Genomic DNA, 144,179 nt, shown 5'->3' with positions numbered 1-144,179 from the left:
GACCTGACAAAGAGCTCTATATGACCTCGAAAGCTTGTCTTTCACCAACAGAAGGTGGCCCAATAAAAGATATTACCCTCACCCATCTTGTCTCTTGAATATCCAGAGTCTGACATAGCTACAGCACTGCATATTACATTCAGAAAGTACGCGCTGTTTGAATCCAGGTTGGGTTTCTATTTCTGTTGATTCCAACGCGCGTTTGGTCAACTTTTGTTACAAAATGCTTCTGAGTGGCTAATATATTTTACCTTCATTTATGAAGAGGACTCTCCGTACAAAATCATCGACACGTCTCAGAAAAGCCCTCTTTCTCTGTATTCTTAACTTTCCAGGAGCATATAGGAATGTATTCCTGTTAGTTACGGTTTGGCATTTTAATGATCAGTATTACTTGGCCTCTTAAGATTGGCTGTAGTTATCTGAGGTTTAGGTGGAAGAGTGGTCTATCCTCAACTATTTTTGTCTAATTTTTCCCTAATCTTTCCAGTTGCAATCTTCAGTTCAGTTATACCTCTGGTGTAGTCAAGTGTCCCAGACAACAGTATGATGGGAGACAAACCTAAAGTGATAGAATTCTAACCCTTGAACTTGAATAATGCCTTTCGGTGAGTCTCTAAGTGTACTGAAGAAGGCCAACTGAATATAACAGGATGATCTAAGCAGATAGCCATTATGCTGTGACCCAGAGGCAGTGGGTATCAGCATAATGGGGTCAGGATCTAGCCCAGATTTCTTTTAAAGTTTAGTCTGCTTATGCCTAGCACCAGCTCTGACTATACCCAAGGGAATGGAGTCTCTTGTGTAACTAGCTTACTTCTGGGAGTTAATTATATAGAGAGGTTTTTAGGTGGATAATTGATAACATGTTTAAGCTCTGTGCCAGTCTCCAAAATATGTCAATGGGAGGATTACCTAGCTACTCTAATAGATCTGTGTCCTTTGGCTAGAAGAACAGTTTTGAGTGAAGGCCTGTTAATCAGGGCTATCCCTACTTGTTGAAAAGTGCCATGGAATATTCAGATTCTACCTAGACTTCCATTAGACCCCTGCCAGAAGGGATCTACTGTAGATTTAGTATCTCACTTAAAGGACAGTATATATGACTACACAGGGAGCTCTGCTGCAGTGTGAGCTTGTATAAGAGTCCCCTTTAAGTTGACCCTAACCTATGGGGTTCTTTCTCTGGAGAAGGAGGATGGATGAGTTGATCCATAACTAACTTCATGCACACATCAAGAGTTTCTCCAAATACCAAAAGACCTTACCATTCTTATAACAAGCTGCTAGGCATACCAAATGGCCACGTCTGATGCATTTTAACATTCAAAACAAATCTGTCTGCATCTTGCAGCCCAAACCTTGTCACTTCTTTAAAATGAATCTTGCATGAAATGATTGAGATACCTACTTCCTTTAAAGAATAAAGATAGTTTCTAGGCTTACAACATAAGCCAGGTTTTATTTTGCACTTTTGTGTTAAAATGTTGTATTTTAAAACAACCCATAATAATTGAAGCTATTTAGCTCATTGCAGGATCAGAATTTATACCCTCACCTGATGGTCCATTGACAATGTTTCAACCATTTTTTCCTCTTAAATTACAGGAATGACTCTGCCTACAGGTGTCTCTACCTTTCTACTGCACTGTTTGGACATGGATTCCAGTACAGAGTCTACTGATAGCATGAATAGTTGCCCATCACCTGAAATATTCAGGGATGAAGACAGTTTAGGTAAAACTTAATTTTCAAATTGGATTTTCAGCCTGATGTAGAAAGATATGATGGATGTAGAAAGATACATAGATATAGTTAATTATACTATTATATCTGAATATTTGTATCTTTCACTCCTTGGGTCAGATCTCTGGATTGAGCCAGGCTGTGCTCATTGCAGGATCTACAGGGGCTTGATCCTCCAATCTAGGGGCTGACTGGCCACATGCATAATTTTGAAGTAGTTTTAAAGGCTGGCAGAAGTGGTTCCTTGGGGACTTTAGTACTAGCTGGAGATAGCTGAGCACAGCATGCTCTGGCCACATCCCCATCCACCCCCAAAATGTGTTTGGGATAGGGTGGCCTGAGCAATGCACAGCAATTAAAATAGGGTCAGAATCTAGCCCAGATTTCTTTTAAAGTTCATGCTTCAGAGGGGTAGCCGTTTTGGTCTGGATCTGTAAAAGCAGCAAAGAATCCTGTGGCGCCTTATAGACTAACAGACGTATTGGAGCATGAGCTTTCGTGGGTGAATACCCACTTGGTCGGATGCATATAGTGGAAATTTCCAGAGGCAGGTATAAATATGCAAGCAAGAATTGGGCTAGGGATAACTAGGTTAGTTCAATCAGGGAGGATGAGGCCCTCTTCTTGCAGTTGAGGTGTGAACACCAAGGGAGGAGAAACTGCTTTTGTAGTTGGCGAGCCAAATCACAGTCTTTGTTTAATCCTGAGCTGATGGTGTCAAATTTGCAAATGAACTGAAGCTCAGCAGTTTCTCTTTGAAATCTCTGATACCTGCCTTTGGAAATTTCCACTACATGCATCCAACCAAGTAGGTATTCACCCACGAAAGCTCATGCTCCAATATGTCTGTTAGTTCTATAAGGTGCCACAGGACTCTTTGATTTTAAAGTTCATAACATTTAATTAGGGACTAAAGCAGGTAAAGTTAGAATTTTAAAAAAATCAAAGGGAAAGATATTTTGAACTTGTGTACAATAGAAAAGCATTTAACATATGCAACAAAACTTTACTTTTCTATGTGTATGTACTCCTTTAAGGATGTCCACTCTGACAGGTGTCAGCATTGGATAACAAAATAAAGACACTGAACATTTAAACATGGAGCACAATGTAAATGCTGAAAGATCCCCCTAGTTCTGGTGCATCCTGTTCCCTATATCATAGACACTGCATGTTGCCTTGATGTGCAAAGAAAATCTGTTGGACTGTTAATCATACTTGGTATTCACTATCCAGTTAGACTCATTCTGCCTTTCCACAGACCTTAGCTTTAAATGTTCAAAAGTCTGACCTTTTTTTGTGGGCATGAATTCATGTTCTTCAAGTGCTATTGGCCAGAATAGGCCTACAGATTGTGCCTTTTGACAGTCTAGGCCTAATGTTTTAAATGCTTCGAGATCCTTGGATAAAAATTGCATTTGTAGTGTACGCTGATCTACCATATTGCATCAGAGATTTCAGCTGTGATTTATATTAAAAAACAAGAAAGGAAATTATGGGTTTTTGCTTCTGCAAGGTATGTAGGGAAGAGATTGGCTGCAACAGCTGGCAGAGGATCTCTCACAATTCATTTCACCCTAAATGAGGGACTTATCTTTCAAACATCACAGGTCTATATTATACATTTGGTAAAGGAATTAACTACAGAGTGAAAGGCAACTTCCAACTGTGTCTTCTGTGTTCAGACAGAAATAATTCCAATCCTGAAGAATTCCTCAAATATAAGAATTCTACTCTCCTGGACACCAGCAAAGCAGTGACCATAGATAAGATGCTGCCGCTTTCAAATCTTTCAGAGATATTAGGTAACTCCTTTTTATATTAAATTATTTCAAATGCTTATTTAACTTAATTTAAAACTAAATAGAGTTCACTCTAGAAAGACCTTGTAAGTCTCTATGCTTTAGTTAATTCATTGGAAAGGCCCTTCTGCACTATAGTGAATAGCACCTCAAGATAATGTTCATAATACACTTTATATAAATATTAATATCTACCTTTCATAGCTATCTTTAAATTTAAACTTTCTTGTCTTTTAGAGGCCATATCAGAGGGTCATCAAGACCAGTATGTTGGGAGGTAATCTTTAAAGCGGAGAATTTGACTTAATTTTTAATAAACCTACAAAGCACACATGTATCCTTATTTTGTCCGGTATATGCAAATTAATGTCCTGATCTACAAATACTTGTGCCCCTACTTGATTTCACTCTGAGCAGCCCCACTGGTTTAAGTGGGACCGATCAATTAAGATAAGTGGGTGAGTAAGTGTTTGAAGAGTTGAGACAAATGTCTACTAAAACAAGCAAACTTCTTGGATTTTAAGTGGCTCCACTACACACTACCTAAATTTTTTGGTATTCTTCTGGATATATTTCACTATATAGTACTTGATTTTAGTTACTACTTTTTGCTTTCTGCAATCTTTAAATTATAAAATCCCTTCATATTCTTAATCTACTTGATTTGATAAACTGTAGGTATTTGAATCATTTGATCAGCTATTTTGTGTGGAAAAATTACATTAGAAAAAAATGTAACTGAACTCCTAAGCTGCTTTGATGAAAATGAAGAGGAAAGTTTAGAGCTATCTTATAATTAGTTTTCTGTAATTTTGCTGTCTAAATTTTAAGATACTTATAACAGAATTTTCATTTGTTATTATCAGAGAGTCACCATCAAAATGCAATAAAGATTCTTCTGAATTGATGAATGTTTCAACAATTGTAGCAGGTAAAACATGGCCTAAAATAGTTGTACTACTTGCAAATTAGTAGTCTATTAAATTTTTTTTATTCCACTTTAAACTTATTTGGAGTCTGCTACCAGTTACATTGATTCCCAAAGAATTCTGTCTTACTAGATCCTATCAACCTAGTGAAAGCCTAGCCCTCTACCTTGCAGAAAACCAATAAGGAACATTGCTATTCAAGACAGCAAGTCTTGGTAACACAGTTAATTGGATAACTGCTTACATTAATTTGCCACCTAATCTCCTCTGCCGGTGACTTCAGTGTGGTTTGAGAGATCTCAGCATGCAGGAGGGATTATTTTAGGGAATATAAAGACTGAGTGTACTGGAAGGAAAGGACTCATAATAGCTAATATTGGTAGGGAAAAGGGTTTGACTTGTTGGTCTTATTGGCAGGGGGTAGGTGAGAAGCAGTTCCTTGCTTCTATTTTTCACTGTATTTAACATCTGGCAGAGACAAGTACCATTGAGGTTAAGTGCTTTTAAAAAAAAATCTAAACTGTATAGTTCTTAAATCTCAGAAAAGAAGCTAAGAAGGTCTATTAAAAGTAAAATGTTCTGTTTTTAATAGACCTAATAGACTTTAAGATTAGAAGGGACCATCATGATCACCTAGTCTGACAGTCTGCACATTGTAGACCACAGAACCTCACCCACCTACTCCTGTAATAGATCCATAACCTCTGAGTTACTGAAGTCCTCTAATCATGATTTAAAGACTTCAAATTTTAGAGAATCCACCTATTAAACTACTTTAAATTTGCAAGTGATCAGTGCCCCATGCTTCAGAGGAAGGTGACCCCAACGCCAGGGTCTCTGCCAATCTGATTCAGAAGAAAATTCTTCCTGACCCCAAATATGGCAGTCAGTTAGACCCTGAGCATGAGGACAAGACCCACCAGCCAGACACCTGGGAAAGAATTCTCTGTAGTAACTCAGAGCCCTCCCCATCTGGTGTCCCACCACTGGCCATTGACTATATTTGCTGTTAGCAAATCTCTTGCTATCTCTAACCAAAACCATAGAAACTTCTATTATCTTTTATATGAAACTTACAGCCCAGGTCTCCCTATTAGAACCAGGCTTGTGCCTGACCCATTAGCTCTCTCAAAGCCTGAGCTTTGCTATGAGCAGGAGAAGGGAGGGGGAAGGAACCTCTTTGTTAAAACCCCTTCCGTAAGAACTAGGTTTCATCCAGAACACCGTCAACTTTTACGGGAAACCAAACCCCCTCTGTATACCAGTTAATCACATACAGTGTCCAATGAAAAAGGCAATTTCTTACCTTCCCCTATAATTAAAAAATAAAAAAAGTTTAATTTAGCCAGGTACTAGACTGCTAATTCTTATATTTTGAGTCTTGTTTTTTTTTGTTTGTGGTATTTGAAGGTGAAGGCTCTATTAATATCACGAGTGGCTCCTGATAACTCAAATTCTGAATGAATTCCAACTAATTTTGCAGTTTTGGCCACGGTCCAAAAAATAGCTTAATTTTTTTTCTGGTTAATTTGGGCTGAAAATATCAGCACAGGCAGACCCCATCAGAGGCTGCTTCCTGACTTATCTAGTGTTTGCTCTCTGCTCTGTGGTTTGTGTGCAAAGCTGGGCAGCAGCAGAGGGAGCAGTAGGGAGACAGGTGAGCAGGAAAAGCACTCTAAACTTCTCCCACCAAGGACTGAACCAGGAACAGAGCAAAATCAGGGAGCAAGAGAAGCAAACTCTGCATAGGGATTTTGTGGCATGATCTGTGATTCTCTCTTTCAAGGGATAATTTACAATGTAGGGATGGAGAGCATCTATGCTCCTTTTCTCCAATAAACCAATTATTTTCATCACAGGAAAACAAGTGTGTAAAATTGTGTCTACTATGGAAAAAACTCCGGATATAAAAAGGAGTACATTCTCTTCATTACCTGCAAGACCAAAGAGACAGGTGAGGGTTTTAATGATTAATATACCTTGTTGTAATTTGAGCACCCATATATCACTAGGAGAACTAAAAAAAGTGTAATATCTTGATGGGCCATGTTTCCTAAATGTTTTTGAAGGCAATTATTTTTGCAGGTCTTTGGTAATGGTAAGTGTAAAGAACCTGGGAGATAGCTGTATCTTTTAGGTGTTCTAGCTTGCTGACTGTTACATGGGTGCAAAGAATTAATTCAGTCCTGGGTGATTTTTGCACATCTGCAAGAATCCAAAGACACTGGCTTTAGACCACCCTGATTACTGGTGCTTAACTGACAATACAGATGTAAAAACCTTTTGTTGTTCTTTGTCTATCCAAAGGAGGCACTACCATCTCTATCTTGGGACAGAGTAAGGGCTTTTAGAAAGTGGACACTGTTAAAAGCCTCAGACCTGAAGCTGACAGGCAGAGACAGTCTGCAGAGACTGTAAGCTGGCTTCCAGAGAAAGGGGGGAGCAGGCAGGATAAGTAGGCCTACCCAAATTTGAGGGAAATCTTATGCTTAGGTAAGGCAATAAGGCATGTAGATACCTTGTTTTAACCCCTTTCACTGTGGTTGCGATGTTCCTATGGATAAATAATGCTTGGTTTTGAAGAAACTGTTCCATGTCACTGCATCTACCTACTGTTCACAACTCCAAAAGGGAAGCCTATAGCAGGGTCCAAGCCCAGTTGGACCTTCTGAGGAAACATGATTGGTAAACAGGAGTTGTAAGCAGATGACTCAATCTAAAGGTCATGGGATTCCACTCTGAGAGTAGTATAGGCAGTTGGCCTATCATTTAAAAGGGGTGCCTCTGGAGAGACTGAGTGAGGGTCACTCTGGAACCATGGCCGGAAGTAATACTAGATTTGTGTGTATTTTGAGGCAGGGAGAGTGTGTGTGTGTGTGCAGTGTCTAGCACAACAGAACCCAGAGCCCTGATTGGGTGGCCAGGTGCTACTGCCTACATTGATTAATTTAACTGTGCTTAATAACTAGATCTAGGAGTGTGGTGTAAGGCAATAATCTGACTCTTAAGAATCGATGTATTGTGCTATGCTTTTGTCTGGCAGTTCAGATGGTGACAATGGGGGTCCATTTTATAATACGAAGTATAATTGTTCATCTCATTATAGCTTGATAACCAAACTGCTAATCCTAAAAACATGAAGTGCCGAAAAAAAGTAAAATTCAGCAGTCTGTTAACGAGTGAGACATCTTCATGCCATCAGCTTGCATCTCCTGCAGAACGCATTTCAACTAAATCACATGAGTTGACAGCGGAAGTGCTGCCATCCAAACAACCAGACATTGAGATGGTAAGCATTTCTACTGTGCTGTTTACCCATGGAGGCTTAAAATGAGGAGTTCCCACAGATAAAAGAATTCCACTGGGCAATGATGGAAGCTGTGAAGGTTGATACAAAGCTGCAGTCTCGAAATGACAAGTATCAGGCAAACTGAGTATATATTCACTTTGAAGCAGTGAAAGTTAGGCTTACATTTACATAGACAGTAGATAAGCCATTTTCAGCCTTCCTTGTACACCCAGAACGCCCATTGACGCATAAGTGTCCTGAGTGCACAAGGCATGCAGGATCAGGCCCTATATTGCTGAAAATGAATCTGGTTAGAGTATGTTTTACTCATTTTAGTCTTGTGTATACTAAGCTTCTGGTTGGTTAACATCTCCATTCTTTCATTAACAGTGGACGGAGTGCTAGTGTAGAATGCCACAGTGGCATCTTCAGCCACCTGCTCTGAGTAGTGTTAGAGTATGTAGTAAAGATTCCAGCAGCTGGTCTATACTAGTGCTTTGATCATTGGTAGTGCAACAGTTAGGAATTCTAACAAAAAGCTTGGTCTAGCCCAGTGGTGGGCAACCTATGGCCCTCGGGCCGCACGCAGCCTGTCAGGGTAATCGACTTGTGGGCCGCAAGACAGTTTGTTTACATTGACCGACCACAGGCACGGCCGCCCACAGCTCCCAGTTGCCGCAGTTTGCTGTTCCTGGCCAATGGGAGCTGCAGGAAGGCCTGTTGTATGGCCTTGAGGATTGTGTGTCTTATGCAGCAGTAGAAATTAGAGTGGAATTCAATGGGAGAAGAGTTAGGCCAGTGCTGTGATGCTTTGGAACAAATCAAATCTGCTGCATGCAACTGTCTCAGACACTAAAGTAAGGCTAAGATTATGTCACGGAATTCCGTGACTTCCAGCGACCTCAGTGACTCTGGGGGCCCTGCAACTGATCAGCCTCCACGAGCAGCAGGGGACCCTCGCGCAGTGGTGGGACGTCCAGCAACTGGCCAGCTGCCACAGCCGCCAGCGACCCCTGAGCTGCCCAGCTGCCCCAAGTAGGTGGGGCCCCACCGCAGCTCCCAGTTGCCAGCAGCGGCAGCAGAGGAACCCCAGAGCTGCTCAGTGGCCACGGGCTCCCTGCAGCTCCCAGACACTGGAGCTGCTTGGGGGCAGTGGGCCCGCTGCAGTTCCTCAGCCTTCATTGCTAGCAGGCCCCCCTGCAGGGAAGTGGGGGGGACCCTCCAGCTCCAGTCCCGCAGGGCAGCAGGGGGACCCCTCCTAGCCACTAGACAATGGGGTCCCTGCAGCTCCCAGCTGCTGTGGGATGGAGGCAGGATGCTGGACCCTCCTCCCTCCCCATTTTGTTAGGGATGGTTTTAGTAAAAGTCAGGGACAGGTCATGGCTTCCATGATTTTGTTTTTTGCCCGTGACCTGTCAATGACTTTTTTACTAAAAATATCCCTGACAAAATCGTAGCCTTAGCTATAAAACAATCTAAATGAAATGGGAACTTCCCTGGGAATGAACACTACCCTGCATGCTTCATGAAGACATCTGTAGCATAAAAAGCACAGCAAAGAGTTTGGGGAACTTGGAAAAATTTAGCCTGAGGAGAGGCAGCAAAAATAGTTGGTCGATTTCTCAGATCTCTACCTTTTTCATGGCTTTTGAAAAGAAATAGGCAATTTAAGCCCATTGCTTCTTGTCCTGTCCTGTCAGATTATGGAGAACAATTTTTCACCCTTCTCCTTGTTACAATCTTTTATGTACTTAAAAACTGTTATGTCCCCCTCCCTCACTCTTCTCCATATTAAAACCAATTTTTTCAATCTTTCCTCACAAGTCATGTTTTCTAGACCTTTAATCATTTTTGTGGCTCTCATCTGGACTCTCTAATTTGTCCGCATCATTCCTGAAATGTGGCACCTAGAACTGGACACAATACTTCAGCTGAGGCCTTTGAGCGTAGAGTAGAGGAATTATTTCTTGTATCTTGCTTACAACACTCTTGCTGATGATACTTCCTAGAATGTTTGCTTTTTTTTTTGACAGTGTTACACTGACTCATATTTAGCTTGTGATGCACTACAACCCCCAGATCCCTCTCTGCAGTACTCCTTCCTAGGAAGACACTTCCTATTTTGTCATGTATGTAATTGTTCCTTCCTAAATGGAATACTTTGCATTTGTCCTTATTGAATTTCATCCTATTTACTTCAGACCATATCTCCAGTTCGTGCAGATCATTTTGAATCCTAACCTCCAAAGCACTTGCAACTGCTCACAGTTTGGTATCATCCAAAAGTGTACTCTATTCCATTACCCAAATCATTTATGAAGATATTGAACAGAACTGGACCCAGGACCTATCCCTCCAGGACCCCACTTAATATGCCCTTCCAGCTTGACTGTGAGCCACTGATAACTACTCTCTGGAAATGGTTTTCCAACCAGTTATGCACCCACCTTATAATAGCTTCATCTAGGCTATATTTATGAGGAGGTCATGTGAGACCGTATCAAAAGCCTTACGAAAGTCAAGACCTATTACATCTACCGCTGACCCCCTATGCACAAGGCTTGTTACCCTAATAGCTTTCTTTGACAGGGTAGTTTGAAATGATTTGTTCTTGACAAATCCATGTTGACTGTTACTTATCACGTTATCTTCTAGGTGTCTAGAAATTGATTGCTTGATTATTTGCTCCATTCTCTTTCTGGATACTGAAGTTGAGCTGACTGGTCTGTAGTTCCCCAGGTTGTCCTTAATTCCCTTTTTATAGATTGGTACTATAGTTGCCCTCTTCCAGTCCTCTGGAATCTCTCCCATCTTCCATGAAGAAAAGGAGTACTTGTGGCACCTTAGAGACTAACCAGGTGCCACAAGTACTCCTTTTCTTTTTGCGAATACAGACTAACACGGCTGTTACTCTGAAACCTGTCATCTTCCATGTGTTTTCAAAGATAATCACTAATAGTTTGGATAGCTCCTTGAGTATTCTAGGATGTATGTCTTCAAGCCCTGCAGACTAAAAGACATCTAACTTGTCTAAGTCATTTTTAACTTTTCCCCCTATTTTAGCCTCAGTTCCTACCTCATTTTTGCTGGCTTTCACTGTTAGATGTCTGATCACTACTAACCTTTTTGGTGAAAACTGAAACAAAAAAAGTTGTTAGCACTTCCACCATTTCCACATTTTCTGTTATCTTCCCCCCTTTCCTCCATACTGAGTTTGATTCACAAAAACAAAGTATGTGTGTGTGGGAGACCCTAAAAATGACTTAACATCAGCCTCGGGCCTCCAAATGCTGGTTTTTGGATCACTTTGTGTATTGTATGTTTCTTCTTTCTTCAGTATGTTTAGGCTCTTCCAACTATTAAATTCCAAAACAAATCAGACTTTCTGAATTATGCCTTACTCAAAACTGAAAGCCTGAGTAATACATGTTCAGAGGACTTTTCACCCTCCACAGTAAGTGACTGCAGAATTAATATGGCAGAATTCATATGAAGTGGAATTCATATGGCTGCAGAAAATCAAAATAAATCACAAGTCTGGATTTTTAAAAATGATCAGATTCCCTCAAGGGCAAATACATTAAACTAAATTAATTCTGAAAGTTGTGGATGGATATGAAGTGGATTGCTTTGGAGACAAAACTAGCTAGTGTCACTGACAACTAGTATCTTCTATCTTGTTTCCTAATCAGAATGATTTGGAGAATACAGGGAAGAGATATAATTGCTATCAGACCACTAGACAGGGAAGAAGTGTCTAATCTATCCATCTGAGGGTGGGGTTGAGGAGTAAACTCTCGTCCCTTTATGCTGCAGTAAACTGATTCCATGCCTTCATTTAAAGAATACAAGAACAAAAGTAACATGAATGTAGGATAAACTGTAACTTTACCTTTTAGATCAGTTTCTTAAAATTTTAATAGAATCCCAGAATATACCATTTTGTACAAAGGGAATAGAATAGGACCCCAAATTACTAATGAAGGAAATTGCCAAGAGTATTTTTGATGTTTACATGCTCTCTTGTATTTCTAAATAGGAAATGAATTCTAAAGTATTGATCACAGAAAAAAATAGACAATTGCTAACAAGCACAGCATACTTTCAGCCAGAAGAATTAGAGGTGAGATGAATATACAAAACACTACTGGGTACTGTCTTTTTTTAATATGGTAAAACAGTTAAGTTAAAGTTGATCTTTTTTATAAATTGAGACGGTTTAGGAATAAATTAGATGTACAATTTGTACACCTCACTTATGCATGCAATTACCTGATTTGTGACACATTTTTAAGTTACAAACAATTGTGCAGCAAATCCAGTCAACTGGATGTTTCTTAGAATACCTACTTGTTAAAATTGAATGTTTGATTTTTAAAATGATTTTATATAGTTAAATGAACACCTTACAGCTTTATTTGCACCAACATATTTCAAAAATGTTTGTTAAAAACAAATGCCACCTATATTTAAATTGTATTTTAAAAACCTTTAATTCCTTAGATTAATGCATTAGTTTTTACCTTTGTGCAGGACACATGAGATGAATTCAGACATAACAAACTGCACAGTTTTAGAGAGAGATGCTCCTTCAATAGGAAGACTCCATAATATGGAACCAAATTATTCAGAAGGAAGATGTACTGGCTCTCTCCAGTATTGTGTGTTGATATAATACATTAAGCTTTTTCTGTTGAACCTGCTTTGGATACTCAAATTTATTAACCCTAACAAGCCATGTGAGAGACATATTAACATTATTCCCATTTTATACATGCAGATACTAAATCAGAGCATAAAGATTTCTACACTGCAGCTGGGAGGGAGATTCCCAGCCCTGATACAGACTGTGCTTGCGCAAGCATGCTAAAAATAGCATCGAGGATGTTGTGGCACTGGCTGAGGCTTGGGCTAGACACCTGCACTCAGACCCAGGGGATTGGGTGGGTTTGAGCCCAGAAGGCTAGCCTGAGCTTCTTTCAGTGCCGCAACATCCACTCTGTTGTTTTCAGTGCACTACCATGAGCCCCTCTATTGCAAGTCTGTCTACCTGGGCTGGGAGACTCCCTTCCAGCTGCAGTGTAAGACATATCCTAAATGATTTACCCAAGGTGACTCTTCAGTGATTTGGGAGTTCTCTCAATACAGGCCATCTCTCACTTAGGAGCTAGCCAATTTGAATTTAGTTTTGTTTATTACCTTACCAGTAAATCAGCTGAATTTTAAGTACATATTACTAATATTGCTTATATTTTGGTTGAGGTGTAGTTTAACTTGTCACCAGTGCACAAGGCCTCTTTTGGTGAAGACTTATTCCTAAATTCAACGGGTCCATATGTAAACTCAGAAGAAATTGCTCCTTCATCTTTGAGTTCAGAAGAAAAAATTTATCAGGTTGTAATCTTGATATATATTTTTTTAGCCCTAGCCTAATAGTTTCATGATAGAATGCATTAAGAGTATGATGATAATATACACAGTTGACTAGAACTTAATGATAAAAATATTTAAATGCTTGACTTTAAAAGTGTCTTGAATATTTTGAGAACTGTTGCTATAGTATTTAATTAAATGTACAAGAGTAATCTTAGTTTAATATTCTGTAGTAATATCCTTGATATCTGTGATCTCTAATGGCTCTATTCCTCCCTCTTTTTGTACAAACTCTACTGATATCAAGACCTTCCCTTAAAGAAGGTGTGTGAGAAGATCACTTACATGCCAATAGCTGTTGTATAACTGGAGTTGCTTCACTCTTCTTTTCAGTCTCTGCATAACAAAGAAACACAAAACAAGAAATCAAATACAAAAAACAAAGAAATCTGCTCTATTATTAAAACGTCACCAGGGCTTAGGGTCTCCATGGTTCACCGAACTCCAGTAAACAGAAACACATTGCATCCCCCTGAAGGAATACCTGAAGGTAACAGAATATAGAAAATTGTTTCATATGCAAATGATAGAAATACTTGCTTGAGCATGGGAGTTGTAGTTTCTTTAAAACACACACCCCTGCATCTGAGAGATGGAAAAATTATAATAAGTGGTGCAACAGAGAAGCATAGATGTTCTCCGTAAGATTCGAAGAGGAAAGCTGTCATTTTATTGAGCTTCCCAAATGAAACACCTTTCACACCTGTGTAGTGAAATCACCGTGCATTATAGGGAGAGTGTTCAAGAAATTTCCCGAAACTCTAACTGGACCCTATCCTCCATGCGAGGGCCACAGATAGTTGCAGTTTTGCATTTGCTTGTCCACAGAGATTACAAGAGTCCTTTTGGTCACCCCCAAAAGGACAGGAAGGAGGTATTAAAATTGGACCTACACAACTTATCAAGGCATTGATCCTCTACCACACCTTTGCTTTTCCAGTGATAACAGCCTCACTTACCCACTTTTCTGATGCTTCAGGTACCTCTACCTCTGTACTTTAGGCCCATGCTGCCCTATGGTTGGGAATAAAACTCCATGTCAATATTTATGAAGCTGCCACCATATCTTTTCTAAATCCTTCCTTAAAACCCACCTTTGCCCTGATGCTGACAAATCATACTCTGGAATTGGTTAGGCTAGTGGCCAGCTGAGGCTTTTAGTTTTCTGCTAAACATTGCCCATTTTGTTGCATCTTCCTCTTCCATCCCAGTTGTTATCTTGTCAAGCCCTATAACTTGTTTGAATAAATCATATCTTCCAGAAAGGCATCCAGTCTTTATTTTGAAGACTTTTACAAGATGGCACCTCCACCACTTCCCTTGATAGTTTGTTCCAATGGTTAATTGCCCTCCCTGTTAAATATTTGTGCCTTATTTCTCATTTGAATTTGTCTGGCTTGAGCTTTCAGCCACTGGTTCTTGTTTTGCCTTTTCCCTGCTGGATTAGTGCTCTTAAGTAACTGGTATTTTCTCACCATGAAGGTACTTATACACTGTAATCAAGTCACCTCTCGGTATCCTTTCTGATAGGATGAATGGTTTCCCCCTCTATGGCATTTTCTCCAGCCCACAAACAATTTTTGTGGCTCCCTTCCCTATTTTTCCCAACATCCTGTTTAAAACATGAACACCAGAACTGGATGTAGTATTCCAGTATTGGTCTCACTAATACTGTAAACTTTTCATTTGCAGGTTTCTTAGCATGCCTCTGGATGGCATGTCTCTACTTAGTAGTTAAGTTTAAGACATTCTTCTAGTTTTAAGAATGTTATTTCTTTCAAGAACTTTTTCAGAAAAACTAATTACAGTTAGTTGGCCATTTAGACTATGGCATTATTTAGCTTCAACCCAGAGACAAGACACTAGCACAAAATGGCTCATGGATGTTTTTAATGCAAAAGATATTGTTTACATTTTACCATGTTAAAAGAATACATAGATCATCTAGAATATAGGCTAAGTGCTTTTCAAAATGTGTCAAAATTATCAATAGCTACTCCTCTGTATAGATATAGGAGTACAGTGACAAGGGAGTGTTCTCTTTTCATCTTGTGCACAATGGCATTAGAAAAATGCAGAACCTATTCCAAAATAACTGGTACTAAGTAACTAAAATAAACATTGGTTCAGGAATAATGGGACACTTGTAAAACATAATGAGATCCAATTCTAAATCAAGATGTACACATATTTATAAAGCATTACAAACTGCTTATTCATGAGCAGAAGGGGAATTCAGAGCTTCTTTGCTGTTCTAGTTTTTTGAGCTCTTTCTCATAGCAGAAGTGTTAGCAAGATGGTAGGCTGGGTTTGCATATAGCCTTTACCTTGAAATCTGAAATCAAATTCCGATCAGGTCACAAGTAGACTCATGAAATCTTTTTAAAATATCCACCGTCCATTATAAACTCATTTAACCTTCCTGGGGGGGAGGTGGTAGAAATTAGTTGTTCTTGGCTTCCTTACAGTGGGTTTGATCCTGCAATGGACTGAGAACTCTGGCCCTAGCCCAGCAAAGACATGCTTAACATCAAGCATAAGAATATTCCCATTGAAGTTAAGGCATTAAGAATATGCTTAAAATTAACCACGTGACTAATTGCACTGATTTCAATGGAAATATGCTTATGTTTAAAATTAAGCATGTGCCTAAGTTTTCCTGGATTGGGGTCAGTGTGTTCAGTATCTTGTAGAATTGAGCCTCATACGTACATTTCCCATAATACCCTACTTTCCGTGAACGGATTATCCAGTTTTTTCATATTGTAGCTCTGGCATGTTATAGAACTCCTCTATTGAAATGTTTCAGATTATAAACACTGCATTGGAAAACTCCTCTTTTTGAGAAAGTACTGTGCTGTACATAGACTTGGAGAACTGAATGTTTAAACTTAGGTTCTCAAAAGTACTGAGCACTTAAGAGCTCCTATTAACTTAAAAGTTTGAGACTGATATTTAACTTTACGTAATTGTTACATTTAATGCATTAAGTGAAACTAATTTACTAAAAACTTATGCTATTGGTATTTAATCTGTCAAATTTCTAATAGCGGTACAAAAATGTTTAAATCCCATTTGTTTTTGTTCCTCTTTCTGCATATATTTTCCCCTCTATATACGGTCTACTTCCACTTCATCTATTTCTGTGATCCTCCTTCACCCCCTTTAAATTTCACTTGTGGAGGATCTGATCATAGTTCTGTAGAGTAGATGTCAATTCATTTGGGGTATTCTGTGTGCAGAATGGTTCCAGGTTCAGTCCTCTGGTAAGTATGTAAAAGGCAAACTTAAGGTATTAAACTCAAAATACTGTTGGCTTGCTGTAAGCATGTCTTTTCAGGCATTTGTCTTGTTAAGCTATCAGAAACATGGGTACACCTAAAGAATTCCTAGAACCATATCCTGAAATTCATTTCCATGTAAGTGTCACGCACATACATTTCTGCATATACTGGCAATCACTGAGAAATACTTTATTGTATGTAGACAATAGGCACTTACTAATAAGAGCAGGATCAGGACAGTACTTCTTATCTGTAACTTTTAGGGGGAAAATGTCTGCAGAACAAATAGCTGCACAAATTTTAAATACTGTTATCCTGAGGGGCACCAGATGGCGCAGTTGCACATAGTCTTACAAGGTCTCATTATTAGTGAGAGTACTGTTCTTGCTCTGAAGAAATACTTTTTGACATTTCTTTTTAGAGGAGCCGTGGCAAGAAGTAAAAGCGAGTTTGCTCTGTTCCTTAATCTTTCTAACTAGTCAGCTCTTGAAACAGTTGCTTCCTGGGAATCTGTTTTGGCTGAGATTTTTAAAAGAGGGGATTGCCGGCATGCTGTGACCACCTCTGTCAAGGGCTGGGGTATATAATGTAAAATAAACAAGCTGTATTAAGAATATACCCAAACTTTGCATTGCTGATTTCTCCTCTAACAGGAAGCTGACCTGTAAGGCCCTGGTACCTGCTACCACTCAGCAGAGGGCTGACTATACATACCAGTTATGCCACAGACTAACTAAAGAATTTTAGACTGATATATTTTAGAGAGAGTTTTTACATGTATGATAAATTTTTACCCTTACATTATTTTTCAGATGTTATTACAAGTACCAAAAACTGGGTCTACAGTGACCATGGATGAGCTCTTTGGTTTTCTTCAGGAGTCAAATGAAAGAATTAAAGGTCCCACTGTAAGGGGCAGAAGTATATGATTACAATATAGAAGAGGAGGCTCTCAGAAGTGTAACCTGCATTGTATAGTGTAGTCCATTATCTACAGATGTCAGTTGTTGAGGCATTTGAAATAGCGTGTTCACGCATTCCTTGCAGGAAGTTCTTAATGATTTGTTTAAAAAAAATTGTACAAATAAGTAATATTTCAACTCGGGCAGCGTTCTGTAGGTGCACCATATATTCAATTAATCTATATTCAATTAATTGAAAGAATATGCATGGAAGGATGGGTGATTAAATTGTATTGAATAGAAACATTTGGATTGATATGCCAACTTGCTAATATTTATAAAGAAAATTATGAAAACTTTAAAAGTAGTGCTGAAGTCCTGATTATTTTTTTAGTTAAGAATAATCATGAAAGTGAGAAACTTAGTGTTGATGTGATCCAGGTAGACAGCTTGCACATGTACCTCAGTCCTGTTCTACAGCATCTGATATGGTCATTCTGAACAGAGACTAATTAGTTTATCGTGGTGTTCTTGCCATATGGAAAAATATCTACTGAAGGTCCAGATGAAATACCATATTAGAGCCTGACCTTGGAAATCCCTACTCATGCAAGTAATCCCACTGAAGTCTATCAATAGGACTAAGTAAAGGCTACTCACGTAAGAGTCTGCAAGTTGAAGCTTTAGAGCTCCAATCCTGTAAGCAGTATGCATGTACATAAAATTCAGCACACGAGTAATCATATTGACCAGGCAGGGTTATTAATACCATACTCTGACTTTTGTGAAACTACTCACATGCTTACATTTTCATAGAATCATAGAATATCAGGGTTGGAAGGGACCCCAGAAGGTCATCTAGTCCAACCCTCTGCTCGAAGCAGGACCAATTCCCAGTTAAATCATCCCAGCCAGGGCTTTGTCAAGCCTGACCTTAAAAACCTCTAAGGAAGGAGATTCTACCACCTCCCTAGGTAACGCATTCCAGTGTTTCACCACCCTCTTAGTGAAAAAGTTTTTCCTAATATCCAATCTAAACCTCCCCCATTGCAACTTGAGACCATTACCCCTCGTTCTGTCATCTGCTACCATTGAGAACAGTCTAGAGCCATCCTCTTTGGAACCCCCTTTCAGGTAGTTGAAAGCAGCTATCAAATCCCCCCTCATTCTTCTCTTCTGCAGACTAAACAATCCCAGCTCCCTCAGCCTCTCCTCATAAGTCATGTGCTCTTAGACCCCTAATCATTTTTGTTGCCCTTCGCTGGACTCTCTCCAATTTATCCACATCCTTCCTGTAGTGTGGGGCCCAAAACTGGACACAGTACTCCAGATGAGGCCTCACCAGTGTCGAATAGAGGGGAACGATCACGTCCCTCGATCTGCTCGCTATGCCCCTACTTATACATCCCAAAATGCCATTGGCCTTCTTGGCAACAAGGGCACACTGCTGACTCATATCCAGCTTCTCGTCCACTGTCACCCCTAGGTCCTTTTCCGCAGAACTGCTGCCTAGCCATTCGGTCCCTAGTCTGTAGCGGTGCATTGGATTCTTCCGTCCTAAGTGCAGGACCCTGCACGTATCCTTATTGAACCTCATCAGATTTCTTTTGGCCCAATCCTCCAATTTGTCTAGGTCCTTCTGTATGCTATCCCTCCCCTCCAGCGTATCTACCACTCCTCCCAGTTTAGTATCATCCGCAAATTTGCTGAGTGCAATCCACACCATCCTCCAGATCATTTATGAAGATATTGAACAAAACCGGCCCCAGGACCGACCCCTGGGGCACTCTACTTGACACCGGCTGCCAACTAGACATGGAGCCATTGATCACTACCCGTTGAGCCCGACAATCTAGCCAGCTTTCTACCCACCTTATAGTGCATTCATCCAGCCCAAACTTCCTTAACTTGCTGACAAGAATACTGTGGGAGACTGTGTCAAAAGCTTTGCTAAAGTCAAGAAACAATACATTCGCTGCTTTCCCTTCATCCACAGAACCAGTAATCTCATCATAAAAGGCGATTAGATTAGTCAGGCATGACCTTCCCTTGGTGAATCCATGCTGACTGTTCCTGATCACTTTCCTCTCATGTAAGTGCTTCAGGATTGATTCTTTGAGGACCTGCTCCATGATTTTTCCAGGGACTGAGGTGAGGCTGACTGGCCTGTAGTTCCCAGGATCCTCCTTCTTCCCTTTTTTAAAGATTGGCACTACATTAGCCTTTTTCCAGTCATCCGGGACTTCCCCCGTTCGCCACGAGTTTTCAAAGATAATGGCCAAGGGCTCTGCAATCACAGCCGCCAATTCCTTCAGCACTCTCGGATGCAACTCGTCCGGCCCCATGGACTTGTGCTCGTCCAGCTTTTCTAAATAGTCCCTAACCACCTCTATCTCCACAGAGGGCTGGCCATCTCTTCCCCATTTTGTGATGCCCAGCGCAGCAGTCTGGGAGCTGACCTTGTTAGTGAAAACAGAGGCAAAAAAAGCATTGAGTACATTAGCTTTTTCCACATCCTCTGTCACTAGGTTGCCTCCCTCATTCAGTAAGGGGCCCACACTTTCCTTGGCTTTCTTCTTGTTGCCAACATACCTGAAGAAACCCTTCTTGTTACTCTTGACATCTCTTGCTAGCTGCAGCTCCAGCTGCGATTTGGCCCTCCTGATATCTTTCCTATCTTTCCTACATAAAATGTACATGTTTGCAAGATGGGGGGCCTAGTTGTTTTACCTTTGATCTAAGACATTTTCTAATTCTGCAATAGGTTTCCAGATACAATTGCTCAGTTTTGACAGGGAGGGAGTGGTATTTGTCGAAAACAAAAGTAAGGTGATTAATTTGGAAGGAGTCAAAGGTAATTAGGTACCCACATTCCATTGACTTTCAATCTGATTTGAGTACTGGCTACCATAGACTCCTTTAGAAATTCCTAGCCTACAGGAGCACATCCTAGGTTTCCTAAAGAACCACAGCCAAAGTTGCAACCACTTACAAACCTGGAAAGAATAACCAGAAAGAAAAGGAATGGAAGTCTCAGTCTACATAAGTAGGTCATAAGTACACTAATTTGGTGGTCTTCCTATTGCCACTCTTCTATACCACAAAGCAGCTACACAACTTAGCAGAATTCATTTTAATTTCCTTAAACAAATATTACAGATACCTTTTTTGCTATGCTAGCCAGCTGTCCTATATGGCCTAATTCTTTAACATTAGACTGATTCTTAATATTACTAGCATCCCCTTATGAATCCATCAACCGAGGATTGCTTTTTAGCCTTATGCATTTAAACACAGGTATGGTGCATTTAACCAACTGTGCATTCACTTCAGTCCTATTTAATGAGATAATTAGCTAGATTGCATTCTTTAGTACACACAATGAGGAGTTTAAAAACCCCTAATGTAAAGCATTCACATATTCAGTAACTCATTGTTGCAGTGAGTGCTGCTCAGTTTCTTTATAATACTGTAAAAATTTGCTCTGGGATTAATTTTCTTGACCATATTCTGTCCGGAATCAATTTTTATGTTCCCAGCAGAACTTTCTAAAAGATAGGTTTTAGAAACAAAATAGAGGGTTTTTTCCCTACTAACACTCTAAAGGCTGCCCAGCCTCCCTGATACTTTCCAAAACACAAAACCCAACAAGGTCACTGTTTTATGAGATTTCCCCTCTGCTGCCTCCTGGAATGGTTCTCCACTGTTGACACAAACAGTGACATACTTTGAATGACATGCTTCTGATTTCATCCAGGAATCTACACCATGCAGCTCCTCCGTGTTAATTTAAACTTTATACTGCATAAGCTATAGTAAAGGCTTAGATTTGTTCTTGACAAAAGTCCTTATTGTAAGTTACAGAATTGATTCTTTTGTGCCTTGGACTTAACTGGGCTCAGGGAGTGGGGTATGTAGAGCAGTTCTAAGCCATTAGGCTATGTGGATGTTCCCCTTTTGGGGCATCCACCAACTTTTCAGCAGAGGCTGGCCCCATCAAGATTATTTGATGTGCCCTGTGTGTAGGAGAAAGAGAGGAGTCTAAAAGTGTTTCCTGATGGCTTCAGAAGAAGGTTCCTGGTTTCCCACCTCCTCCTGGGCTGTGCAAAGGTGAGCATGCACCTGATTTGCAGGTTAGATTATCAGTCCCATTGATTTAGTCCATAGATTACTAAAGATGCTGATTGCTTCAAATACCATGGTAAGAGGCTTTTAGAATAGTATTTTCCCCATGCACCTTTCTTTTATTATTAGAAAGGTAGACTTGGATACCCACAGATCTTTCTGATATTGATGACAACCACTGGCTGTCCCTTCAGATTAGAATCTGTCTGTACTCATACATATCCTGCTTTTAATAATTTAAACAACATTGTGTGATTTTTCTAAACCTCTTAGTTTATATCCCTTGTGAGTTTCTTGGAAATCAGAATTCCTTGATTCTCAAAACCAAGCATAACTTTTTTACCTACATCCAACTTTAATCAGTAAAGTTTAGGGCCTGAACCTACTCTCATTGACTTAAAAGTATGTATAACGAGGCCCCAAGCCTGCATTATAAAGGTTATGGCATCACACTGAAAATCTTTGTCCATTATTTGCAGTATTACAGAGTGCATTCATATTTGGTAACCCAATCTGTGTGTATTTGGTAAATCACTGTAACAAGAAATTGTTCCTAATATCATTATTGCCAGATGATATAAGCTCTTGCTTTGGTGATTGTTACACTTAAACTTTAGAGCACCTGGAAGGTTCGGTTAGAGGCTGACTAGGTCCCTGATTGTTGATTGTCAACTTTTTTTTTTCATGCTGTGTATCTGACCTGTTATAAGTTTCTTTCTTTTGTTAATACCTGCATCACCTTAAATTTAACTTTCGTGCCATACGATCACCTCTGTGTCAATCACATTAAAAGTGAAGGAAATAAGAGTCATCCCACCACTTTGTCTCACTAAGTCTAGAAATATCATAGCCTAAAACTTGAGAGAATTACAAAGTGCCTGAATTCCTATGCATATGAGTAAAATTACTCACATGTCTAGATGTTTGTAGGATTGCGCCTTAACATCTTCTTGTCCTCCACACAGCTGCACTTTTTAAATCATTTTCATCTCTGACCCTGACAAATGCTACTGTTTTATTTAGTATAATTACTTGTCTAGCTACTCTTTTTGCCCCAGGAAGGAAAGTCTATTCCTGTTGAGGCCACAACAGCACCCAGTCTTGTTCTGTTTTTAAATCAATTCGGTATTTTTCCATGTTTTGAGTCTAGGCAGAAAAATGACTGCATAAAATTTCACTGGAAATGAAAAATGGCTCCTTAGTATTAGTGGGAAAAGGTTACAGGTCACAGTCAGTCGCATGTATAATGCTTAAGGGCCCAATTGTGCAGGCAGCTTTTGTAGGAACAGTCCTTGTTCACTGAAGTCAAGGGGACTTCTCCCTGAGAACTTGAGGCCAAAATATCTTTTTGAAGGATTTTAACTGTCATTTCAGATGAATCATAATTCTAGTGTAGTTCTTATATAGGCTAATTATTTTAATCACTGAAATATGTCATATAGATACATGTTTAGTAGAGAGATTTGACTTAGTAATTATATTTTAAATACAATTTGCAAGCAAGACTATTTTATTAAGTTTAAAAGTAAATTACAGTTGGGTGCTTTTGATTTCAGGTGCTTCCAATTTAAGAGGAAAAAATACTTAATGCTTCCTGTGTATATGTATGTATATGTATAATTAATTACCAGTCATATATGTGTGTGGGTGTGTATTTGGTATAACAGGATTATGCAGCCTTTGTGACTCACTGATACATGCAATAAACTTTAGAGCATCTGCAACTGAATTTTTGTCATTTCACAGGTTTCAGAGGGGCAGCCGTCTTAGTCCGTATCAGCAAAAACAACGAGGAGTCCTTGTGGCACCTTAGAGACTAACAAATTTATTTGGGCATAAGTTTTCGTGGGCTAAAACCCACTTCATCGGATGTGAAAAAAACAGTAAGCAGAATATATATTATAGCACATGAAAAAATGAGAGCTGACTTATCAAGTGTGGGGGGTGGGGGGCGGGGGTCAGTGCTAATGAGCCAATTCAATTACGGTGGAAGTGGCCTGTTCTCAACAGTTAACAAGAAGGGGTGAATACCAAGGGAGGAAAAATCACTTTTGTAGTACTAACGAGGCCAGTGCAATCAAGGTGGCCCTTTTCCAACAGTTGACAAGAAGGTGTGAGTATCAGCAGAGTAAAATTACTAAGGCTCCTTATCTTAAGTTTTTGGGCAGAGAACCTCTCTTCTCACATATAGCCTTTTGAAGTTAATAGGGCTGTATGTGGGGCAAGGTGCGGTCTGCAAAGATCCAAGTCCAGCAGGAGGACCTATCTGACTATACACAAACTAGGAAAAAGAAACCACCATTTCTCTCATGGCTTTTCACTGCAGTAGAATCATAGAATAGCAGGGTTGGAAGGGACCATCATTTAGTCTAACCCCCTGCTCAAAACAGGACCAATCCCCAATTTTTGTCCCAGATCCCTAAATGGCCCCCTCAAGGATTGAGCTCACAAGCCTGGGTTTAGCAGGCCAATACGCAAACCACTGAGCTCTCTCTCCTTGCCTTAAACTTTAAGAGGTTATAAAAGCACATATTGAAGGGTAATGAAGGCCTCGTCACAATAATAAAATACAATTAAAAAACTCATCAGAATTAACTTAAGCAATTTCTTTTAGTAACACTCAAAGAAATCGCTTAGATTAATTCAGAAAAACACACTTCCTTAATAATCTTACATCATATTGTTTTACTTCACTGGCTTTGGAGAATGAAATGAGGTTAGTGAGTTTCACTTTAGTTAGTTTTTAGTTTCTAGTTCTGCATTTGTACAATGCTGCCATGTTTGTATTGTAGACAGTGATGAGGAATCCTAAGATCTACCCAAAAATTATTGTCCTTTATTTAAGTTGTTAAAAATTGTTGTCCTACATTATTTAAAGAAGTTTTCATGAGGTATTTACTAAGAGATTGTGCAGAAACCTCTGGCTCCTCTTGATTTTTGTAAAACCTAGTTTTTAGGCTAAACAGGGGTACTTGCTCTAACTGTATTTTCTTCCTGCTTGCAGTGTTGTTATAGCTGTGTTGGTTGCAGAATATTAGAGACAAGATAAATGAAATAATCTCGCTTCTTGGACCAACTTGTTTTCAATTTCATCAACAAAAGTTGGTCCAAAAAAAGTTGTTACCTCCTCCACCTTGTCTGTTTTCTTCCTGATACATTAATTTGTTGTTACCACTTTAATACTAGTTGGTAGTATTTTGTGATGTTTGTTTATAAGGTGAAGCTTCCTCTTCATGCAAATCTCCTTCACCTTCCTTCCTCTGGTATTGTATAGTCTGAACCGCCCACATCACTTTTGCTTTCATTCAGCTCCCTGCACTGTGGGAGGATTTCTTAAATCTCCAAATGGCAACTCTCTACGAACAAAGGAAGAAAAGGTAAAAAGCTGGATCAACCTGGAGCCTCCTGTTTTTTGTACCCCCCTCCACAATTCCCCTTGCCTAAATAAAGAACAAGTTTAGTTACTGTTCTAAACCTGGCCAATTTCTGGCCCCAATCATCCTAACTCTACCACATAAAGAGAGAACAGGTGTATATGCTCTTCTTACACCAAAAACAGCAACAACAAACTGGTCCCTGATGTAGCAGGGTCTAGCAATGCTGGAAATGTGTCAATTTGGCATCTGGATCCTGCCAGCTTCTGGCCCTCCACAAATTCCACTGCCTAAATAGAAATCCTGTTTAGCCACTCTTGTTGCATCTGAGTACCCAGGAATTGTACCATCAAAATAGAGGAACAAGTGGTACTTCTAGTAGTGGAGGAAGAAATTTTGTCCTCCAGGAAATCCCGGTAGAAGAAAGCTGCAAAGACTCTGTTGCACCTGCATCCTGCTGGATTTGGCGGATGTATGGCTGCAGCCCCTCCTCCCGAGTTTTACCAATGCACGCAGTACAGATGCAGTTTCTCCAGGTCCTACCGGAAAACGGGAAGGTTTCCTAAGATGCTGATACAATTGGGCGGGTAATTGAGAGGCTAGAGCCCAGTTGGGGCATATGGGGCTGGATTGCAGCTGGAGCCTATTCTCTGTTGAGGCAGAGGAGGAGGAGAAGCAAAAATTCGGACCCGGCTGCCTGCCCTGGACGTTTGAAGCACCCTTGGGGCCTAGGAGTCTTTGCTGGGAGCGGGATGTTTACACGCTCGTTCTGTATTTATGTGGGTGAATCAGGGCGATCCTGGCCGGCTCCAACAGGAGCTAGATGCGGGCTGGAGGTTTTTGCAACGCGGTGGCCGTGGGATGCGGGCGGCCGCGGCGTTATATCCGGGGCCCTGGGAGAGGTTAGATTTATTCCCCGTTTAGCCAGCGGGAGCTGGGGCCAAACGCTAAGAGATCGGTCCAGCTTTCCCCCTGCCCTCCCAAACCCCAGCTGGGCGGCCGGAGCACGTGGTGCTGGGGCCTCAGCCACTCAGCTGTGCACGGCCCCGGAGAAACCCCTCCCGGGCCCGCCTCCCTGCGATCCTCCTCCTCTGGCAGCTCCAAGTGACTAATTTTTGTCATATGACTGTGACACCAAATGGAGTCGGGTTCGCGGAACTAGCTGCCTGCCAGAGGAGTTTGGTGCTCCAGCCCCAGCGCCTCCGCTGGCTGGAAGGAGAGAGAAGGAGGCCGAGGGAGGGGAGCCGCGCACCCCCAAAATGCCGCCCACCTTGTTTCAGAAGCTCTTCAACAAGAAGCACGGGCTGATTTCCCCTGCCCGGGACTCCAGGGAGGAGTGTGTCTTCAGGTAAGGCGCGGGGGAGCCCTTTCCTCTGTCTCGCCCCCGCGCCCCGACTTGGGCCAGTTTGTTACTTTCTAGCCTGTTTGCACCCCCACCCTCTCGCCAGAGGCCAGAGAGGAGGAGGGGGCCGGGGGGGGGGTCTCATTCCCTTTCTGATTGTGCGCGCGCTCTAGGGACTCTGGTGTGCACGATTGGATACGCTGCTGAGTTGGCTCCCGGGTCCCCTGCAATCCCCCTCCCCCGTTTGACACACATGTAGTTTGCATGTCTTGTTTCTCTTCCTCCCCACCCCCTTTCTCAGGAGAGCCCCGGGGGTGGGGAGGTTTCTTGGCCTGGGTTCCTCCGGCCACACAATGAGCTCGACGGAAACCCCTGATGTGCTTTTAGCAATGCCCTGGGACGCATGCAACATTGTTTCTCCAGAGAGCTTTCCTCGTAAAGGTGCCCTCGGTCTGTTCCCCTCCTGCGGCGCCCCTTGGGGATACCAGCCCTCCGCGCCTGCCCTTCGCTCGGCAATGGATCTGCTTTTCACCGCCGCCCTGTTTGTAAAAAGTTGCAAAGCAGAAGTAGCCCCTTGGTTAGCGCCCCCCAAGACGAGCTGCTTTCTCTGATCAGGTTGTGACTCTTCCTTTCGGCGTGGGTTGGGATCTCTTCTCCCTTCCCTGTCCCTGTCCTCAGATCCCCATTTATTTATTTTTTTGCCTTTGATGCTTTAGACGCACTTTTGATGCTGCAGATTTAACAAGTCCCGTTTAAAAAAAAAAAAAAAGACGCCATTCTTTTGGCTTTCTTGAAGTTGGGAGGCGGTTGCTATCTGGCAAGAGCGACCTTAAAAAAATAAAGAGGGAAGAGCAAATGCGAAATGTGTGGCTGCCAACAGAAGTGTAGGGTTACTCCTGAAATCTGTCATGATCTAACCACAACAAAACCGAATCCATCAAAGGGTGCCAAACAACACTTCAAGAAAAAACGCTTGCCCCCCAAGAATGTTCCTCCCTCTTCACCTCTTACAATTAAATGTTTCCGTTGGACCTGGCTGTATGTGTAATTCCCTGTATTTCTGAAATCTTAACAGTCTATGGGGGGTTTTTTGTTGTTGGCTGGAGAAAGCAGGTCCCTAGAGGTCCATGGACTCTTGTCTGGTACAAGGACTTGAGTTTGCAGTTCTTTATGACAACTCCAGTGAAAACTTAAAAATCAGGACCGGAACTATACTTTCGGCAGTTTCCCCATATTATGACCTATAAAAATTGTAAAGTTAAGTTTAAAGTTTGACATAGAAAAAGGTATTTTCAGTGTCTATAAAATAATAATAGTAATAGATACACAGAATAGTACCTACCTAGTAAATTTCTGTAATACTAATCAGTTTCCAGTCACAGCTGGAGTAGCAAAAGTCTGGTCTAGTTGCAAACTATTAATTTTAAAACACAATCATGATTTTGTAACTAAAATGTAAATGATATTTTCTTTGCATTTATTGGCATGAATAGCATAATCTGAAAATACTGATATTTTAAATCGACTACTTGGAACCTCTCTTCATTTAATATTTTGAAAATCTTTTTGAGTTTCATCACATAATGTAACACCAAATGTTACTAGAGCTGTCCTCTGGAATGGTATATCTATTGATCACAGTACCAGGTTCCTTTTGTAGTTGAGACTGTATCACTGCAAGCATCTGGGGTGGTAATTAGTAAACACACCCACTATTCTTTCAGCATAACCATTTTCACAGCATACTGATTAATCTTCCATGTTCTTAGGAAGTCAGTGAGAACTTTTGGAAGTAACCTAGAATCCAGTGTTGTAAATGTTGGAATACACCTTTAACAAAGTTTGTTTATAGCTGCCAAAACACCTTCATTTCATTTTCCTGCTGAATGGTTCCTTTTTTTATGGACCTATTGGATGGTCCAAAATTCCTCTTTAACAAATGTGTGTGTGTGTGTTTTATAGATCACTTTAATATCTTGCACCTAGCTCTCATGACTGGGAAAGGGCTCAATTAATTAGTCTCATTATAGTTGGTATGGCAACATCCATTTTTTTCATGTTGTGTGGGTGTATATATATTTTCCACTGCATGCATCTGATGAAGTGGGTTTTAGCCCACGAAAGCTTATGCCCAAACAAATTTGTTAGTCTTTTAGGTGCCATAAGTACTCCTCTTTTTTTATATCTTACCTGGTTCTCACGCTGCTAAGACACTTCTTAATGATAAACTTCTACTGAGGATTTGGTATATAACTCAACAGCTGCATTCCATACACTTGGGGGTAATCTGCGGATTGTTTGTTGTAAGGAAGAAAAATGTAGTATATTTTCCTCTGACATCTTTTTTCCCCTCCTTTTAACACAGAATAATGTGTGCCAGAACTGGATGTGTATTTTTCAAATCACGTTTTGTTTGTTTTCCTGTAGTACAATTAAGATATTTTTATATGCTGAATCTGTTAGTGGTCATGTTCAGGTTTTTAAGTTTTATTTCCAAAATATAGTTAAATGGAGACATACGATATGGAATGTTAATAAAAAGGTGTCTTCCTAATCTTCCGTTAATATTGTATTTTGCTAAACTGAATTTTCCAATGATAAAACTCTGAATAATAGGTCTATGTGAAGTACCATGCTAAAGTCAATAAACAGCATAATAGTTGTATTCTTATAAAGGAAAGTGAAAGTACATTCAACCCTTGGACTGTGCAAAGAATTCCTTTAAAGCCATAAGGGTAGGAAACAGGTATTTTATTTTAAATAAGGCCCTGCCTGAGTTCCAAATATTGCATGAGTGCAGAATCAGACCCATATTTCATGAAAGGAAACCAAACTTCTCATATGATCTGGGCCAGCCTACTAGTAGCTGGTAAGCAGTTAAAACTCCAGTGCATCCTCCAAATGTTTGTTGTGCGTTGATATGAAATTGAAAGGAAGGGGTGGGGGGGGTGGTCTTTTGATTAAAATACTGGTTTCTCTTTATAAGACGTGAATATTATTATTATTTATTTATTATTTATTTTGCCACAGACTTCCTTTATGCAAATTGCTTAATTTCTCCCTGCCTCAGTTTCCCTATCTGTAAAATGGGGGTAATTCTTAGCTAAGAAGGGCATGTGATGATGAACTTGTCTGTGAAACTTTGGAAGAATGTGCTATAGAAGGACAAAGTATTTAGTAAAATATTAGGGATGAGTCTTTAAAGAATCGGTGCTTAAGTTAGGCACATAAGGCATTATCTTGCATCACTGAACTCAAGGATACCATTGCTGTTGATCTCAATGGGAACAGGATCAGAGCCCTAATTCCTTATTGAGGTTCCTAAGTAAGTGGGCCAGTTTTTCAAAGCACCCATCAGTTTCATTTTTAAAAAATTGGGTCATGTATTTAAAAAAGGCTTGGTCTGTATGTCTGCACTTATTGCCTTCTTTGAGGCAACAGTTATTTAAAAACAAATCTGCAACCAAATGTTAAATAGAGCATTTAAGAGCAATTGTCATACAGGGTATGGAACTGAATAACTGACATGTGAGGGAGATCAAGGTAACTTGGTGCAAGTTACTCATTCTTCCCTGACTATGAATACATTTTGCATTTGAGTCATGCTTGCAAAAGTGTTATGAAAATTTACCAGCAGAGACACAAATTCTACTGAACTTACAATATTTTAATGAAAGCAGTATTTTACTTGCTTGTTTTCCCCCCCAAAAAAAATTATTCACCATGAGTGTGTGGAGTCTTGCAAGGCAGAATCAAGTCAGACTATGGGACATGCTTCAGGAATGAGTGCTGATTAAATTAGCAGTTCCAGAGTTTTGTGATTGATAATGTGGCATTCCCTAAATTAGTAGCTCAGGGCCCAATCCTTCAAACATTCTGACACATGTGCAATGTTACTTACACAAGTAGTCTTATTGAAATCAATTGAGTAGTGATGTGGAATACAGTTAATGTTAGTACTCACACAAATAATCAACGTACCATTTGCTGTGTTTGTACAATATGGTTTCATTCTGAGGACCCAGTTCTGCACATAATGGAGGAGTAAAATCTTTAGCAGAAGCCATGAAGAAGATTCTGATGTCTTCCTCTTTAACTGCAATATAGCAAAGTTTCTCCTTAGAGAAGTAGCTGCTTTGCCTGCTAGTTCATAACTACACTTAAGTGCCCTTAACACAACTCAGTTAAGTTGTATAAAGTATGTACACTATCACAGTTTGATCTAATATGTATTTAAACACCCATATTTTAGCCAAGCTTTATACCAAAGATTTTTTTTTATAATTCATGAAGTAATTTCATCTAGTGATATACCTAAGTGCATTCTGTATTAACAGGAAAAAGAGCAGAACATTACTGTAGCCAGCTCAGGGAAGACCTCACCGTACAGCCATCGGGTTTAAAAAGCAAGCAAAATGTTAGGATACATGTGATTTGGAGACTAAACGGAGAGTAAAGTAATGCCAATGTATAAATCAATGGTATGCCCTCATCTGGAATACAGTGCACAGATCAGATTGCCTTATCCCTAAAAGGATAAAGCAGAAATGGAGTTCAGGCATGGGTGCTGAGATTGAGCCGAGGCGTGGATAAGCTCTCATATGTAAAGATATTGAAAAGACTGGCATGTTTACCAGAGAGATGTGCTAGGATTTTCAGAAGAGCCCTAGGAGTAGGTGCCCAACTCCTATTGAACTTCAATGGGATTTCAGTGTCTAACTTCTGCAGGCTCCTTTGAAAATCCTAGCTGAGCTGAATGAGGGGACCTGATAAATGTGTAAACAATGACTGGGACAGAGAAGGTAGACTTGGAACTTCTGTTCATGCTGTCTCATACTGTGGGAACTGGGGGATATTAAATGAAATCGAAAGGCAAATTCAAATCTTATAAAAAGAATTATATTTTCACACAATGCAAAACTAGTGTGTGGAACTCACTGTGATCTCACTGAGGCCAGAAGCTGAGAAGTCGTCCAAAAAGGATTAGACATTTATGGATAGCAAGAATATCCAAGTTATAATAGTAAGTATACATTAAAAGAAATTATTTTAATACATTCTTACATCCTAAGGATTTTGGAAAGGATATAAACCCTTAACATGCTGTAGGGCATGAGCTAACCTCTGCTCTTGGGGAATAGGAGTAAACTTTCCCTGGGGCACCTTACACCATAACTAACTACTGCAGGGTTTCTTGAACCTTGTTCTGAAGCATCTGGTACTGGTCACTGTTGATGACGGAATACTGGACTACGTTGACTGCTGGTCTGATCCAGTCTGGTAATTTGGCGATTCTTATGTTTCTGTGTTCCTGTTGTTAGAAACGAGTCTGACAGATTTCTGGATTTAAAATCAAGGGTGTTCAGTTATATATATATGTGTGTGTGTATATTTAAAATAGCCATTAGATTAACCCTATGCAATATGAATTCTCTAACCAACCTGTGTATTAAAAATAAAGCAAAACAAAAAACAAAATAAAAAAATAAAATCTTAGTAAACTAAGCAACATCTGTTGTTCATCTCGCTAAACTGTCATCTTCACAATAAATCCTGAGTTGCACTATTTATATTACTGAATGCTGGAGGCAGGGTCAGAAGGTGGGTAAATATGCATTTATTTTTTGGCTTTCTAATAGTGCATTACAGTGCTGCGTTTAATTGTATGTTACCAGATGCCTCATCATTCAGTTTATTTTTACTTTTTCTGCAGATGAAATATTCCTTTTATTACAAGTCAAAAACTCAGGAGTTAATGGCTTATTTTTGGTTAACAGCAGGCTACATCTTTCTATATAGTTCAAGTGTGCTGCTCACTTTGAGCCTTTTAAGGTATGGGTCCTCAACCTCATTATAGACTCACCCCACTAGTGTAAAGAAAATAAGCCTATACTGCTTAGCTGTGGTTTGATGCACTCTTGTGTTCTGTGTATGACGGAGCCATTGAGCTTCCTTCTGCTACACACAACAGTTCTGTGCACTTGAGTTCTCTTGTACATCTAGCTATCCCTTCCAATTAACAGGAAGACAGATTGAACTTGAGAGTTCCTTCAGACCTGAGCTCAGTAGGACCTCCCAGTGTCTTGTTTGATCTCAAGAGCTCTAAAGAATAATTTTCCAGTCCTGGGTGGTGGTCCATAAATGCTGTCAGCTTTGTTTTGCTCTTGTCAGAGCATCTGTTAGAGGGGTACAAATATGTGGGAATTGTTCCAACTTAAAAATAAACCATACAAATTCCTCCTCCTACTGGGGGAGTATCTCTGCAGGGAGTATCTCTGCAGACATTTTTCCACCAGATGCTCTTTTTAGGTGTTTCTATATCTGAGGGAGAGCACAATGTCCCAAATAGGGAGGGACAGGAATAAATTACTTTTGTGTCCCCTGCTTGTGTATGGACCAGACCACTTGCAGCGATTCTGGAAACATACTTTTTCCTGGGGTCTTTCTGGAGCACAGACTGCTTGATTGATAATGATTTGTCAAGTTTCCAGTATATATGAAAGATCTAAGGTTGGCTGTAGAGTAATATTTCCTGAAAGCAGATGAGGCAAGTATCCACTATCAACCCTGACTCTCTCCGTCTTCTGTTGCAGTAGCTTTAAAATGTATCCTGAGTATTTTTTTATTTTATTTTATTTATTTACTTTATGCATAATATTGGAAGTTGAATTTATGAAGGGAATTGGAATAAACCTAGAAATGAAAATGGGTAGCATGATACAAAGATGCTCTAGAAGCCAGAGGAAGCAATTCATCTGCATAGCCATCCCCCTCCCATCGTAACTAACGATACGCTTCTTCTACTTCTTTTTTGAACGTGGAAATTAATGGAAAGGAATTAGTCTGAAACAGATTTGTAGTCATGAGGGGTTACCTCTCAGGACTGGACGCAGGTGATTTTTTTTAAATGGAATGCTGGAGTAAGGTTAATGAAGATTGTGAAAGACCTTTTTAAAGCTCATCTTATAGCCAAACAGTTCCCCCAAAACCTTTCAATAGATTTTCACAGTATTTGTAAAGGCAGTAATCAATAACACAAACGACGGGGTGTTGTTGTGAAAAGCCACTTTGTTGCCCCCCCCCCCCCCTGCTTAGAATAGAGGTGGTGATAGGAAATATTCTTCATGCCCTTCCTTAAGGGAAAGATTTATGAGGTGCCTAGGAAAGCTTAGAGCCTGTGGGAGTCAGACAGTTTGGAGGTTTTGTGTTATCAGGCTTTGGACTTGAGCATCCATAGTGATTTAACCCAACTGATACAGTTATTGCCAAAACCCCTTTTATGGTTACCGTTGACTGCAAACAAAAAGCCCCACTCCACCCAGTCAAAGGCCTTTTCTGCATCCATCAACAATAGGTGGCTTTGTGTCTGCCTAGCCTGGGCCCAGAGAATCAAACCTATTATTCCATCATTTTAGAAAGCCACTCCAGTTCTAGTGGATAATATGGTTAACAAAAGTCTTTAATAAGAATTTAAAATAACTCCTCAGATGAGCTATCAGCCAGTCAAGCTGATGTGTTCTCTTTTGGAATTAAAGCTTGTGTGGCCAAGGATATTGTATCAGAAAACTTGTCCACTTACAAACTTTTCAAGTTCCTTCAACAAAGTCTTATTAAATCCAATTCGAAAACTCATCTTGATCAGGAACCTTATCTGGTTCTAATTTGGCGATACCTCCAACAATGCCAGAGGAACTTTAGTTATATACAGATTAGCCTTCCTGAGTTTAGAAGGCTTTAGCTCTGCGAAAAAGCAATTTATAACCTTGTCCCACCAGATTCTGATGAAGCTTTTTTTAAAAAAAAAATAAATTTCTTGTCTTTTATTAAGTTTATCTAGGATTTTTTATTAAACCTTGCTTTTTCTTCTATTTCTGTCTCTGGCTTTTCCCAATCCTTCTTTGTTATAATACGAGTGGGAAAGTCTCTGACCTCTTGGCTTACTAATTAGCTTGAGTTTTGCAAGATTTATTATGTATTCAGTTCTCTCACTAGAAATCGTGCTGAAGTTGCCCTCCAGCTACGATCACTTTGGCTAGCATTATGAAAGATATTTTTAATGTGCCCTAACTACATTTCTGTTTCTAGAATGCTTATTTCAGGCAAAAAGAAAAGGAGTACTTGTGGCACCTTAGAGACTAATTGTTAGTCTCTAAGGTGCCACAAGTACTCCTTTTCTTTTTGCGAATACAGACTAACACGGCTGTTACTCTGAAACCTGTCATTATTTCAGGCAGTCTTTCTTTACTTTGCTGAAGCATTTTCTATCATTTGATCTGTTATGTATCCTTTGGTTGTTTAAGTCAGGATTCACCCTTGAGTGCAGAAACAAACAGTATAATAGGTTCAGATTAGCATCCCTGCCGGGTTGCAAAAAGTACTTACACTTTTTATTAAGATGGCCACCATCCAAGTCCTGCTTTACCCCAGGCCTATGTCAGTCAGTCTGGAATTCCCTATGGGTCTAGGAGTCCTGCATTCCTCTCCAGGTGGGCAAAAATTAGGATCTCCACTAAAGGCACAATGTCAATTTGAAAATCTCATTTCTGTCTGCAAACTTTGAATCTACTATAGTGACAAGCTATCAAGTAAGATTACGAAAACAGAAAGAGATTGCGGGGGGGGGGGGGGGAAAGGAGGAATAGGGGAAAGAGTCTCCTCTAGTTTTTTTCAGTTTGTTTATACTATGTATTGATGGCACATTGTGTATAGTCAGTTTTACAGTGTCCCTGTAAGGTCTGTTAGGGCTAAATTTGGCCTGTGCTGCAAGCACCATGTATGGGGCAATGCGTGTGCTGCTCCAGAAAGCAGAGTGTGATACAGCAAGTCACAGGAAGATTTTCAAAGGCAAAGAGGGTAGTTAGAAGAAAAGGAGTACTTGTGGCACCTTAGAGACTAACCAATTTATTTGAGCATAAGCTTTCGTGAGCTACAGCTCACTTCATCGGATGCATTCAGTGGAAACTAGGGTAGTTAGGCACTTAACTTCTGTTGCAAGTCAGGAGGACTTAGGTGCCTAGCTGCCCGTTGTGCCTTTGAAAACTGCCCCATGCTCCAGGGGGAATATTCCCTGCACCAGCCTGATACTCTGTGTACGCTCTACTCCCACTTCAGCTGCATGTATGGGAGAGGTTGTAGTGGTTCTGGGGAGGCTGTCCTCCACCCTCCAGTGATACAAATAGCACCTTACACTCTTCTTTGTAAAAAGAAAAGGAGTACTTGTGGTACCTTAGAGACTAACCAATTTATTTGAGCATAAGCTTTCGTGAGCTACAGCTCACTTCATCGGATGCATCAAAGCTTATGCTCAAATAAATTGGTTAGTCTCTAAGGTGCCACAAGTACTCCTTTTCTTTTTGCGAATACAGACTAACACGGCTGTCACTCTGAAACTCTTCTTTGTGGGTGTGCAGGATGGCCACAATCTGGCCCTTTTCAAGAGAGAAACTAAGTAGGTGAAAAGACCCTTCTGTTCCCCTGCTGATGTTTAGAAAATCCCTTAAACTTTAAAAAAAAAAAAAAAAGGAATTAAAAGATGTGAAATCAGCCAACTTCAAAACACTGAAGCCACCCATTGTTCCCCTTAGTAATGTTACTCCCATCTTGGTCGGACTCTTTCAGTGGCCAAGCACTTCTTTTGTGTTCTGTGAGATCAGGTGCTGTAGGCTGTAGTAAAGATCACGAGTTTGCTGTGATACGTGCTTGTATCAGCCTCCTGTGTTCTCTGCATTATCACTTCCTCATGCTGAGGCAGCAGGAGTTTTATGAAGAAGGGCTGCTATCTTTGACCTGCTCCGGCTGCCTCTGGAGCAGTGTCTCTCTGTGTTCCACTCCCAGTGTCTTGTCTTCTTGTTAGGATAATGTTATTTGAAACGAAACTATAGCAAATGAATTCTATTGCTTCCCTTTCCATCTCTGGAATCTTAAGGGGTTTAGGGTTGCCAACCCTCCAGAATTGTCCTGGAGTCTCCAAGAATTAAACATTAATCTTTAATTAAAGATTGTCGTGTGATGAAACCTCCAGGAATTCGTCCAACCAGAATTGGTGACCCTAGGTTAGGCCTATGCGGTCTGATTTCTGATCCTACCAATCTACTGTGGAAGCCATTTCAGTACCTGCTTAGATGGCCTAGGTCTTCTAATCCTCTTGCCAGCTGATCAGAGATTCTTCCTATGGTTGACTGTCGTCTTTTCATGCATTACTCTGATTACGCTTGGCAGCCTTTTTGTTTTGTATAGCACAGTCTGTGAAGAAAGTGTTACATAGATTTCTTGCTGCCGTTTCCTCCATTGGGTTGTCATGGTGTGAAGTGAGCCAGATGTTGTGATGTGGGGGAGACTAGGGTTCAGTGGGCTTGGGAGAGGAGGCATGGGGTGTGTACTGTTTCCATGGTGATAGAGAGAGAGAGACCCTCAGAGCCTGCAGATATGCTGTCCGTGTTACCTCATGTGAAAATTACCTCCACGTAATGGAATGCAAACGCCCCTCCCCATAGTCAAGGGAGTGTGGGTTTGATGACTGAGGTAGGAAGGGCTCTTAGAGGAATTTGAGGTGCTCTGGGCAGCATCCTTCTGTTCCTCCTCCATGTCAGGTCTTAGGTGGAGGGGCTCCGGGGACTGGGAGCATGAAGTATGCAATAGCCCCTGAAAGCCTCTCTCCGATTTTGTTCTGTGATGTGTGCCGGGGGGAGGAGGATCCCTTCCCAACCCCAGCCTCTGTTGGAGTGATGGGACAGGAACTACTTGGGTTGGCACTTATGGGGTTTTCAATCCCCTCAATGCTTTTCTTCAGTTGGATTTGGCCCTTGGTGTTTGTATTCTGCTGAGCTAACACATACTCAGAGTGGCATCCTGGATTCAATTTTTTTTCTTTCACTGTTCATTGTTGGATAAACTGGCCCAAATGAGTTAGAGGCTGAAAATTGATTTTATTTTGCTGTAATTCTGTCTAAGTTCTAAAAAATGACTACTTTATAGCATATTTTTAAAGTGGAAAATAACATACATGGCAATTTTGCGCTTGCAGGGTGTGTTCTCTCCTGTTGCTACATCTGTAACAGAGTGTCTACAAAATCACATGTTTGTGTAACTCCCAGAAAAATACAGTGCTCGGTTACACCAGGGTAAATCCACCATCCAGATACGGTGGACTTATACTCATGTAACTGAGAGCAGAATTTGGCCCTTAGTAAAGCTCAAAATGGTTGTGGTACAGTGGGGAGGACAATTTTCTGGAACTGTTACTGGAAAAAAAAGAAATTACGTCAGCTAAATTCTGTCAATTAAAAACAGAAAATAATTTCAGTCATTTGTAAATCCCTTGCTAATGCATCAGTTACTCCACTTTACGCTGAGTAGTAACATCACTTGTATTTAAGAAATATTCCTTTGAAAAACTCATTTGCACAATACAAATATGAGACAGTTTAAGGGATTCAACCATAAAGATTCCATTCAGAAGGGGCAGTCCCTCAGAAGGATTAATCATTTATTTCTAAAAATAAATGTAGATGTGTGTTCTGTTCTGTAGTCATTATGTAGCCTTTACTGTATCAGCTTCAAAGAGGATTTTCTTTAAACGATGCATTTTGCTTTTACTTAATGTTCAACCGAGACTTCTATGTGGGATAATTTGCACCTATGTAGAAGAATGATTACCTGGAAACCTTCCCCCTCCCCCAGTCGCAAAACCAATAGCTTGTGTAGATAATATTATTCAGAATACAATGATGTACTTTTCAGAGGTTTAAGAATAATTCCCATTGTAATCAACATTCATTGTTGAAACGTGTGAATTACAGCTGGAAGTAGTATTCAAAGTACTGCATACGTGTGTAGTATGTTTATTTTATAACATACTAGCTCAAAATAGTTCCGACTTCAGGAAGTCGGTGCCTCCTTCCCTGCCTCTATTTCTCTATAAACACATGAGTTAGTAAATGTACAAGTGCCACCAAAATGACTTTCTTCTTTGTCTTCACTGTATTGTGAACATGTAATAGCCTTTAATTTTTAGATGCCTATGGGCACCCAGAGGTCACCAGGCAAACAAAACCTAAACCCTAAAATCATAATTTAGGCTGTCACTCCAAGTGGCTTTTGTATATAGGTTGAAGCCGTGCTGATAAACCAGACCACATATTTGCCTCAGCTTAGAGGGCTCTCTGGACTGAGATCCCCGTGCCACTTAGTAATGAACAGATCTGCTATAGAGAGAACCCATACAACCCAGATAGTTCCTGCACATGAATCAGCAACACCTTGTGATCAATGGCATAAGCAGCTGACAGTGTTAGATATATCAATATAGAATGCGGTCTCATATCCATTACCCCCAGGAGGAATCCTCATCAGAATTAACCATCTTGGAGCATGAACATCATCCATCATACATTAGTGCCATCTCCATATTGCCTCCAGTATACTTCTCCATGATGTTTCCAGTATGTCTCCAGCACTAATTGTGGCCTGAAACCAGACTAGAACATGTAAGAGAAATAATTGTGTTCTGTCCAGTTGACCCTAGTATTCTTCAGTCACCAGTCTCTCAAGCACCCTCGAAAGGGAGCATACAAGATTTGTTCAAAACCATGTATATTTAATTCAGCATGTCTCTGAATGTCTTTCTACTACTCCTGGCAAAGGGTCAATAAAATATAAACCTTTAATGGTGTTGCAAGCACCCTTACCTTTCAGGGTGTGTGTGTGTGTGAGAGATACACAGTGGGTGAGGAACAGGAACCAAATCTCAGGGTTCTGCTGCCTGTCTGAGCTAATTTGTAAAGAAACTGAGCAGGGTATAACAACTTCTGGATAAATACAGCACTAGCTTAAGAACCTGACATTCCGCCCACTTAAGCCAGGGCTAACTTGGCCTGTTTTCTCTGAATCTCCTATGTCACTTTTCCCTTAAGAAATGGATTGTGTGACGAAACACCTGGTATCAGGGAGTGATCCAGCACAAAGCGTTAGCGGTAGCTGCTGTTGGTTTCTTTGTTTGTTTTTAACCTCCGCATTGCAACTCTTTTCTTTCTGGTTTTGTTGGGAATTCTTTCCTATAGCAAGGAACATCAGAATCTTAGTCTGTTGCTTTACCACTCTGCTTTCTAGCTAGCGCTAGTGTGGCACTATCTATTGTATACCTCTGTTTGTCCCTTCTGACAGTCTGTGTATAGCTATTCCTGAAGTCTAAAATAGAGATGGGGGTCCGTGCATTGAAAGTTTGAGGGTGTGGGGTTCAGGCCTACTTTTAAGCACATCATTTACTATGAGGGTGAAAGTCAGGCCTGGAAGAAAGCAAGTTTGCATGGGTAGCAAGTGAATGAACGTCTGGCATCATTTATTTTTTTTGTCAATTATTTTATATCACTTCTCAGAAGACGTAATCCGTGAATGATGTGCATGCCATTCGGATGTGCTGCTGAAGGGTTTGTCTGCTTCTTTCCAAGGTGAATAGTGTGATGCATGATCTGGGTTAGATGTTAATGAAGTTCAGCGGCAGATGGGAAAATGCGTTTGCTCGTGTGTGTGTGTGTGTGGGGGGTAGCTGGTGTGCAAATACAGAGCGACGGTGCTTTGTCTTCTTTCTCAGAACATTATCTTGGTGAAATGACGTGTGAACATACAACTATATACCATCAAATATATGTGTCAGAGTTCTCCTGCTATTAGGTACCTACTGTTGTTTTGTTCTAAACCTATGTATCTATTAGGCAGAATTAAATTAAATGTCTCCAACATTAGGCCAGTGAATTGGCTTTCAGCACTGAATGTTTCTGTTTAAAGGTAGACTGAACACAGAAAGCTGTGCTCAAATAAATTGGTTAGTCTCTAAGATGCCACAAGTACTCCTTTTCTTTTTGCGAATACAGACTAACACGGCTGTTACTCTGAAACCTGATCTCTGATAAATGACTAAAATAGACAGAAAAACGTTTTTCATTACTTACATGTATTTCAGTTGACTCGAGTTACTGGAAATTACTCTACTTTCTTAGTAGAAAAGGAAGTCCTCCTACCGACAAATTGGATGGTTATGAAGAAGCTGAAAAGACTAGAATAAATTCGGTTTCTTAATTACCACATCTTTGAATCCAGATCACAGACAAAGCACTGATCTTTAATAAGCAAGATCCACGTTTTTGAAACACACATATGTAGAAAACAAAGTATTAAAAGAGGCAAAGATCAGAGTAGGCTGAAGCAGATTCTTACGGGGTGATGGACAACATAATTAAGTGTTGCATTTTTTTAAAAACTTTGGTTATAAAGTTAACTTGCTTTATATGTTAAGGTTTTCTCCTCCCACCTGAACAAATTAAGTGAACAAAAGCACCACAGCATTATAAAATGAAGATAAGTTAGATGTACTGGTTAATCTAAATGTGTTTATCTAAAATGTAAAGATCAGTGTATTGAACTATATCCTGATTGATGAAGTGCCATAATTCCATGAAAGTAATTTAAGTGGCGCAAGTGTGTGTGTGTGTGTGTTTTCTCAGATATATAAGACTGATTCTTTCAAACTCTGGGGACAGAAGCTGGGATTTCTGTTTCTGAGAATTAATGTAAAATGCCATTCCCTGTTAGCATAAGGAGATGTTTTTCCAGCTTCCTTTAGCACTTTTCATTTTAAGGCTGCCCTTAATTTTTGTTTTCCTTTAGTAGCCTGCAGAACAAGACAGATAAATTGTGCTCGTGACAGGACACTATTTGGCAACCAAAAGGGAGAGGGAGCCATATAAACAAAGTAAAACTCAAGAACGGTATTAGCTTTGAATGGATAGGTAACTAGCACAGAAAACAGGGAATGTAATTGCAGCACAGAAGAAAATTAGAAATAAAGGTAAACCTAAAGGGCTCAATCTAGCCAAGTGATGAGCATCCTCAACTCCAAATTAAGTCTATAGGAGTCAAAGCCACTCAGTGCCATGAAAGCTGGGGCCCAGTATGGAAAACATGCCAGGGCGAAAGGGTGAGAGAAAGGTCAGAACAGAATGAAACAGGAAGAAAAAGAGACTAGCCAAGCAAGTCAAACTTCATTGCACCGTGACCCCCATCTGACAACTAAAATTACTATATCACCCCAGAACAGGGGACTGAAGCTTGAGCCCCACTGCCCCAGGTCGGGGGGGCTAAAGCTAAAGCCCAAAGGCTTCAGCCCCAGGCAGGGGGCCTGTAACTTGAGCGCCGCTGCCCAGGTCTAAAGCTCTCGGGTTTCAGATTCAGCCCCAGGTGGTGGGGCTTGGGCTTCAGGCCCGGGCCCCAGCAAGTCCAAGCCAGCCCCGGCAACCCCAGACCCACTGTTTGAGAACCACTGAGCTAGAGCAAGAAACAAGACCCTATTTCCCCAGATCCCCTCCTCCCTGAGTTTTAATTGGGTATGTTTGCCCTCTTAGAGACCTTGATGTATGTAGGCACATGCTTAAGCCCATCCCTAATCAGCAAAACAGTAAACACATACTTATGCATGTCACTGAATCAAGGCCATAAATTGTTGTCTGTGTCAAGTTGTGTATTATGTTTTGTTTCACCCTAGAAGTGAGCAATGTGCATTCTGTATGTATATACATACACAGGCCCTGCTCCTGTAAATGGACCCCTGTGGGTGCAAAAGTCCACCTGCTTCCCTGATCAGGGACATAGTTTGTAATGTGCTTTGGGCTCCTTTGGAATAACAGGTGCTACATAAATATATGGTGATACTAGGATATTTAAAATATCAACAAGTAAGAGAGGAAAAGGTTAGGGGGAGAAAAGAGGCAAAGGTATTTTAAAGTTATCTCATTTTTCATTGCTTTTTTTCTTTTGTTCTGTTCCTGCATTTACTAACAATGCCCTGGCCAGAGACTGCTCCCTATGGGCATGTCGACACTGCAGCTGGGAGCGATCCCTCCAGCCGGGGTAGACAGGCTTGAGCTAGCCCACCCGACCCCGTAGGATTGAGAGCCTAAACTCCAGCTGGAACTCCAGCATCCACACAACTATTTTTATGATGCTGCCTCGAGCCCTGCTGTCAGGAATCTGTCTGCCGGAGGCTCGCTCCCAGCTGCAGTGTAGAGGTACCTCATGTGCCCTCCCTTGTGCCCCTTTGTTCTTTATCAGCAGATGCATGTGCTGGCTCCACCTTCAGCATGTCTGCAGGAAAATGGCATTAGATTGGATTTTGGAATCCACGTTTGTTTGAAAGAAGTAACATTAAGAATGGCACATAATTAAAAACTCAAGTTGCTGTGAATGTTGGATGTACGGTGGGCAGACGTCCTGATGGTAGGGGCTTTGTCTTATATATGCAAATGTAGCTCCCCCCCCCAATGTGTCCTGATTTTTCACACTTGCTGTCTGGTCAGCCTAGTTGGATGTGAAGTGTTAACATTCTGCAACTTCTCTCTCAACCCCGAACACTCTTTCTCTCTCTCCCAGCCTTCAAGAGACACATATGAAAGCATTAATTAACCTAAATGCTCCACGTGCCTCTTTCTCTGTATTTTCCTTGAATTCTATCTGTTGTTCTTCCTACTAGTGACATCCATTTTCCTCTGCTTTTGGAAAAGAAATTTGTGTTCTTTCTCTCTCTCTCCTCTTTTAAAGAAACAAGTGAAGCCAGGTCCCTCCCCCAACCCCACCCATTCTTTTGTCCTTTTCCAAATTACCCCCTTTCTTGGAGGCCTGCTGTCTCAGCCTCTCCCTCTTTCATGTTCCATCTGGCTGTCGCACCATCCTGTTTTTGCACCACAGTCTGCAGAGCAAAAGCGGCTAACATCTTTACTCGGATAATTTTAAGTGACATGCACAATGCCAAAGAGGGTAGCAGGGGACAGGAGCAGAGCAAGCAATTATATTGCCTACAGCGCCTTTAGAAAAACCAGCCTTAACACAGCCTGGTGGTATTGACAGCTCGAGCCATCCAACTTGTGAGCCATTCTTTCTAATTGATACAGCAGAATAAATGGCTTCTTGTCATGCTGTTAATGGTTCACAACAGGATATCCGTGGCACCAGCTTTCGTAGGGTCCCCCCATCCTCCAAATGCTCACGTGAACTGATTTAATAGAGGAAAAAAGCTAGACAAAAAATGCTAGTGTTCCTTTTTGTGCTCTAGTGAGAGTAAAGCCAAATCTGCCCCTCCCCAGGGAATAGGGGAACACTAGGTTTTTGTTCAAGCTTTTTTTAAAAAAAACGGTTTTACATGAACGAAACAAATGTGCTTTGCTGACACCCTGGGTATCCTGCAGTGGATCAGATCAGCGCTGCACCAGAAATGGTTTGTTCTGCTGCAGCATGATTGTCTCACCAAGAAGCAGACAGGAGTCACTCTAGCCATGCCAGACAAGCCGCAGTGTTGGCCCAGGTCGACTTGCACAGCACTCTGAACTAGTTCATTAGTGTTGGCAACAAAAGAGATGGATTTTATCACACTAAAATATATATATATATATACATATCTGTATAGAATACAACCTATCCAACTGCACAATGTAGCTTTTATCAGCTATTTCTGTTGACTGCATAAATCGTCAAGGCAAAACTTGATTTTGTCTTGTATGTGCCCCCTGAACCCAGTGATAAAGACAGTGCTTGTTCTAATGTGTACAATTTGGGTGTATTTTATTATCTACACGCTGTAAGGTGAGACAAGGTGACTGCTCCTTCCTTAATTTTAAATTTCTCTGTTTAGAACTTTTGTACTAAGTTTGATCAACCAACCAAAGTGACATAGGCACTTAGGGCCAGATTTTCAAAGGTATTTAGGCACCTAGAGATTCAGATAGGCACTTTTGAAAATCCTGCTAGGCCCCTGAGATTAGGTGCCTCGTTCCCATTGAAAATCCCACTAGGTGCCCATCTGCATCTTTAAGCACCTATATACCTTTGAATGTGTGGCATTTAGGAGCTTAAGTCCCATTTTCAAAAGTGACTTACACTCTTAGGAGCTTACGTCTCATTGAAAGTCAGTCGGATGTAGGCTCCTAAATCCCCAAGGCATTTCTGAAAATTTTACCCATAATCTCCATACAGTGTGTGTTCATGGCTACAGTTTTTAAAAATGACTAATGATTCTGGACAGCCTACTTGAGACACCTTTTAAAAAAAGGTTGATTTTCAGAAATTGGGTGCTCGGCTTTTTCTGAAAATTCCATCCCCGTTTAGATGGTTCAAGTTGGGCACCCAAAAGCACCTGTCACTTTTGAAAATCTTGGCTATATATATATCTTAATATTTTTTTTTTCAAGCACTGTGTATTATGATTTTCAACCTTGTAGCCTCATTATTGTACTGCTGGGTGTAGCATAACTTATAAACCCAAGGAGAAAACCACCAATCTAATAATATTTCATTTTCCAGCCTATAAACTCTCCTTTTGCAACAGCTTATAAACTCTCCTTTTCTCCATGTTGCTGTTCAGTAGTCTGAGTTCAATGAAAGCAGCATATGAGAGAGACAAAAGATGATAGGTTGAGTGCCACTCAAAAATAGATTGGAGAAATAATGTGATTCTTTAAAAACCTCATTCATAAAACCTTTCTGTGCATACCCCCGTCTTCCTCAGCATGTGTTTGACATTCAGGTCAACTCTATATAAAGCAAACCTGAATCTGGATTGGGTCTGGGTTCAGTAATGCTGAAAATATCTTGTAATTTTTTCTGTTGAGATGCTGATCCAAAGTGATTTATTGGAACAGAGATTTCAGCTGTATCTGAACTGTAAAACAGATCCCTTTCCAGTTTGGGATCTAACTTGACTGACCAAGATGGTAGAGATGGGTTTCAAATGTAATCCACTGTCCCTTCTAACTGCAATGTGAAAGGATCCAGGTTTCAGGGTCTAGATTTGGCCTGTCTTTACTTTGGTATATGTTTATTTTTTCAATTGTCTGAATTTAACGAGACCGTTCCATGCAGCTAAGCACTAATGATGTGACAACGCTCCTTCACCTCCTTCCTGGTAATGGTACAAGGCCTCATCCAGAAAGTGTCTGGGCAGTCACCTGTATCCTTATGCTAGGCTGCTGTTTTTATCCTTGTGCTTAGTTTTAAGCCTGTAAATAATTCTGATAATGTAAGTGGGTTGACCCAGAGGTCAATAGCTAAGCACATGCATAAGTGCTGTGCAGGATCGGGGGACCAGAGCACTCTGCATTTTGTAGGATCAAGTTTGTGGTTCACTTTTTTCTTAACTACCAGACTATCCCATTTTTCTCATAGGTTAAATACTTTTGCAAACCTCAGATGGAGCTGTTTTTCTGTGCAGTGTGTTCAGATGTCCATTCTTAATTTGTCCTGATCTCCTTGCAGTTATAGAATAGTAAAGTCAAGTTAAGTAGTTTCTTTCAGTGTCTGCTCTATATATAGGCCTACCTGAAATAGTTTCAGGTCACCTTAGAGTTCTTAAATTGGAAAAGCATTGAGCAGCGTTACTATTGCTGTGGAGAACTGAGCAGTCTAGACTTTTTCTTCACGGTACCCACATGACGCTTGTTGTATTTAAACAAGACAGAAATGGACTCACTTATCTCTTCTGTATGTTAATTATGAAGACCCAGTAGGGTAGAAACTGAATGGAATGTTCAGTACTTGAGTTTGAACTAAGTTGCAGAGAAATGCCCTCATAAGAACAGCCCTACTGGCTCAGACCAAAGGTCCATCTATCCCAGTATCCTGTCTTCCGACAGTGACCAATGCCAGGTGCCCCAGAGGGAATGAACAGAACAGGTAATCATCAAGTGATCCATCCCCTGTCCCCCATTCCCAGCTTCTGGCAAACAGGAGCTAGGGATACCATCCCTGCCCATCCTGGCAAATAGCCATTGATGAACCTATTCTCCATGAATTTACCTAGTTCGTTTTTGAACCCTGTTATAATCTTGGCCTTTGCAACATCCTCTGGCAAAGAGTTCCACAGGTTGACTGTGTATTGTGTGAAAAAATACTTCCTTTTGTTTGTTTTAAACCGGCTGCCTAGTTTAAGGGTGCTTTGAAACACCATCTTGGGTTGGTCATATCCCCGTTCGTCATAGTGAGTGCTGACTTTATCACTATAATGAAAATCCAATATATAATTTAAATTAATCTCAGGTTCAGAGCTATTCCTTTATGCTTTTGATTTTTAGTAGCATGTATCAGAACTACTTTTTAATCAATATGAACAATTTGGTGGCTTTCATAAGTATCATTATATACTTTTTAATCATACGACACAGGCTTCTGTTATATCAACTAAGGCGTAAGGAAGATGTATTCCCAGAGACTGGTGGTTTAGTGCCGCTTTGCTGAAGTTAATTACAATTAGATAATGATAACTGGGCTCAAAAATTGTAAGTAAATCGAAATTTATCTTCTGCAATGCCGACAAGAAAAAGTTGACTACAAAAGAAAGATAGTTTAGAACTTGTGAAACCTTGCTTGGCCACAGACTTCCTGGGTAACCTTGGTCAAGTTATTTAGTGTCTCTGTGCCTCAGTTTCCTATCTGTAATATGGGGGGAAAGCAACTCACAGCCTCATGGGAGTATGATGAGGAGAACTACCTTACATTCTGGGAGATGTTTTGGCACTATGGTTGTGGGGGCCATCTCAGTAGAAAAGATAGAGAGCAATGCCCACAAACATTAACCTCTTATGTCTTCTCCACCCCAGTGTTGTATATGAGGGGGAAAAAAACAAACCTCCTCAATTCACACCTTCCTGTCTGTTTCCCAGTGCGTCTTATGATAGCTGCTTCTGTCTTTTATGTCCTGGCCCTTCAAACAGCTGCTGCTGAATATCGGTCCTATTGCCGTGAATATGGTCCTTGACTACTTTTAGTTAAACACGGGTGTTTGACTGCTGTACTCAGGAATATGTTTGCAGGATTGGGCCCCTGAATTTTAAGTTGTTCAGGGACTTCAGCAATTAAACATCCACAGCTGGCCCAGGTCCTCTGACTCAGGCTTGCAGGGCTTGGGCTGTGGGGCTGTAAAATTGTGTTGTAGATGTTTGGGGTTGGGCTGGAGCGTGAGTTCTGGGACCCTAAGAGAGAGGAGGGTCCCAGAGCCCAGGCTCCAGTCTGAGCCTGAATGTCTGCCCTGTAGTGTTACAGCCCTGCAGTCCAATCCACCTGACATGGGCCAACTGCGGATGTTCAGCTGCTGTGTAGACGTACCCTATTTGTCTTGTGCAAAGCCAAGAGCTTGTTGGCTCTTAACAAATGGCAAAAAATCACTGGAAGTGACGAGATGAGAAGTGTTGGCAATAATTTATTTTCAATAGTGTTGCAAGTTCATCGGCTAATATGCAATATGAGTGTATAGGAACATCACCATAAATAGTTTATAACTGTACTGTATTTCATTCGTTATATCTTAATTTGTTATGCTTGTTTAGATAATCAGCACCTGTGGTTTAGCTTGCAGTTGTTCTGGTGTAACTGAGACTGAATTTTTGGTGCATTCCAAAGACCTTGATTCGGCAAAGTGTTTAAATGTGTGCCTTACTTTCAGCCCCTGAGTATTTCCATTGATTTCAGTGAGACTACTCACATGCTTAGAGTTAGGCACATGTTTAGTAGCTTGCTGAATTAGGGCCTAATATTTGTAAAGGAACCGTTATGATTAGAGGGCCCATGAGGAAGTATAAGGCCACACGGGTCTAAAAATGTTACTATTGAAATAAATTCTCTAGTAAGGATTCGAGGTTGTATATAAATATCCCATGCAGTATTTTTCCCATGGAAATAAGCTGTAGGTATCTAACACATCAAAATGAAATAAAATATAGTCTGTGGAAAAATCATTAGTTCACCATTGCTTAATGTTAGTTTTATATGAACATTTTTATAAATGATCTAATAACATAATGAGTTAATGTACACCGAGTAACACTGACTGTGAAACCAGATTTTACACTGAAAGTGTTAAAATATTTTAAGTGTCAATACGTCAGGCTTTAGTTCAAGTAAATACATGTAGATTAATTTCCTCCAACTTTTCCTGTTGTAAATATCCACACCATTTGTAAATTGGTTTACATTATAATGAAAATTGATTTGTTTTTGTTTTTTTAAAGAGTCCGTTGCTATAGCAGCCAGGCCCAGTACAAAAACGCTGTCTGGCAAAAGGAAACCTGAAAAATATTGCCGTGGCCAGGATCATACCCTAGGAAAGTTGCTCATACACTTAAAATAAAATAAGTGCATCATATCCTGAAACAGCTCAGACCTGGATCACCAGAGGAAAGGGCCTGCTCTCAGAGAGCTCTACCTACATTCCTTGCAAGGTTCACTCTAAAGAATTTAAGAATCAGAATATCCCCGCTTGTCTTAACTTCTGTGATGGGATAAAATGAATAGGGGTCTCTTGGGCACCTAACTCCCAGACCATTTCAGTGTTTGTTTCTTAGCAAAAGAAGTGATTTGGCAATTGGCTTATATGTAAAGAAATGTCCATTTTGTCTGTCAGAACTGGATGTCCCTTCTGTGGTTTGCTAATATAGAAACTGGCAGAACAAGCATGACTCTTTCTTTGGTGTTAGGGCTTGCATCCTTATTTGCTTGCGTCACATTTGTATCTCATGACTGAATGAATCAACACATAATTAAGTGGTCACATGAGGGATGGAGTAAAATGTTACTCATACCCTTATCATTGTGAATCTTTGGAGGATCACTGCTCTTCCTTGTGTGAAAAGAAAAGGAGGACTTGTGGCACCTTAGAGAGTAACCAATTAATTTGAGCATAAGCTTTCGTGAGCTACAGCTCACTTCATTGGATGCATGCAGTGGAAAACTGATGAAGTGAGCTGTAACTCACAAAAGCTCATGCTCAAATAAATTGGTTAGTCTCTAAGGTGCCACAAGTACTCCTTTTCTTTTTGCGAATACAGACTAACACGGCTGCTACTCTGGTTCCTTGTGTGAGAAATCCTGAATCATTTTTTCTCCAGGATAATGGATTGAATAAACTGCAGGAGAATCTACACTCTAAGAATTGTACATGGGGTGAGGCGACAGAGGGGAATGGATGGAGCTGTTGGAAAAAATCCCAGTGGTCAAGTTTACACCTGTGTTTTCAAGACACTGGGGGACTTTTTAAAAGATATCAGTCTTTGTTCCCCCCACCCCCCCCCCCACCCCCAAGCTTCCTTTGATTCCAGCTGGAGATGCAATTGGTGGCCAAGGAATGCAGGATGAGGCATTCAGGCTGGTTTGGCATTTGTGGGTGAAAAATAACTAATAGCCTGTTTTAATTTTGATTTATTTTTTTTAATTGCATCAAGTTACAGAGGCTCTGTTGCAATCGCTTTCCAAGTCTGGCTGGCACATACTTGTCTGGAGATTTATTGGGTTCTCAATTATCGCCTAGTCACAAGTGCAGCCACCTTAATCAATTATATGGACGTGGACTATGGCCAAAGAACGCTCAAATCCCCGCACTACATGTTCAAGCCATATCAATTTCACAAGCAAGGCAGTATTTTTTCCTTATAAGATTTGGGAAACAAACACTGCAGCATGTTTTTAAAATATATAAACAGGTTGCTTCATTGATGCTGGCAACCTCTGTCATGTACTGGGCTCCAGAGCGGCATGTGTGGATCTTCTGGGGTGGTCATTGGGAACTAGGGTTGCCAGGTGTCCGGTTTTCGGTTTTGTGCCATTAGATAGTTGGCAACCCTATTGGGAACCTCAGCCTGCATGAGACTGGCTTGCCTGCCCTCATCCCCTAGAGCTGGAGTCTTTTCTCACACAGTGGTTGCAGGATTTAGATGTCCACCAGGGGTCATCTGTGTATCTCCTGAGCTGGACAGCAGTCCTGTTGAACATGAGTTTGTTGGTTATGGTCTTTTTGGGTTACAAAGCAGTGTATGGCTGCTAGCTTTGGGGAAATCTGCTCTGCTGGTCAACAAGTTACATACCGGAGTGGCCTGGCATGCAGTTTGCTAGAATCAGCACAGCAAATCAGTGATGCTCCAAATACTATATAATAGCAGCTGCAGTATTGTCAACTCCATGCGTTCAGCAATCATGAGATTTTAAAAATACATTTTTTTTGCTTTCTGGTTTTTGAGTCTTTGTCAGGCTTTTCTCTGCAACCACAAGGGCTAGGTACTTTTTTCTTTTTAAATGAAAGCTGAGATTGTCCCGTGATCACCTGACTACCGGAGCTGGGGCTTTAAGAAAAACACCAAGTATTGTCAGATTCACAATAAAATTGTGAGAGTTGGTAGTACTGACTTGAGGTGGTAGTCGTCAGGTAGAGCAATGGCAGAGAACGTCCCCTTGGGAGGAGGGAGTTCCTATCCATCTCTCTGTCCATGTTGCTTAGATGAGTCCTTGAATTCCAGGGTGACTGGCTGAGCTGTAGCTGGAGACAGAGGGGAATGAAAAAAAAAATACACTCAACTTGGTTTGCTGCACATGGGGAATTCTTCAGGCAGACCTGACAGTTTCACAGTCATTCTGTCATTTTCCAGAGCCCTTGAGTTCTGGGAATGGACACGCACCCTTACAGGAGAAAACAGATGGTTTCATTTAATGTTCTTCTATCAATTGACCAGACAGGAAGGAGGAAAACATGGTGCAATCAGTGACCTTTGTTTGGATCTCAGTGATATCACCTTCATGTCTTGTGTAAAAAGCAGGGATCCCATATTGCGCCTGGTCTCCTGCTGCCACGATGCCAGCCCAGAGAGGTGTTTTGATATTAAGCGTGTGGATATATGCTGTATGGGTACATTGGTATTTATAGGGTATGGATACTTCTATCCATAATCTTTTATAATTGGTCTGTTTGTTAGGAAGTTACATGACTGTTTAATAAAATATTTACTTTTTCTTGATTTAGAAGCAGATGATAGGCCATCAGGATGCTAAGGTGGTGTAAATCAACATGGAAGCTCCACGGAAGTAATAGCAGTATTGCCAGCTATCACAAGTTTTATCAAGAGTCTTACAATACTTGTTTTTCTTAAAGCTCTGGCTCCTGGAGGCATATTATTAGGAGAGTGCCATATTTAATTGATTTAAAAAAAAAACCAAACCACAACCTTTTCTAGCCTTCTTGCAGAGAAAAGCTTGAGAACATGACTCCCAAAGGCTCAAAAAACCAGAAGAGAAATAAAAAGAACCCAAAATGTATTATTGTTTTTAAAATCTCATGATTCTTAAGGTAATTTTGTTATTTTGGGGGCCTGATTCATGATTTTTTGAATGCTGGATATTGATGATTCTGTGATGGAATTTTGCTGATTTATATCCGCTGAGAAGCTGGCCCACACACCTTCAGATTCAGTGGCAGCAGAGATCTTATATTCAGACTATCTCTATTGACAGTAAATGTTTTCATATCTTCACAGTGTGCCCTTTTTGAGTTCTTTGATGTATTCAACATATATATGACCTCCAAAATTTAAAATACGAAGTCACCGTTTATTCATGTAAGAAATCGGCTTAGCAACTCATAAACTTAAGCTAGTAACCTTGTTTTTTTCAAGTACCTTGAGTTGCATTGAAACTGCTTCGTGTCCTGCACTGTGAAACAGCCAAAATTAGTTTTTCATATTAATAATTCACAGTGTTGGGAACTTGCAGGAAGCGTTGATGCTAGTTTTATTGGGGGAAATGCAACATATTGTGTGCAAAGTAATTTTATGTAGAAGTTAAATGTAGATGCTTTACCATTGAATGTTAGGTTGTCTTTAAGACTATGCAGAAGGGATGGGAAGACAGAGGCAAAAGTTTTGTACATGGGTTTAAGGATCAAAGAAAACATTGCCAGAATTACACAGAAAAAAATCAACACATTAAAAAAGGCATCCTTTCCAGACAAGAGAATTTCATTTGCTTTTTAAATATATGACCTAAGTGAAGACAAGTTCATGTTCCCCATTCTATTACAATAACTATTTGTATCTATCGGGAGTGATTTGTGTTGGGATTTTTTCCCAAAACTTTCCATTAAATACACACAACACTAAACTATTTACTCTTTATTTTTAATAGCTACAGGGAGAGATTATTCAGCTCTCTGATTACTCTGGAGTGCACAATAAAATAACTGTTTGGCAGGGGAAAAAATGCCCTGTTGTTTTGCAGTACCAGTTGGTATTATGTAGGTTTGTTTGGTGTCTCATGTCTTATTTATAGGAGATGGCAGTTGGAAACTGGATACAAAACAAACACCAGTGTTCCAGTGTAGCTTAACTATGCATCAGATTCTTTCTCTGATGGTTTATTTTTACATTAGGCATCTTTACTTTCTTAATTTTTCATGTAGTTTTTAAAGGGGGACACCGTCCTGCTCAAGCTCAAACATTTACCATGTGAAAAGGAAGGTAAATCCCATGTGGCATTGCACAAGGTCTCTTTGTGTCTTATTTAGGGTCAAGTCCCTTTACACTGTCAATAAAAGTAAATACTCCAACTTGAAGTCTTCTTGACTTAGTGTCAGCACCACGCGTAAAGGGTTTGTAGGATTCGGTCCTACGTTAAAGCTTTGTTATTATTTATATATATAAAAGCATTTCTTATTGGAAACCATAGGGTCTAGTGTTCTTTAAGGAAGATAAATCTGGGGGCCTAAGCAGGTTGACAGGATCTATGATTCTATGATTGGTAGAAAATGCAGCTCTTTCAGTTATCTTGCTGAGGAAATATGGGTTGCCTTCCTTCTTCCTGATTATCTTGGTTGCTGCTAACTTTAAGCTGCTGGGAAAGCCTGGATTCATATACATATATTCCAATTCCACACCTTTACGGTTCTCTATTCAATACTGTCAGTTTCTTTTCCCAGCCAGCAAGGAATTCAGTAGTTCTTTTCTACAATGATCCAAAAATGCACATAAAGCAAAAAATTTTAAAAGTCTAGCTCAATAGTAATTCCAGGAAGGCAAGTATTTTATAGCGAAATGGGATCAAAATATTTCTAATCAGGTTTCAAATCAAATCATCATTGGTTTTCATTTTGTTTTTCTGCCCTAGCTTCAAGCTTCTATCATCTTGCATTACTAGCCAAAGATAGGACCATTTCTCGGCTTTGGTTTTTGGTGTAAATGCACCAAGCCTGTGAGGGAACTTTACTTACGTAAGACAAATTCTAAGCAAAATTAATTCATTGTGTTCTCTACTATTGGACAAAATGGCTGAAACTCCTTTATTTAGCCTGAACTTGGGGTTTGAACAAACTTTTATCTCAAGAATTTAGAATCAGGTGATTTGTTCCCCAAAATTGCATTTATGCTTTGGCTGCAGTTTTGACTCCGTATACAGTAAAGGCAATAAACCCCTTTCTGTGTGACTGGTTATTTTATTCTGGTTTAGCTGTACTTTGTTGCCTTAGTTTGTAACAATCTAGTATTGTGATCTGTGCAGGCAGCCCCACTGACTTAAGGATGAAACCTCTGGTTTCAATCCTGGATGCTGCTCCATGCAAAGAGACCCCTGCATCTAGGCAGGCCTTCAGTGTGCAGAGAGCCTAGGATCCTCTATCATGGAGTTCATTGTGGGATTGGGGCCTCAGGAAGGACATTTTTGCAAATTTTGCTTTTGAACTTTGAACTTTTAAAGTACTTACCAGCTGTGTTGCCTAAATTGATATTTAAGCCCCTAAATAAACAGCCTGATTTTTCAGAGGTGCTGAGCATCTGTATCCACTGTTGAAGTCAATGGGAAAATATTGGCCTAAATGGGAAACTAAGACAACTCTCTCTGAGCTACAAAATTTTTAGAAATCCTTTTTCATGGAGGCACCTATCAGTATTAGAAGCTGCATCTCTATCACAAAATTAATTCCATGCTAATAGCACAGGGAAGAGGCCACAACTGTGTATGGGAAATAACCAATAGTGTAATTAGATCTACTTTACTAACTCAGAGCCTGATCTTGTGCTCCTTATGGGACCAGAAACTCCCATGGCCCTCAGGTGAAGTGGGGTACGCATATATCTCTGTGGAACAGGATGTGTCTCGGGTAGCCATACAGGAAAAGGTTGACTGTTTCTGTATGTATGCATCATGGTGGTGGTGTTTCTAACTTATCCTATGGCCTTCCTGAAACATACAGAGTATTGTCAGTATAGGATGCGGTAGTTGTTGCTGTCTGTCTGTAGTTATGAGGCTTGACTTCACTTAGCACATCTTGAGTGATATCCATTCAGATTTTTTTCCTGCTCACTTGTTAGACTGTGGCTGCGTCCTCTTTCAAAGCTTGTCTCTTTAATGTGCATCAAGTTACTGTGAGATAATATGGAAACTTCAGGCGTTACTCCTGTAAATAAATGTTTACATAATACATTGGGTTCAACTCCTCACTGCTACATCCCTAGGAAAAAAGGTCACTTTTGACATCATTGACTTTTATAGAGAGCAGTGCATACAGAGCACATAACATAGATGGTTTTCAAGCAATTTCATTCTAGCAAGAGCATGTTACTGTATTATTGGTTATGCCCCTTGGTAAGCAAGAAGATAACTTAGGGTCAAATGTTATCATCTATAAGGGAGCTGAGAGTATGAAAAGCAGAATCTGAGTTTAAGGCACCAATCCCGCCAACAATTTCTCACATGATTAGCTTTACTCATTTGAGTAGTTCTGCTGATTCCACTGGGATTACTCACTAGTTATGCATATGTTTGACATAACACCTAACTGTTTGCAGGATCAGAGCTTTGGTCCTTAATTTTGGTCACTCTAATGAGCACAAGAGATTGTAGTTCGGGATGTTATACTGAGTTTCTACTTCTGGTATTTATTTCCTGTTACCATTACAACGGATCAAAAAGACACCACTCAAGTAGAGTTTTGAGGTGAAATCCTGACTCCACTGAAACCAGTGGGATTTTTGCAATTGACTTCAGTGGAGCGAGGGATTCGCCCTTGGAGTCCTAACATTCTGCGTGTTCCACAGGGGTATCTGTTTGTACAGTAACTCTGTGTTCTTCCATGGAATTCACCCTGGAAGGTAGGAAATCCTCTGCAGGACAGGCTCCAGGAATGAAGTTTGTGAAGCTATGTATTAGCTCATTCCGCTTCTATGAAATTAAGGGATTAGCAGTAGTAGTGCATTTTGCGATGGGGGGGATGCTGCAGAAAATCCTAATGTTGGAAAACGGATTCTGATAACTCCCTGTGTATCCTAGGTGCTAGCAAAACCCTTAAGTTTCCAGATACAGAGTAAAATTAAAGTGGGGCTCCTCCCAGATTTTTAAGGATGAGGGTCCCCACTGTGTGTTATTTTTCTACCTCTGCATATATCCTACTTTTTCACACTCTCACACACACACACACATACACGCTGAACCTTTCTGGATGTTTCACTGTCCACCCAATTCCAAAGATTTTGGGACAAATCCTGTAAACACTGAGCTTTTTGCTCTTGTGATGGTATTACCAAACAGCTTCCATCTATGGCCAGGGGTTACCCCAAGAGCAGTTATGAAACCTTGTTTACAGCTCTGAAGCTGGTCAGGATTTCTTAGCAGGTCTTATTACACATCTCCTGTTTCTAATCTGTATATTGCCATCCAATTGTCTTGACTGTTCCTGATTACTTTTAATCTTAATGAGCCTCTATAGAGCATACAGTGCCTTCTTTGTTCCTATTGGAGATTGATGGTGGGGAAAGATAGAGGTTGCTGGAAAACATGAAATGTTTCCTTTTTCACTTAGCATGAAACATACTTCAGTTCTGCACTGTAACTGTGTATCAACAATCCAAACCTGTGCAATAAATGTGAATAATTGTAGGCATCATTTTTGGATTTCCAGTATAAAGCAGGCACCCTATCCTGTTAAACCTTTAAAGGCCTTATTTTAATGGTGAAATCTGTGTGCATGAATCATAGCAGAGCTGGGATTGGCTGGCAGGCTCATTGCAGATCCAGGTGGCATATACTGACAGCTCTGGGTCACATGATGGCTATTAGTGCTTGCTTTTCCACTCGCCTGGCTCAGCCTGTCAGCCTGGGTTGGACTGGAGCATCCTGCAGCTTCCAAGAATGTCAAGGGGGAGGTGTCTGAGAGCAAGCTGCTTTGTTTTTCTCCCCTCTTCTTCGATCAGTCTGAATTCCTGACAAATGTGGATCCTGGGGGTTTAGAACTGCAGCCACAATTGCCAGGGAATTCTGGTCATGAGGCTCAACCCATATTGGATTCACTAAAGAAGAAGGATAGATTTAAACTGGCATGTACAGCCTACGTTGACTGCCAAAGCAGCACTTAGCTATCAAATGAATTAGACTGATCTTCTCTCCTCCGCAGTAATACACTTGAGGAGACAAAGGAACTGGAAAAACAGACAATGTTTACTTTAGTAAAGATCCTGGACTGGGCAGCGGAATGGAAGGACAGGATATTGGTTATGAAACTATAGGACAGTGTAGATGGATACTTGTGGAAAAGTCCATATTTTGCTTCAGGGATCTGCTTTCTTTAAGGCTGGTTTTATGATCCGGTTGCCAGGATTAAGCTTTTTGCATTGCCGCATGGAGAGTCTTTTGTTTGAGTTAAATTCAGACCTCTCAATATGTCACCTGACAGTCTTGTGGTTTTGGATGAATATGGCTCATTGCTATTATTAACCTGGGTTGGCAGCTGGGCATAACGGGAGTTTATAGGGATTTTGAAAAGTGGAACTGCTTGGGGGACAAAGATGCTTCCCAGGTATGACAAATACTCACGTTATTGAAATTATTTTAACAATTTGATTACTAAATATCTTAACAATAGATCTGATGCCATAACACTTTTTTTATAGAAATGTCATACTTTCTAAAATAGATATAGTTGATAATGCCTATAGCTGTATATAGAGTGGCACTATTCTGCATTTTAAAAATACCTTAAATTAATGCCATTTGCTATAATTTTGCAAAGGCTAATGCTGATGTGCTAAAATAATGTGAAGTGTTGTGTTCAGGGCTAATGAATTTAATCTGAAGGGACTAATCTTGCTTTTTGTGTGTTTTTATATATTACAGAGTGGTTTTCCAAAAGAACAAATTAGGGAAAGTGTGTGTGTGTGTGTGTGTGTGTTTGTAAATCCTCTTGAAACTAACCAGGTGTTTTCTGGAATGACATGCATTTAATATGCCCAAAAATCTATGTTGAGGAATTGCTAGTGTTGACGTTAAATTCTTGATTGCTGGAAGTCAAGTTGTAAAGATGGTCAACATATTTAATCCTTTTCACAAACCTTCTGGGGTATTTATTTTCACAGTCTCAAGATGATTTCAGGTTAACGTGTTAATTATAATATTGTTAACCAGTCTATACTGTGTCTTTATATTCTGAGTACTTTTTCTCGGGGGCCAGCAAAGAAGAACTAAGTCCATATTTAAAAAGGCATTTAGAGTGTATTGGAGTTTAAAGTGTGAATTAGGCATCCAAGTGAGAGCTGAACGGATAAACAGAGGCAAGTGACTAACAGGTGGGAGTTAAAAATGAAAACAAACGAAGTTAGTGTAGTTTGCAGCTAGGGACTCAGACAGCAAGTTAGAATTTAGGAGCCAGTAAAAGTGGAAACCAGCTGAAGTTTAGGTCCCGGTATACTGTACAGAGTACAGAATGTCTGACCGTTTTCTGTGTGACCAATGGTACAGTATGTGCACAGTGCAAGCAACACAAGGATCCCAGGGACTGGGTATTACAGTTACTCAAAGTGAGGATTGCTAAACTGGTAGATCAATGAGACAGATTTATAGATGTGACACAAAGCTGGCATTTGCAGCCTGCAGCTGTGCCCTTCCTCCTTCCAGGGTGGAGCACCAAGAAATGTAAAAGAGCAGACTCAGCTTTCATTTACAAGAAAAGTCAGCTTCTAGCCCTCTTCCTCGTGGCAAGCCTTGAAAACGTAACCTCTTCAAACCAATGGCTAGGGATAAAAGCTTGTCAGTGATCCTGCTTTAGAGATCATAGCTTATTCCCTGACAGCCATCCATAGCCACAGACCCTTGATTGTTGGAAGATCCCAGACTAAGTTCACAGCTGTAGGAGGCAGTGTCGAGGAGGGCAGTAGGGTAAGCTGCCTCCCAATCAGCTGACCCTGACTGTGGCCTTTGTCAAATCACATAGGTCAGAATTTTCTCTGCTGGATTGGGCCTTACATCCTAAAATTCACCAAAATGAACACACAGCCCTGCAGCAGCCTGAGACCTTTTAAGGACAACTGTACCTTGCAAAGCTTTTCTAAGTGTTGGTCCTGTAATTGCACTAGCAATGGAATCTCCTTATCTCCTTCCCCCGTCTGCAACCATAAGGCCATATTATGTCTCAGAAATTTAAGTAGAACTCCTTGCTGAAAACACCATGAATGCAAAGCAGTGGTATGAACTGGATTCCCTGTTCTTGGATAATTCCTTTCATTTGCATTTCTGGTGTCTCTTGCAAAAATGGCTACATTAAAACTGGAAATACTGTCAACACACCACCCATTATATACCTGATGGGTTCCAAATTAGTTGTACTCTTTCAGGAAGAAGATCTATGTGTCCTGCATAGTTCAACATACGTCTGTATAAGTATAGTAGCAGTCAAAACAGTGAGTGAGTTACTCACTTGTGGTGAGAAAATGTTCGAGAACATGGTATGTCCTCACTCCAAGTCCTGCATTCCATTTTTTTTTTGGTCACATCTTCTCAAAGGCATAGGCATGGAAAAGATCCAGGAGCACACAGCAAAAATGTCTGGAGCATTGGGAAGTGGTAAAGGGAAGGAAATCCTTAAGGTGACAAGGGATGGAACAAGATCAGCGGTAATAGCGATAATGTAATGAATGGTACACAGAAGGCCAATATGGTGCTCCTGTTTACTTTTCCACATAATAAAATAACTGAAGGGCTCTCAAAATCAATAGGCAGCACACGTACACCTAATAGAAGAATATATATTTTATGCAACTTGTAGCTAAATTGTGTAACTCTCTGCTGCAGGATATTTTAAATGCATACAGCTAAGAAAGATTTCAGAAATGGATTACACCTTTAGACTTAGAATCTAAGCTCTTCAGGACAGGGACAAACTTTGTTATATGTTTGTTCAAGACTTGACATAATGGGGTCCCAATCCTGGACTGGGGACTCTAATCACAACTGCCATACACATAATAATCCTCTAAGAATAGCATCTGCAGGTAGATTAGTTAAAACCACAAGGGCTGTGAATCCCCATGCTTCGGAATGTAACTGATCACCAGCTGGGCCAGGAAAAAATATCCCCCTCTCACTCCCCCACATAGCATTGTCCTGCTAGCTGTGTTATGAAGCATCCGGCATTGGTCATCATCAGAGCGAGGGCACCAGTCAAGATGGACCCGAGTTCTGTTCCAGTGTGGCTGTTCCTATCAACGTTCTAAAAAGGTGCTAACATGAAAAACATGCAGAACAGATAAGCTGCTGTAAACTATAAATATCATTTGCGTAGATGCTTTTAAAAATAGTTTGAAGTGATTCATCACTGGGCAGTTTTCATACCTATGGGTAACATGATGTTGAGAACAGTAATTTGACTGATAGTTTTAGCTTGCTGTTTGGAGACCTGGCCATATCTTTATTTAAAGAGGTTTTGCTTTTTGGTAATTTAATTTACAGGTTTCTATTTATTTGGTGTCTTGGTTAGTTTGCTCTGATTTCATTTGTACTTCCAAAAAAGTTGTGTTAGTTATTAAAAAGTAACCTGGTACTGCCCCAAGTCATTTAGACATGAAAGCTTATTTGAGGTAAAATCTTTGCCAAGAGAAAAAACATCATTAAGGTAATTTCTTAATGTGGTGAAAAAGGTTCTGTTGATATTCTAAAGAAGAACAAGGGGGGTTTGTGTGTTTCTAGTTACAGATAAAAAAATTGAACTTTTAATGGACTGAGGGAGGATTTGTGTGTGTGTTGTCTCATTTATTAAATCCATAGGGATGGAGTGTAACATCATCTTAAGATCACCCTAACCCCCTCAAGAGAAATATTTGTGGTAACAACAAATGCTGTGTGTTAGAGATGTGTGAGAAAATCCTTTTATGAGAGGGAATTCAGAACGGTGACTTGTATACTACTGAACAAATCTCAGCAGTGGTGTTTTAAATGGTTTTGCAAACAAATTACATTCAATGGGATTCAAAGAGGGGAAAGGAAGAGCAAAGAGATGTCTGACCATTGAATTTCCAGAAGTAGATGTTTTAGCAATATTACTTCTAACAAGATTTGCAAACATTTGTGACTTTTTGAAAATTACTTTGTTAGTTTGGTGATTCAGCCAGGTAGTATTCTGAGAATTGCTTATGCCCCCACTTCTTCCCCATTCAGTGCAGGAGCAGAAATGACAAGGAGATTTAAGGTGATAAAGTTAAAAATGATGCACCCACTTGGTTGTGTTGTGTAGTATTACCCTTTGGAGAGAAGTCCATCTTTACGATCTAATTGCAGCAGATTCGACTAACATACTATGTGATATCTGGAAGTGTACCTGTAGAACCAAGTCATTCTTCACCATTTAGGGGCCAGGTTCCAGCACTTCATTGCTAAGATCTAAAGAAAATGACTTAAATTTTTGAGTTGCGTTTTAAATAATTTGTTTGCTTATATAAGCTTTAAAGAGGCTATTTTTCTCATATTTCCCATCTTTGAACAGCCATATTCTTTACATGATTTGCTAATTATGGATGGGATTTTCAAAAACTCCTAAATTATTTAGGTGCATGTGAAAATCTCACCCTATACGAATTATTAGTATTTATTTGAGGCCTATGGGAACTATAATAATACGATCAGGACAGGTGATCTGTGGTGCTAAATGAAATGGTCCACCCCATCTTCCTCTGTTGGTCCTTCAGAATATGAAATTTGTGACATCACAATCCTCTATCATGACAACCGACTGAGATTTCTTAAAATCAGCTCCACAGGAAGATCAAGTCGCAGCTGGCTTATGCAGGAGAAACTTCTCATTAACAAAACCAGTCAAGATTTTCACAGCAGTGTTGGGAGGTTTAGACACGGCTTTCATTAACATGAGTACTACACATGAGTCTAAATCCCCTAGAGTGCTGTGAAAACCTCAACCAAATAGCAATTACACTTCATAGTAAGGTCCCATTTATTAAAAGAATATATAGCTATATGGGTATATCCATGAATCTTTCCTCTCACTCTCCTCCCCCAAAGAAAAAGTTTTCTCTGCCTGTTACCATAATTTCCCCAAAGATTGTTATGCCACACACTTGAAATTGCCAGCAATAGAGGGGCATTATACAAGGCAGTCCTTTTGCATCCTTTGAGTCTCGGGTTAAGAGCTAAATGGTTTTGACAGCCTTGCTTGGGCCCTCTATCATAGGTAGCCCCATTATGGTAGTATCTGAGTGCCTCACCGTCTTTAATATATTGATCCTTTCAACACCCCTATGAGATAGAGAAGTACCATTATACCCGTTTTACAGATGGGGAATGGAGGCACAGAGCAACTAAGTGACTTGCCCAAGGTTACACAGGTCTGTGGCACTGCAGAGACTTGAACCCCAAGTCTCAGACTAGTGCTGTAACCACTGGACGATCATCTTCCTCTGCAGTGAAGAGAATCCCCCACACTTTGGGAATACGGATGGGCAGATCCTTAGCTATGTAAGTTTTTCTTTTACAACAGCGACTATCTGTCCCAGAGTATTGCTCTGCAGTATTTGTTTTGGGAGCGCGCACTACATATAGCCGACAATAGTTTGTATATTTTCTCCAGATGCTCTTTTTAGATGTCAGCCTTACAATACTTTACATCTGCTAAACAGGAGAGCAAAACTACTCTGTGCATCCTGTTTCTTGCTAAAATATGTGTCTAAGCATATGTCTACAATGCTATTAGGCAACCACCTGTAGATTCGTACCAGCTGCTTCAGGTTTGCGGGGTTCAGGCTCTGATATCCTCCCACCTCACAGGGTCTTAGAGCCCAGGCTCCATCTGTGCCCAGACGTCCACACTGCAATTAAACAGCCCCGTGAGCCCGAGTGAGCTGGCACAGGTCAGCCATGGGTGTCTAATTGCTGTATAGACATACCCTAACTGCTGAATGGACAGGTGTGAGTTTGAGGGGCTAGCCTGCCTCTATTTACTGCCTGTCCCTATTGAACCGTACTCTTTAGTTTTTTCCGATTCAGGGAACTCTCTAGTACTGCCAGAGAATATTTTGCAAGGCTAAAGCTGTGTGTTAGAGCTATATTATGTAACACAGATAACACTAAACTGGGACTATCACGAATATGATTTACAGCACACGTTGAATACTTGTATCAAGAAAGTTAAAATGACATGTGCAGAAACGGAGAAGCAAATAGGCTCTTGTTATCTTGCTCAAATATGATGCAGAATGCAGCAAGGGTTTTATATTTAGCTTACTTTCCTCTTAGTGTGTAATCTGCTCTTGGAGCTTGTTATAAGCAGACTTTCCTGAATATCTGGAATGGTTCCTGCCCTTCTTTGCCAGGATAGTGAAGCGATTTCAAAGTTGAATGTCGGAAGTACTGACTAATAGAAGTCCTGCTCTTATTTAATAGAGAAGCAAATTCAAATGCATTGAAGGAGTGGGGCAAGTGAAAATAATGTTTTTGCAAGCAATGGATGATGATGATTATTATTATTACCTGTTTATAATAGTGTCAATGGCATAGTTCATGAGAATGGTTTCTAAACTTGCCACCCACTTTACCTAGGGGCAGGAGATGCCCCAGCCATATGTTCCTACTGGGGCTGTGAGCGTGAGATTAGCTACTGGCCCCGCCTCAGTAGCTAGAGATTGAGTGTAGGGGGTTGGCTTGGGGCCAAACATCCCCAAATGTAGTGGTTTGGTGTCTATCTCAGTTAAATAACCCTCTTCTGGTGCAGTCCCAACCAATAGTTGTGTGTTTGTGTTTCACAGTAAGTGACACATGAAGTAGACCATCACCAGATCTTGAATGGATTCTCATGCCAGCTATCAGTCAGAACTTGTTCAGTGCTGCAGAGTCTGCAGTGTTAATGGACCAGAATCTGCTGCTACTGAAGTCATGGCAAAATTCCTATTGATTTCAGTGGGCCGCAGGATTAGGCCTGCTGGTAGGAGATGTAGGAGAAGGGCAGAGGACCAGCATTGCTTGCAAGCGCTGTACTCTGACTCTGTTGTGCCATTTTAATAGCTGTCCTAGCAAAGCGTAGTACTTTTTTGGGGTAGAATTCAGTTATTTAGCAGTCTGGTCTGCTTTTGAGGTATGCAGCTTTCATTGGGGGTACAGCGCTTGCAAGCAATGCTGGTCTTTTGCCCTTCTCCTACATTTCATTGAGGGTAACTAGCTTGATGTGTGTGTACACCAAGACAAGACCAGGCTCTTAACATGAGTAGTACATGTGAGTCTAAATCCCCTAGTGCTGTGAAAATCTCAACCAAATAGCAATTACACTTCATAGTAAGGTACCATTTATGAAAAGAATATATAGCTAGAGCTATATGGGTAGATAAAGGAATGTATTTTTCCATGAATCTTTCCTCTCACTCTCCTCCCCAAAGAACCCTCTGGTCATCAACTTATTTCAGTTGTAAATTGCTCAAGTTTTTGCTTGTATTTTTTCCCCCCCTTACTGTTTGTTGCATAGTATCCTGTCTGCAGCTTCTCTTTTTCTCCTCTGTTGCTAAATTGTGGGGCTAAGCTGTTAGGAAATGGACTTCCTCTCCCAAGAGACCCAGAGAACTGTATTTATTGCTGCTGCGTAAATTCCCCCCAGGCTGAGACTAATCTACCAGTAACACTTACGAATTTCTTTTACAGATTCCTAATATTTTTAGTTACTCCATAATATAGGGTTGCCACCCGTCCAGTTTTCACCTGGACAGTCTGGATTTTGGCCTGTGTCTCTTGGGTGCCATTTGTATCCGGTTTTGTTGTTGTTGTTTTTAATCTGGGGGGAAGAGGCGGGGCTTTCGAGGGAAGAGGCGGAGCAGGTTTGGGGCCTGGGGGGAGAGGCAGAGAAGGGGGTGGGAGCTTAGGGGGAGAGGTGGAGCAGGGACGGGACCATAGGGGTCCAGTTACAAGGCATCAGAAAGGTGGCAACCCTACCATTGTAATTTCTTTTTTTATTTGGATTGTGGAGTCACAGTGCATGGCCTCCCACTCTCTTTAGGCTGCAAAGCATACTTTACTTTACATGCTAAAAATATAAATAACATAAGTTTATGATGTAGCCATAAAAGCAATACCATCTGTAGGAAGGTAAAAAGTACCCTGTGGACCTGAGCCCTTGCAAGCTATCAATTTGCACAGCTCCCATTCATATAAGTCACTGGATGTCCTGAATGCAGAAGGCTTGCAGGGGGTCACCAGGCTACAGGAGGAGTTGCTGGGGATAACTGTGTCTTCAGGGGACCAGAAAGCACAATCTCAATAAAGGCCCAGTCTAGTAACACAAGATCTTATAATGCCTGTGATGGTGGCCCAAACTCTTTCTCTCTGCGTCGGAATGCAGCAATTCTAATAATTGGTGAAAGGCCCAAGCCACATCCAGCTGTAGACTGTCTAGTGTTTGGGGTGATTCTAATCTAGGGTTTTGGTGTGGACCCATCTATAATAACAACACCAGCCTAAGCACGACATGTGTTTTAACACCAATATTGTAAGTGTCATTTCACAGTATTTTGGGCCCTTATAAAAGGGGAGGGTGGGTGATTTCTCTGTGTATTTCTTTTCAGTTGTGCAGGTAAATGCTGATGGATATTCAGCTTTGCCAACCCCAAGCATTAAAAATCCTGAGGTTCGGCTTAAAAATCACAAGACTGGGGGGAAATGCTGGGCTCTCTTTATTTGCCTTTGGATTCCTGAAGCTTTCGGGGGCTCTCACTTCACGGTTTCAAGTTTTTCTCTGCAACTATGAGGGATTAAAAAAATACTACTGCTGTGTTTTGGTTTGTTTGTGTGTGTGTGTTTATTTTGTTTTTTTAAATGAAAGGGAAGATTCCCTTGCAATCTCTGATTCCCGCAGCTGGGGCTTTAAGAAAAATACCCTAAAAATCACCAGACTCACAATAAAACCGAGAGAATTGGGAAACCCTACTATGATGAATACTGTTAGCTGAATTAAACCAGTTTACACCAGTATGCGATTTGGCCCTCTATCTACATAGGCATGATGCTTGCCATAGGTTCAAAGTGTTTTTAATAAATCGCCGTTGCATGTGTGGGATTTTATTTTTTAATAAAGTCAGGCCTACAAAAATTGTAAAAGGAATGAGGTAATAACTCATTGTGGTAATAGACACTTCTGTCCTTTTGTTTTCCATTCAAGCTGGCCTTTGCCGGAGTTTGACCCAAGTCAGATCCGACTGATTGTGTATCAGGACTGTGAAAGAAGAGGGCGAAATGTCTTATTTGACTCCAGCTCTAAAAGAAAAACCGAGGAAGTATCCGTGTCGGTGAGCATTTAACTGAAACTTGATTACAGTATATTGTATATCTCTTAAAAGTAGCACAAGATTTATACATAAAATGCTTGTATATGTGTTCACATTTCAAACATAAAGATTCAAGTTATGCTATTTTTAAATAAATATTGTGTTGCGAAGTATTTGAGCTTCAGTGATTCCCTCCAACAGTGATCTTTTTATTCCTTGACTTTTTAACGTTTTTCTTTCAGAGATGTCTTGCTTTCTTTGGCCTGAGCAGTGCCATGTATGGTGACGGAGAGGCAGTAGAAAATTTCTTCTTCTAACTATTGTACCAGCTCTTTGCTGGAAAGTCACTTGAAAACTTTCTTTTTTGGTTTTTCCTTTCATCAACGGAATGCACTGCTGTTTATTGATCTGTGAATTTGCAGTGTAATTGCTATAGCAGGATGAAGGAGGATGTTCTTGGGGGTAGGCACAGGATAGCTGAGTTCTGGGCCAGCATTGCCATAGACTATCTGTGTGAATTCTCTCTGAATCTCATTTTCTCCATTTGTAAAATGCCTGCGAAGCCATTAAGATCTTCAAATAGAAGTCATTATCTGAGTGCAAATGGATGGTCATGGTTAGTTTTGCATTAGGATTCACATACAGTTAAGTTCTATAAGTGGGGCAGTACAGTACATTGCCCCCGTCTTCACTTCAAGTTTGAAGATGGTCCCACCTATTGAAACCCTCCTGCTTCTCATCCCAGTTCTGGTTGCCTGCTTCCTCCAGATACCTCACTCTAACTCTGGGAAGTCATTTGTGTGGCTTTGGGCATGAACTTCCATGACTTTCATAGCTGAATGTATCAATGTTCTATCCACAGTTCAAGACCTGGATTTCCTTGTTCTTCCTGGGAATTTAGATGTTCCATGGTTAACACAAGCTTAATTGCAGTATCAGTAGCAAGTGCCACTGCGAAACAGACCAATTTAAATGTCCAAAAGTACATAATCAACAAAAATATATTGGATCTGCCTGAGCTATTGCTGTGCTAATTAAGCAAAGCTTTTTGGCAGTCTGTAGAGGGACCCCCTTGTCCTATTCTTGTTGTTTTACTGGAGTCCTCGAAGCAGATCTACAAAGTGTCTATACTTACACAGCCAATTTTCCATCATTATTGGCTTTATTACTGATACATAGTTCAGCATGACAGGTTGGTAGCTACAGAGTTCCATTAAAAATAGACCTGTTTCACTAGGGTGACAAGCATCTGAAATCACATGACCACAATCTCTTCTTTTTATGCCATTTCTTAACGGGGAAGAAATAGGAGGTAAGGATGTTCCCAGGCTGCAAATCTGGAATGCCCAGTGCTAGCAACTAGTGACTTCATTTATTTGATTGTCAGTCACATTCTTGGTATTTGAAAGGGAATTTATGATGATACATTTCTTGCCACGTTCCCCAACTTTCGTTCTCACTTTAACGACATGATTCCGATACTGTCATCTCATCTTCCTTCTTTCAGCAAACCTTTGCAAGAGTGATCAGGTAAAAATGTGCACAACAATCCTTAACTCAGCTTGTTGCTAGTTCAGTACAGACTTGTATAGTTACTAGTACATCTCTACCCCGATATAACGTGGTCCTCGGGAACCAAAAAATCTTAATGTGTTATAGGTGCAACTGCGTTATATTGAATTTGCTTTGGCCTCGAGCATTTCCGTTATTAATAGTCACTTCCGGCCCCCGACTGACCCCTCAGAGCCCCTGACCCATTCAATCCCCCCATTCCTTGTCCCCTGACTACCCCCTCCAGAGACCCCTCCGCCCCTAACCACTCCTCCCAAGACCCCACCCCCTATCTAAGCCCCCCAGCTCCATGTTCCCTGACCGCCCCCTCCAGAGGACTCCCCCCCATCCCTAATCACCCCCAGGACCCCTCCCCTACCCAACCCCCCTGCTCCCTGTGCCCTGACTGCCCCGAGTCCTATCCACACCCCCGCCCCCTGACAGGCCCCCTGGGACTCCCATGCCCTATCCAACGCCCACAATCCCCGTCCCCTGACCACCCCACCCCCAGAGTCTCCAAACCATCCACCCCCCACCCCCCCCCGGCTCCCTGTCCCCTGACTGCCCGCCCCGAGACCCTCTGCCCCTTATCCAACCCCTCGGCCCCAGCGCAGCACCCTTAACATGCCGCTCAGAGCAGCGTGTCTGAGCCGGACCCGCTGATCTGCCGGAACGCGCAGCCCCGCCCCCCAGAGCGCTGCTTTACCGCTTTGTATCCGAATTTGTGTTATATCGGGTCGCATTATATCGGGGTAGAGGTGTACATATTGGAAATTTTCAAGGAATTGTGTTGATTTTATTTTTCTCCCCCCATTTATTATGATTTTAACAAGGACACTCTCTGCAAGTTAGATCTTGGCTCTAAGCACATTCCAAGGCTCTCTTGCCCTTTTGCAGTAAGAGGTTTGTGTGGGATGGGCTCTCTCCACTGTGAAAGAGTATCTGTTAACTGCCTCTCCAAAGGCAATGTCCTCTGCTTTTTTCCTGAATTTCCTAAAGTGATTAACACATCTGTGCATTTGCAAATACACTAAAGGGGAACTTTGCAAAAGCACTCAGCACTGGCCCAACTGCTCCTATTCAAGTCAGCTGAGTTAAGCTATTGATGAGTGATTTTTGAAAATCCAACCTTAAAGCAGCATGTTATCATAGAATGCCCCTTTTTATATCCCTGATTTTCTGCTGTGTGTGAAAAGTGCAATGCAACTAAACACAATGATGATTTAGTAGTAGTGGTTTCTTGCAGCAATCCAAGATATATGCAGCTGTCTTTTGTCTATGCATAATCCCCTGCATATATCAGAATTGCATCTGATGAACCAAGGGTGAATGTAGCTCTCAGCTTAAACCCTGTAAAGGGATGATATGGTTATGACATTTAAAGCACACCTTGGCTTCTTTTCCAGGGAGCCACGTATTCCACGCAGGAGAATTTGGTTTAAATCAGTCGGTTGGATGGATGCTTGGCTTTAAATTTTGAATATATGAAGAATCTAAAAGCTGACCCAGATGTTCTTAAATTGTCCAGCAAACCAGCAGTATCTAATATTAGCGGGGTCTAATCTAACATTACTGGACATCCTAATAACATTTTTTGTGTGTGGGAAATGTTTATATATCAGAAAGAATGTCTGACGAAATCATGAAATCCTTAAATAATTCTCTTTTGCCTCTTTGCCCTCTGATAATCCAAAAAGCCAAATAAATGAGATTTTGGAATGCTCACAACAGAATTACAGTGACGGTTAATGGGTTAATCATCTGAGGTGCCAGATGATTTCTGCTATGCTAGATGACTTGAGGGGAGGAAATATATAAACGTTGTACGTTAAAATTTGTACTTGAATGAGGAATTAACTAATTGCAGACATTATGATTTTGCAATCTGAGGTGTCTGCATAACAGTCTGCTATCACCGCACAATGCAAAAATCCATCGTTCTTCCTTGGCTTTACAGGATTGAGAAAATTAAGACTGTTGAAAGAAACAAATAGAAATACAAAGAAAGGGACAAATAGACACTCTCCCGAGTGAGTGACTCTGTGTGTTTTATTACTTTGGGGTCATAGTACGGTTGATGGCCATGGTGAAAACTGCCTGTCGTTCAGCTTGTTACTTTCCCTGGGTCTTATTGGGTACATCTACACACCAAAAAAAAAAGACCCATGGCTAGGGGTCTCAGCACCCAGATCAACTGTATAGAATTTGCGGGGCTCACGCTGCAGGGCTAAAAATAGCTGTGCAGACACCCAGGCTCTGGCTGGAGCCTGGGCTCCGAAACTTGGCAAAGGAGGAGAGTCTTGGAGCCTGGGCTCCAGCCCAAGGCCCAGTGTCTATGCTGCCATTTTTATTCCTGCAACACAAACCCGAGTCTGTTGATCCGGGCTCTGAGACTTGCTGCTGCAGGTTTTTTTTTTTTGTTTTTGTTTTGTTTTTTGCTGTGTAGACATACCCCTAGAGGGTTAAACTTCTGTGGTAAGGCTGAGAAGGGGCCGCATGGCAAGAAGGACTGCAGGCTGCAGGAACTGAGAATGTTGGCCGAGCAGCGTGCCAGGCATTGTCACTTAGATGTGAGATCCACGTTAGACAGCTGTGATGCCCGGGCACTTGGCGTGTAGGACAGGGCAAAGTGACTTCCTTTTCTGTATCCTGTGCCTTTTTTGGTACGAGGCACAAGAGGTTCTTTCCCAACTTTATGTCCCTACTGATTAGTCAGCCTTCTGTATCCAGGGGCCTTACACAATTCTTCGACACTGTGCTGGAATTAATTGGTGACTATTCTCTTTCCCCATGAGCAGCAGAAAGTTAGAACAAGCTTCTTCCACTTCGGTTTTGCCAGTATCTCAGGAGAAAGAGGCCGCACTTTTCAGCATTGTGACATCTGAGCATGAGACGATGTATCAGAACAGGAATCATTTGCATATGGAGTGCATGAGGGCAGAGTGTGATGAAAAGAGCAGACGTTACCAATGCCTTAACCAAATAGCCCCACACAACACCTACATTTTTCAGATGTTATCAGTAGGGCCCTACCAAATTCACGGCCATGAAAAACGCGTCACAGACCGTAAAATCTGGACTTCCCCCGTGAAATCTGATCTTGTGTGCTTTTATCCTATACCATACAGATAACAGCTTTCATGGAGGAGACCAGCATTTCTCAAATCGGGGGCCATGACCCAAAAGGAAGTTGCAGGGGGGTCACAAGGTTATTTTAAGAGGGTGGCAATACCGTGACCCCTACTTCTGCGCTGCCTTCAGAGCGGGATGGCCAGAGAGCGGTGGCTGTTGGCCGGCCTCCCAGCTCTGAAGGCAGCACCCTGAGAGCAGCAGGGCAGAAGTAAGGGTGGCAATACCAGACCATGCCACCTTTACGTCTCTGCTGCTGCCTTCAGAGCTGGGTGGCCGGAGAGTGGCAGCTGCCGACTGAGGGCCCAGCTCTGCAGGCACCAGCGCGTAAGTGAGGGTCGCCATACCATACCGTGCCATCCTTACTTCTGCGCTGCTGCTGGCGGTGACTCTGCCTTCAGGGCGGGCTCCCGGCCAGCAGCCACCGCTCTCCAGCTGCCCAGCTCTGAAGGCAGCACCGCCGCCAGAAGCAGCGCAAAAGGAAGGGCAGAAGTACCGCAGCTCCCCCCCATGATAACCTCGTGACCCTCTCCCCACAACTCCTTTTTGGGTCAGTTACAACACCATGAAATTTCACATTTAAATAGCTGAAATCATGAATTTACAATTTTTAAAATCCTATGACCGTGAAATTGACCCAAGTGGACCGTGAATTTTGTAGGGCCCTAGTTATTAGTCAGTCAGGTGTTGGAAACAGTCACAATACTCCTCCCTGGCAGCTTTGTAAGTCTGATCTACTTGCCTTCATAGAGATTTCAGTGTTCTCACCTCATACAACTATGAGGCTTGTTCATAATGGCACCTTATTAATTTATTTTTAGGTGATAATGTCTGTCTATCACTTTAATGCCTCCTGGTAGCCTCACATCTGAACTTGCTCCTTCTCCCCCAGCATCTTTTCCCTTATTGCTGTTTCCTTCTGTCTGCAAAACCCAGACCCAGAGATTAGTTAGAAATGTGCTTCCTCGCTGGGTCCCAATGGAAATTCATTTGCGCACGAGCAGGAAGAATGTTCCTTAGAAATCCTTGAAAAATTAATATCCGACCTGGTTTGAATTTGGATGCAAATATGCAATCAAAAGACAGATTTTCACCCCTATTTTAAGGTATTAAGCCCCAGAGGGCAGAGCCAGTGCTGAGTTCTCAGCCTTCACTCTGCATTTTCTGATGTTTGAGCTGAGTGCTTGACTTCCCAACCTTGACACTGCATTTACAATGGCCATTTGCAGGGAGCACACAGTTCTGTACTCAACTGTTATTGTTCATTAATTATATAGCATCATGAACGTGTATGGTATGTAAAAACAACCAGCAATGCAAGGTGCCCGCCCCAAGGAGTTTACAGTCAAATTTGACAAGGACACAACAGAAATGATGCCACAAAATGGAGGTGAGGGAGGAGGTCAAAGTAAACGCTAGGAGGGGAATTCTGTATCAGTGCTTTCCCAAGAGAACAGAGTGCGTGTGTTTTGTTTTTGCCATTGTCTTGTTAGCTAAGTTTTTGCTTTGTGTTGTCCTTTGGTGGTTTATGGCTCAAAGATTAGTGGGTGAAGGGCATTGTCAAAAAGGGATTTGACTGAAAATGGTTGCTGACTGGTACATGAGAAGTGGTAGAATTTTCTAAGCATAAGGGGAAACCTGCAAGGAGGTGTGGCGTGAAGAAGGTTAAAGAATGATAATAGAGGGAACAGGAGAAGAAGGAATGAAAGCAGAGGCTGAGAAAAGGTGGTTGCAGTAGATAAGGCAAAAGGGAACCAAGGAGTTGTGTTGAAGAGGAAAGGGTGGAGCTTAGAGATGCTGCAAAGGAACAAGATGTGACGACAGCTGGATTGGACTTGGGAAGGAGTAAACGAGAGTCTAAAGTGACACAAACATTAGGAGTTTGGATGATGGAGGACAATGGAGTTTGTCACGGTTTCAGGGTAACGACACCTGTGTCCGCCCACCGCTCCCCCAACACACACTCTGTGGTCTGCTCCAGGAATGCCCAGTCAGGTACCAGACTTCCAGCCATCCCTCGTTTCTGGGTAGGGATCCAAGCCACTCTCTCCTGACTAATGCCATATACTGTGATATTCCCAGCCAGCTAGTCCACCTAAAGGCCTGTGCTTTGCTTTCCTTCCGAGAGCTATAACCAGTGTATTGCCAGGAGTTACTTATCATCACACAGTTCTTTCTAAGCAGCATACATTTATTCTTAGGGTAAAAGCATTACAGAAGAAACCTATAAAAACAATAAAGGTTCCTAACGCTTCCTAATATACCAGAAACCGCCCATCAATGATATGGGGTCCTGGTAGACGAATGCCCTTCTAACCCCTCCCTCTTGGGTTGGGGTTCCCCCTAGGATCAATGGTCCTGTCTGTTTGCTGAATCTAAAGGAAGACCCTGAGTCTGTTTATACTCAGCCTTTATAGAGCCCAAGTTTTCTCTTTGTCCCTTGGTCTCTGGGAAACCCAGTTGGAACAAATATATGCAAACTACCCCAGGGGTGGAACCTCTCTGGGGTTGTTTACAGTTTCAGTGATGTGCCTTAATCAGCCCACCATTGTTTTTAGTTCCTGGAGGAGCTGTGGTAATCCTCCCTCATAGAGCAGAACACATTCATACCTAAACCGTTCATAAATTTAAATTCAGTGGTCCCCAAAGATACTGCATGGGGTTGCGTTATGTGTCACAGAGTTACTCACAGGGCTGAGAAGAGCAAGAGGGTTTGGGGAGCCGCTGAGTTTCATTTTCACCATGCTGCATAGAGGCCACTGTTTCTGGTGCAGTGACACTTAACCCAATGCTAGTGCAGTCCGTGACCTCTTCATTTGGAATCTTTGACTCCAACTGCCACACTGGTTAAAAGGCATAAAAATGGCACATAATTTGAAACAAGCCAGGATTACCCACACATTTGATTATGCTTAAGCAAAGGGTACGTGTTGGGCACTAAATTGCTCAGGGGATTAGTAACAGAATATTGAGCCGTTTGCCTGGAGGTGACCTGTGAAATTGAGACGATGGTCTCAAACTGTTTCCTCGTGGACAAGTTTTTGGGAAGCAAGAGACTACTGTTACAGTTGGCATCTCTGCAGTGCGGAGACTGAATCCTACCCTCTCAGCCCTCAGTATTCCCTTCCATCAGAACTGGAGGCATACTGAGAGGCCGGCAGAGGGATGTTTTTCCCAGTCACTGCTCCTGCTTGTCCTGTGAATACTTGCAGGAGCTAGACAACACTGAGAACAAAGCTGACAACTTTCAGGAGTGCTAGATTCACTTTAAAAAACACCTGGCAGTTGAAAAAATGTGCCACAATCTAATACTCTAGGGTGGATGCACTAATATTTTTATAGCCGCAGTTACAATTCAGGCTGATGTCTATAAACAATCATAAACTGCAGGAGTTAATTTCTCTAGATTAATTTTTCATCAGCGTGATTGTCCCTTTGTTTCCGAGGATTCGAATAAGCTTGGATATTGGATGGATCGTTCTCAGGTGATGACAGCTTAGTGTTCTGTGTGGACAGTTGGGTTCTTACATTGTCCCCATGGCAGTGAAATCTGAGCACCTTCTATGCCAGACAAAAGACTAAAACGCATGATGAATGTTCTCTCTTTCTTATGCAGATCCAACCCATGACACTGCTTGGCTTTGGTCCAGTACCCTTAGGTTCCCTTCAAATGGAGTTTTTCTACCCTACTCTCCGTTTTTGATGCTTCCATCACCTGCCTCAGGAAACTGGTCCTTCCCACAGTTGCTGAGGGTCTGACTTTTGGAGTCCTACAGCCTTCCAGAGCCTTCTCCCTGTTTCCTTTCACAGACTTTCTCCCTGTTTTATTTCAGGCCTCTCTAGTCAGTCAGGATGCAGCTTGCTCCAGGGCCAGCCTGAATTTGGTTACGCTCCCCTCTCCCAGCAGCTGTTACCTCTGAGGTGTTGGAAATGCCAGCTCTTCTGCGTAGTCCAGTCTGAGCTCCATTAATGGAGACCTCACTTCTACTGCAATTCTCCTTTGGGGCATGGCTAGGCATTTTATCCACGTGGGGATCAGTAGCTCAGAGACCAGAGTCCCTTACCTATACAAGCAGGAGAAGAAACCTTCCCCCACGCTCATTTACCCTGACCTACCCATGTGTGTTTGCAAAGGGTTCATCCCATTGATTCTGGCTTCCCATAACTTTAAAGATTTATTTATTTTCGTTTTAATCTTGTTCTGTTTAACTCGTGGTGGAAGAAGCAGAAATGCTGCTTGTGCCCTGCCCATACAATGAAGAGTTTATGGACCCAGTGACAGTCCATTGTAAAACCATCAAGGGGTTTAGCAGGACCAGGCATTGCTGGGGCAGGTTGGGGAAGATGATTTAGGAAAGAGTCTGCTGCAGATGTACATGGTAGAAGTCCAGAAGCAAGGCCACTGGGGTGAGAGCTGCTTCACAGTGGGTGTTCAGTGCATATCCACCTGCAGCTGAGTCTGTCAGCAATTTGTGCATAAAAACTCTGGCCAGTGGATGCAAAGACCCCCTTTCACCACTCCCCTTTGTGGCAACTTTGTGCATGGCAGAGATTTGCCAGCAGCATTTTATCTAGAGACTCGATTTGCTGCACTGTGTACATTTGGGAAGAAAGAGAATAGGTTTGAAACTTTTGTTTGTGCAGCTTATTGAATTCTGTAGTTACCGCCTTATTTGGGAAATATGACTTGAAAATGTTTGGACTATTATACTGGAACACAAGTTGGCCTGTTCCCTTGTTGCATAACATCTAGCAATTTGTAGCATCTAATATTTCATTGACATTCAAATTCCGTAACTACAGAGAGGAGGAGCATTACCGATACTTGATCTCATAGTCCAACAGGTTACACTTAAACACATGCTGGATTCTAAAATTGCGTGTTCCAAAATTTGTCAGTGTTCTGCGTTTTACAAATGATTTGCTACTTGTAAGCTGCTGACAGATGGTATCTAAAAGATCTTGAACATTTGACCTCTTTTACTTCACAGGTTCCTTAGTTCATTTTGCGTTCCACTGCAAAGATCAAATGTCTGTTCCCCTCTAGTATTTAAATTAGGAAACTATAATTTCAAGACAGATCTCATCAGTGGTTCTGGGAAAACCTACTATGCTGAAAATATTCAAGTGCTAGTGAAGAGAAATGATTAGGTTTTGCAAAATGCTCACTTTTTAGCCTGTCATTTAATGCACAGAAGTTTTTCATTTTACAAAAATGCATTTAATATACTTATAACCTGAAGTAAGCCTAGTTATTACCACATCTTCATATGGGAACTTGCAACATCTGATGGAAAATGTAAAGCTGAAATGTGGTTTGCCTGCACAAGCTGCTGTAACCCTGTGGATTCAATGTGGTTTTTTATCACATGATGCCTAACCTAGCCCAGGACATTGTTTTTTGTGTCAGAGATAAAATGCAATTCTAGTTCACGAGTTCCTACTAAAGTCATATGATTATTGTTCACATGTTCCAGGCATTGTGTACTAGGCGCAAGCCAAAAATATGAGCCATTAGCAAATCTACACATTGCATGACTTCAGCGTGCTCCCCATAAGGATTAGATTGGAAGAGGCCCTGGAGGTTTTTCGCCTTCCTCTGTAGCATAGGGCACAGGTCACTTGCTGGAGGATTCTCTGCTCCTTGAAGTCTTTAAACCACGATTTGAGGACTTCAAAAGCTCAGACATAGGTGAGAGGTTTTTCGCAGGAGTGGGTGGGTGAAATTCTGTGGCCTGCGTTGTGCAGGAGGTCAGACTAGATGATCATAATGGTCCCTTCTGACCTTAGTATCTGTGAATCTAGTGTGTCATAATGGGAGTTGGTTACTCTGAGAGAGAACTTGTGTTAGTGGCTAAAGCACAAGCCTAGGGTCAGGAGAATGGGTTTCCATTCCCAGCTTTGCCACAGACTCACTAGTTTATCTATATGTTTTTCCTTAACCTTTCCCACTGGAGTAGCTTCAGTAGTGGTAACAACAGTGCAAATTCTAGTGTGGGCAACACGATGGAAAAATGTTAGTAAGCGCAGGAGTCCTGTCTACACTTGGGGCCACATTATAGCTAGCTTGTGCCTTACATGCACCATAACACATGGAGGCCCACGCTCCACTTGCACTGGCCCCTACCCCGCTCAGGGAGGGAGGGGCAGAGGCAGGGTGCTCCTTTGTCCCTCTGCTTCACCTCCCCTCCCCCACAAGCAGCCAGGGACCATCTCCCTGCACAGGGTCAATAGTGGGAGTGGCAGGGACCTAGGACTTATCCTGGCAGCTGGCATGTATCTGCTTGGATGAATGGGCTGGGCCTCCCTGCACTTTTTTCCTTCTGCTAGCTGACGCATGCACAGAGCCCCCTGCTGGGGTGGTGTTGGCAGGATGCCCAAAGCAAGGCCTTGGCTTTGACGTCCCATTGAGATGCCTGGGGCAATTCGCACCTCTCAGAGCTATTGTTTTTGGCCCTTTGCAGACTCTGCTTCAGTTACACTTGGGTTGGATTTTCAGGCTTTTCTTCACAACCATTAGGGCTAAAAACCTGAATTTTTTCAGTTGTCATCATCTGCATCTTTGAAGTGCTATGCCAACCACAAGACTATATAAACGCTTATTAGTATGTACGTAAGGTGGGGAGAAGGCAGGTGGAATCTATTGTTCCTTTCCCCGTATTCATCCCTTTCTCTGCCACCCATTCTCCTGCTCCTGTGCCCAGTAATTATTCTCTGTAAATCTTCGAAGCAGCTTGACTGCCTGCGGTTCCTTAAGAAAATCAGCAAGGAGTGTTGTATTTGCTCCCAGTTCAGTTTTTTAAGTAAAGCGGCCCAGCCTCCTTCCCTGTGGTCAGTCTGGAGGAGAAATAAATCCTCTTTCTGCTTACTGTTTGCCTTGGCATATAACATTTTTGCCGCTAAATACGCTTCCTAAATTGGGAATGCAAGACCAGATCGTTCCAGTGCCATTAAACAATGATTTTAGGGATGTGAAATCTAATGACAGGCATGTGGTCTGTGTTTCAGAAACTCTGTAGTGATGCTCAGGTGAGAGTCTTTGGGAAATGTTGCCAACTGAAGCCTGGAGGAGACAGTTCCTCTTCACTGGACAGTTCCATCAATTCATCCTCCTCATCTTCCGATACGAAAGAACAATGCCCAAAATACCAGGTGAGAATTCTTTTATATTATTTCAATCTTGTCAAATTTTGCAACAGATGTATCGAATGTTTTAAAATGCTTAAAATTAGAGACCACCTGAGGCAGGAGTTTTTCTTTAAGGTTTAGACTAAGGTCGCAGTTTGAGAGTGAATCGAGACTAGGGCTTTGGGTTCAAGGGCACTAAAACATGGTAAACTGTTCTCTCAAGAGCGCTGCCTTGAATGGCAGAAGTATTTCCAGAGTATGAGAGGTCTGCCCTTTTGGGCCATATCTGAACAGGACCTGGACAATAAGCCCCTTCTGTGAAATGAGACTTGGGACTGGACCCATAATGGTAGGTTGGGACATTTTGTTCCCTTGAGTGTTTGGACCTGTATGGGCCCTTTTCTAGTGACAGACCCTAGGTCTCATGATATTTTTAAATATTCTGAATTACAAATATATTTAAAGTCAAATGTTCTATGTCAGGGGAAACTTTACTTTTTTTTTTTTTTTTAAATGTGGCAACATACAGCTGTAAACCTGTAGATGAAGGCTATGTAACAGTGCTATATAACTTGAGTTAAATTTTACAAAAGTGTGGAGGTTTTGGTTACAAGAGTAGCCAGAGTCATCTGACACAGATATATTTCTGACATCTCAGCTTCCATGGGATCACAAGCATTTTATATTAAGCCATCCTAAAATAGAACTGAGCCTTTATACTCTTTGTAATGAATTAATTACGTGTTTGAGGGAAGCTGCCCCTTACACAACTTATTTTGAGGTACAGTACTATTGATGTCTTAACCCACCAGTGATGTAAATGAACGAACTTTCTGCATTGATTTTTATCCGTCATCACATTAGCTGTTGCTATATTTGACCAGAAATGTATTCCCTTTGTCTTTTCTTTCACATACAGCTCTTCGCCATAGTTTCAATAAAGTGACTGAAGTCCTATTTGCCCTTTCGCCCTTCTTGGAAGGGTATTTTGTGTGGTTTTGAAAGGAAGAGCTGTTCCATTTCTCTTGGTGTGCTTCCTCTGGCACAACATAACCCCCACAATGTCCTGTGTAACCAGGAGAACATTATACTCACCAATGTCTTGACCTTGTCTTATTTCTCGTCTCCATTGGGCAGGCTGTGTACAAACACTGATTAGCATTGGAGAATAAAGGTGTCTATATATATGTAGTATGTGCAGCCTTTGCAGCTGCGAAGTGGAAGTCCCAATAACATAATGCTAATAGCACTTTTTATGATAGTTTTATTTAAATATATGTGACTGTGATGTAGGTGATTTAGAAGATGAAATATGGTGCTGTGTGGTATTCTGATTATGCCCCATCTAAAGCACTCACAAATGTCTCTAGAATACATTCAGATGCTTCTAAATAAGGTCTGATATTGCTAATGGTTACTTGCCATTGACTTCCCATAGTAGAATGTACTGTACCTGGTAGTGTTTGCAGGATCTTACTCGAGTATTTTTTTTCTCATCCAGGCTGAAGATTTGTTTGATCATGAGACCTGGGTTTTACAACTGTGTTGCAATTCTGTTTATATGTGTAGAAGGTTATTTTGTGCAATATGTGCCGTAAATAGACATAGAAAATGATATAAATTTACCAGACAGAAATGTGATTTCCAAATCATGCAAATATTACTGACTCTAATATGCTAATGTGTCATAACGAACACTTGCAATTTATTTATGATCTGTTTTTATGTGCACTCATAAATTTGACCAAGGGAACTGGTTTGTTTCCAAGTCGTCATTCCCTAGAGTCGTGCCCTTTTGCCATACGCTCTTCAGTTATTACTCATATGAGTTTTTAATTTTTAACCCCTTTTCTTGGCTGATCGCACTTCACTTTGGTCTTTGGTGACCTCTGTTTTCTAGAACTTGGAGGCCCAGGTGGTGGAACAGCAGCAAGGTTCTCACAATAAATGTAGGCATCTGTGGTAATGCCAGGTAAATTCATCCTCATTAGGCACATATGAAGGCCAAACCCCAAAGCAGGGTATCTCATGAGTATCTTTGTCTTTGGCAGTGCCTCTTCCCGATCTTGCAGGGGAAAGACAAAACCCTGTAATTAGGTTTGAAATGAGCGGCTTTTCACTTTTCATGATTTTTGATGATGATGATGATGATAGATGATGATAATAAGAATACATTTTTGTCTAAGTATTTTCCCCTCAGTTTTTATTGACTTAAATTTTCACACTGGCAGAAAATTAAAACCAAACAATCCTCAAATGCCTTATACTTATTCAAAACTTATTCAAAACTCCCGCAATTTATATCCATAGATAAAAATCATCATAATTGGGCCTAATAGTTTGTAATGATCATTATTCAGTGTTCCATGTACAAAAGTACTTTGTAAAAAAGGACTTTTTTAGAGCCACACTCACATTTTTTAGGCTCTTGGGTGATAGTTATTGATTAAAATCTAATCTTTCCTAGACTACCTACAATGCACCTGGCCAGTTAGGCAATATGATACCATGGGAGATGAGGATGGGAATTTATCCATGATCCTGGTAGTGATCAGTTTTTTGCCGTGACACATGAAGATTAATAGTTCTTGTAATTATATCCTCATTTTTATAGTCGTAGTTGCTATTTTTATTCATGCCCCATCTTTTTTGTGCTCCTGGAGTGATAGTGAATTGCAGAAGTTAGGTATTCTGACCTCAGAAATGGATCCTTTTTGCAAACTGCTTTGAAGATTCAAAGAGCTAAGTAATGGAAAGTGTTGTGTTTTAAATGAGTTGTCTTTGAGTTTCATAGTATCTCCTTGCTCTTATTTCAATGGGTAGGGTAAGCAGAAGAATCCAGTGGCCTTCTTTACATATTCATTATTTCTGGTGGGGATCTGGAGGCCTGGATTCTATTTCTGATTCTGCCATTAGCTCACTCTGTGACATTGGGAAAGTCATTTAGATTTAGGCCAACCTTGGTTGTTACCTAAACCCATATTTAGTCACCTAAATAATTAGTCTAACTTTTCCCAGAGGGTACACAAACTCAGCTCCCATAGATTTCTATGGGAGCTGTGCATGCTTAGTACCCTGTGAATATCAGCGCACTTAAGTATCTAATTTTAAGCACCCACATTTGCAAATGTTGTTCTAAATTCTTTGCTCCGCCATCTGGAGTTGACAAAGTCAAAGGATGTGGCTTGTTGTTGTTTTGCCTAGTGCCCAAATGCAGCAGCTCTGAAGTGTCTGAGCTCTGGGAGTCCTTGTGGCATTTAATTTAGTCAGGGTCAGGCACAGCTAGTGGGGAGTCAGTGCTGAGATTCTGGAAGGTTAATGGGCAGAGGAACTGCCAGCAAAAAAGAACATGAGTAAAAAAGTGGCCCTGCTTACTTATGCATATGATTGGAAAGACAGCACATAGATGAGAGGAAAGAGTGGCATGAGTTTCTGTCAGCTGCAAAAACATCTTCAGTTGATTAGCCTAGGTAACTTTTTAATTTTAGTCTGAAGATTTTTGCTTGTTGTGTGCAGTACTTTATCTAGCATATGATGTTACGTGACATTCCTCCTTTGTGCTCAATCAGTATCGCTAATGGCAAACTCTCACCAGTCAAGTAACAGGAAATGTATAATTACTCATGGCATCATGTGCTCTTTTCTTGTACTGAAGGAGGCAATCAGCACAATAACAATAGACGGAAGAGTGTCAAATGCAAATTATTATGCACAGGTGATTATGAGTCAATCCTTAACTGGTCAAGAAGCCATTGGTCCAGCCTGTCCAAAATCCATGATCTCCATGGAACGATCAGCAGTAAACACATAGCTCTTCTCGCTCTGATGATCAAATAAAAGAAAAGTTTAGGCCCTAAGGCCCTCATTCAGGAAAGCACTGAAGCTCGTTCTTAACTTCAGGCGTTTGTTTCAGCCCCGTTGACTTCTGTAGGGATGCTTTTTGGTTTGGGACCCATGACCTGATGTCTGTGTCTTTATACACATGATATTACACCCACAGAGATAGATTGTGGCCAGACTTCTGTTTGGATCAATGAATTAAAAATAATATGTTTTGAAAACAACAATTAATTATTAATTGGACTTTTAAACACTCTTCTTTTTTTTGGATATTTACAAATATATTTTAATTTATAGAAAAACCCTTTCAGTTCCCCTTTTAGAATTCCTACTTAATTTTAAAATCTTAATTCCTCATTATGTGCCATAGTGGGGGCACCATATTTGTCCTCTGAACACCCCTCTGCTGGAACCTAGAAAAAAACCATTGTTCAAACTCCTAAACATTACATATACAGCAGAACCTCCAGAGTTAACAAACACCTCGGCAAAAGGTTGTTCATAACTCTGAAATGTTTGTAACTCTGAACGTCCGGTTCCAAATGAGGTGTGTGGTTGACTGGTCAGTTCGTAACTCTGGTTTTCGTAACTCTGAGGTTCTACTGTACGTTGTGAGCCTGATCCAAAGACTCTTGAAGTCAATGGAAAGACCTCATATGAACTTCAATGAACCTTGGATCAGGCCCAAAGGAAGCAATCAAACAAACTTTGTGAGTCTTCACTTTTATACTTGGATTATTTGGGAAACAAGAATTAGCATCCCTTGATTTCTCTAAAATGCAAAGAAGATCAGTAAGCATCCCTACTCATACCACACTGCAACAACTTCTTTGTGTATTCAGTCTTCATCTTCAGCTAAAAAAGATTTTCCAATAAGTACTTGTTTTTCAAAAAGTACTTGTATACTGTGTTGCTATTGCACTTTCTCCTTATGGTAGTCCATGGTTTCTTTATTATATTCTATAATTCAGTCTAAGTTTCCCCCCATGCATTGGCAGGCATTATATCTGGTATTACTATGGGTTAGGCCTGTCTGATATTAGTGAAGTGTTGAGATTTGTATGTGATATGAAATTATATTTACTTAAAGTAATTTTGAGGAAATAATTTCTGTAAAAGACACACACACACAATCCCCTCCTCTCATCTTCCTTCCTGATGGGGCTGAACTTAACCCAGATAAACACTCTACTGGCTGAGAACCTGTTTAAATTAATGTTAGTGAATGCCATTGCCTGCTGCTTAATCATGAAAGTGTACATTATCCTTTATAGCGACACATTCAGCTGGTGCCAAGTGATTTAAATCTTTCTTAACCAGGTGTTAAATACGTGTGAAATTCTGAACTCTGGTATTTTAATGCAGAAGTTGCCAAATAAAGATTTAAAAGGAGATGGAATGCAGCAAATCAGAGCTAGTCAAATTATTTGTTACTAATTTAGCCCTATTTTCTCTTTGAAAATCCTTCAGAAATATACACATTTCTACAAGTATAATAATTATTCATAAGTGGTCTTACTGTTGTAAATAATAAAAATCATTTTATATTGCAGTAGAGTCAAATAGTCTCAATTAAGGCCTTCATTGTGCTAAGCACTGTACATGATTGTTATTATTTATTATTAGGATATAAGCTCTTTGGGACAAGGAAGATAACAAAGGGAAGTCTAGTACTATGTGTTTGTACAGTGCACAAATAGGACTCCATTCTTGGTTGGCCCTTTGGTACAACATAATAAACAGAATTAATAATAATTAACTGAACAGTTTGTGTGGCAGTAAGGTTTTACCTGAGTGGGTTGCAAATCCAGCTGCAGAACCCTACTCTTTTATCCAAGCGTGGGACTGGCACCGTTGCTAAGAGTGGCAGAGCTAACCGTACTGCAACAGAAGCAGTTCCATTAAGCCGTTACTTGTAGGTGCACACAGAGCTCAAAACCCAAGTATGACAGATCTCAATGAAGGCCAGAAGGAAGCTGGGAACTGGAGACACTGAATCCTGACAACCAAATCTGTAACAGGAGTAGGCACACTGAATGCATTTACTATGTGTAGGTCGGAAAAGTTGGCACAAGTTATACGAGAAATGAAAAAGTACCATCTGAACATACTTGGTGTCCATGAGATGAGGTGGGCGCAGGGAGTGCCAAGATGAGGCTACAATCTTGCGCTGAAGAGGAGGAACCCGTGAAAGAGGTGTAGGAATTATGACAGGTTTCAGAGTAGCAGCCGTGTTACTCTGTATCCGCAAAAAAACCAGGAGTACTTGTGGCACCTTAGAGACTAACAAATTTATTAGAGCATAAGTTTTCGTGGGCTACATGTCAGCTTCTCCCGCTGACATAGCTACTACCGCTTGTTGGGGGTGGATTAATTAAGTCGACGGGAGAGCTCTCTCCCATCACCTTAGAGCATCTGCACTAGCAGTGTGACAGCTGTAAGCTCTGTAGCGTAAATGTAGCCCAAGTATATGACCAACAAATGCATTAGGCAAAAGTGAAAAGAATACATTCTACAAGCAGGTGCAGCAAGTATTGGATGACATGCCTAATCAAGACATCAGTTTGATGATAGGTGACTTCAATGCACAAATTGGCAACAACTCGATTGGCTGGGAAGGTGTTCTGGGCACAGCAGCAGAAGGCATCCAGACTTATAATGATGAATGGCTCCTTAATCTCTGTGGCTCAAACATCGTAAAGATAGGTCATGTGTGTATATTTGAGAGGTGAGCATCTTCTTTGAGGGATGTCAGAGTCAGCAGAGATCAGGGCGCAGATCATTATCTTTGAGAGGCCACATTAGAACTTAAACTCAAAAAGTTCACAAAGATGGACAAAAAGAACGTTATAGCAATACAGAAGTTCCAGGACAGAGAAATGCAGATCAGATTCCAGATTGCATTTAGCAACCTTCCAGTATTTTACAGAACCAGACTGATGGAAGTCTGGAAGACAGATGGTCAACCTGGAAGAAGATGGTAGTCGAGACAGCAGAGGAAGTAGTGGGCCTCCAAAGAGGGCAGAAGTAAGGTGCATAGATTGTTACATCTGGAACATGGGCAGCGACTGACAAACAGAAGACTCTGAAGGTAAAAAAGGAATAGTGCAAGACACAGGCAGAACTTTTAGAGCAGATGCAAGATGCAGAGAAAAAGGCAAAGAAATAGAGAAGAAATTCAGGCAAGATAGAAATGTCTGGGTTCAGAAGAAGGCTGCAGAGGCAGAAGCAGCAGCACAAGAGAGGAAATTTCAAGCAGCTGTATAGAATAGTGAAAGACCTCTCAGAAAGACTAGTTCATCACAGGTGATGATCAATGATTGTCATGGACAGATATTGAAAATGCATGAAGAACAAGCCTGGAAAGAACATTTCCATTTCAGATTACAAACTGTCCAGAGCCAACAATCATGCCCAGGTTTGAGAGAAATGTCAGTGCTAAGTTGGAAATAGAAGAGGTCCCAATAACACACAATGAAATTAAAGCAGCCATCAAAGGCCTCAAACAAGGGAAATGCCTGATGTTCACAGAATTCAAGCACATGTACTGAAAGCAGGAGGCAAAATTCTGACTGAGCAGCTAATAAAACTCTGTAACAAAATATGGGTGAAAGAATAAGTGCTACAAGACTGGAAAGATGGTATTCTTGTGGCATTATGAAAAAGGGTGATCTTATTCAGTGCATGGTATCCCCTGGGAAAAAGTACCACAACTAGTGAGTGACAGAAATCAGTGGAGGAACTGAGAGCTTACAACCTAAATATAAGACGAGAGGCAACAGGTGGACACAACAGATGTGGGAGGAACACAAGATAACAGTGACACAATTATTGTTAGTGTAATAAGCAGCAGACACAGCACCACTGTGTAGCCTTTGTCAAATGTCTGGTAAATGGCAGAGCGAGATTTAAGGAGAGCTTTGAAGGAGGACAATATAGTGTCTGTTTGGATTTTTACTGGGCACTCCTCCCAGTGCATAAAGGGTGGGCCTGGGCAAAAGCACTAAGGTGTTTGAGGGCCGATTGGACTGATGGGTGATAAAGGCTGGCATCATTGGCAAGGCAAGGGTGGCGGGTTAAAGGCTTGATTGTACATAAAAGATTATGGATAGGGTGGGGCTAATCCATGAATGGCCTTAAAAGTGAAGACCTAGTTTTTGTTTGCAGTGGAAAAAGGGAGAACCTGGGGAAGGAATAGTTTGTGACCACATGTCAGCTGACTGTGAACTGTTTTTGTTCAGCAATTTGCTATTCATTATTCAGTGGTCATTTTAAGTCACCTGATTTTTTTTTTTTCTGTTTCTTGTCTGGATAGTTGAAACTTTTTAAAGAGCAGAATAATGAATGACAAATAACTTACTGCTGGTAAAAAGATTCAGATGGAAAATGATTGATACTAAAATTTGTGAGACTTTTGGTATCTGTGAACTGTTTCGCAAATACCAGAGTGACTTTCTGAATACTCATGAACAACAACTCATAGGATTGTACAAATAGCCGTGAATCAAATTCATCAATATTTTATTTCAGAGCATAATTACAAATCCCTTTTTGCATTGCTTGGTCACCTCTAGAAGTGCTTTCTGTACTGCTCTATGTAATACTATACAGAATACTTAAGTCTTCTCATTTTCTTTATTATTTCTTTATAATTATCTATACTGCAAACAGGAGAAGTCTTAATTGGGAAGCCAGGTTGTATAGCAGTCTGTTAGAGTTGTATGTTTTGTGACAGGGTCAGGCCAGATGGCTACAGGAGAGTAACAGAAGGCAGATATATTAGCCCCAGGCTAAGTAGATCCCTTTTCCCTGGGTAAGGTAACAGGGAAGGTTCCAGAACAATCAGGAACCTTCTGGAGACAATTAAGACAGACAGGCTGATTGGCTGCAGGTGTTCTAATCAAGAAGCTGCTAGAATCAATTAAGGCAGGCTAATCAGGGTATAAAAAGGAGCTCACTTCAGTTTGTGGTGTGTGTGAGAAGCTGGGAGCAAGAGGCACTAGGAGCTGAAAGTGAGAATGCGGACTGTTGGAGGACTGAGGTGTACAAGCATCATCAGACACCAGGAGGAAGGTCCTGTGGTGAGGATAAAGAAGGTGTTGGGAGGAGGCCATGGGGAAGTAGCCCAGGGACTTGTAGCTGTCGCACAGCTGTTCCAGGAGGCACTCTAGACAGCTGCATACCACAGGGCCCTGGGCTAGAACCCGGAGTAGAGGGCGGGCCCGGGTTCCCCCCAAATCCTCCCAACTCCTGGTCAGACACAGGAGTCGTCGACCTGGACTGTGAATTCAGAAAAACGGCCAAGCTGAGGGCTGCTGTGAAGCTCCAAGGCGAGCAATAAGCACAAGACCCACTAAGGTAGAGCAGGAACTTTGTCACAGTTTTTATAAACAAGTTGCATTTCTACAGCCACAGGCAGGTTTGTATGAATTCTATGCCTTAATCTACGCCTTGAAACTGGGGACTGATCCCTTATCAATACCAAAGAATATATCACACTCCTCTCCACCTTTTATGACTCCGCTGTGTGTTCAGTAACAACTGTCAGCAGCCAGTACTGAAATGCACTGCACCTCCCATAGAGATAGGTTTGTTCTGATAATTGTACTGATAGGTTCAGTCCACAAACCAACCTTAAGATTGCTTCTTGGAGTAGAACTTATCTCAGCAAACTATACTGTACTTTTAAGGGGCTTATAGCGTGTTGTGTTGCAAATGTACCTGATATTTGCATCCATCAGAGCAAAGCATTTTTAAATATTTTTCCTTGTTTCTGTGTTGCCTTAACTGAAAATGTGCTTTTGAAATGCTCAAGTGCATAACAAAATAATTAACTGATTTGTTCTGCAGGGTTCTCGATGCTCCTCTGATGCCAATATGCTCGGAGAGATGATGTTTGGGTCTGTGGCCATGAGCTACAAGGGTTCTACGTTGAAAATTCACCAAATCCGGTGAGACTCATTCTGTTTTTTGTTGCTTTTTTTTACTGATGTCCTTTTCACAAGATTCTATATTGGGGTAAAATTGTTATTCCCGTGAATGTTTCCAATTCAGAGCAGAGGCAGTTTCTACGTTCAGGTACAAATAGTATTTATCCTGATAATGCTTTAGACCTATAATAATGCTAGGCTAATTGTCATGCTATATGTTTAAGCCATTAAAATCTGAAGGAATATGAATGGAGAAAAAAGGAAGTTTTGGGACAATAGTTCTATACTGACCTCTTCCTTTTTTTGTCTCATAGCTCCCCTCCTCAGCTCATGCTTAGCAAGGTTTTTACAGCTCGAACTGGAAGTAGCATCTATGGAAGTCTAAACACGTGAGTACATTAGAAATAATATCATTGAGTCTGAGTAGCTGAACCTAAGCACTACTTGGAAGAGAATTCTGATCAGGTCAGGAGCCTCAAAATTCTTTTTTCTACATCACAAGGAACTTTGTATTGTTTCCTGTGGCTTGCCTCTCCACTATTTGCTTGTGGTCATCTCCACCTCACCTTGCCTTAAACAAAGGGATGGAGTGTTCCTTCAGAGCAGGTGCTGGCATTTTGGCAATTGGAGACTGATCCTGCAAGGGGCTGTGTGCCTTTGATTCCTACTGAAATCAATGAGAGTTGAAGGCACTCAATAATACCTTCTGGGAGTGAGGTGTTACAGAGTGGGTCTTTCTTTCAGCTACTTGCTGCTCAGTTTGCATGAGCTAACTGTACAGCTGGCCCGGCTTTGTGAACACTATTAGGTGGTAGGGGGTTTTCCACAACTTTAGTGAAAGCCTGCACTAGTTGCTAGTCTGTTCCATTCAGGCTATCAATGAAATCAGACAGCACTGTACCAAAATGTGAATTACTGATTTTGTTGGGTTTTTGGTTGTTTTTTTTTTTTAGGTTGCAGGACAGTCTTGAGTTCATTAATCAGGACAGTAATACATTAAAGCCAGACCATAGTACAATTATGAATGGACTCCTTGGAAACATAGGTAATTTAAAAGCTTAATTTCTTTCTTGGTACCTTTGTTAATTGAATAAGCACTAGATTTTCAATCTGTTGTGAAAAATTCCATATTATGCAGCTAATAAAACCCACTGAAACAGTAGCAAAGGATTTTATAGAAAGAAACCTTGCATGGATTTGGGGAGAGTAAGCCATACAGCTCAGGTCTTGGTAATGGGACACAGAGTTTTTTTTTCCATCTTGGTTAGAGGTTTAAATACAGCCTATATCAGGAAACACAAATACAGCCCTGCTTAGTAAGCACCACTTTCCCTTAATTAGTTAGTTTAATTTTCAAGCCAGTTCTATTGTAGTTAGAATAAAATTGGCTGGAAAAAGTTAATTTTAAAACTTTGTGATCAGCTTCTGAGATTATCAGTGGACATACACACTTTTCTGCTCTAGCATCCAGACCTCTGAGGTTAATTGAATGTCTTGTTACCCCAAAATGGGGTTTTGGCTTCCAAATAACGGCATCAGTTCTTGGGAACAAGGGTCCATCCATGCCCTCATGCATCTCAATGGGACGACGTTTGTGCTTAACCTTAAACACATGTGTGAGTGCCTTGCTAGATCAGAAATGAAGTCATTCTTTTAAAATAATTTTTCATAGCTGAAACTGCAGAAATGAACCAGCTTTAAAAAGGTTCAGAAACATCAACAGATGTTTTTTCCTCCTTGTTGTGGCACACGTTTCTTTAAAACTTGCATCATCATTTGCAAGCTAATTGAGGTATAATAGTGATAATAGGCTTGTGCTACTTTTCTTGCCAGTAATTCGTTTACAAGGGAAGCCTTGTAAAGGGGTTTGAGACTGTTGTCCATCAAATGCATCCACATTTACAAAATGTGGAAAGTCAAAGTCGTACGTTCCCGTTACTCAGTATTTCTTTTGGGCTTTGTGTGAGATTTTTAGAAGTGCCTAAGTGAGTTAAGAGCCAAAGTAAAGAAGTTCCTAACTCAGGCATGTTTGGAAAATCTCACCTTTCCTGTGCAATTTGTATGACAGTGGCTTTTGTCTGGCAAAATGGTTAGTATGCCAACCCACACCTTCCTGGCCCCCACAAAAAAATCCACAGGGAAAATTAAAACGTGGGCATTGTCACGGTTGTGATTCAGTGACTTAGGTGTAGCAAAGCATCATAATGATGGCCTTCTACAGCAGCAAAAAGAAGGAAAATAGCTCTTCTAGCATGCTGCTGTAGGAGGTCTCTGTACGTCAGTTGGGAGTCACAGAGGTACACAGCTAGCAAATGATAGAGCATTTCAGAAGAAGAAACAAAAATACTGAGACCGCCATGAAACTGCAGGAACTTTCAATCCTTTCATCAGTGTTTGTTTACAGTTCCCACTTCAAGGCAGAAGGAACAATGGGCAAGACAGGGCTAAGAAGTTAATCTATAACTGGAGCATTTGTATAACTAAATTTAAAAAAAAAAAATGCTTCTAACCCACTGACTCTTGCCAGCTCATGATATAAAAAAAGTTTGTGTGTTTTGGTTGGGGACTGTTTACCCACTGCTCTTTTCATACATGCCTGCTTTTTTTTTTTTTTTAAAGCTAGTCCCTATCATCTTTTTCCTTAATAAAGAACTAAGTCACTTAAAGAGAAGGGAAGGGAGCTTTAGTTAAAGTGCAGCCTTCTGAATTTTTTAATTAATTTACATAGAAAACCTTGGGTGCACAATAGCTTCACAAATTCAGCTTTTTGATGCAGCTGGCAATTAACTAATTAAAAATGTCAGTGTTGTTTTTTATTTTGTTATGTATGCAGAACAAGCATAGTGTATTTCCCTGATGTAACTTACCTTTCAATAATGAATTTTTCCATGGTTTTAAAGTTGTTTATTTTTTGTCCACCATTCTTATGACTAACGTCAAGTATTGACTCTTAATTTTCATGAGCAGTGATTGTGACCTGTAATTTTTCTCGCCACTCTATTAAACTTAATTTATTCATGCTTTTTATTTTCATCATCTTCGAAGGTGGAGTACCCTAAGCACTCACTCAATGGAGATATTAAAACACATGTTTTACATCAGGCTAAATCTAATATCTGTGAATTGAGCTAGTAGGTGTTCTTAACTTCCTGCATAAATTAATTATTTGCATTTTAAAAGTCCCTTTTATGGGCGGTAATGTAAAACTGGATCCTGTTTTTAAAAAAAGATAATATTGGAAAGACAATGTTTTAGTCATAGGTACTTCAGCTTGGATTGTAACTCTTGCAGAGCATAAGAGCTGTATTCTTCTGTATCTGTTGGTCTGCATTTATGTTGGCTTATAACTTTTTTTTTTTTTTTTTCCCTACAGACTCAGCTCTGCTTTACTAACCACCTTCTTTCATATGTATTTTACGTTCTGCCATGTAGGTCTTTCACAGCTTTGCAGCCCTAGGCGAGCGTTCTCTGAACAAGGTCCGCTCCGCCTGATCCGGAGCGCCTCTTTCTTTGCAGGTTTGCAGTGTGCTGTGTGCATAGTCTAGTTGATGTAACAAAGATGTGTAGATCTGTAGTGTAGCCATGGAAATAAGAGATGTTTTAAAAATACAGTTGTGACATTGGAGGGCATGGGGAAAATGTAAAGTGAGCAGAGATGCCTGCTTTTCAGCTTTTTATCGTTTGTGGGAATTTTAAGCACATATCCTCGAGAGCAGTAGATGCTTTAAAAGTTCTGTTCTCTTAATGAGTTTTGTTTTATAGACACTTACCCATTTGCATGGTGCATATTTGTTTTTGGAGGCAATATTTGACACTAGTTGCTTTCCAAGCTAATTTAGATCTGGACTTGTTTTAACCAAATTTATAAAAATATGTAGTCTCTTTTGGTTCATATAAAATAAACAATGCTTGTTTTCAGTGGCTGGGTCTTACTTCCATGGCTGAGTAGCTTTTGTTTCACAGATCTGTAAAATATATCACATTTAAGATTATGATTGAGACACTTTTTATCTTCTATACACATAAGGACTGGCTATGAATACAGATGCTGCTCAAGGCTTAGCTGAACAAGCAATTCACTGTATAAAGTTTTAATAGTAATCCTTTTCCTTCCTAACTACTATTGCAAAATATTTTGGAAGAATTCTTTATTACATGGTCCAGACTTGTATATAAAGCATTTATTCAATGTTGCTGGTTTATACACGTCTAAAATCTAAGTTACTCTTTTTGTCTTTTACAAAGGGCTTTAGCTGCTTGGCTAATACCCTTTTGGTACATTAGAATTTTACTCCAAAATCTTTTTGTAGGAGAGAGAATGAATGTGGGTCTGGTTCTTTTTGTGCTTAAAATAAAGAGGCAGACTTCAGAAAAATATGTAAGAGCTTTTCAAATAAATGTTTTGGCTTGTTCAGCTTAGCAGCATCTCTTGGTGATGGGCTTGCACAGTGTGTTGAAAAATATCTAAATTAATGCAATGAGATGAGCATGATTTGGTTTTGTTAATTAACTGGAACACTACAAACAGGGACAGGAATGTATATTCTCTTGCTAATTGGTGTGCCTTATTTTACAGTTCACAGCAACCCTATGGACATGCCTGGGAGGGAGCAGAATGAGGATAGAGACAGCGGCATAGCGAGATCTGGTAAAACCCAGCACACTAAAGAGCACTAATGAATGATTGCTATTAGATATCCATCTATCCTGTTGCCTAAGCCACCTTCTCTGTTGCCTGGTGACCACCCTAAAACCAGAATCCAGAAATCTGACTTTCCCTCCTAAAATGATCTGTTTTGAAATGTATGTATTCATTTATTTTATATTTATGCAAATGCTAGAGAAGGGCACCTATCCATATACTTTAAGCACCCTTGATATACTTAAAAATACCTCACAGAAATACTCTGAGCGCAGTAGTACAATTGAATATAATCCACTCCCAATGAGCCGGGAAATTTAAAGACTCAAATCAAACTCATAACGTGTTCAAAAATATTGTGTCCCATTATTACTGAGGGCAATAATAATCTCCAGCTTTTAGAATGGGTAATTTCCCCCAATAAACTCAGGATGCTGGGCCTGTTACGACTGGGGACTTCCATCTCATAGGCCATCCTTCCTGTCTGTTTCCACCTCTGCTTTTGGAGAGTAGTTAAGGGGTTGAAACTACCAAGTTTCTTATCTTTTTGAAGAAGAATTTTCTCTCTCACACTTGTGGGGTTGGAGACACAGTGCAAGGTATCTGCATATATACAGTGCCTATGCTGTTTATTACCTCTACACTGGAGGGTTTAAAGTCTGTTCCAGCACATCAGTGCTGGTATACTTTGCTGGTTTTACTGTAAACTGGACATTTTTAAAATAAGATATGTGTATAGATAGGAAGGACAAGTCAGATGTTTGATGAGTTATATCAGATGCATTTAGTGGGGTCCCTCTAACTGCTAACATAATTTCCCAAATATTCTTTTCTTTTGTGTGCCTTAGCTATGTAGGAAGTGTTTCACTTGGTTTTTCTAATTCTTACAGCATCTCTTAGCAGCCTGCTCATCACTCCGTTTCCCTCTCCGGGCTCTTCACTTACCAGAAGCTGTGCCAGCAGTTACCAAAGACGCTGGCGTCGCAGTCAGACCACAAGCTTGGAGAATGGGGTCTTCCCTAGATGGTGAGCTGGAGATAATGCTGGTTTTACCTTAGGCTCTTGCAGATTCCTGTAGTCTGATTCTGCTCTGGCATACCCCAATGTAACACCATTACTTGCTGTGGTGTATTTATACAGGTGTAAGTGAAATTAGAATTCGATCTATGGTGCTTTTTGTGGTTTATTTATTCATAGTGTTTACTGCTTTTTCACGTAATAGAAACGGACAACAAATTGCAGGTAAAAATATGGGTTGAAGTTCTGAAGAGAAGGAGCCCTGAGATCCTAATAAAATAGCAGACCATTGGCAAAAATAGGTGTGAATTGAAATGCCAGATCTGAACTCCACAAACATCAGATCTGGACTTTGAGATTTAAGGCCCATCTTTCAATAACGTGTTATGCTTTTATAGAGTGACAACGCTGATGTTACCAAGGAAGATGATTTAACAAATGCACACAAAAGGAGTTAGCTTAAGTTAAATGTTCTGATATTTAATTACATAGAACTCAAACTGCCATTTAAAGCAATGAATTCCTCAAGCTTTTTCTTTTTCCCCTTCAAGGTCCGTAGAGGAAAGCTTTAATTTGTCAGATGACAGCTCTGGTCCCAGCCCGGGAATTGTTAGGAAAAAGAAGATAGCAATTGGTGTGATATTTTCACTCTCAAAGAATGAAGATGAAAATAATAAATTTCATGACTTCTTTTTTTCACATTTCCCTCTTTTTGAGAGTCACATGAACAAACTGAAGAGTGCAATAGAACAGGTAAACACAGTCTCTTGGGATTCTTTTACTTTCTATATTCGATTTTTTTTTCTTGCATCTTACTAATGTATCTGTAGATGATTTATGCTCAGTGGGCCAGATCTTTGACCCTGCTTCTTACTAACAGCATAGGGGCTCTGTTGGGGTGGGGACAAAGCATGCTGAATTATTCTGCAAGGATCACTGGAAGCTAGAACAGTCCTTAGGCTGCTCTCACTGGAATTTCAGCTCCCAACCAGCTCTAATATCAACCAAGGTTGAAAGGTGGCTTAGGACCTCCTTTGCCTCCTTTCCTCAGCTATACAAGAGTCTACTCTAGTGGATTGCATTGCAGGTTCAGGATCCTTCAGTGGGCTTGTATGGGCTCTAAATAACTCTAGTATTTTTGTTTTTTGCTGATTCCTAATCTTATCAGATTTTCTAAGAATGAACAGTTTTACATATAAATTCGTCTCAAATCCCTCTTCTAGGAAATGCTTTAGCAGTGACTATATGAAACCTCTGAACCCTTTTCTGGCTTTCATCACTGAAAGTGCGGAAGAGAAAGAGGCTGCAAACACATAAAACTCTCCCTACGTATGAAAATTAGCAATGTACCATCATTTATCATGTTTAAAAAAAATGTTATTTGCCTGACTGGTTGCATAAAAGATAAAGCCAGACACATGACTTTGTTTTCCATTTTCTTTACCTCTGTTGCCATGTCTGGCGTTCGTTTATCTGTTTAATGATTGTTTTCAAGGCTATGAAAATGAGCCGTAGATCAGCTGATGCCAGTCAACGGAGCTTGGCATATAACAGAATTGTAGACGCCCTAAATGAATTCAGGTGAGTATTTAGTCTTAAAGCTTTTATTGCTGTGTCTTTTAATGTGCTTGAGTTCTTCCAGATCCTTTGTAGTGCAGTGTTTCTCAACCCTTTCAGATTGGCAACCTCTTATTCAAAGTAAAAAATGAGTGCTGACCCACTTACCCTGACTGTAAAAGTCAGGGTGAAAACTGTATCAATGCTACCATTGCAAAGCCTGTATAATTTACCTGGGTGTATGTTTTTGAGAGGATGTCAGAGAGTACATGACCATGAAAGGGCAGAGCTGTGTGGGGAACAGGTGAGTGAGACTTTCTTTGCTTTACACTGTAATAAAGTTTTCAATGTCTCACATCCCCTCTGATTGCCTTTCATGGTATACCCTGCAGGTCACGACCCACTGGTTGAGAAGCAATGTTCTAGTTCATCTTTTCCTAATCTGTGAATAGAACGTAACCTTTCCCCCTCTCAGATCTCTGAGGGGAACCATAGTTATTGCTCATAGGTAGTTTGTTGGAGGGGAGGAGCATCTTTCAAAAAACGTCTAAGCTTTTCTTCTGACGCCTGCACAAAGGAGAGGGGCAATATCAAAACCTAGCATCTATTCAGTTCTGTTGAGAAATGACACAGATGAGTACATCACTGGCATTTTCCTTCAGTAATTCAGGTAGCATGGGGGATGGAGGGGCAAAGAAAAAGGGAATCCATCTGTTTCTAGTGATTTGTCATCACTTAAGTAGGAATGGCAGGATGCCCCTAAAAAGAGAGAGACCAGAACTACATTTAACAAGCCCTGTAGAAGGCAACATTATATTGTAAAAAAGTAGCTAACCTTTTGCTTTCCACTCACAGGGTGTTTTTCTTAGCAGTGAAAGATCCTGCGGGACCATTCATCTGAAAAAAATGACTTTTCAGTTTAGTTTCAGTCAGCAGAATTACAGTCGTGTTACTGAATAGCCATGGATTATGTGATATTTAACGGCAAACGTAGCACAGTTCTATTTTCCAAACATCTCTCATCTCATAATGAGCCAAATCCTCAGTTCTTCATGCATTTGCTTTAGTCTGTCGACTGTCTGTCCAGGATGGAGGGACAGGCCTGTAATACACACCACTGTGAGTCTTTCCAGCACCACCTGGCCTGCATATGCTGTCCTGGGGGCTATTTCTAGGAGCAGCCTGGCATCGGGAGACTTGGCAGGTTCAAAGGTGGCTTGAAGCGCCCTTAGGCTCCCTCCCTTAGCATTCAAGTTCTGTGCTGTGCTTCTGCAAGGCACAGCACAGAAGAAATTCACCCATGGGTTCTTCCCCTCTAAATAAGTTCTGTTTGGTTGTGCTGTAGCTGAAGTGTAGACGACGTGCACAGTTTGAATAGAGAAGTTGAAGGTTCTCGTCTGCATACTTGTAGGGTGAAAATGCACATTATAGGGCAAGATTGACAGGCTTGTTTTCTGAGGCTTTAAAGTATTGTCAAATGTGATCATTCACATGACACATTGATTGCGTAACCCTCAATGGACACGTATGTGTACTACTCGTTTTATGCAGCGTTTCCATGATGCTGTAAATATTGTTCCATTGCAGCGTAATTGGGTGAATTAAATCCAATATGGATTTCCTGGGGCTGCAGCCTTCGTTTGGATGATTTTATATTTTAACTAAGTATGTGAATAGGAATGTACGCTACAAATGCCCCTTTGCGGCTTTTGGTTGCCTTCTAGAACCTTATTTCTCTGTGCTGTGTAGGATAGTAGTGCTATATTGTAACTTGTGTACTATAAAAAATGTTGTTATGGAACAGAAAAACACTTGCTTTTGGTTTGGTTTTTTATAAGTAAAGTGTTTGTACCAAAAGAGGTGCATCTAAATATCAACATCTGGATTATTGAGTTCAGAAATCTATTTGGGGTTAAATGGAATATCTTCTGGATAGGCACTTTGATTTCTGCATTATTCAGCAAATTCGTGTGTGTGTGTGTGATGTTAACCCCACCATTAGCCCCATAGTGATGGCATTGTTAGTATATGTCCTTGCTAACAACGAGAATACGACATCCTTGACTCGATCTTCAGCTGGTATAAATCAGCATAGCTTCACTGAAGTCAATGGCACAACGTTAATTTATATCTGCTGAGAGTGGGGCTCCCTGCTTTACCACCAAGGAGTTGAAAGATTAATTCATGTACTTCTCTGAGGTAAAGTGAACATGAGGATGGTCCACCCGTGGCCCTCTCCTTGCCAACCACAAAAATCTGTTCTGGGCTGCAGGTAGGAAGGGGAATCCTGAGGGGATTATTCTTCTCACCATGTGCTCAGGCAGCGTCCATTGTCAGATTCTGGGACCTGCCTTGTTTTTCCTGAATTCCCCTTCCCCACGTCCCCCCGCCCTTCAGCCTTTCTCTGTGAGCTTAATTCTGCAGTAAGTAGCATAATGCTGCATCTCGCTGTCTTTCCTCCTTTCCCACGGGACATCTAGTCAATCCTTGATCATTCTTGGCCACGCAAATGGGGATTCCCGAGGGACACTTTGAACAGAGGCCCTGCCTTGTGACTTTCCAAGATACAGAGATTTACCATGAAGTTAGTTTGGTTCTGGGTTTCTTTCTTTTTTTTTTTAAGTAATGGTCAGATTTTTATATGCTGTATGTTAAAGATACAGACCAAGCTAGACTTTAAATCTAATGGGCACCAACTGCCTCTGGCCCTGTGTGGCTCTGACAGCAGCCCATGAATCACTAGGATGTATAACTTTCCTGAGCCACACACTTCTGCACTGGCTGCTGGGAATGGTAGGAATGCAAGACCTGCTACCATCCAAAGATACCCCTATGCAGGGAAGATCCTCTTGTGGCTGGAACAGATGGCTTTAGGTCAGCCTTGTGCTGGTATGGCAGCGTCAAGCTGCTCTAACGCAGGAGAGGATCCGGCCCTCTAGATTTTCTACATTTACCTGCCTGCACATGTTCTTATTTATGATTTGTAGACAGGACCTCGGGTGCTATGATAGAACAACTAGGGCTCCCACCTGTTGTGCTTGGTGCTGTACAAATACAGAACAAATAGACAGTCCCTGCCCCAGAGACCTTACAATCTAAGTAAAGAAGAAATTGTGCCCTGGTTTGCTCCTCTTACCTCATACTCCGAGAGGGGAAGCTGTTTCCATGAATGGCCCAGACTGAAATTTTTTTCCTGCTGCAAATTGTTGATATTAATAAATATGGTGCAAGTCCAGCATCAAACTCTAGATCTACCTTGAACTGTTATTCACTTTAAAACATTTTTAAAATTGTTTAAACTACTAATGGATTTAGCTGTTAACACTGGACTCGCAGGCTGAAGGCTGTCTTCAGATCTCAGATACGCAGACACGTGCTTTGTAAAGTAAGCTACTGTGCTTGCATACACGTTCAGATGCTCTCAAAACCCTAAGGGCCAAGCCAACAGAGTGCATTAATAGTGCTGATTATGCATTTGAATAATATCCATGTGGCATCTCCGGGTGTGGTAAATATGCAGATAGCTGAGGAAACATTAAAAACATAACAAGGGAAACACCTCTTGTAACATGCTTGCACCAGACTTAGGCCTATTTCATACCAGTGATATTTAAGCAGATTACATTACTGACGTCAGTGGAGAGTTCTGCTTAAAAATTGATGGTGCAGTATGGTCCCTTGCATTATGCATAACTCAGCAAGGTGCATGAGTCTTGCATATTGCATGGGCTGTCCCAGAGCAGCAGAAGGTATGGTGACAAAAAAGAACAGACATGCTCCTAATCCAAAATCCTGCATTCTGAGTGTAATATTTTTCATGTCTAAAGAAAATGCCCATTTTATAGAGGAAAATAAAATGGAGTGGGGGAGGGAAAGTGTAAGTGTTAATGAATTTTGCAAGCCAGCAAAATTATTTTAACATAAAAGAAAAATACTCTGAGCATTTTTAAGATTTTTCTCATCATAAAATAGTATTTTAATAACACTTTGCCTTCAAGAACCTCAAAATGCTTTACATACAGCAATGAAGTAAACCTTGCAACACCTCTCTGAGGTATTATTACCCCCATTGAGAATCTGAGGCACGGGGAGAAGTCCTTTGGGGCATGGACCATCTTTTTGATCTGACTTTGTGCAGTGCCTCTCCCAGTGGGGTTCCTATATTGCTACAAGAGTGAAAGAATTTTCCAAAGGTGTCACAGTGAGTGTAGAGCAGGGAAAAGAGTCCTAGAGTCTTGTGCTCTAACCAGTAGGCAGAGCTACCTCCAAAGGAGTACAGTTGCATTCTTAATAAGCATTATGGTTATTTGTCTTCTGGTAGCAGCCCGGGTGTGCTCTCTGCACCCACAGCAACACACAGCACAGCTCTCCGACGGCTTTGTGTGTGTGTTTGTGTATGTTTTCAAAGCTGAGAAATCTATTATGAGAGATGACATTTTCTTTAGGGTTCCCTGCGCTGCCAGGGACGTGTCTGCTCGCCCACCACACCAAGAGTGTCTGCGAGTTCTAGGCTAAAGTTCAGACTCCCCTACGCATTTCTAAATGTAACCCATTTTTAAGGTTCACAGGAAGAGTCTCTCTTACGAAGTGAACTTTCCCTGACTTGTCACTTTAAGGCGCTGATGTGCATACAGAATTGGGGAAGTTTGGGTCTGAACAGCGAAGGGGAGGGGCCTGGTCTGTTAAATGCGGTGTTTGCTGCAGATCATGGCTGGTGATCCATGAAAGTAGGAATATTTGTTCGTTTGTTTGGGAAAATATTTCTGAGTTTAAAGGAGGGATTTCCACCCCCATCTGCAGAGCTGCAAAGCAGTTAATCCTTGTCCTTGGTTTCTGTGCCATTACTTACATGTCTGGTATTGAAGGTTCCCTTTACTGCAGTCACATGCCTGCTGGCAGGTGGCCAGTGGAATCTGATCTGTCTCTGAGGAAACACTATCAGTTGCAGATGCAGCCTTGGTTACCAGAATAGTAAATAACAAGTCACAAGACTCAAGCTCTCCTTTCAACAAAAACAAATATTTTAATATCTTGGTTTTAGTGTAGAAATAGTTTCTTTTTCCTTTGAAACCAGCTGAACAGCTGCAGGGAGCTTGATTTGGTGTTAGTCTGCACTCACGGAAGCACAGAGGGGTTATTACCTGTGAGCTCTTAGATTTACCTCTGGCTTTTTAAGGTCTGCTCTCTCTCACGATGTAGAGTCTGACACCAGTTTTTTAGCTCTGTCATATGCAGTCTGATACTCAGGATCTCTCCCACTCGACTAATGGGATGTAAAGGCCACTGAAGAGAAGGGGCTGTGAATCAGGGCTGGTGGGAGGCTCTCTTTTCATAATCCTATTTCTAGCCGTAACTCGTAAGTGTGGCGATTTACCCTGGAGGCATCAACTCCCCAATGAACTGAAGCAGCTGCACTTTGTCTGAGACCTTCAAGCTCTGATGCCTCAGCACAAACACACTCCCCTCCCTACCACCCCAGGCCATGCACGCAGCCATGGCCACAGCATACTGTCCTACCACTGTTCTCTGCTTCCCAGAGCCCACACGGAGCCATGAGAAGCAGAGTGTAAGTTACAGCAGCCTAGGGGCACTAACTTAACTCTGAGGGCCACGTAGGCTGCCTGAGAATATGGTGAGCACAAAGGTGGCTTTAAAGCCACATTTGTTCCTCCCCTCTAACTCCCATCCCGCTTCTCTCCTGCCACAAGTGCAGGAACGGAGTAACTGAGACTCGAGCGCTTACTGTAAGATTTTGCCAAGGAAGAGAGGGACAGTTTTGAATGTTACTAACACCGGATAGAATTTGTTTTTAAAAATGAAAATCAATAGAGCGAATCATTTTTAAAAAGAGAGAAAAAGCCCTCCTCCGCCCCTTTTCTCAGACTGCTTTGCTGAACACTGTACAATATGTTGGAAGTTTTGACAGGCCCGCTGTGTTCAGTGTTCAGAGATTTTCCATTTGCTCTGAGGTTCCTGGCATTGTGTGTTTTTGTTTGTTTTGGGGGGGGGGGTTGTTTGGTTGGTTTTTTCTTTCTTTTCGCAGAGCCCAATTGCCTGAGGGCAATTTCTGCCTTTGAATTCTGCTGTCATACTAGAATATTTCTGTGGGCTTGCATCACAGACGCTCTCATCCAGAGCTTCTTCACTTCCAAGAGATCTTCAACTAAATCTTCATTGGTTCAGCTTTTTTGGCAGCTGCTTCTTGAGTGCGTTCATCTTCCTGGCATGCATAACCGTCAGTTTTCTGGTCTAGAAGTATCCGTTCTGAGCAGAGGATAAGTTTGGGGCCTGATACACTGATCTTTTGGAAAACACCATCATAAGCAAGAGATTTGAGTAGGCATGATTTACCAGGAACTGAGACGTGCATGTCTTGTTAGATGAAAGAAACTTGTTAATCTTTTTTTTTTTTTTTTTGGGGGGGGGGGGGAAGAGGAGGGGGGGATAAAGTAGTTGTTTAGTTGGGGAAAACCCAATTGAAGTGGTCAGGCATTTCCTTTGACTTCTTCAAAGTTGCTGACAGCATTGGCATGTTGCTGGTTTAATATTTTGTTTAATGGTGCTGTACTTAAAACAAAACTCAGGATGGGGGAGGAAAACTGGGCAATAATCTGAGATTTTAATCTGGTGCTTTAGCAAACAGTCAAAGTTCTAATCATATATTTACTGTCCTCTGTGAGACTAAAAAGGTATGGACAGATGCAGTAACCCTTCAGTCCAGTAATTACCTGCAGTAAATTTACATGTAAAGAATTAACTGGTCTGTCTCTCTGCAAATCCATACACTTATGGATTTGGTGGAGATATTTGTCGATTCTAAACTAAGCAGCGAATGAAAATACTTCATAAATTATGCGCACACAAAATTGCCATATTCACCAAATAAGTCAGACTTGGGAAGGATTTATGTGGCTTGAATGTCATATATTAAAAAGCAGGAAATGTATTAAAACAAACAAAAAAAGGAATGCTAAACCAATAATTTGTCTGGAATCCTTCATTTCCTTTGCATTCTAAATAGGGAACCTGTTGAATCTTGACAATGTGCATTATTGTGTTTGAGATCAGTTTGAGAAGGATTTTCTAGTGTTTTAATTTGCAACAGTGGAAATGTGAATTTGGTGTATTTGGTGAAAGGTTCTTTGTTTCTGTTGAGTTTGGCTAATAGTTGATAACAAAAATTTTACATTTGACATAAATAGCCACTGGAACTAAATATTATAATAAATTCTTTACCCATATGTCCTTTCCTTCTTAAATTTCTTTTAGAACAACTATTTGCAATCTCTATACCATGCCACGTATTGGCGAACCTGTCTGGCTTACCATGATGTCAGGGATCCCAGAAAAGAACCAGCTGTGCCATCGCTTCATGAAGGAGTTCACTTTCTTAATGGAAAATGCCTCAAAAAATCAGTAAGTTGTCTAGTTTAGGGTTTGTTTGTTTTTTTTTCGTGCTGTCAGTGTTTAACATAGACAAAGGCTGATGAAATAGCTAGCAGCAGCTAAGGGTATTTCTATGCTGCAAAGGAAGACTCGCAGGGCTTGTGCTGTGGGGCTAAAAACAGCAGTGTAGACGCTAGGAATCCAACCCGAGCCTGAATGTCTACACTGCTATTTTTAGCCCAGTATCAGGAGTCCCTCGAGCCCGAGTCAGTTGACCTGGGCTCTGAGACGCACAGTTGCGGGGTTTTGTTTTTACATTGTTGATGTACCCTGAAAGTCCACAAACATTCTAGTCTGCAAGACAAGAGGAAGACACAAAAAGTCTCTTCTTATATGACTCTTTCCCCACAATCTCATCAAATCCCAACTCAAGAATAAGCCTTCAAAAGATGGCTATAGAAAACCAGAGATGGGACCATGTGTGTATGAGGGGAGGAGGGAAAACATCCCCTATGAAATGCATTAATCTACCTTTCAAAACCAGTGAATAGGAGAGCTGTAATGAACAAGGTCAGAAATTCATTAAGAGCCACTCAGGTGGCAGAGTCTGATCACAAATTGTTAGTAGCCTGGCTTCCACAAAAAGCCAGGGCCTCATGAAGAATTAATGAGGACTTGTGCTACATTAGAACCCACCACGGGTCCCGAAAGGATAAAGCGTTAAGCGGGTGCTAAGAATTCAGAATAAAAAAGTTCTTGGTTAACTCAACTGTGGAATCTTATAGAGTCACTTTTTCGTCTTCTCTTCTCTTCATCCTCTTCCTCCAAGGCATAAATATGGGAGATTAAAAAGTGTGGCTTCACTGAAATCCTAAAGCAAGCACAAATATGTGAAGTCTGAGAGAGAATAGAACTGCAAAGCAGCTCTTAACTCAAAGAAATGGACAGGAGAAGATCCAGCAGCTGGTCAGTGTAGCTCAGGCATCCGCAAAGGAAAATGTGACTCTGCTGTTCCTCAGAGCCTTTTACTTTTGCCTCTGAGTGGTAATTTCGCAATCCTTATCCCCCTGACAGGAAGGTCACAATTACCGTGCAGCATCATCCACCTCCTGTAAGTAAGGGATCTCTTGCAGCAGTATGAGTGCCAGCAGACGTCAGTGGAATGTGAAAAGCCCTGATGATTTGTAGAGGGAGTTTAAAATGTTTTTCCCAAAATAAGTTCCAACCAGGATGGAAGCATTTGGCCAAGATTAAACTCCTCAGCCCACAGTCATTCTGAACTGTACACTCTAAGATATTTTCTAGTGTGGTTTGGTTTGGTTTTTGTTTTAAATAGGGCGGGATGGTGTTGTCCTTTAAATGCTTCAGTGAGGGTATTAGCAGCAATGAAGTCTGTGAGACTGATTCTCCAGTATGTCACACCAGTTTTACATTGATGTAACTCCATTATTTTCAATAGAAATGCTCCTAATACACATTGGTGTGGAAGGAGAATCAAACCCAACACCTGTAGGTTTCTAGTTTATTTCCAAAGCTCCATTCATTTATTCCACCTTACTCTCTCCAGCCAGCAATCAAGAGTGAGAAGACTAAAGCCTTTGGGTTTTTAAGATCTACAAAACTGTATTTAAATAGACTCTGTTCTGCTCAGGCCCAGAGGGATCTGGAGGTGGGGGGGTATTTTTGGCAGGGGCACCTGAAATTGTAGTCAGGCCAACCATCACCACCTGTTGGTCTGAAGAGGAATCTTGGAATGCCAGGTCCTTGGTCACCCCCCTGCAAATATCTGTAGGAGAAGTGGAGTTATTAACCCTTTCTCCAGCTCACTGGCCTCCTGCAGCTCCTTTGGTTAGCATTGCTGTGGGAAAGAATGTGTGGAAAAACAATATCCAAACAAAAATGCCACTGAAACTCAGAAGCCCTATGAGGTGCTGCTTCTCCTTTAAGATTTGCCAACAGTTGACTGCCTAACAGCTGACTGCAGGAAAATGATAACACTTTGTAGGTCAGAACCTCCCCAGATCCATCTTATTTGTGTCTTCCATGTACGCTTTCTCTCTCCCCCAACAAGTGAGACTTTTTAAATGTAAAATGTCCACTCAGTGTTCAGTTCTCAACTTACAGTTCTCAAATTACTGTCAGTGCAGTTCAGCAGCAGGAATCTGTGCAGAATACTCCCTTCAGAAAATAATTCAAACAATAGTAATTTACCTTTTCATAATGCTTTAATAGAACAAAGGGGTCTGCTCTGTTGAACTCAGTTTAACCTTACTGAGCCACCGGGAATAGGGATAGAATCTGTAACCCACTAACACTTTAAATTTCCCATCTGATTGGATTAGCTATAGATGCATGATTGTTGTTTGTTTGGAGTGCCATAAGCATACAAAGCACTTCCAACACTTGCAAGATACAAGGTCTCTCTCTGTCCTGAATGACTCAGTTTACCTTTAATATCTTTGCAAAACAAAGGCATATAAAAACACAATTTGGTTGAAATACAAATGGACAAAAACAAAGAAAATGCTTGGAAGAAGAGAAGCATGTAATTTTGTCTTCCCATATTTAGACACAACAAGGTGTCACCTTGATGACTTTTAAAATCCTTTAATGTAGTGTTTCTGTATAAATGCAAATTTAAAATTTGGTTATCGTATGAAGTATGTTGCTTTGTAGGTTTTTCTGTCATGCCTTGATGGAGTGAAAGTAGCATATGACTGATGATAAATTCAAATCTGCTATAGTAAAAGTCCTATTTCAGATGAAGAATGGTTTGATCTCATCTTTCAAAGGGATTATTTAAAGTCTTCCCAGTGATTGTTACCCAATTTATATTTGAATGTGAAGCTGGTATCTGTGCAGTGTCAATAACCATGTTATATCATTACATTAAATCTACTAGTTCTGTTTTTCAAAAAGCTTTTTCACCCAACTTTTTAACTTGGCAAATGAAAACTGTTTTTGCCTGTTAGAGATGCACCTTTCCTGGCTGATAGTCACAGAGCTATGTGTTGATGCCACAGAACTTGGAGCATTTTTTGAAAGCAAGTGACTGTCTCATTTTTAAATTGCATAACTGTTATGCACAATGTCTATCTGTTTTCAGGGTTTGATAGTAACTATAAAGGATCCTTCTTCCTGAGATGTTCTTTTTCATAGATTCACAGATTTTAAGACCAAAATGGATAATTTCTTTAGATCATATTCTCATCTGACTTCCTGTATAACACAAGTCATAGAATTTCATCCCATTTACTCCTGTAATAAAGCCCAATAACTTGTGTTTTGAGAAGATATCATACTTAAGAACTACTGGACAGTGAAAGAGTTGCTAAAGTGGAATGTCAACGTAATTAAAACCCACCCTTTACCTTTAGATGCAAATTCTATAATATGTTTACTGTTTTCTAATAATAAACTGTACTTACAATTAGTTCTGTTGGCAGTATGGTACTCTGTGTACTATTAGTAAATATATTCACCAGATCTTTTGGTTTCACAGAGATTTTTAGTACAATCTATGGCTACAATAAACAGCTTGCTATGCATGGAATCATTGGTGAATAGAAGTCTCATAATATGGCTAAACTGAGGAATTAAAATGCCCATAATATGGAAATGTTCTACAGTTTTAATTTTATATTCCTTCCAAGAAATGCCTCTCACCTTGGGCAGTACATTTTCTTTTCCAGCCTGATGCATAAAGAAATCCAAGCAGACCGAGTGGTCTTTACTGTCTCTGTGTTCTTATTAGGAAGCTAGCATTCCTGCGTCTTTTAGATTATAGAATTGCTGTTGCTTTAGTTCTATGAATGCCTCATTGGAAAAAGTGACACTGAGTGTTTCATTTTCAGATTTTTACCAGCCCTTCTGACTGCAATTCTGACTAACCACCTGGCCTGGGTCCCGACAGTCATGCCAAATGGACAGCCACCTATAAAAATCTTCCTGGAAAAGCATTCCTCCCAGAGTGTGGACATGTTGGCCAAGACTCATCCATACAACCCACTGTGGGCACAACTAGGTATGTCTTAAACCTCACCAAACTATCTGTTAAAACACCACATAAATGTGTATCAGTGCAGTGACTTCTGCTAACCAATCCCATTGATCATTTACAAGTAAAAACCTGTGCCCTCAGACCAAGATACAGCTCTACAGATCAAGCTTACAGAGAGATACTGCATTTACTATGTAATTACTTTAAGCACTACCATTAATAAAGCCGTAGCAGAAAAGTACAAAGTCCCTTTTATGTTAAGCAGGGCAGGTCTTACAGTGTCTTGATGGTGATGGGGGATTTTGGTCTCCTTGTGGATCCCTTTAGGGAAACTGCATTTTCTAGCTGCTCGGTTGCTATCCTTGACAAGTCAAGTTGGGGGTGGGGCGGTAGAAAACAGGAAAATTACTTAAAAACTTAATAAAAATTAATTTGAATAAGAAACAGCTGTGTCATCAATTAAAGAGACCATGAATGGTAAGGTGCAGTGAATGATTAATGCACAAAACCCATAGGTAATGCTCGGGCTAAGGACCCATTCCAAAGCCCATTAAAACCAATGGAAAGCCTTCAATGGATCAGACCCTGTGTGTGGTTATTCATGTCACCGTCTCATGGCTGGCCAACAGAGAGGAAGATGTAAGATTCCTACAATTCGGTCATATTGCCCCTTCCGGCAGAAGGTCCCCTGGAAGTGGGTTGGTCAGGGGAAAGGAAGACTTAGGTTCCCCTCACAGAATTTCTCCCACTTCGGTATAGGCAGGGGTGGCCTGCAAGAGGCTCACATACCAGAACTCCAGGAATCTGCTGGAAGCCAGAGCCGTTATTAGGGAGGTGCTGTGCTCCCTGTGAGTCTTCTCCACCTCCTAGCACCCCTAAAACAGCCAGGCCCCCCACTCGCCTGCACAAACAAAACAACCAGAGCAGCTCTGATAACCATGGGGCTGGGTAGAACTCCTCCCCCATTCAAAATATTGCAGAGCACCGGGTGGGAGGGAAGAGAAGGCGGAGGGGTAGAGCTGCAGCTGGGTAGTGTTTCTCCCCAGCACTGTCACATTGAGCACTGATGGATGGCACAGATTTACTGTTCCCTCGGCTCTCTCCCCCGTAGGTGGGAGTGGGGTTTGCTCCAGTCTCCTGGGGATGTGGCTCTTTACAGTAGTATCAGGAGCAATCTGATCCCCTCCAGCAGGTGCAGCTGACCCAGCTTCTGCATCTCTCTGCACCCACTGCCTTGGGTGGACTGCCTGAGCAGGCGGTGGGGCTACTACAGGTGAAAAGAAAGAGAAAAAGAGGATCGATCTGGGGCCCCTTTTGCCTCCAGAATGGCCATAAAGATGAAATAAACCATCCCTGGCCATGTACTCTCCTTGATCCTCACTTTCATAACCGGCGACAGCCGTGAGCAGAGCTGCACTGTAAACACGCTTGAATGAATTTAGTGCTCATTAAAGGTGCTGGATAGAGAGCCCTGGAGACCAAAGTCCTTTGTATCCCCAGAACAGGTAGAGCACAGGCTGTGACAGCACAAGTTTCCCCCTGCTGCCCTGCCAGTGACCCCAAACCCTGATCTGGAGGAGTCTCCTGCAGAAGTAAAAGTTCAGCTCCGTTTCCATGATCATTGAATTCTTGGCTTCTCTGCTGAGCTTGCCCGTTGGCTTTTGAGTCGTAAACACCTGCTCAGTAAGAACTGAAGGGAGAGTGTGAGACCCAGCTAGTCATCATCCACAGACCACTGAAGTGATAACAGAGGATAAATTTCAGTGGCTGTAAATCTGGGCCAGGCTTGGCATAGAGGTGAAAGGTTCCATTGCCTTTGGACTGTAATGGTGAGACTGACGTCGTAAGCCCTATCCGGTGTGTAGTTTCACGGTTGCTCTTAAGGCTGTTGCCCATGGAAGGGTCCCTCTAAAACTAATTACCCCTTGAGAAGAAAACGTACGTCTTTCCCCCTGAACTCATCCCATTGGGCCTAAATAGGGCAGCTCATATGTTCCTCTGATCAGTGCATCATCTTCCGTATGAGTCAAACAGCACTATTACAATCCTCTGTATTCAACAGAGATACACGTGGCAGAATTTGTAATTCTTTGTAATGTTGGCAACTAATATCAATTTTTATTTTTAAGCACGTTTTTAACAATTCATAGTTGTGGGAAATTAAGGGGAGTAGTATTAGGGTTCGGATTAGGGCAGCGCTGACAGTGCGGTGGCAGGGGGTTCCCAGAACTGATATCTGGGCTGCAGGGGGCTCCCTGTGCAACAGAGGGGCACAAGGTGCGAGGAAAGCAGTCCTAGTCCAGGAGAGCACAGATCCTTGACCAGGGCCCCGAGGAGTAGCTCCTGGCTGTGGGAGAGGCCACCCTATGGCTAGGGGCTCCTGCCTAGGGGTGGCCTCTGTGCTCCTGAATGTGAAAGTGCGGGGCCATGACAGCAGGGCCAATGACACTAGATGAGGGGCAGGCAAACTTTTTGGCCTGAGGGCCACATCGGGTTTTCAAAATGTATATTTCGGGCCAGTTAGGGGAGGCTGTGTCTCCCCAAACAGCCAGGAGGCAGGGGCTGGGCCACACCTATCTGACCCCCCTCCCCCTTGCTTCTCACCCCCTGACAGCTCCCCCGGGACTCCTACCCCGTCCCCTGATGCCGCCCTCCCCCCCACCCCGGGGACTCCTACACTATCCACCACCCATGTTCCCTAACCACCCCCGGACCCCTCTCCCCTGACTGCCCCCTGCCACCCCATCCAACCCCCCCTCTCATTCGTGACTGCCCCCTCCACCCCCAGGACCCCTGCCACATCCAACCTCCCCTTCTCCCTGTCCCCTGCCGCCCCATCGAACCTCCCCCCTTCCTGACTCCCTCCCCAGGACCCCTGCCCCCATTCAACCCCCCTGCCCTCTGACCTCCCCAACCCCTATCCACAGCCCTGCTCCCTGCCCACCACCCCCAACTCCTCTGCCCTCTATCCAACCCCCCCGCCCCCTTACTGCACTGCCTGGAGCACCGGTGGCTGGTGGCGCTACAGCCATGCCGCCCAGAGCACTGGGTCAGGCCAAGGCTCTGCAACTGCGCTGCCCAGCCACCCAGAGCATTGCGCCGGTGGCATGGCGCACTGAGGCTGCGGGGGAGGGGGCTAGCCTCCCGGACCAGGAGCTCAGGGGCTGGGCAGGAGGGTCCCACGGGCCAGATGTGGCCCACGGGCCATAGTTTGCCCACTTCTGCACTAGACCCTTGTGGGCGCTAGATGTGGGCGAGGCTGGGCTTGCCAACTGTTGGTGGTGGTTTTTTTGGTCAATTTCTGTCTTGTGAAATTGTCTAATGATGACTAACAATTTAAAGTCAATCCTGTGTGACAAAGTTCCTCCTCTGCCTTGGTGGGTCCTGTGCTTATTGGTAGATTTGCTCGCCTCAGAGGTTCCCGGCAGCCTTCAGTTTGGCCACTTTCATGGCTCAAATCTGCCATTCACTCAGTTAGCCTCATCACTGGCCAGCATGGGGAAAGGAAGAAGAACAATCCCCGCAGTCTCTGCTGATCCACCTAGTGGATCGGGGAACAGGTCAGAGACCTTCCCCTCTGGTGGAACCCACAGTCCAGGTCAACTCCTCCGGTGTCAAGTAGGGAGCTGGGGGGATGGAGAGATGGGGGGAACTCAGGCCCGCCCTCTACTCCGGGTTCCAGCCCAGGGCCCTGTGGATTGCAGCTGTCTACAGTGGCTCCTGTAACAGCTGAATGACAGCTACAACTCCCTGGGCTACTTCCCCATGGCCTCCTCCCAACACCTTCTTTATTCTCACCACAGGACCCTCCTCCTGATGTCTGATAATGTGTGTACTTCTCAGTCTTCCAGTAGTACGCCTTCTCACTCTCAGCTTCTTGCACCTCTTGCTCCCAGCTCCTCGCACACACACCACAAACTGAAGTGAGCTTCTTTTTAGACCTAGGTGCCCTGATTAGCCTGCCTGTCTTAATTGATTTTAGCGGCTTCGTGATTGGCTGCAGGTGTTCCAGTCAGCCTGTCTGCCTTGTTTCCAGAAAGTTCCTGATTGTTCTGGAACCTTCCCTGTTACCTTACCCAGGGAAAAGGGACCTACTTAACCTGGGGCTAATATATCTGCCTTCTGTCACTCTCCTGTAGCCATCTGGCCTGACCCTGTCACACCTGTCAAGCCTAAATACAGAGCTGCCCAAGCTGATTGAGACAACATTGACACTAGAAACTTTTGCTAGTGTAAAAATATTGGTTAGGAGTCTATGCTTTGTTTTGTTTGGCAACATTTCTATACCAGCAAAAGCAATAGTGTAGACACAATTGTACCAGCAAAAGCATTTTTTTGCCAGTATAAGCTGTATCTGCACTAGGGAGGTTTACTAGTCTAGCTTTACCCACAAATCTCATCTACTGTTGACCTGGCCTTAGAAAACTAGTATCTGTATAATAACAGCATGATTATTTTAAAGCTGCAAAATATTGATGCTTGCTTTGTTTTCTGTTGTAGGAGACTTGTATGGGGCTATTGGATCACCTGTGAGATTAGCAAAAACAGTGGTGGTTGGTAAAAGACAAGATCTAGTCCAGAGATTGCTTTATTTCCTCACTTACTTCATAAGATGCTCTGAACTACAAGAGACGCATCTTCTAGAAAATGGGGAAGATGAAGCCATAGTAATGCCTGGAACAGTTATTACTACCACACTGGAAAAAGGAGAGGTAGAGGAATCTGAATATGTGCTCATAACAATCCACAGGAACAGAAGCAATTTGCTATCTAGAGAGTCTGAAGAAATGAGAACTCCTAACTGTAGCTGTAAATATTGTAAGTGTCCGCTTCTTGGGCAAAATACAGAGGGTGTTTCACATCAAGAGAGAGAATACGCCCAAAATGCCTCTAAGGTGGATCTGGAGACTTCTTCAGATGAGAGCAGGACAATTTCTGTTGCTGACTGCCAAGAAAATGCTGCTGACATTACGCAGTGCAAGGATAAATTGACATCTTGTCTGGACACAAAATTGGAAACAGTAATCTGCACAGGGTCAGCTTCAGTGGACAAATGTGCAATGGCAGAGTCGGGATTAGAGCCAACAGCAGGAACGTGGAGGACTGAGGAATCACTGGAATCTGGTAACCAGGCCATCAGAGTAACAAGATCAACAGGTATAGCAGTGGAAAAGAAGCCTCCGGATAAGCTCTTGTCTGATGCGTTTCCTTGTAGTACCGCTGAGGCTCAGACAAAGGTGACTTTCCTGATTGGAGATTCCATGTCTCCTGATTCAGATATTGAACTCCGAAGTCAAGCAGTTGTGGAACAAATTGCTAGGCATCACAACCAAGCAGCAATGGAGGAAGGAGTGAGTGCTGCTCAGAACTGTGAAGCAAAACAAACTGTTGAGGACCAAAATAGAGACTGTGGGACAGCTGAACCGTTCCCTCAAGTTGCCAGCGCGCATCAGAATTGGAATCCGAATCCTTACAATGCAGAGAGCATGAGTCTGTTTGATGAGTATTTTACGGATGACGGTTCAATTGAAACCAGGACTATTGATGATATTCCAATGCAAGCAACTATAGAGGTTCTAGATCACAGCAGCAGTTTAGAACTTTCTAAAAAATTAGGTACAACGAACAGCAAACTACCCAGTGAATTTTGTAAGTTTATGGAATCTGATCGCCAGGAGACATGCAAAAAATGCTTTGCTGAGCAGGACCAAAGAGACACAATCTCTATTTGTGTCCCCCATGGGGATAAAGAGAATTCAGAGAAAAAAGTTGCCCCCGGATCTGACTGGGACATTCCAAGAAATGAGAGCTCAGATAGTGCTCTCGGTGACAGTGAAAGTGAAGATACAGGTCATGATCTAACCAGACAAAACAGTAATTACTACGTAGGAGAGCATGAAGATTGGACAGAAGAAGATGAGATCCCTTTTCCTGGGTAAGTATTTTCAACTGTAACCGACACCATGGCAAATATAATCTCTCTCCTCGTTCCTCCACACACATGCCTTGAGGTCCTGCCGCCTGTTTTTGCATCCTTGGTTGGAAAGATTCTCTTGGGCTCGGTGGTTGTAAAATGAATTTAAAGAGCATGGTGATCTGGATGTTAACAGTATTAATTATGCATGGCAACCCTGGCTTGTATCTTGTTCCTCTATAGTATTTTATGCACAGGGCTGAATACTTTAAGCTGTCTTTGAACTGAAGTTCCTTTTTAAAATGTGGTTGCACAGCTGATCACGTTTAGAGGCGAGATGATTGGAACTGAAATGTCACACTTGCTCAAGCTGAAATGAGTCGAAATCAGTGCTAGTTATAGTACATGTCCATGATATACCTTTCTTGCAGGTCAAAATTAGTTGAAGTGAACTCTATCCAGCCCAGTATTGCCAATTTTGGAAGGTCCTTGCTAGGTGGCTACTGTTCATCTTACGTACCTGACTTTGTTTTGCAAGGAGTAGGAAATGATGAAAAACTGAGACACTGTTTGGTGTCGGATTTGTCGCATGCGGTGCAGGTAATTAAACTATATCCAATGAAATGTATATTTCACAATAAAGAGAGGCAAATATTTCTGAACTGGCAAACCTGCTGGAACTGGAAATATTTATTCTCACAGCTCCATTCTAGTTTCCACACGCCCATTTCACTAGTTTCTCAATGCTCTCGTCTATCAGTTGTTACTCCTGAGTAACATGGTTATAGTTATCTGCATGTTTGCACTGTAAGGTCCTGTTGAAGCCAGTGAAGAAGGATCATGCCCTAGGAGAAAAGAGACATCCATGTTAAACCTTAGAGAAATCATGAAGTCTCTCTTCTTTTAGGCGCAGCAACCCCGTTGATAGATAGCGTTATGAGATATGGGGTCCGAACTGCCATACAGACTTCCCCATTTATGTCTCCCCAACAAACTGCTGATGTCCTGAGTGTCTGCAAAGCAGAACTTACAGTGGTGAAATTAACATTGTCCTCAGAAATACTGGGATCTCCTAGTACTGTTATTTCTTTTTCATAGAAGATAATGACCCAACGGTGCTGGCTTTGTGGGGAAAAGAGAGACAAACACCCCACCCCGAGCCGCGTGGGGAGCAGGGCTCTCTGCACTCTGATCTCCCTTTCTCTTCCTATTCTTTCCTATAGAATGGGGACTCTAGGGCACTGTTTCTTCCCTAACAGAGTCCTATCCGCATAATCCAGTATCTGTACTGGGACAGGTTGGAGGGAGGAATGGATGGGTGGAAGTGCATCATTCCCTACCCCCTCTGGCTCTGTGGAAATTAAAGGAAAAGACATTACAGACAAGGGTTGCCATTTGCCATTGAAGGGCATGATCTTTCTTCCCTATAAGCCAATAGCTTGCTTCAGTGGGAGCAGGATCAGTCCCTAGCAAAGATAAAAGAACACTTTTTTCTGTGAGCAGTAAACAGGCCCTCTGGCACGATCCCTTCTGCCACAAAGCCCCAGTAATAGCACCGTTTTATGCGCAGCAGGTTTGGCTACCTGTATCTGTGGCCATTTCCCATAGGGCTATGTGCAGGGAAGGGGAAGAAAACTATCAGATGCATGTTAGCCACTGAGTTGCCCTGCACACCTGGGTGGATTTCACCCATTTATAAATAAAGCCCAGCTGAACGTTGAGAAACCAGTTCAGTATCTCAAAGTGACTACTGGAGTGAAACGAATGCTTCATTCTTATATACCACAAAATAAAGAGAGATTTTTTTTTTCCTCCCCTAACAAACTTTTTAACTGAATTGATAACATCAAGCACTGCCAGGAATATAAAATATTAGAAAAGATTTTACTCACTGGCTTTCAAATAAAATCATACTGTACCATAGCACCAATGGGTAAAGGGATGCTTTCTCAAGCAGTTAAGCCAAAAATATAATGGGAAAAGGACCAACAGAGTTCTAAATATTTCTTTTAAGAAAAATCCATTGCAGAGAAATATTTTGTCAAGGCGCTGTTTGAAGGCACTAGACGAGTGAGTGTGGACTTTGTTGTTTGCTCCCTCTGCTGGTTCTGCAGCAACAGTTAACAAACCGTATCCCCAGAGCTGTTGCTGACAGTAAGGAAAACTTGACTAGTAACAGGAGTGAAATTATTTAAAGTGTCCAAACTGAGTGAAATACAAAAAATAAATAACAGCACACATGGTGACAAGGAAATTAGATTTTGGATGCTTTCAGCTTTAATAACCTAAAGTTTAACAGTTAAAGCTAGTCAGGGGGTTGGGTTTTTTTAAAATATAATTTTAAGCTATGTCCATTTAACTTCAGCTCCATTCAAACAGGACACATGATTATTTATTGAATGTCCAAGGGGAAACTTTGTAGGCACTGAAACACATATTCATGCTCGGAAGAAGATATTCAATACAATAGAGGATAATAAAAAGAAAACTACTTTGGAAAATGTAGTATTTTTTTCCTTTTAAAACTGTGGTAGCTTTTCTGTTATAAAGATCCATTTTTAAGGGATTGCAGTGTATGTAAAAATGCCATCACTATTCAGGAAGAAATTATTTTTGGAAAAATTGAGTTGTCTTTTGTTACTCTCAGACTTAAACTATTGTCTTTGTTTTTTTGTTGTTGTTTTTTTTTTTAAGCATCCTGTTTTGGATGAACCAATTGCAGAGGCTGTTTGCATTATTGCAGACACGGATAAATGGACAGTGCAAGTGGCCAGTAGCCAAAGGCGAATGATTGATAATAAACTAGGAAAAGAGGTGTTAGTCTCTAGCCTTATCTCCAATCTGCTTCATTCCACTCTTCAGCTTTACAAGCATAATTTATCTCCAAATTTTGTAAGTATGGGTGAGATCTAAAGGGCTGAATATATTTTGAGAATATAATTTAAATTAGTGTGTTAACGAAGATGCTATAAGTTGATATTTCTCATACTTCCACATAGCCACAATTGGTCATATTGTGCATTTTCTAACTTCCAGTTTTGCCCATTTGGGATATTCAGTTGAACTTTGTTTTGTAATGAAGATAGCTGTCTTTGGTCCTGATTTGATTTGCAACCAAAATTTCCACTGAAATAGGTGAGAGTCTTGCTAGAGTAGGACCATAAGATCCATGCTTTACGTAAACAATACTTTTCAGAACAGAAATCTAAACAAAAGGTTGCGTCATTCTTGCTGTGTGTCTTCCCCTGCTATTGCCAGGTGCTTTCAAATAATTATGTACCTTGACGTGGCCCACTAAAGAAAGTAGAATTATGGGGACTGTGTTGTTCTTTGGAATTTGGCTGGTATAGGGGGCTGCAAGGTGTTTTGTTTCTGATGTGATTGTTTTCATGTGCTCCTAGTGTGTTATGCACCTGGAAGATCGGCTGCAAGAGCTGTATTTCAAAAGCAAGATGCTGTCTGAATACCTCAAGGGCCAGATGCGAGTTCATGTCAAGGAGCTGGGTGTGGTACTTGGGTATGATCACATTGTTCAATACAGTTTCCACATGTGTTTCCCCTATCACAAATCCTCTCTACATCTACTAGTAGGGTTGTCACAGCCACAGGGTCTGCGCTAGTGGATCCCTGTGCAGGATCAGGACCATTAGTTTGACATGAATTTCCCATTCTGGGGCTGTCTCCATGTCTTCCAAGATCCCTCTCCATTTCCCCCTCTCTGGACTCACCACTCCAGAGTTCATCAGAACCATTCTTTAGGTGGCCAGTCCCTGTTGAATAACACAAGGCACTTGATACCTCCAGGGTGACATTCCCCACATGGCACAGAGAACACTCTCTGTATCATGTATGCCACATAGCACCCCCTCAGTGGGAATGGGGCACAAGCAGAGAGGCCGTTTAACGGATCCTAGGAAGGTGGTCTCATCACCAGCTCTAAATACTCCATTATGCAGATGGGTATTGGTTGAAGGCTAGGATGTGGGGGGTGGGTGTGCGTGCGTAGCCACAGGCTGAAGTAGTATCTGCAAAGGGAGGAGCTGCAGCACAGTGCCATGGCTTGCCTGAGAGTGGGGAATGAATGAATTCCACTCCCCCCTTTGCTCCTAACTTGTGCTGAGTTCCCCACATAAAGCTCCTTTACTCAGGCTGCGTGCGTGCAGCGGGTAGGATGAATTCCCCCCCCCCGTGTATTCCCTTGCCAGCACGGTTAGCTCAGTGACCAAGAGAGCAGGCAGGAATGGAACCCAAGTCTCCTGCATGACAATGAAGATCTGTCAGTGAGTCACCAGGCAGATCAGGAATTAATTTTGATGTCTGTTGAAAAACAAACTAATTGTTCGCATTTTTAATCACACGTGGTGATGTTGCCTTGCCTTCAGAAATGCAGGTGTTTTAACTTTACATTGAGAATGACTTGCAGTTTAAAGCTTTATAAATAAAATATAGAACTTCTCTCCTTGAATAGTCCAACTGCAAATACCTTAGCTTGGCATGGATAATATAGCAGTTAATGCACATGTACAGCCCACCTACATTTTGGGTTAGATTTAGTGTTTCTCTTCTTCCTTTTAGGATTGAATCCAGCGACCTCCCTTTACTGGCAGCTGTAGCAAGCACTCACTCTCCATATGTTGCCCAGATACTACTTTAAAATGCTGAAGGGCATAGAGATTAACTTTTTTTTTTTTTTCTTCCTGGAAATGAAATGGAAGACAAGGAGACAGACATGAAACACACTTGTCCTGGTTCCTTTTCGCTGGAGGCAACTGAACTGAACAGCTTGCTGAGCTGACTGGGTCTCCGTCACTGACTGCATATTATACAAACAATTGGAGAGTTCTTTTATTTTTTTTCTCTCTCCCATTTGGCCATTCATAAAAAAGAATTTAAACTATAATCGTAATTGAAAAGCCTGAGTTTGAGGTTACTGAAGAAACCCCAAGATTTTAGAAAAAGCTGAAGAACTGCAAATGGTTTTGGCAATTTCTGCAAGGAGGCTAATTATGTACCGTGAAAAACAGGGAATGCAAGGAAGAACTGCTTTGTAATAATGTACAGTGCTTTTGCTGATTGTAAACTTTAACAGGAGAAGGAAGCAGCTGTCCTGAGACTGGCTTATACTTATTAGGAGTGGGTTAAGATCTCTAACTCTCAAACTGCAGTGATTTGTAACAACTGCTTTTTCACTAAATAGTCAAATTGTGGATATTTCTCAAAGGAAAAATGATTTTTTGTAAACAGCTTACTAATGACACTCAGCTAAAAATGTATTTGTAATCCGTTTTCAAGCGGCGGGGGGAGCCAACAAACAAACTGGCAAATGTGACTGTTTCCCTTTTTTGGCTTGGTGTTGTAACAGGTATTCAATGGCTATAATGTTTAAATGTTGCTTTATAGTGATACTTTTGTTTCATGACTTACAAAAAATAGAAGAAATGCAATTTTGAAACAAAACCAACAAATGTTAAAGAGAGAATGATTGAAATTTCCCGGTGGCATCCCAAAAATGCCATGACTATTACCTCTAATATTTTTACAGTCTATAATATTCTGGCAATATATTGTTTTTACAGCAGTCAGTGAGTGAGTGAAATAATGAGCTAGAAATAATTGTACCAAAGCACTGGGGGAGGAAAAAATAGACTATTAACCTTAATTGCTCAGGTAACTAATTGCTATATATTTTTTAAAAAAAAAAAGTTCTACAAATGTGGATGCGTGATTATGCCATTGCATAGAAATATCAAAATTATTTTTAGACAAAATGTCCCAATGATGCAAGTGGTTGTAATCCCTTTTCTACCGACTTGATTAGCTACCAGCAGGAAATGCTGTTTATTCCATTCTCAGCATTTCTCCTTTACTCGCTCACCATTGTTTTGCTGTCAGACATACAGTAGTTGCAAAAACCAGCGGCTGTGGAATCACTCTGCTGTAAGTGATGTGAACGTTCAGCAGGTGGGTGATTATGTATCAAAAGGCGCTACTACCTCAGTTTCACTGGACACTGCGTTCTGTGCTTCTCTGTGCTTGCTTGTCCTAGCAGCCAGTTCACATAGCTAATTACAGTTCTTGTTTTCACTGATCATTTTCAGTATACTGGAGTTCACAGCCTATCCCTAATAAAAGTGAAAGGTACTGGTTCACTCGTTCACTAAACTATCTTTACCATTCTATAATAGCTCGTTCTTTCTATAAGCCTCTTTTCAATAATGTGTAACATGCTCTCTGTTGTGGTTTGCGGATGTTTTTTTAAAAACAAAACAATCCCCCCCTCCCTATTGAACTTAAAAACAATGGGTGAAATCCCAGCCCTGCTGACATCAATAGCAAAACTCTCACTGACTTCAACAAGGCCAGGATTTCACCCAGTGTGTTTTGGTAGTAATATAAAAAAATCGTAACTTTAATCTTAGGACTCCATTCCTACAAGGGTCCATATGGACAGACTTGCACCTGCACCATTATCCTTGTAGGGTTGGAATCTAACTTGGTAAGTAAGCCAAACTTTAATATGGGCAGCGTGTCCTGAAACTCTGTCTGCATACAAAATCTAATGCTGACTGCTGCAGGGAAGACTTTCATATTTAATATAGTCTAAAGATTTAATTTGTCACTTTGCTTATTGTTTAAATGTCCTCTTTTAAGCACATGATTATATTACATCTGGGTTTTGGAATGAACACAACAAATGTTTAAGGGCCTGATTCTACAAACACACATCAGTAATGTAGGATTGCGTTCTAAAATACCAATTTTAAACTATTTTTGCTAGAATACAGTATGTAGCCAATAATTACAATTCTGAACATTGTACATAGTTTGCAGTTAATATAACCTGATCGCAGTAGTGCTACAAGACTTGGTCCTACAACGTATTGAGCACTCTGGCCCTGATCCATCAAAGCACTCAAGCACATGCTTAACTTTAAGCATGTGCTAGTCCCATTAAGCACAGATAGTCTCACTGGAGTCAATGAGACTAGCACATGCTTAAGTGCTTTGATGGATCAGCACCATGCTCAGCACCTTGTAGGATTAAGCCCCTAATGAATTATTACAAGAAAATACTCTGTTCTCTTCTGTTTACTCATCACTAAGCAAACTCTGGATGTTATTTTGAAATTGGGGTTGACTCTAAGAAACACATGGCCTCTGCCAACATGAAATTAAGTACTTGAAAGAGAAAAAATTGTCATTAAGATAAATCATTTTCAGCTTTCTTCTGCCTAACACAACTCCCTCAGACTGTTTTAATACAATCATTTGTTCAGTCAGTCCTAGACAAAGTGGCCACTCTTGCCATCACTGTGGTTATCAGGTCACCAATGCTAGCTCCCCATGTGAGACGAATATCTGAGCTTTAGTTCTAAAACGTATGGACACTTTTCCTAACCATACTGCTGTTGTAATAAATATGCAAATTCAACTTTAGCATGATGGGCAGTGTTCCTGTAACTTCTCTTTTATGGTACATGAGAAATGTGGTACATGCACCTCTTCGTTGAATAATTTTAAAAAGGGATCTTTAACAACACTGTAGTGTTGACTCTTTAAAATGTATCACACCTTTTTTGTGTATAAAAAAACTAATCTGTTTGATTTATTTCTTCAATATTCCCAACCTCTATTAATATGTCTTAATTTTTAGGCTGAAAACATTAAGTATACTAAACATATCTACTAGCAAATTTATTTTGTTACAATTGGCAAACACTGGTCTGCTCAAAACAAAATAAAAATAAAAAGAACAGGATTTTACACCTTGCATACATTTTCCCTGTTAGTTAGTTATGACAGATGTTTTAGGGCAATTTGTTTTGCTTTCTCTAAATTATTTAGATGGTGGTATGTGTAAAATGCTGGGTAAAATGTACATATTTGTTATCTCTTTTGTTTTTTGTATATATTTCCCAAGATGTGCACTTGTATTATAATAACCATTCCCAATTTTAGGGGGAAATTGTGCAATAAATACAGTATGTCAGTTTACTTCCTGGTGGGACTCTTTTGTTTGTGACTTGTGTGGGTGAAAATACAAACCATGATGACCACAGGTTTGAAACTTGGGTGCCTAATATCAGACCCCTGAAATCCCTACTTTGTCACCTAATTAAATGTTACCAGAGGTGCAGAGATCACTTAATTCCATGCCTGATTTGGATTTAGGTGTCTAATGTTATGTATGCAAGTCTGAAAATGTTGGCCTCAATATCAGTCCAAAGAGTTGTATTAAGATTTATCCCAGAAGAAAGCTGGCCCGATCATTCTTGTTGCAGTGTTGTTTGGAGCCATGTTGGTCCCAGGATATCAGAGACACAAGCTGGGCCAGGTAATATCTTTTATAGGACCAACTTCTCTGTTCAGTTTCCAGAGACTTTCACTTGATTGAGGGGTTCCACTTTTCTCGGGGTATGTCTACACTATGAAATTAGGTCGATTTTTAGAAATCAATTTTATACAGTCGATGGTGTATGTTCCCACTAAGCGCATTAAGTTGGCGGAGTGTGTCCTCAATACCGTGGCTAAGATCGACTTACGGAGCGTTGCACTGTGGGTAGCTATCCCACCGTTCCAGCAGTCTCCACTGCCCATTGGAATACTGGGTTAAGCTCCTAATGCCTGATGGGGCAAAAACATTCTTGAGGGTGGTTTTGGGTACATGTCGTCAGTCACCCCCCCCCCCCCCCCCCGGTGAAAGCAATGCAGGCAATCATTTCGCACCTTTTTTCCTGGGTTACCCATGCAGATGCCATACCACGGCAAGCATGGAGCCCGCTCAGCTCACTGCTGCTGTTGTGAGCATTATAAACACCTCGTGCATTATCCTGGAGTATGTGCAGAACCGGGCTAAGAGACGCCAGCATGAGGACGATTGTGATGAGGACATGGACACAGACGTTCCTGAAAGCACGGGCTGTAGCAATTGGGACATCATGGTGGCAGTGGGGCTGGTTGATACAGTGGAACGCCAATTCTGGGCCTGGCAAACAAGCACAGACTGGTGGGACCGCATAGTGTTGCGGGTCTGGGATGATTCCCAGTGGCTGTGAAACTTTTGCATGCGTAAGGCCACTTTCCTTGAACTTTGTGAGTTGCTTTCCCCCTCGCTGAAGCGCAGGAATACAAAGATGAGAGCTGCCCTGACAGTTGAGAAGCGAGTGGCGATAGCCCTGTGGAAGCTTGCAATGCCTGACTGCTACCGGTCAGTCAGGAATCATTTTGGAGTGAGCAAGTCTACTGTGGGGACTGCTGTGATCCAAGTAGCTAATGCAATCATTGATGTTCTGTTATCAAGGGTAGTGACTCTGGGAAATGTGCAGGTCATAGTGGATGGCTTTGCTGCAATGGGATTCCCTAACTGTGGTGGGGCGATAGACGGAACGCATATCCCTATCTTGGCACCAGACCACCTTGCCAACCAGTATGTAAACCGCAAGGGGTACTTCTCAATGGTGCTGCAAGCACTGGTGGATCACAAGGAACGTTTCACCGACATCAACGTGCGATGGCCGGGAAAGGTGCATGACGCTCACATCTTTAGGAACTCCGGGCTGTTTAAGCAGTTGCAAGAAGGGACTTACTTCCCACACCAGAAAATTACCAATGGGGATGTTGAAATGCCAATAGTTATCCTTGGGGACCCAGCCTACCCCTTGCTCCCATGTCTCATGAAGCCGTACACAGGCAGCCTGGACAGTAGTAAAGAGCAGTTCAACTATAGGCTGAGCAAGTGCAGAATGGTGACAGAATGTGCCTTTGGACGTTTAAAAGCTTGCTGGCTCTGTTTGCTGACTAGGTTAGACCTCAGCGCAACCAACGTTCCCATTGTTATTGCTACTTGCTGTGTGCTCCATAATATCTGTGAGAGCAAGGGGGAGACGTTTTAGGGGGATTGGGAGGTTGAGGCAAATCGCATGGCAGCCAATTTTGAGCAGCCAGACACCAGGGTGATTAGAAGAGCACAGCTAGGCGCACTGCGCATCAGAGAGGCTTTGAAAACCAGTTTCATGACTGGCCAGGCTACAGTGTGACAGCTGTGTGTTTTTCTCCTTGCTGCAAACCTGCCCCCTTTGTTGATTTTTGTCCCCTGTAAGCCAACCACTCTCCCCCCTTCTATTACAGCTGGCAAAGGAAATAAAGTAAACCCACGGAGTCAGCGCCTAAGGTGCCACTTTTGATGTGATCAGTGTGGGGAGTGGCCACTCCCCCTGCTCCCCCCCAGGTACACTACCCCGCCCCTAGGAACCAGAGGGACCTGCCAGATGCTTCCTGGGAGATGCCCCAGGAAAGCACCGCTAGGACTCCCCACCTCGTCCCCCGGCAGGTCCCTCTGGCTCTTAGGGGCGGGGTGGGCACCCACTACGGTGGCCCACAAGACCCTCCTGCCCAGTTCTGGGGGCAGACGGGAGGGGGGTGGATGGGACAGGGGTTCCAGGGGGGCAGGGCATCAAGGAACCCTGGGGGTTGGATGGGGCGAGGAGGGAACCGGTTGTTAAGATTTTGGAAGCTCATCACTGAGGGTAAGCCTTTTGGTACGCAGGGTTGGCTTCTTCCGCCTTCATCACATGTGGGAATGGTTTCAAGCTGCAGTGCCATCCTTTCCCATAGCAAGCAATGCCGGTTGGGTTTTACATTTAAAAGGAGGGGGCTGATTAGATTTTTAATTGCACATGCCAAGGACTGTGACACTGGTGAGGCCTCATCTGGAGTACTGTGTCCAGTTTTGGGCCCCACACTACAAGAAGGATGTGGATAAATTGGAGAGAGTCCAGCGAAGGGCAACAAAAATGATTAGGGGTCTAGAGCACATGACTTATGAGGAGAGGCTGAGGGAGCTGGGATTGTTTAGTCTGCAGAAGAGAAGAATGAGGGGGGATTTGATAGCTGCTTTCAACTACCTGAAAGGGGGTTCCAAAGAGGATGGCTCTAGACTGTTCTCAATGGTAGCAGATGACAGAACGAGGAGTAATGGTCTCAAGTTGCAGTGGGGGAGGTTTAGATTGGATATTAGGAAAAACTTTTTCACTAAGAGGGTGGTGAAACACTGGAATGCGTTACCTAGGGAGGTGGTAGAATCTCCTTCCTTAGAGGTTTTTAAGGTCAGGCTTGACAAAGCCCTGGCTGGGATGATTTGACTGGGAATTGGTCCTGCTTCGAGCAGGGGGTTGGACTAGATGACCTTCTGGGGTCCCTTCCAACCCTGATATTCTGTGATTCTATGATTCTATGTAAGGTAAGATGGTATCTATTAGCGTGGAGGGTTGTACATCTTTGGAAGGAATGAAAACAGCAACAGAACACTCCAGTGTTTTTCAAGCTGTTCGGTCAAAATAACGTTATACAAACTTTCATGACAGCAAGAAAAGAAACTGATTAACTGTTCATACTCCATTCTGAAACTCCATTTCTCCATTTCCTTCTCCTGAGCAGCATAGCCAATATCAAATGACTTAGTGTTTCATTTTGGTTAAGGCAACGTAAAAGCAATTGAGCAGAGAATCAATGGGCTTTTAATAATCACAAGTCTTGAGTTTACTGCTTGGCACACTGCTTGCACAGCGTGAGCTAGTCTTGATTCAAGATGCAGGGGCCAATCTCTGGCAAAACCGTTAATGGCAGTTTTGCCTGAGTAAGGACTGCAGGATTAGGTCTGAAGTCAGGGAGCATAATGAGGTGCTCAGATTTTAGCTAGAGCAGTATGAGTGGTAGTAGCACTCTACTACGGTGTATTAGCACATATGCTTGTGTATTATTGCCTTATATTCTACGGATTGTCAGACCTGCTCAAATGTTTATCAGGTCCCTGAACTTGTTTGGCCAGTAAAACTGCTCCTCTAGATAAATGACTAGAAAGAAGCCTGTTACACCACAGCAGATAATCATGAGTTTTTGTCTGGAGTCTGTGTGGCTCTTTGGCAAGAGATCATTATGCTAGGAGTAAATTCAGGAATGCTCTTAGTGCAGAATTTAGAAAGCACTTATGTTAACAATACCTAACATTTCGTTCATTCTTAGCTCTGCCTTTATACTTCTTTGGTTGCAACACTTGTTGTCCCGTATTTTTAAATCTATTTTTACTTCCTTTTTAATAAATTCCTACATTCTCCTGAACCCAGGAGAGTCATTAGCTAACCCCTTTTCCTCGTCAGTGGCAGGGCAGCCGTGGAAGTACAACTACTATGGTCCAATACCTTCTTTTCACCCTTGAAAGACTGTCAGTATCCCCATGCTCAAGTGGGGCCAGCAAAAGTTTTTGTGATTGTCGTTTGTGTGTCTTAGCACAAATTGACCATAAGACTACCTTTAAAAACTACAGGATGGGAGCAGCCAGCTAAGTCTGTACTCTCTGTACATAAGGAAATTTCTAACAAGTTTGTTGCTGACATACAGCTGGTATTTTCTTTCCTTTATGCAAGAGCCTCATATGTGCCAGATTGAACGTTTATTGTTGAGAAAAATTGAATAGCTTTGTAATAAAGGAAAAATCAGCATTTACCCATGAGACAGGTAGGCCTTTTTGTTTGTGTTTGTTTTAAAGGTAACACCCTCTACTTATATGTGGGTGTGCGCGCTCTTTGTTTAAACCATCAACCAGTTTTTCAGATTTGACGGGAACACTGAAGGAGTTCAGAGCCCAGGTGCATTGTTTTCTTTATGAGAGAGCAAGGTAGGGTGACCAGATGTCCCCATTTTATATGGACAATCCCTGCTATTCAGGGCTTTGTCTTATATAAGCACCTATTAGCTCCCAGCCCTTGTACTGATTTTCTCACTTGCTATCTAGTTACCTAGAGCAAAGGGTGTGAGGGAGCGGCCTGCAGGAAACTTGAAGCCTGGATCAGGCTTGCTAAATCAGGGAACCTTAAGCAGCTGCATCCTTATAAGATAGCTGAAGCAGTTCTTGAAGGGAGCTGACTCTGGAAAGTTTGTAAGGGAGTCAGCTCTGAACAGGGTAGTGACAAGCTGAACCACAGAGTGGGTCACAGCCTAGAAACTGATGCAAGGACCCGGTGAAGCAACTGTGTTGGTCACCCAGGTTCTGAGGTAAGAGCCATGCCCTCAGATAGACTTTTGAGTTCATTTTGCCTGAATCAACCCCACTCAATAATGATGGTGACTGGAGGAGCAAGCATGTGGAGTCTGTGTAAAAGAACCTGGAAGAGGGAGGATAAAGAAGGCGGCAGAGCAAAGGCACCCTGGCCACAAGGGGCTGGCTGATCTGTAGACAAGGAATGTAAACAAAACTTAAGCTTTAGGTTGGAAATTCATTGAACCACCTGTACAAATTCTGGCAGAATCAACCCAGCCCTTTATCCTTCTGAGAGAAATCTGATTTTCAGGCAGTGTATTGTGTGTGGGTTTTTCTTAAAAGAACAAATTAAAGAACTCTATTTACAGAAAAGCTACAATACAGTCAAGTATCTGTTACCTCATTGACATGCTTCTACCTTTCCCTGGAGAGGGTGGCTGATTAGCAATGTCCACCAATCATTGGGGGATTAGTGGTAAATAAAGCAAAGCATTCTCATCTCCCCAAAAATGCAAACTGAGTTCCTGCTGCTTTGAGAAACAAGAGAGTAGGACCATACTGTAGAACTTGAGACTCTGGCCTGACAGTACCAGAGATAATTCATGACCTTTAGGCTACCTAGCAGGAGTTAAAAGCTGATCTCTGGTCAATAATTTTATGACAGGTTTCAGAGTAACAGCCGTGTTAGTCTGTATTCGCAAAAAGAAAAGGAGGACTTGTGGCACCTTACAGACTAACCAATTTATTTGAGCATGAGCTTTCGTGAGCTATAGCTCACTTCATCGGATGCATACTGTGGAAATCGCAGAAGACATTATATAGTCATCACTTTAGATAAGCTATTACCAGCAGGAGAGTGGGGTGGGAGGAGGTATTGTTTCATGGTGTCTGTGTATATAATGTCTTCTGCGATTTCCACAGTATGCATCCGATGAAGTGAGCTGTAGCTCACGAAAGCTCATGCTCAAATAAATTGGTTAGTCTCTAAGGTGCCACAAGTCCTCCTTTTCTTTTTAATAATTTTATGATATTTGTAACAGAAAAACATTTATTGTATGTGCATGTGATGCATTTCACCAAGTTTTTTACCTGCACAATTTCATTTTACAGATGCATTGTGGGAAAGTTTGAAACTTGCTCTGTTTAGAAGCAATTGTATATTAAAGGGTCAAACCCTGCCTGGGCTGGCATAGGAAAGAGAAGAGATGCTTCCTGATGTATTCTCAACAATAGGTATGCTATCAGCCAGGGAAGGATTCCTCATGGAGATGCAGGGTCAGGGAATGGTGTAGGGGTCAGTACTTCTGGATAGTGTTAGCAACTGAATGCAACATGTATACCATTGGGTGGGCTAGATACACCCTACAGCTCAAACCAGACTCCTTTGGGGATATGTTGCCTGGGCCAGCATGTTAGCTGCTAACCTTCCTGTCACCATCTTGAGCACGATGGAAAGATCTTGCCCTGTTGCTCTTGGTGGAGAAGAGATTCCTTATGTCCTATAGTCCCCCACCCTCACTTGTACAACAGAATGGCTCAAGGCAGCACTCACATCTCCCCCCAGACACACACACACACCTGGCCCTTGTTCCTGGATTTTTATTACCAAAGATCTTTGCACAGAAGTGGGATATATTTTGTTTCCAAACCTCTGGCTGCTTATTCCTCATTTGAAGCTGTGAATTTCTCCTGGGTGAAGTTGCAGAGAGGGGATACTGTCTTCAGCTGGGCTCATAAGAAGCAGCAGCAGCAGCCGTAAGACTCAAGCATATTTTTAATGCACCTCCTTAGTAATAATTACAAAGAAGAAAAGGTTCCATAATAATAGTAAACATAAATTAGAAGGTGAATTTATCAGTTAGTTGTGAGACATTAGCAGCTATTTCAGGGTTGCATGAGAATGGCTCTAAGTTTTGCAGAAAGGAAGAACTGTCGAGTGGTTAAGGCTGGGGCTGCAGAGATTCAATTCTCTTGAGTGCCAATGTGACTTTGCGCAAGTTACTCTGGGCCACATTTTCCCAAACCTGGGAACCAAAAGCCCTCTTAAGAACCTGGCCACCTACATTGTCACCTAAATAAGAGCCGAGCACTTCTGAAAACATGATCCAAGTTCCTTAGCTCGCCATCTGGAAAGGGGGTTACCATACCTCACAGGGGCATAGCCAGGAGAACCGTATGAATGTTCATAGCATGCTGCAATATTACACTGATTGGGGTCATATAAGTACCTACCATAGGTTGATTTATAGAAAGCTGCAGAAGCTTCTAGAAACTTCAATTTGGAGAAAACTCTTGGAGCTTTTCTAATGAGATCCTCTCAGTAATGCACTTATGTTCTGAGATCACTGCGTTCTTGCGTTTACATACCCCTTCCTCCTTCTCACCCAATGCAGGGCTGGAACAACAAGCAGGCAGCAGTGGAGGAAGTTCCCTGTACATGCTATCCTTTCCCTATCACAAAACAATTACCTTATATGAACAAAGAGAAGCATGTTACCTCTGAAACCTGACACTGCCCACATCCAGTTCAATGGAACTACACATAGTAAAAAAAAAGTCCAATATCTTCTTATCACTTCCTTCCTCTTTCTCACCTTAAGAATTTCAATTCTTTATCTGCAAAAAAAAAACAACCAAAAACCAAGGAGTACTTGTGGCACCTTAGAGACTAACAAATTTATTTGGGCATAAACTTTCGTGAACTAAAACCACTTCATCAGATGCATGCAGTGGAAAATACAATAGGAAGATATATATACACAGAGAACATGAAAAATGGGTGTTGCCATACCAACTGTAAAGAGACTAATCAATTAAGGTGGGCTATTAACAGCAGCAGAAAAAAAAATTTGTAGTGATAATCAGGATGGACCATTTCCAACAGTTCACAAGAAGGTGTGAGTAACAATAGGGGGGAAATTAGCATGGGGAAATAGTTTTTACTTTGTGTAATGACCCATCCACTCCCAATCTTAATTCAAGCCTAATTTAATGGTGTCCAGTTTGCAAATTAATTCCAATTCTGCAGTTTCTCGTTGGAGTCTGTTTTTGAAGGTTTTTTGCTGGAGAATTGCGACTTTTAGGTCTGAAATTGAGTGACCAGAGAGGTTGAAGTGTTCTCCAACTGGTTTTTGACTGTTATAATTCTTGACATCCAATTTGTGTCCATTTATTCTTTTGCGTAGAGATTGTCCGGTTTGGCCAATGTACAGGGCAGAGGGGCATTGCTGGCACATGATGGCATATATCACATTGGTAGATGTGCAGGTGAACGAGCCTCTGATGGTGTGGCTGATGTGATTAGATCCTATGATGGTGTCACTTGAATACATATGTGGACAGAGTTGGCAACGGGCTTCGTTGCAAGGATAGGTTCCTGGGTTAGTGTTTTTTTTGTGTGGTGGCTGGTGAGTATTTGCTTCAGGTTGAGGGGCTGTCCGTAAGCAAGGACTGGCCTGTCTCCCAAGATCTGTGAGAGTGAGGAATCGTCCTTCAGGATAGGTTGTAGATCCTTGATGATGCACAGATTTTAGTTGGCGGATGAAGGTGACTGCTAGTGGCGTTCTGTTATTTTCTTTGTTGGGCCTATCCTGGAGTAGGTGACTTCTGGGTATTCTTCTGGCTCTGTCTTCTTCTGTTTCTTCACTTCAGCAGGTGGGTATTGTAGTTTTAAGAATACTTGATAGAGATCTTGCAGGTGTTTGTCTCTATCTGAGGGATTGGAGCAAATGCGGTTGTATCGTAGCGCTTGGCTGTAGACAATGGATCGTGTGAAGTGGTCTGGATGAAAGCTGGAGGCATATAGGCATGTATAGCGGTCAGTAGGTTTCCAGTATAGGGTGGTGGTCATGTGACCATCGCTTATTAGCACTGTAGTGTCCAGGAAGTGGATCTCTTATGTGGACTGGTCCAGGCTAAGGTTGATGGTGGGATGGAAATTGTTGAAACCATGGTGGAATTCTACTTACGCTACATTGATGACAACTTCATCATCTGGACCCATGGAAAGAAGCCCTCGAGGAATGCATCCGATGAAGTGGGTTTTAGCCCACGAAAGCTTATGCCCAAATAAATGTGTTAGTCTCTAAGGTGCCACAGGTACGCCTTGTTTTTTTTGCTGATACAGACTGACACAGCTACCGCTCTGAATTCTTTATCCATTGATCTTTGTCCCAAGTTATATTTTAGTGTGGGATTAGTTGCAACCACTAGGGGTCAGACTTTAACAATTACAATACAAGTCAGAGGGTAGCTCCAACTCCTATGCTTATGCTGTTTAATTACTACTTCTGATTACGGAGAGATAATCTGCTATTTCCATCAGATGCTGAATTGTTATAGACACAGTGTTTGACTTTGTCATTTGCGTTAATTTTTTTAGGGAGGTGGGGGTTGTTCTGTGCTTTGTAAACAACAGAAAATAAGGCACTTTCTGTGACCAGCATGTATATTTGGCTGTTCTTTTTTTGTTCTGTTTCTAACCATGTACCCACAATGTTTAATTTGGAACTCACTTTTCTCTTTTGTTAACTCCTTAGCACTAGTTTTGATATTACCAGGAATGTCTGTGGAACAAACTCACTTTTTCCCTCATGAGAAATGCTTAGATAATCAATAACGAATTTCACAGAGCTCTGCTTGGACCAGAGCTTAAATTAAGCTAGAGCTGTCTGGAGCAGAGCTCTGGTAAATATATTCAAACCTGCAGGGCTGAAGCCCTGAACCAGGGCGCCTCCCATGGGGCTGAAGCCCCGATCCCCAAGAAATAATCTGAGAATTTAAGACCTGGCTTGGATCACAAGCTAGTGCACTGATCTGAGGGCTCTGTGATAGTTTGACTCAACTGGCTTGAGACAGAATATACAAAATTCCTAATTTTTTTGCCTTGTACTAGTCAGAGAACCCAAAGAAGTTGATTGATTAATACAAGATAAAGTTGAACAAGTATGTTAAGTGCAATTTATGATGGTTTTTACTGTTAATTGTCTCTCAGATATAATGAATTATATTCACAGCTCTCAGTTACACCTATGCAACCATATTGACATCCTTATGGTTGCACGGTAGATCTGAAAGTGGAAATTGGCCTAGGGTGTTAATAGAAAACAAACTTATTCCCTTACACATCACAGGAAATGAAACTAATATTTTTTTAAGGAAGTGCATGTGGTATGGCTAAGAGGGGTGGAGATGGTCATAGTGTTTTATATTGAGGAAGTTTTGCTTGTTTTTGAAAGAAAAATAATTGTAGTGTTTCTAGTCTTGGTTAATAAGCTGACTATATAGAATGGTTTGGCATTGCTCATGCTAAAAAACAGTTCTATAAACTGTGCAAACTGAGCCTGAGAAGATGGTGCAAGAATCTAACCCATACCCATAAAGGTGACCACTGCAAAGCTCTACATTGTTTTTGTAACTGGGACTCTGGTAGGGACCACTGGAATTTGAGGGAAAGATTTGGACTATGTGGATAGTTTCTTTAATGATATTATTCATATTTAAAGTGTTTGGGGGTGAGAAATATCATTACTTTGAACACTTTAAATAAAAGTGTTTATAAACAGAGGTTTTTGAGGAGGGTACCAAAAGGCTTGAGGATTTTATTTGCTTACTTAAGACACTCTTTACTTGAGAGGATTTAGATTCCTTTTAAAAGCCCACTTTCAGCAATTCTTGTATAATCACCTCAAAATTATAATAATGGAGGGACGGTTATATCTTTTAATAGACTATTAAGTGAACTGAATCCTGAGAAATTAACTACCACATCTTCAAGGAGTAGATTTATTAATAGCAGCTGTAACTAGAAATACTGTATAATGTTGATCACTTGCAAAATGGAAGGAAGAAGTGTTCCTTTGGGCATATATTAACATATGACTGATAAAATGTCAGGGAGACATTCTAGGAGAACAAGATAATTACAGCTGTGCTGCTTATTCTGTGATAATTAATGGTCATGTTCGCTTCTTTCTAAAGCCTCCATTTTCTTAAATGGTTCAAATGGTTTAAATAAAGGTCTTAATCTTTGTCATTTCAAATTTCATTGTCCTGAAACTTGGTACACTGTAAAAGGCATCAGACTAGAAGCAAATTATATTTTCAAAATATAGTTTAGGTATGTTAAGCATTTCTTAAATTATGGGGTAGTGAAAAACAGAACCTTCCCATGGTAACAGACATTTTTGAGAGTTGTAGGCCAAAGCTGTTTCAGCATTAAAGTTGAGGCCCCGATCTTCTGATTATGACTCAATGTAGCTTTAGTGTAGCTACATCAATTTAAACCAGGATCTCTCTCTCCAATTTTAGAGGGAAATAGTCTTGAATGTAAACAAATCCTTTTAAATGTATTATTTAATTTCCACATCCTCACCCTTAGGGATATTCCCAGCACCACCTATGCTTGCATGTCAGGTAGCTACCCACTACTTCTGCTCACACTTTATGCTCAGTTAACCATGTTGCTGCCCCTGGTCTCTTTCTCCTGCAAATGACTGGGTGCCTTTACTCAAGCCACCCCCTATGTTCTAAACATCTTCTCTGACCCTGTGTACCATGAACTTTGCTCTCCTTGTTCAAATTCACCCTCAGACTCATGTCTTCCAGTTACCCTTCCACTGCTGACATCTGTCCCATCCCTCTTTGTATACTTTCTCCTCAAGTTTTTTAATGGATTAGTTTTTTGGACAAGTTTAATGAGGGAAACTTATCTCACTATCTTTCACTGTTGGAATCCTCATCCTTTTGTACCTTTCCCCCCAAGTTCTTTCTCATTATCATCCTTAATTGTGTTATGACAAATTTAGAGTGTGGGTTCCTGAGCAGGGTCTTCTTTAGTAATTGGTCTGTAAAGTATCAAACACATCAGTGGCACTGTATGAATAATAAGGTGAATTTTTCGTCCTAGTGAAAAATGCCAGACTGAGGTATGTCTACACAGTAGCTGAGAGGTGTAATTTCCATCTTGGGTAGATGTATGCACACTACCTCTGCTTGATCTAGCATGCTAAAATTAGCAATGTACACAGACTTGGCTTGGGTTAGCTGCAATCTTGCCCGACCCACTGGGTATGTACTCTGGAGGTTAGGCCCAGCCACTACCCATGCTGCCATGTCCGCACTATTTTTAGGTACTAGCTCAAACACAGCTAGCATGTGTATTTCTACCTTAGGTGGGAATCCCTCTCCCAGGTGCTGTGTAGATGTATCCTGAAAGAACTGTAGACAAAGTCCTCTATTTACAGAATAAGTACAATATAGGCAGTATCAGTGTCAGCTTCCCCGTCCACCCCTAAAAACGTACCCCACACTAGCCACTGACCACTTGCAATCAAGGTGTGAAATTAGTTACATCATTATGGTTCACTTGCTCCGTGGCCACTTCCTGCTCAGATGGCCAACAAGAAGGCCAGCTGGCTTAGTACTTGAAAATCTGAGTATTTGAGTGATGAAAATGTTACATCTTAAACAGAATGTGACTTCAGTGCCCAGAAGTTTTTCCATGGTGTCACCAAAAGTCTCATCTATGCATCTCCTTTACTGGCAGAACTTGCTGTGCTCACCACTTCTTGTTCCCTTCTCTGTCAGTATGGCTCATTTCCTTCCATGGCTTGGCTGGCTCACTGCTGCAGTGAACATAGCTTCGGTCTGCTGCACGCAAGAGGATCTTTTCTCAATGTAGCAAATGACCTTTACCTTCTCCTAGCCAAATCGCAAGGTCTTTTAGTTCCCGTTACTGCCTCTGATGCTTTCAGCTACTCTTCCCCTGCTTCTACCTACCTACCACACTCTCTACCTCCTGGGCTTCCACTGCTCTGTATTTTCTTAGTAGCTCATTATTATCATCTTCTTCTTCTTCTTCTTCTATCCTAGTATCTTCTTCTTATTTTCTGTAGTTTCTTATTATCCTCTGTTACAGGACTCTTAGCATCTTGATCTTTACCCATTTTATGCCCAACCTGCCTTTAGACCATGCCTGGAAAAGTCTTACGGGTAGTCACTACTGGCTTAATGTCTCCGTAACTGGCAATTGAGCAACTGTTTCCACTTCCTTTGTTACCTTCTTGCAAAATGCAGCACAGTCATAATGCCCTCTGGAAGAGAAGGTTCAAGGTCTGGAGCAACAGGTATCGACCCTGCGTTGCATAAGAGAAACTGAAGATTTCCTGGACGGATGTCAGGCTAGGCTTCTACGGGCACATGGTTCTGAAGATTCAGAGCAGGCTGCACATCAGGGACAGAAGGATGGTGAAGAAATTTGGCATCATGTGACCTCCAGAATCAAAAAGGGGAACGTCCATGTACCAGCAGGGCAGATACAGGTAAGTAACCGTTTTCATGTTCTCTCCACAGGTACTAATGCGGAGAGTGGACCAGATGATACGTCTGAGGGAAGGGAGCAGAAGGAGACTCGGCCAATTGGAAGGCATGGGATGCACTGTCCTAGGGTTGGGGGTTCCACGACCACCACTCCCAAGAGAAGGAGGCGGGTGCTGGTGGTCGGGGACTCCCTCCTCAGGGGGACTGAGTCATCTATCTGCCACCCCGACCGGGAAAACCGAGAAGTCTGCTGCTTGCCAGGAGCTAAGATTCGCGATGTGACGGAGAGACAACCGAGACTCATCAAGCCCTCAGATCGCTACTCCTTCCTGCTTCTTCACGTGGGCACCAATGATACTGCCAAGAATGACCTTGAGAGGATCACTGCGGACTACGTGGCTCTGGGAAGAAGGATAAAGGAGTTTGAGGTGCAAGTGGTGTTCTCGTCCATCCTCCCTGTGGAAGGAAAAGGCCTGATTAGAGACCGTCGAATCGTGGAAGTCAACGAATGGCTACGTAGGTGGTGTCAGAGAGAAGGCTTTGGATTCTTTGACCATGGGATGGTGTTTCAAGAAGGAGTGCTAGGCAGAGACGGGCTTCACCTAACGAAGAGAGGGAAGAGCATCTTTGCAAGCAGGCTGGCTAACCTAGTGAGGAGGGCTTTTTAAACTAGGTTCACCGGGGGAAGGAGATCAAAGCCCTAAGGAGTGGGGAAGTGGGATACCAGGAGGAGGCACAGGCAGAAGCGCGTGAGAGGGGAGGGCTCCTGCCTCATACTGAGAAAGAGGGGCGATCAGCAGGTTACCTCAAGTGCCTATATACAAATGCACGAAGCCTGGGAAACAAGCAGGGAGAACTGGAAGTCCTGGCACAGTCAAGGAATTATGATGTGATTGGAATAACAGAGACTTGGTGGGATAACTCACATGACTGGAGTACTGTCATGGATGGGTATAAGCTGTTCAGAAAGGGCAGAAAAGGTGAGGGAGTTGCACTGTATGTAAGAGAGCAGTATGACTGCTCAGAGCTCAAGTATGAAACTGCAGAAAAACCTGAGAGTCTCTGGATTAAGTTTAGAAGTGTGAGCAACAAGGGTGATGTCGTGGTGGGAGTCTACTATAGACCACCGGACCAGGGGAATGAGGTGGATGAGGCTTTCTTCCGGAAACTCGCAGAAGTTACTAGATCGCAGGCCCTGGTTCTCATGGGAGACTTCAATCACCCTGATATCTGCTGGGAGAGCAATACAGTGGTGCACAAGCAATCCAGGAAGTTTTTGGAAAATGTAGGGGACAATTTCCTGGTGCAAGTGCCGGAGGAACCCACTAGGGGCAGAGCTCTTCTTGACCTGCTGCTCACAAACCGGGAAGAATTAGTAGGGGAAGCAAAAGTGGATGGGTACCTGGGAGTCAGTGACCATGAAATGGTTGAGTTCAGGATCCTAACACAAGGAAGAAAGGAGAGCAGCAGAATACAGACCCTGGACTTCAGAAAAGCAGACTTTGACTCCCTCAGGGAACTGATGGGCAAGATACCCTGGGAGAATAACATGAGGGGGAAAGGAGTCCAGGAGAGCTGGCTGGATTTTAAAGAATCCTTATTGAGGTTACAGGGACAAACCATCCCGATGTGTGGAAAGAATAGTAAATATGGCAGGCAACCAGCTTGGCTTAACAGTGAAATCCTTGCTGCTCTTAAATACAAAAAAGAAGCTTACAAGAAGTGGAAGATTGGACAAATGACCAGGGATGAGTATAAAAATATTGCTCGGGCTTGCAGGATTGAAATCAGGAAGGCCAAATCACACTTGGAGTTGCAGCTAGCAAGAGATGTTAAGAGTAACAGGAAGGGTTTCTTCAGGTATGTTAGCAACAAGAAGAAAGTCAAGGAAAGTGTGGGCCCCTTACTGAATGAGGGAGGCAACCTAGTGACAGAGGATGTGGAAAAAGCTAATGTACTCAATGCTTTTTTTGCCTCTGTCTTCACGAACAAGGTCAGCTCCCAGACTACTGGACTGGGCAGCACAGCATGGGGAGAAGGTGACCAGCCCTCTGTGGAGAAAGAAGTGGTTCGGGACTATTTAGAAAAACTGGACGAGCAAAAGTCCATGGGGCTGGATGCGTTGCATCCGAGAGTGCTAAAGGGGTTGGCGGATGTGATTGCAGAGTCATTGGCCATTATCTTTGAAAACTCATGGCGATCGGGGGAGGTCCCAGATGACTGGAAAAAGGCTAATATACTGCCCATCTTTAAAAAAAGGAAGGAGGAGGATCCTGGGAACTACAGGCCAGTCAGCCTCACCTCAGTCCCTGGAAAAATCATGGAGCAGGTCTTCAAGGAATCAATTCTGAAGCACTTAGAGGAGAGGAAAGTGATCAGGAACAGTCAGCATGGATTCACCAAGGGCAAGTCATGTCTGACTAATCTAATTGCCTTCTATGACGAGATAACGGGCTCTGTGGATGAAGGGAAAGCAGTGGACTTGTTCCTTGACTTTAGCAAAGCCATTGACACGGTCTCCCACAGTATTCTTGCCAGCAAGTTAAAGTAGTATGGGCTGGATGAATGGACTATAAGGTGGATAGAAAGCTGGCTAGATTGTCGGGCTCAACAGGTAGTGATCAATGGCTCCATGTCTAGTTGGCAGCCGGTATCAAGTGGAGTGCCCCAGGGGTTGGTCCTGGGGCCGGTTTTGTTCAATATCTTCATAAATGATCTGGACGATGGTGTGGATTACACTCTCAGTAAGTTTGCAGATGACATTAAACTGGGAGGAGTGGTAGATACGCTGGAGGGTAGGGATAGGATACAGAGGGACCTAGACAAATTGGAGGATTGGGCCAAAAGAAATCTGATGAGGTTCAACAAGGACAAGTGCAGAGTCCTGCACTTAGGACGGAAGAATCCAATGCACTGCTACAGACTAGGGACCAAATGGCTCGGCAGCAGTTCTGCAGAAAAGGACCTAGGGGTTACAGTGGACGAGAAGCTGGATATGAGTCAATAGTGTGCCCTTGTTGCCAAGAAGGCCAATGGCATTTTGGGATGTATAAGTAGGGGCATTGCCAGCAGATCGAGGGACGTGATTGTTCCCCTCTATTCGACATTGGTGAGGCCTCATCTGGAGTACTGTGTCCAGTTTTGGGCCCCACACTACAAGAAGGATGTGGAAAAATTGGAAAGAGTCCAGCGGAGGGCAACAAAAAGGATTAGGGGCCTGGAACACATGACTTATGAGGAGAGGCTGAGGGAACTGGGGATGTTTAGTCTTCAGAAGAGAAGAATGAGGGGGGATTTGATAGCTGCTTTCAACTACCTGAAAGGGGGTTCCAAAGAGGATTGCTCTAGACTGTTCTCAGTGGTAGCAGATGACAGAACAACGAGTAATGGTCTCAAGTTGCAGTGGGGGAGATTTAGGTTGGATATTAGGAAAAACTTTTTCACTAGGAGGGTGGTGAAACACTGGAATGCGTTACCTAGGGAGGTGGTGGAATGTCCTTCCTTAGAAGTTTTTAAGGTCAGGCTTGACAAAGCCCTGGCTGGGATCATTTAGTCAGGGATCGGTCTTGCTTTGAGCAGGGGGTTGGACTAGATGACCTCCTGAGGTCCCTTCCAACCCTGATATTCTATGATTCTAAGACAGACTCAATTAGTAGTCCACAAAATAGCACCGTATTGCTCAGATTCAAACTTACTATATAAAAAAAGTTTTTATTGCAAAGGCAATTTTAGAGTGGAAGACCAAAGAAATGAAAGGCAATTGCTTAAATTCAATGCAGATTTCCCTGAAAAGAATCTGCCCGCTAGCCCAATCTTAAAGAAATATTAGTTACTCCGAGTTTGAAAAACTCCGATTTTCAGACGTGTGTTTAGTAACATCACTGCCTGCTTCTCTGTCCAGCATACTCTCTGACTGCTCAGAGTATTAGTAATGGCATCAGGGGGGGTAAGATAATTATACGCCAATTCATGCATGATATCCGAATACAAAATTACAGTGGTCGTGATGCTGCCCCCGGTGCAGTCAGAGGAAACTTTCTGGTATAAAATTTAAACTGACATTTATAAAAGTTGTTTCCCCTTGTTAATACTGTTATTGGCTTCAGAGTATCTGTGGAATTAAGTTTATTTCCTTCAGACCAGACAGGGTCCTTACATAACTTTCAGTGGACTCCCTCTTTTTAATTGAACTAGTAAATACCTTCCCAGACATGCTTCCATTAATGTGTAAATAGAGAGTTCACACTGGATTCTTGAGTTTTGGGGAGTCCAAACTCTGCAGCTCTTGAAACACCTCTCAAATTGAAATGAAGAGTCCTTTGACTCAGTATCAAAACTGTTGTCCAGGTTGATAGATCTATTTGTGTTTAATATTTAAATTCAGAAGCATGAGATTTCACAGCCTCATAATAGAAAACATCAGAAAAACAAAGAGCTACTAATTCTGCCTTAAGCAGGAGCAATTTTTTTACATCTAGGGATATAATTGGATACTCTAAGTGCCAGCTGGTTTTGCTCAGTGGTGCACTGAACAGAGTCTTTGATAGTTTGCAACAGATTATGATTCATAGAGTCATATGACCTCCTCCTAGCTTCTGTTTTGCTGGTATTTCCACTGCTCTTTACTTTTGCTGATAAATTACACTAATAGAAATTGTTACTGCACTCTGTATACACTGCTTCCTTTCATTCAAGAGAGAAAGCCATATAGCACAGTGCTCCTTTTTACAGCAGAAATGGGCTGGATATTAGAATGCAAAATACAACCCCATGATCACCTCCCTGAAAAGTAAAGTACAGAGTAACACCCCTCCCGCCCCCAACTCCACTACTTAATGTTAGTCATAGCATCTCCTCCTGTGCAAAAATCCACTAGCGGAGTGTTTTTCCTGCAACATGGATCATAAAGGTAAGGGCAGGGTTTGCCATCCTCCAGGAAATGGCCATAGGATCCACCCCAAATCTGGTGGAGCCACAGGAAGCCAGAGTCATCCGTCTGGAGGTTCTAAGTCTATGCACTGGCTTTGGGATCCATTGTTCCCCTAATCCCAGCTCTCTAGCAGCATGACTCCATGAGAGCCATTCTGTCAAGGTCTCCTCCTGGTCCAACTTCCCCCAGCTCCCGCAGAAGGGCAAGGGAGTCCCAGGCTATATTCTTATTTCTGACTAATGCCTGTGGGGCAGAGAAGAGAGGATGACCATCTCCTAGCCTGGACAGTACCAACTCTACACCTCCGCCCCCCTATCCCCCCAATCCAGCACTCTGTAGAGGGCTTTATGACCTCAGAATTGGGGCTGAAATTCTCAGGGACACGATCTGGCCCATTGCTTTTACACCTACTGTGATGTGAAATTACTGTACAGCTTTAACAAGGCCACGAGATATAATAGTGGGAAGGGAAAAATCTCAAAATGGAAGAAAAGTCAGTTGTAGATTTTTTTACAGTTAAAAATAAACATGATTTTGCATGCTGAAAGGAGACTTGCTCTGTTCTACTGGCATCATGTGAGCAGTGTGTTTCTGCACATGGAGACTAGAACATTTGGACCGAGATTTTAATAGTTTAATTGTGCTGCCTGTTATTTTCATATCCATGTGTTCATGCCTGGGTGGGGTAATTAAGTATCTCATTACTTCTTGAATCCCAGTAAAAGCTGGAGTACAGATAATAGAGAATAACAAGGATTCATGTCACCAAGAGAAGATGGACAAATTTAGTGGATCCTACTTAAGACCCCAAGATTGCTTCAGTTTTCAGGTATCCAACTTGAGACGGCTAGGGCTTGAGTTTTTGAAGAAGCGGAGTGCTGACAATCCAATTAAAGTTAATGGGACCTGTGTGTACTCAGCACCTTTGAAAATCAAATCCAGAGTCAGTGTCCAAGTCTAACACTCCAAATCAGAGTCTGCTTTTCAAAATTTTGGCCTACATGACTTTCCCAAGACCATAAAGCGAATTGGGAGTTCCTGGCTCTCAGCTCTGTACTCAGTCTACGAAATCATTTTACTTGTTTGTCTAATTAAGCAATGCATATCCTGCTTATATATCTACATACATATATAAATATGGATATATATATATATGATGTAACAGAAGCAGGAACATTGCAGCAGCTCCACTAGTTACTAGAACTGACCCTCTTAGCTTCTGCATAGAGAATTTCACTTTTGCTTTCTCCCCCATTCTGCCAGGTGGTTATTTGAGTTTTAATTTTTCTTTGGGGGGGGGGGGGTGTGCGGGGGGGGAAGGGAGGGAGGCCTGAGGAAAGGAGTGAGCAAAGGGACTACTACAGTTCCCCCAAAGTAGCAAAAAATATCCTGCAGCAGCACTGAGGGTCCCTTGATTATTCCCTCCAGTCTGGCCTATACTGGCATATATTTCCATTACTAAAGAGAAAAGAAGATGGGAATATTTTTAAATTGCAAAATTTCTGTACTCTTATCAGATACCATAAGAGTTACTACTGGTACAAGATATCATTTAACACCACTCCCTGCTCCAAACTATCATTTAAAAGCATATGGCAACTTTGCTCCTTGTTCAAATGTTTTGCTAGTACTTTGTATTATTTCACAAATAAAAAGTAAAAAAGATAATCCTTTGCATGAGAGAAATGTTATGTCAGCGGTTGGTTATTCATTCGCAGGAAGGTGGTTTATTATGGTTATTCTGATTGGTTTTTCTTCTTGTCATGCATAGAGGGTTATTCCAATCACATCACTTTGGTTCTGTTGGAGCTACTGGAAAAGAGCTCTTGATTTTTGGACAGAATTCTGTTTTAACTGACTCATCTGTGAGGAAGTTCAGCAGATGGTGTACCCAGTTCTTTTGACAGATTAACAGTATCAGCTGAAGGGCTATCTATGTATAGATGTCCTGGCTAACCACAATGGTGGTAATAGGTAGCAACGTGTTTGGCTTCTTGCCTTTCCAAATAATCATTCAATTAACACTGCACCCTCTCTCCTGAGCAGCTATATGATAACAGGTACTATTCACAAAAGTTGGGATACTTATAAAATCATCTCATAATTTGGTACCACTGGGAATTGCTCTTCTTAAGGGAGGCCCATGAGTAACTAGAAGGGATGTTGCAGCTTACAGTTGGGGATGTGTTTGGTTTTTGGCTACTGAATTATAAGTGATGAGCAGTGTTACCTGTGGAAAGGGAATGCTATTTTTTAATATTCACATTTATCCATGCCAAATCCTCTCTCTTTCTTTCATGATGGTTATAAGAACAAAAGTAAAGGGTGTCCAGTGAACAATTCAAGAAAATATTCCTGCTAGATCTTAATGACAAAGGCAAGGCAAACAATGTAGTCAATAGAACACAGAATGTTTCTTGTCAATACTCCCCCCACCAACCAGAAAGTGGGCTTCTTTATTCTGTTGATGGGTACCCTCAGATATCTAAACAGACCCACATGCTTTTTTTGTCAAAGTACTCAGGGAGCAATAAAATATCATAGACTTTGTATAATAAACGAGGAAAATGGCACAAGAATTTTAAAGTAATGAGCTTTATTATGAACCCATTTCAAACAAAAGAAACAAAACTGCTTAATTATTGTACGCATACCTCTGCTTAGGACAGCAGTTCTTTCATTGTCTTTCGGCTTTGAGGATGGCAGCTGATTATATTTTAGATAGTGTTTTATAGCTACTGTCAAAGCACTTGTCAGTTCCTGCTCTGTCTCCTACACTAGTTAGAATTCTGTATACTGAAATGTGCTTGGAGGCAAACAAGGTGATTCAGGGAACTGGTTAACTACTAAATTCACCTTTTCAAATTTGATACAATTTGGCAGTTGGATGGCAGGTTGGTGACCTTAGTCTAGTACTTAAAGGGCAGATGCTTAGATCTCCAATATAATTACAGTTGGTATGCCAGTTGAGTGATTCATCAGAATACAATACTTTACAGAGTTGGTCTCTTCAGGTTGGGCTGGAAGGAAAATAGTTTGTGTGTGGGGAAGAAAAGGGGGGTTGGCGGTGGGAAAGCACTACCACTGTACATAAATAAAGGACTGCAATTTCCACAGCCCTCACACTGGCACCTTTCAAATGTGCTGTGTTCCTGGATAGTCACTATTTTGTTAGGAATGCCAGTAAGTGAATCTAGTCATCCAGTGTTTGCTTTAGTAAATCATTTCTAACTTTTTTTTGGATCGGAAGTGAAAATGCTTGTAGAATAAGGAGAAAATCAACCACATGATTTAATAGGTGCATAGAAGGTTAGAAATAGGAAGTATTAACCACAACCATGTTTTTCATAAATTCCATCTATCCCCATAGATGCCTTTCCCATGGATGTGTCAAACTTCTTGCACTGTAAATAGCTATGTTTCTTTCTGTCAAACTGTAAGACATATGACTTGCTTAATCATTCCATGCCAAAGATATTTCGTTCGTTCTTTTTCAGTGAGCAGCTGCAACTTGTCATCCTTGTCTCCTTGCATGTTAATGTGGTCTCAAGGCCCTTCAGTCTTAGTATTTATTGTATTCACAGTACATTCACACTAGCAGTCACCACATTAGAGAAAGTTAAGGATATGAGACAGGGAACATAAAAAGCAAGGAACATCACAATTTAAGATAAAGCATGAATTCTCCTTATGTACCCCATATTTAAAACACTGCTAGGTCTTATGTTTTTTCAGTTTGGTGTTGTAGCAGATTACAACTAAACTGTTGTTCTTCAGCTTTCATGCTGATCTCTGTAATTGTTGAGACGTAAATGGCTTCCTAGTCTTACACTTCCGGCAAAATCTGTGTGTGGAACAGTGTGTTATTTTTAAACTGCTTAAAAAAGGGAAAGCTTTTTTAGTTTTAAATGTTTTATGTTACAATAGAAAGATGGCTAATAGTCTCGTTCATTTTAATTCTTGAATTCTATATTTGATACTGTACTTTGCATTGAAACTCAAGTAAAAGATGTCTGTAAACAAAATGGTTAGGTAACACCCAAATCTGCCTATACAAGGATGGATACTACTGCATGAATTTCTTTGTTTATATCACTTTGTTATAATCTATTTCCTTAGTGTAACTTGGTTTGTGATCTTATTTCAGTGTGTTTTTATTTTGAAATTATCTCATCACTTAGGCCTGAATCCTGCAGTGAGCTGCATGTATGTGGACTCCCACATCTAGATACAACCTCATTGACTACAATGGTGCTGAATGTGGATACCGAGATCTGTCTCCACAAAGCTCATTGCAAGATCAGGGGCTTTTTATGGTCTGCAGACTAAAGATAAATCAATTATAAAGTTTAAGCTGAATATAGCATACTGGCATCTGGGTGACATAGGTTTGATTTCCAGTCTCTGGCTTCTCTGACTAAAAGAGCTGGGAGCACAACTGAGATGGTGAATTTAGCCCCAGAGGGGATAAACATTAGGGCAGTTTGGAAATATTACTGGTGGAATTTGCAAGTCTCAAAATCGATTGGAGCTTTTCACAGAGTTTTTATTTTATGGAAAGAATGGTGAAATTTTACAGTTTCTGGAACAACTTTAGTTTCAAATTTTTATTCATACAAAAATTAATTTTCACATCCAAATATGACAAAAAGTGGATTTGATACAAAAACCAACTGATGTGACATTTCATAAAAAGGCTAAACTTTGGAGAGGCAAAATCGCATGAAAATGCAAAAGCTATTGTGATTGCTCTACACCTACAGTTCAGACATTCCCACTAAAAAGTAAACAATGCATCCAACGCATGAACGTATGTTAAAACTGTATTTAAAGCAACTCCTCCCTTTGGGTCTCCCAAAACACTTTGTTATTTAGGTCAGGTCTATACTACACACTTACTTTGGTATAACTATGTTGCTCGGGGTTTGAAAAATCCACACCCCTGAGCGACAGTTATATTGACCTTAACATCCTGTGTAGACAGCGCTACGTTGGCAGAAGAGCTTCTCCCGCAGGCATAGCTACCGCCTCTTGCAGAGCTGGAGTTATTAAGCCAACAGAAGAGCTTTCTCAGATCAGCTTAGAGTATCTTCACCAGAAGCACTACAGTGGCGCAACTGTGCAAGTTTGTAGTGCAGACCTGCCCTTTGATTGTAAATTGTTGGGGGCAGAGAACATATAGATACTTGGATTTTGAAGAGTGTTGAGCACACTGTTCATGCTTAACCAAAAACGATCACTTGAATTAACCTCTCAAGGGAATTTTTAAAGTTAAACCATCACAAAAACAATGTTCTCAGCTTACCGAGCCATAATATACTTGTGCATTTGGGAAACCGAGGAACCAGATTGCCAGGCTGCAGTAAAAATTTCCAGGCAACAAGAAATGTACACAAATGTACGAAACTGATTGCAATTTGTATGCAACTGATATATATACAGAAAAGGATATGTTCTCTTAGTTATTCAGTTTCCACGGACCATATATATTTATTTCTAGTTGGGAGGAACCTGTCTTCCACACTGAAAGAATTTGCAGTATGTGCATGGTGTTGAAAGGCATGAGATTAGAGGCTGGCTTTGCAAGAGTCTGTGGAAACTGAACAACTGAAAGAACATATCCTTTTCTGTCAGAAGCTGTTTTAGCAGGACAAGGGGGAACAGGAGGCATCTCTTCATGCATTAACTTATCTTTGTAGATTCAGAGGTTAAAGACTGAAAATCTTACCTTAGAGCAGAACCCATTCAAGAAAAATACCTGTGATGGTGATTTCAGGATAAAAAGATGACATATTATGCTTTGTTTTGTTTCTTTTGGGATGAATGCAAATTCTAATGATGTGCAGTAAACACTTATGCTTTAAAATGAAGTTTCCCTTCTTCATTATTAATAAACTTGCTAATTGACTACATACTTTAAAACCAGCCCCAGCATTACTCATATGAAAGCTTCTTCCACCTGTGTAGCTTTTACTGTGTAGAGACATGTACCTTATACCAGTAACTAGATGAAATCATGCCACTCACTTCTCCTGTGCCGAAAATTCTCAAGATTTTTTGTAAAGTGAATTTGATGGCTAAAATAGCCACTGAGATAACTGCAGCAGGTGTAACCTGTGTTGTAACCAAAATCAGGTATTTTGTGAGTTAGAAAAATCTTGTTTAACAGGTGAGATGAGATATACAAACTAAAATACAGGCTTTCATTCCTAATGAAT

General features: G+C 41.5%; 2 protein-coding genes across 13 annotated transcripts in view; both read left to right on the top strand.

Moving 5' to 3' along the window:
* MEIKIN (meiotic kinetochore factor) overlaps nucleotides 1–17,749 on the top strand; it is a 23,406-nt gene extending 5,657 nt beyond the window's left edge. Inside the window, exons 6-15 of one of the 7 annotated variants that reach the window (XM_037907890.2) lie at nucleotides 1,609–1,737; nucleotides 3,432–3,551; nucleotides 3,786–3,825; nucleotides 4,415–4,479; nucleotides 6,337–6,431; nucleotides 7,584–7,766; nucleotides 11,806–11,889; nucleotides 13,035–13,160; nucleotides 13,533–13,689; nucleotides 17,296–17,749. In XM_037907890.2, coding sequence (XP_037763818.1) covers nucleotides 1,609–1,737; nucleotides 3,432–3,551; nucleotides 3,786–3,825; nucleotides 4,415–4,479; nucleotides 6,337–6,431; nucleotides 7,584–7,766; nucleotides 11,806–11,889; nucleotides 13,035–13,160; nucleotides 13,533–13,689; nucleotides 17,296–17,342 — 1,046 coding nt within the window. In that variant the 3' untranslated portion in view covers nucleotides 17,343–17,749. Of the gene's footprint in view, nucleotides 1–1,608; nucleotides 1,738–3,356; nucleotides 3,552–3,785; nucleotides 3,826–4,414; nucleotides 4,480–6,336; nucleotides 6,432–7,583; nucleotides 7,767–11,805; nucleotides 11,890–13,034; nucleotides 13,161–13,532; nucleotides 13,690–17,295 lie in introns of all 7 variants that reach the window. The other 6 variants (XM_043521285.1, XM_043521287.1, XM_043521286.1 and 3 more) reach the window with 6 other exon arrangements.
* A 7,944-nt stretch (nucleotides 17,750–25,693) lies between these two features.
* Nucleotides 25,694–143,770, top strand: FNIP1 (folliculin interacting protein 1). Of its 6 annotated transcripts, none has more exons than XM_007053561.4 (18): nucleotides 25,694–26,232; nucleotides 65,477–65,603; nucleotides 77,271–77,414; nucleotides 87,081–87,181; nucleotides 87,475–87,549; nucleotides 88,114–88,205; nucleotides 90,593–90,676; nucleotides 91,737–91,808; nucleotides 92,693–92,828; nucleotides 93,371–93,572; nucleotides 94,315–94,400; nucleotides 101,646–101,792; nucleotides 105,617–105,786; nucleotides 110,263–111,697; nucleotides 112,108–112,276; nucleotides 114,371–114,568; nucleotides 115,078–115,193; nucleotides 116,252–119,671. In XM_007053561.4, exons 1-18 carry the CDS (start codon nucleotides 26,144–26,146, stop codon nucleotides 116,328–116,330), a joined length of 3,522 nt encoding a protein of 1,173 aa, XP_007053623.3. In that variant the 5' UTR covers nucleotides 25,694–26,143; the 3' UTR covers nucleotides 116,331–119,671. The 6 variants fall into 6 exon arrangements, 5 of the variants coding, with proteins under 5 accessions (XP_007053623.3, XP_043377357.1, XP_037762843.1 ...); XM_037906913.2 differs by lacking the exon at nucleotides 25,694–26,232 and adding an exon at nucleotides 56,118–56,857; XM_037906915.2 differs by lacking the exon at nucleotides 90,593–90,676 and having other exon boundaries at nucleotides 25,996–26,232.
* The last annotated feature ends 409 nt before the right edge of the window (nucleotides 143,771–144,179 follow it).

This window comes from Chelonia mydas, chromosome 8 (genome assembly GCF_015237465.2).
Source record: "Chelonia mydas isolate rCheMyd1 chromosome 8, rCheMyd1.pri.v2, whole genome shotgun sequence".
Lineage (NCBI taxonomy): Eukaryota > Metazoa > Chordata > Testudines > Cheloniidae > Chelonia > Chelonia mydas.
Note: the sequence above shows the minus strand (reverse complement) of the source record. Positions and strands in the feature narration are given on the sequence as shown.

Coding starts and splice junctions, on each gene's coding strand:
- FNIP1 (XM_007053561.4), top strand. CDS start 26,144: ATGCCGCCCACCTTGTTTCAGAAGCTCTTCAACAAGAAGCACGGGCTG. Junction 65,604..77,270: donor CCGAGGAAGTATCCGTGTCG/GTGAGCATTTAA, acceptor TCTGTGTTTCAG/AAACTCTGTAGTGATGCTCA. Junction 93,573..94,314: donor TGAAGAGTGCAATAGAACAG/GTAAACACAGTC, acceptor ATTGTTTTCAAG/GCTATGAAAATGAGCCGTAG.